Source organism: Aulonocara sp. 'chitande type north' Nkhata Bay, linkage group LG10 (genome assembly GCF_057382095.1).
Source record: "Aulonocara sp. 'chitande type north' Nkhata Bay isolate Kocher_YH1m ecotype deep benthic linkage group LG10, A_spYH_male_GT1.1, whole genome shotgun sequence".
Lineage (NCBI taxonomy): Eukaryota > Metazoa > Chordata > Actinopteri > Cichliformes > Cichlidae > Aulonocara > Aulonocara sp. 'chitande type north' Nkhata Bay.
This window is the reverse complement of record NC_141353.1, coordinates 993,214-1,115,109: the sequence shown is the minus strand read 5'-3', so window position 1 is coordinate 1,115,109 and position 121,896 is coordinate 993,214. Positions and strand designations below refer to the sequence as shown.

Sequence of the window (121,896 nt, the reverse complement as noted above, 5' to 3'; positions counted from 1 at the left end):
CTCTCTGGCTTTCAGTACAATGAAACTACACCTGTCAGGAACGCGCCCTCTTCTCACTGCATCACTGAGCTCTGTCCTCGTGTTAAATCAACAAACGTCTTCTTGCCCTGCGTCACAACTTTCTGCTAAAATTCCACATGTAGTCGATCATGGTGGGGACACGCTGGGATTCCTGCCTGGAAAAAGTCAGACTGATGCTGTGTACACAGTAGGATGGTGAGAAAGGCGGCACAGAAACACTATTCAGGATCATGCTGCAGGACTGGACCCCTCCCAATCATTTAGACGCAGGTACTTTTCCTTTTTAGGCAACAACTCCTCATGACCTCCTGAAGGAAGACTCATAAAGGTGTGAGCCCAGTTTTTTAGGGCACCAGCATCTTCTTCAGTGTGTCTGAAGCTGTCGTTGGAGTAACGAGCCGTCTCTATGTCTTTTGACGCCTGTGTACAGTTCCTGCTCTCACTTTAGCTTTTCTTTTCTTTGCCATTGTCTGTCGTGACGTCGGGGCACAGACGGGTACAGAAACTGCTGAAACTGACAGAACGGAGCCAGCTGCAATCTGTTCATCCTCCTTTAGGCAGACCAGATGTATGACTTCCATCGCTTTATTCTGTAACCACTTGGGATACCACACACAAACAGATCCAATGTTAATATTCATCCAGCTTCCTTCTCCATCACCCGTCCTGTTCTGAGAAGCTATTTGGGAGCAAAGAAGAGGGTTCACAAATAAACAAGACTTGTAAACAACCAGCTTGAAAGCATCATTAACTGGCTCTCACTCATAAGTATATTTCCTAATTTCTTGATGAGATGAAATGATGCAAACCTCAGAACAATCTGACTGACTGGTGTTAAATCGCTGAACTAACACCCAGTTTTACGTTGTCACTCCATTTTATGGGATTACAGATTACAGAGCCGTCATTAGCACCACGCTCCAGGTTCCTCTACTTTATCTTCCACCCACACTGCTAATACAGCCATGCTATGATTGGTGACTCGCCTGGTGCCTGAAGGCAGGGATGCAAAGTAGACAAAGCACTTAACTACTATATACAGTGAATATATATGTGCACAGGTGAGTGTGGCTTATCATCTAAAGTGCTTTCAGCAGTCAGACTAGGAAGATACCATATAAATGCCAGCGAAGAAATAAATTGCTGTTGTGGATTTCTTCATTGCAGATATGATAATCATTTATTTTCAGTGTCATCCAGGATCTGTCGAAACTTCTTGGTTTATCTTTTAAGCAAACATCTCCCAAATGTGTGCACGGCATTAAATTAATTAAAGTTAGGACGATAAGCAGCTCAGACTCAGACGGGCATGCCGGCAAATCGCTCAAAGGATATTTTAAAGATATTTTCCCTTATGTGTTATTCCTTCATTTTCAAGCTAAAAACACAGTTCTAGTCTAAGATTTGACCAAACGAGCCGGATAAGGCTCGATGACGTGCAGTGTCATGTAAAAAAGGTCAAAGACTTCCCTGAAACTCTCATTTCTCCATCCTGCCTGCCTCAGCAATGAAACTCCACCTGCACTAACCACTGATAGAAAAGGGAGAACAGTCTAATGTGTGTACAACACGGACACACGGGGGTTTCCTTCTGTGATGCTGGATTCTATCTGCTGCCTGAAGTCGGGGTTTGTGGTGGGGGAAGCCCTGTAACCAGTTACCACTGAGTCTGGTGACCACTTTAAATAGAACACATGTGTCTGGACACTTGATAATTTAATTCACAGAAAATGTAATCATAACACTCACACAGTGCTCACTGTAGATTTCTGCAAAGAGAACAGATATACACAACATAGTTATAATAAAGATATGAATGATACATGAAATAATAGCTGCCTAATTCATAATCAGCATTGAAAAGCTTGGAAATGAAGTAAAAGCAGCAGTGCTTAATCATAATAGTGCATAATCTTAATCATTATCAGTCTGATCTCAAGCACAACCGCGGAATGCATTTCCTCTTTCCTTCCAGTAAGCATGCAGCTTTCCATATCTGTGGCTGTTATGTACATGAACATATCTCAAATACCTGGCAGCTAATGGCGATCGGAACTAAGTCGATCTTTTTTTGACACGTTAGAAACAAATACAAGCAAGAAACACAAAAACAAACCTGGAATATCAGTATGCGCATTTATTTTAGGACCATTGAATGCACATATAGCACACCGGGGCGGTTATGTAGAGCCCGAAATATATCTGTGCAACATTCTTCGCTGACCTACTTTTATTAGCAATAACTATTCAGTAATAATAACTGACACATTTAAATAGAAACCTGGTTTTGCTCTCTCATCCATGCGGTGAAATAAAGACATAAATAAAGACATAAAATCCTTCCCAGCTTCTCTTAGAAATAACAGAGTGTCAGGTGCGGCTCCATCGCTCGCTGCAGGTTTTCTGGGAGGTGGGGGGGCGGAGCGTAACGAGGAGATCTCCCTCCTCTTTAAAAAAATAAAAAGTGAGGCGCGCACAGGCTGTCCGTTCGCACTGGCAGAGAAATTATGATTCCGAGAAGAGCTGCTCCTGCGCTTCAGCAATTAAGACAACACTTCCACTGCGACTGATTCCACCAGAAATCTCCGAGCCTCGCTGAGTGCGGTCCCCGTCAACTATCTCCTACTCCGTAGCCTCCCTCGCTCTCTCCTGCCTTCTTCTTCTGCGCTGGATCTTTCGTGCCAGAAAATGTGCGTGGAGAGCGATGGATGCGAGATTGAAGGCTGCAGCAGCTCGGATGAGGTGCGCACGCTGTCGGGCAGCATGAGTCCCGGACTGAAATCCAACCCGGACCTTCACCCCTGCAGACCGGGGCAGAAATTCCGCGCCGCGCTGCTGAAATGCCGCTCACCGGCCGCCGCCGCCGGGATCCTCAGTTTTGGGAACGTCCTCAATTACATGGATAGATACACCGTAGCCGGTAAGACAGCTGCCTACTCTGTTTCGTTGAAATCACAGCATGTTTTTATCATTTATCTGACAGAAAGTAGAGCGCCGGTCTGTATTTCTCTGAAGTGATTGTGCGCTAATTGTCCGTGGGCTGCTCCACTCTCGCGGAGCGACCAGCCTTACCTTAGCGGAGACGGGCGGAACAATGGGCATGCCCGAGCGCAGTGGGCTATCTGTTAAGACCACAGTGCTGTGTTTCATTGCTATAGATTGGTCCCTGCCAGCGGTGATTAAATCAAACACGCCTTCTCTGTCATTCAACAAAGACTTGACCTAAACGGCTTTTCTCCCTCCTCGCGGTCTCTAGATTATTGAGGATCGATCAATTAAGGCGATCGGCTTTCCGTCCACGGGCCGAGCCCGCCCCAACAGGCTTACGCACCGAGCGCGACGTCGCTGATGTGTCAGAGCCATTTAACAGTGCCTGGGAGACAAGCAGGGAAGAGAGTGAGTGTGTGTCACTGCGAAGCATCGCTGGTTCTTGGAGAGATTTAGTCCAGCAGCTAATAGCCCGGGTCCAGCTCGAGGTGTGAGGCCGTGATGAGGCCATGTGCTGCTAATCCTGTTAGTCTGCGTGTCCGCAGCTCCTCACTGCTCTGAGCGGAGATCCAGAGCGCGTTTCATTAAAACGCAGCGCAGATGGAAATTAAGGCCGTAGTGATGTGAAACTGATAAGGAGCTTGATAAACTGTTTGGCATATTAGACGTTAAAACAAAACGAGATATTTTAACTATGTTTTGTTAAAGCTTCTAAATAAAAGAAGTAATGATTCTGTATTTACTTTAAAGCTCGGTTTGAGTGTTACATCAGACCAGGTCAACATTTCTCCTCATGCCTGCTTTATCATCATAAAGCTGAATCTTTATAGCGTGCTGCTCGCTCAGGTGGCGGCACTGAATGGGTTAAATATAATGCTGCAGCACGAGAATAGAGGGAAGTGTGCTGAATGGGAGAGAAGGCTCTTCTGTGCGTAGAAGGCTTTTCCTGGTTAAAGGGCAGCTTTCTATTGCTGCTGACTACTTGATATGGTCACACTTTAACCGTCCACCTGAAAATATTTGGGACACTTAACTTTTTTTTAACCCTATCATATCTAAAGCAGCTGGCAGCCCCTGGCACAGAGAAGGAGGGGCCAATTCAAACAGGACAGTGTGTATTCAGTCATCATCCCCAAGGCTTTAGGGCCAGTCTGTCAACTGTAGAGCCGCAGAGCCTTGGGCGCCTGGCCGATCATCAAGACAGGATGGTTTTAGCCGCACAGCCTACAGCCACACCAAGAATGTATTGATGCACAGTGGCATATCTAATCTTAGCATCTTGGAGCACAAGCCAGTAAGAGCACAAAGAGCTCAAGAAGCCACATCCTCATCCCCTGTCATGGGTGACTCAGCACCCCCCTCTTACAAGATGAACCTCCTTATGTTTTGTTCAGAGGAAACCTTTTAATAAGGAGCTCCGGAGCGGTCCTATCTGTCTCTGTCATTTCCATCATGATCCCATGTCGGATATTGACAGTTTTCACATGCAGAGTCGGGGAAGAAAATCCTCTGCAAAGCCGAGGATCTCAGAGCGCTTGCTGTGCAAGTGGAGGAGTGAGTGGAGAGGGATGAGGAGAAAGTGGTAATAGGGAGGAAAGGGAATGATAGTGCTAGGGAGGGGTGGTGGATGCAGCATCTTTGGCTAACTCATGCTGGAGAGAGGCTGTGTTTAGAGCATGTGGGGGGGGGTGGGGGGGGTGGGGGGGTCCTTTCCCATCGTTTGCCACCTGAATGCTGCCGGACAGTTTTGCATTATGCGTGGGCAACATGTGAGTCAGACCCTCACACAGAATAAGGACCATGTGGCCCGACTGATACAGCATCAGCTAATCTGCCATTTTGCTCCTCTGTCTCTCTGCTGGAGTGTGAGCGATGCTGCAGTAGCAAAAGGAGGTGGAAGCAGCGCATCTGTTGGCAGCACAGCACATGGGGGGGGATTACATAGAGCTCTGTGATGTATCTAATAATTATCACTGGAGATGCCTGTTATTGGTAACGTTTATTCGATTTTATCTTACTAAAATAAAGTGTCAGCTCCGCGAGCAAGTCCTTCTTTCTCATCATCCATCGGCTTCTTCTCCCTCCCTCTGTCTGCTTCTCTCCTGCTTCTTTTCCTCTTTCAAATCCCTTCAGTAGCAGGTACCCAAAGCTCATCCCAGCTCCCAGATCTTAGTGTCAATTAAGCAAGCACGAGTGCACTCTCACAGAGGAGCACACACACACACACACACACACACACACACACACACACTGAATGAGAGCAGAGAGTTGTAGAGGGAGGGGCTGCTCGCTGCAGAAGCAGCGGCGTGCAGGCAGCACTGAGCCAGAGCGATGCCGTCCCCCCGACCATCATCAAAAGGTCTTTGTACCAACACTGCTGTAGCGTGCGTTTGTGTGGATCACTAAAGCATTGTCACAGACACACAGGGTGACCGTTCGAGACACCGGGCGCTATTCTGATGTGCAACAATGATGGGAAAATTGCAGGCGGCACAGCAGCAGTGTCAGAGACGCTTTCTGTTAATCACTCGTGTACGAGATCGAACCACACACACACATAAACTCTGGGTTTGACTTATCCAAGATGATTGTAAGAACCACAGACGCAGAGAGACGTCAGCGTGTCTGTTCTTTTACACGAGGTTCTGGGTTTGATAGATTTAGTGCCAATATGTTTTACACAACACTTGAATGTTTAATGCCACCGCTTTGTGAGGAGGAACAGCTTGAGAACAAAGCAATTATATGAGACTCGAGCTGCTGCGCGTCGAAAGATCTCAGTGTGGGGCTGGAGTAACTGGAGAAGTGTCATACTGTCTGACTTAAATGACAGATTTCTGTGCTGCGACTGATTTTACACTAAATGTTCTGTAATGTGAGCAACCTATCCATGAACCCTTCAGCTTTTCCATCCTTTTAAGTGCTCTTGAAATGCTTTTTCAGCATTTTCAGCGTTGTAATGTGGTGCGTTTGGCTAAGGATCATCAAAGCGCTGCTTTCTCCAATTTCCACATTTCTGTATTGTGGAATAGGCAAACGTACAGAGATCTGGTTTTTGTCAGACACACTTACGGGCCAAGATCCAAGTGCAAACAGACCCCGAGGAGAGCACGATTAAGTTTCAGTGGGTGCTGAACAGAAGAAGGGTGTGAATGACAGCCTCAGGCTCTGTGCAGCGAGTCGGGCTTTCAGGCCGATGGTTCAGACCCGACCCGATGCGCTTCCTCACAAGCCTGCTGTTGTTTCCACGACTGGCTGTGATGCAGACCGGGAAGAAACTGGGAGTGACTGGGACATTCAGTGGTGTCCTGAGGAGGCCGATCCCTCACTTCTCACAGCATCTCAGAATACCACTGTGGAGGAAAACGAGTCCCGACGATACAAGATTGGAGTGGAGGCCGGTGCAGCTGGATGAGTTACGAGGCTCTGGCTGGGTCACTGGTAGTCTGGCCTTTGGAGGCAGTCATATAACCCCCAGCCACTTATATTCCATTTGCTTTTTAGAGCACATAAGAGCTTTGAGATTTACACAGCTACTCTATTTAATTGAATTTAATTTGAGGTGGCTTTGAAACCTTAAATCCTGGTGTTGGTCCCTGTGTAGTCCCTCAGCAGACAGTCCGAGCTCCTCGACAGCTTATCATAAAGACGGGATTAGGAGTTTTTTTTTTACTAAGAATATGAGGATATGTGAGGCAGACATGCAGCACTTTAAGTTATTTGCTTGCTAATTATTTAAGCTCTGATTTGTGTTATCTGTAGCAAGCCCCCCGTGTGCACGCAAAGGCACAGTTTGCACAGTAAAGACCACAACTTAATCTGTGCAGGACAGAAGTGTCGCAGAGCCACAGATTAAGATTCAAGTCAAGCTGTCATTTCAAGACTTCAAATCAGGGTTGCATCCCATTGGACAAGTGCGAGATCTGAGCCCGGAAACCTTTGGCATTTTGCATTTAGACACAGATGACCCTTTGGTAATAATCCTCTTAAGGCCGTCTCTTTGTTAGACAGTAAAAAAGACGGAGCGATCTATCCAGTCTGACTGGCCAGGCAGATTAATTCCTGTTAGCTTTGTCCAGCCCTCCTTATTAACACCGTCCACACGGGCCCGAGGCAGCACTCTGCATTCACCACTTCACTTTAAGCAGCGACAGGAAGAATGTTTCTATTTTCAACGACCTAAACTGCTCTTTCTGCTGAAAATGCAAGAAAGAGCTCCACTTCCAGTTTTACAGAGTCTGGAAAAGAAGGGAAGTGAACACAGTGTAGGTGTCTGTGTGCGTTAGAGAGATGTGAGAAGAAATTAATATTGCTTAATATCAAAGTAGATAATGATGCAACCGTGCGCATTGTCGCTGTGACGTCTTTTTAAGCCTGTAGTAGAAACATGACACAGCAGATGTTCTCAGCAGCATGAAGCGCTGCAGCAGAAAATGTCAGGATAAGGAAGCATCGCCTCACTGTGCAGTTTGTGAGCCGCGTCTCAGTTTAGCTGTCGGTTGTCTCGCCCTGCACCCTGCACTCATCTCCCTATTTTCACCCTCTGTTGTTTTATAGCATCGCATTAAAGGTCGCCCAACAATAGCAGAAGCATTAAAGAGATGGAACGGCCTCTAGTAATTTACTTTATAGGGTTGCCGCATCTTTCTCGCCACGCTTTTTCCATCTGATCTTGAGCTGTTTCGAATTAGACAGAGCTGCACTGTAACAATTCGAATCTCTTTGAAACGAGGCTTCGTCATTTCTGCACATTTTTGACTGTAAGTCAAACTCCACCACAAAACCTGGACATAGTTTATTTCACTGTTGACAGCAAAATATTGATACTGTTCTACAGATGTTCAAGTAGGCGTCTTTAACAGCTACATGACTTCCTATACCGAGTGGACTTTTCCAGACTGGTTTCCCACAGATATCCCACTAATCTTTTTTTTTGCGTCTATATCCTAGCGTGCCATTCCCTGTGCTGTGAGAAAACAGTCTGTGTGTTCTTTAGGCTCCGATTTAGCCGACGTCTGTAATAGTAACCGATGGAATTAGACAGAACTTCCTCCTCGGCCTGTGGAGGCCCTTTCATGTGGCTATTCCAGATTTTACCATCAAGTAGACAAACTTCCACCCCGTGACCCCCTGAACCCACTATTTCATGGTCTCTTTTGGGTAACTCTTTCACATCACACCTCCTCTCCATAAAGCTGTTATTTTGGCATTAGCCCGACTCGACACCCTGCATCTGTCATCACAGCTATGAGGTCATTATGGATGTTGCATTCTGGAGAGGATATTTTTATGCAGTGTTGCCTATGTAGCAGAACCAGGGTTTAGAAATTGTGAGGGAGGTGGCATGAGGAAACGATACTGCATATGGTGAAAGGGACGGTGAATGTTGGCGCTCTAGAAACAACTGGAGGTTTTTTTCCTCCATGCTAGAGCACTAACAGGACGGCTGTATAGACAAATAAAAGTAGTAAATTAAGCAAAAACTAAATTAACCAGTTTTCAGTTTATTAACAGGTTACTTGCTACCTGAATGTTATAGCTCTTACCAGCCTAGCATGCTAGAGAGCATTAATAGCTTCATATAGCTAATTAGCGGTAGCAATGTGTGCAGAGGGCTAATTAGCATATCCTTACACATTTTGCTAACAGGATTTCTAAACTGATATTTTTTTAACCTGTATTTGCACCAATGCTTTTTACAGCAGCACAGAAGGTGCACCTAATTAAAAAATATAATATACACTAAGTTAATGATGTATTTCAACACAAAGCTTGGCTAACAAACTAGTAGCTTCATCACCATAGATAAGCCGCAGCTAGCTAGCTTCAATATTGCATTGTGCCTCTTTTTGTAATGTAATGTAAAGCACATGTAGCTGCTGTGGTGTCACCCATTTGTTTGTAAAGTTACATTTCGAAGCCTTGAGAGTTTTCACCATCAATGGACAGGAAAATATCCAAGTGAGAGCCAGTGAATATATCCTGAATAATTCTCTTTTATGAAATTTAGAATCAGCAAAATTTACAGAAATGGTCTGAATGTTTATTCAGTCTGACCTAAAATGACTGTGAACCATAAACTCATCAGCAAAGTGTTTACTCTGGTTAAGTCCCAGGGTCCTTTTCCCATACGTTTATATCACTGGAAATGTTTTTGCAACCACATTTATCGTGCACGATGGCTGTGAAAATGAATGCAGTTTTATTCCACTTTCACATTTTGTCTGCAATAACTATAGTGGTTGTAGCATGTTGAATTTTTGTTTTTCTGCCTTTTGGCCTTTATTATACAGTGAAAAGCAGAAAGAACAGAGCAAAGTGGGAAGAAGGTGGGGAGAACAGGGTGCAGGAAATGGTGTGGGGTCAAGCTGTCGCAGCTCTTATAACGGGCTTAGTTTAGTTGGTACGACTGCAGACCAACGTAATCACTGACCGGAGGAACCCTTGTGTCCGATTGACTGCGAGTGTCACAAAGACGGAAACTGACCAATCTTTAACTTCGGCGTGACTTAGACTTGCTGAGATTGTAATTTTTCTAATAAAGGTGCCGCTTAACGTCACAACTGGAAAACAATTGCTGATCGCTAATTTGAGAAACGTTTATTAATGACGGTCTGGACTAACTCTGCTGCCACGAGTTCAACGCGTACAATGTTTTTAATAGGATCAACAATCTGGGGGACGATTTTACATACAGTTCATTTTTATCTCGACTTATCTTCAAACTTACAGTAGTTTGATGAGTCCACTGGTGAAAGCCAACAGTGCTTGCTGAAGTCTTCATGTAACCTCTGACATGTGAATCCAAGCTGTAGCCTGATGATTGCTGACCTCCCCTTTGTGTTTGTGGACACAGGGACCAAGAGGAGGTGGTTTCTTTGGTGTAAAGGGTTTGCTTTACGATTACAGCCCTGAGATAAACACATCATCTGCTACGTTCAGGGTTTTTTAGGAGGGAAAGAAAAAAATAAGACACCATGAGCAGAAATGTGAGTTTTCTCCCAGTTTGTGTTGCACTGTTTCCCAGCACTGAACCTCAGAGTTTAGATTGTGCCCCTCCTTTCCTGTGTCATTATCTGAGGAGATAGGAGTGTTTACCTGATGAAATGCTGAAATTTGTCTTCGTGCGCAGATGGACGGATTACAGGAAGGAGGGAGGAAAGATATGAGATGGGTTGCGTACTTATTTGAGATGCTGTCAGAAAACAGTTCGTCCCTGTATGAATTGCTTTCCTCACTCCCGTGCATTCCCCGTCTCGGGAATAGCAGGCTTACGGTCGAGCTGCTGAAATTCAAATGTTTAATACATAAAAATACAAAAAAACACACAGAACCAATGTTTTTTTTGAAAGTTCGTCAGATGACCGACCTTTTCACCGCTAGCTTCACGTTTCCCTTTCCTTCAGAAATAACAGCACGAAGGGAGAGAAACACAGCAGCACAAACCAAGCAAAGTGTTTGTGTTGTGAAGGTCATATTCAACCGTTCCCCTGGGATCGGTGCTTTGGCTGAGGCCGGCGAAACATGCAGTGAAGGAATGGAAATAGAAGTCATCGCAGTCCGTTTGGTGTCACTGGAAAATGACGCTCACAGATGATGGGCATTGATCAACAGAACAAAAGGAATCTGTTAGAAGTGATGAAACTGCGCCGTGACACGCCGACATTGGACTTTCTCTCACACATTAACATGTTGCTGTTCAGACGACTGGAGTCTAATATTGACCTGCTCGCTGTGAAAGCAGACCTACAGTAATATTAGCTCGTAGCTCCTGGAAGCTCCCACAGCTGCTACGACTTTGACTGTTTATTTAGCAGCACATTTAAAAAAGGCTTCTTTCATGAACATGAGACTAAATGGTAAAAGCATTATGCAGTTTTTAGCACGTCGTGTGTGTGTGTGTGTTGCCTCACATGTTTTTTGTTTTGTGGATGTGTGTCATGTGTCAGGCCTGGATGAGATTGCAGCAGATTTTTCATTACTGCGTTTATGGGGGGAACTGTTCTGGAATAAGGGTGCTCACCTCTGTCAAAGTTTGAGATGTTTCCGTTGATTCCCGGGGTCAGAGGTGGGCTCGCTAACAGCGCCGAGTGTTTCTTTTCTACATTAGGATCAAGTTCCTTTGAGTTTTGAGCTCCAAGACAACAAAACATACGCGCACATGCAGATATTAACGTGAACATCAGGCCATCGTCACGTTGTTTCCTATTCGGCTCTGAAAGCTTCTGAGGACACTGGGTGACGAGACAATGACAGGTTTAGATGTTTGACTCTGGAGTGGTTGGTTACAGCTCGCTGGCCTGGTTGGAGTACGACAGCATCCTTTTGTTCTCTGGGTAAATGTTTAGCGGTCCACTTATAAATACATCACACCTCTTAAAAATGTTGAATTCGTGTATTTCTGTCTCGCTAAGAGCAGGTCGTTGTGACATAAATGCAGTGGAGCTTTCTTTTAAACAAGAAGGTTTAGTTTTGAAAAGGCTGTTCCAGGAGCTTGTTAATGAAAGTAGCTGCACTGCAAAGCTTTACGTGCATATTTCTTAGTATAGTTTATTGACAGGTAACTGTGCATGGCCCGAGGCTGCTGTGCGGTAGGTATGTGGGCTGTTCTTTAACGAAACAGGCCTGGTATGTGGATGTAGTTTGAAAGGAACGGGTTCCTTGAGGTGTTTTCCCACGCCGAGAAGAATTCAGACTCACCTTGTGTTTGACAAATTAGGCAGAAAGTTCAGCTTTGTCATATTCTTAATTTACTGACATGAATATTGTCAAAATACAGTCCACTGGAAACCAGCAAGCAAGATTCAAAGACATGTTTGGGTTTCTGTCAGGGTGTGAAACAGCAGAGGACATAATGAAAGATGGATGCCACGTTCTCAGCTAAACTGGGACGAGTTGATGAGTTGCTGTGTGACACTGGTAGGATTGGTTTGGAGTGGTGGGTGCAGAGAGGTCGCCTCGACCGAGTCGCAGTAAAAAGGCTGTTGTGTGTCTGATTGGTTTTCCCTCTGGGAGTTAATGAGATGTTGGGAATTCAGCCGGAGGCGCTGTAGCATCACTGAGAGTGCAGCACGTTACCGTAAAGCACATTCTCATTGAAGTGGGCGAGAGTGGCACACCTGTTAGCTTTAGCCCAAATGGAGCAGTTATCTGACTGATGTTGGGCAGAAACTCCAAAGCTTCCTGTTTCATCAGTCATACTGAACCTCAGCTGAGCGGCCATGAAACTAAACTGCATGTCGTAGATATGATGCATCTGAGCGAGAAACCTGAGATCCATTTAGTCGTCATTACTGCTGATGAGAGGTTTCTACTGAAATAAGAGTCTGTACTTTGGATTTATTCCTCTCACTTTCAGGGCAGCATACTCATTTTCAACACAAATGTGATCTTTTGTTAAATCACCGCTCACTTTAAATTGATTGATTTATTACAGATTTTTACCAGCCTGCTAAAAAATCATGACAGCCTTTTTGTTTCTGAATTAAATCCCAAATGGTGCTTTGAGTGTCACACATATGGGATCAGCTGTGCCGGGCTGGCCCTTAATTCTCCATTTTGTGAAGCTGAGCGCTGTGATCACTGAGAGAAGATAGCCACGCTGCGCTGATCTGATGCTAAATGGAGCTGAAAATACAAAATTTAGCCAGTTTTCTTCTCTTCTAGCTGTAGGTCACTTTGGAGTGGACCCACTGCTTAAGAAATAAAAGCAGCCAGCCCACAGTCATCTGATTGTTATGCGCCAGCGCTCACTCTGGGGTTAAACAAAGGGAGAGTCAGAATAAGCAGATGACTCAAATGACTCTCTTCTTCTGTTCTTTAAGTATTGATATCAGGATCATTTTAGAGGTTGTGTTTCACGTTCCAGTAATTAAAAACGCTTTGTGTAAAAGGACGTCATGAAGTAAGCCTCTGCAACAAAGACAGACAGAGACCAGAAGAGTAAAAATGAAATCTCATTAAAAACACTGCACAACGATTTTAATCCAAACTCCTCACTGTTATGTAAAGCAGTGGGGTTACTGACAGGACACATGTGCTTATGCACACGCTGAGGCTCACAGATGTGCAGGCTAATGCTAAAAGAACAATGCACCTTTGGGTGTTTTGCTACTGTTTCATAAAGTGCATTCACATAACCACACATTTGCATAACAGAGTAAACCCAGCAGGTAAAAGGGGCGTGTGCTGTTTGGGATTCACTTCTTTAGTTGTTGAAGGAATGGCAAAGCTTTGTCGATATGATGTCAGCAGCCTGACATGCGGTATGTAGCGCTGCTTGGTGAATATTAGCTTTTCCTGCTTCTAAACCTGCTGGCATTATTGTATAAATTCTTGTAAAGGGGATTTGCTTGTTCCACTTCTGTGTGTGAATATTGAAGACAGCTTCCGATTTTGCTGTGTAGACACATGGAAAGTTGGAGGCAAGGACATCAGACCCAAACATGAACTCAGGACCATGATTAAGGGAAGATGGAGGGTTGCAAAGCTGCTTGCAGACCCACATCTTGCTTGAAGTACTGGTATACTCAGGACCTTCGTGGGGTTCTCTATAAATTCAGCCTCCAGATGTTTCCTGTGCATCTCACTGCTTTTGCTGTCAAATCCAACACAGTCTGGGCTCTATTAATGATCTCAGGCCAGCGTTGCTCCTCAAATATCCACATAGATCCCTGTTCAAGGCTCAGTTTCTGCCCAGTATTCCTGAGAGAGCGCTGGTGCAGCTCATGGAGGTCCCCCGGCAGTCTTACAGTCTCATTTAATCTCAAATACCTCTGCTTCGCTTCACTGCATTTCTTCCCAATACAACAAATGCATCATCTCATACAAACAAGTGGTCTGGCCTCTGGATGTATTATTGATGAGCTATATGTTTATCCTGCTTCCCTGATGCTTCGCTGTGCGTCCTCTCCACTGCCATCAAATATTTAGCACGTACCGGCTGGGACTAATGCACCGCAACCCTTCAGCTGAATTCAAGCTTTTGATTAGTGACGGAAAATTCGGAGGAAAAAAATCTTTATTAATCAAAGTGGTAAAGCTGGCGAGCCTGCAGGAGTTTAATTTGATTTCCCCCAGTTTGGCCCCAGTTTGGCTGGCACAGAGTGAAAGCTGTCTCGGATGTGACAGTGGAAGGAGGTCTGTTCATCTTTGTGCAAACATTCATCATTAAAAAATTATATGTTTGATTTTCGTCATGCGTGTATGACAAGGATTCAGAGGTTATCGTGCTGTGAGGGGAAAATGATGTGAATTATGGCAGCTCTTACAGTGTACAATGGTAGCATCAGCTGCGTTATCTCCTTCACTTATGAAAAGATAAAGTGTAGAATCATTTCATGACGATCAGCTGCTAGCGTGGCAGGAAACGTCGACACTCCTTGACGTTTCCTTCTTTGTCTCAGTGAACGATTAGGCTGCGTACGCTGTCTTTGTGAACACACTGCATCCACAGAGCCATTTCATTATGCACAGTGTGCATTAATTGCATTTAGTGTACATGTAGCTGTGTTCTGTATTGGACTTTTGCTGGTGCACTGCCACAACCAGTAATCAGTGGAATAGAAATGAGCAGCAGGATGTAAATTTCACTGCCATCATCACATTGGTGGTGTAAACACTGCTCCATACAGACACTGCTCATCAAAATCCGACTTTCTCGCACAGCGTGCAGCACATGTGACTTTGGTTTACATTTCGTGCTCGACTTGCTGCCGCGGGAAGCACGAGTGTGTAGCGTGCACTCGCACACTCTCTGTCGATTTTATTGGGGAATCCTCTGAAGCTTCCCGTGCAGCTCTATAGACGGTTTCCCAGACATCTGCATCACGTTTCCTCTCTGTGTGGCAGGCAAAGGAAGTGGAATGGAAAAACTGCTCCCCCGCCCAGTGCGGCCACATGGCGAGGGAGGAGAGCAGTCGGTCAGGAGCCCGCCGGCCACAGTCGGGCATATTTGTGGTCAGCTTTCTCCTCTGCAGCAGTCTGAGCCGCTCTGCATCTTGGCCTACCTCTGCGCTCTGCTGCTGTCTCCCAGGCTGTTTCTTCTGAGTCTCTCTGTCTCACACGCTCAAATCCAACATTTGGTTACAAGAGGAGCCAGAAAACAGACATTTTGTCCTCACTCGTCGCTGTTCTCCTTCCCAGACTATTTATACTGATGGGGGGGGGTGACACATGAAAAGGAATCACCCTCTTTGCAGGAACGCAGTAGAAGGATGGGCCACATCAGCAGAGCGGTTCACACGCCGGCCACAGTCAACGACTTCCATCCACTGGCTCCTTCTCACTCAGGCTTACTCACAGTGAAACCAGGGGAAAGGGGAACACACACATTTATAATAAACAAAGGAAACATATGCTTTACCAACCAACCCAGTCCTGACTGATCTGATGTAGCCGCCATCTTTCTCTGCTCCTTATAACTCTGAGTTTCCCTCTCTGCTGTTAAATTGGACTCTCGGCCTAGTTTCTCTGACCATAAATAGAAGCAGGAGGGCTGCAGGTCTACAACTCTCTGTAGGGTATGAAGTAAATTTGTGTATGGCTGTGCTGGGTGTGGTGTGTGTCGGTGTGGGTGTGTGCTTCACTTAAGGTGTATTTGTGAGTGTGTGGTGGTCCCAGCGGAGAGGTGCTGGCAGTCTGCGTCACTGCACAAGAGCTGGCTGGCTTTGCAAAAACAACATGCCGTATACTCATTTAAACACTCGTTATTGGCGCTGCGGGCTCGCCTCCGCTTTAAAAAACAAACTGATGCATTATCAATATGTTCTCTTGGATTCGTGATGATTTGTGATGCTTATTTTCCTCGACGTAGAAATTCTGGTCCTTCCTGTACGCTAACGATCTTCTGGTGTCCTTAAAAAGACTGGAAGAAAACTTCTTTTCACATCGGAGCGATCATTCACCATTCATGGCTTTGAATGCCCCATTTGTGGAACGTTAACGTTCTACCAATTTGAGTCATTTCTTCTCGAGCTGAAAAAAGTGTCCATAAAGGCAGACTTTATGAGTGTCAGCCGCACACTGTAGCCGACTCTGTGTCAGCTTTAACTGCGCCGTGCAGCCAAATACAGTTCAGCATCAAAAACAGACTCATAAATGTGGTTCTGGATTATCATGAAACAGGTCAGACTTTCTGCTTTCTGTTTGATACACTTTCTGTTTTCGTTTAAAGCTGAACAAAGCACACTTAAAGGAGTGTGCAGTATAGAAGGAAGGGAGTGTCTTGCCTGGTAGCCGTGAATGTGCATTGCTGCGTAAGTGCTGTTACCTTAAATGATGGACGCCTGGAATGCCCACATTCCTCGGATGTTTCTCCTTCAGTCTTCAGACGCCGATCAGCGCCTCTGTAGGGGTTCATCTGCAAGACACTGGCAACGGCAGCAGCGATGTCATAAGAAATACGTCGTTACATAAGGATGAAGATGCAACGAGGATCAGTTTTGCAAGAAAAAGAAAAAGTAGGTTGGACACTGGAAGCCAAGTTCCTTTGAGGTATCTTGACCTTTATCTCGTTGAGCCGCCGTACAGCATTGCCATGGCAACTAAACTGGGTGCTGCCAGCTCGGGCGAGGGTTGTAATTCCTCAGCATCAGCCCCATCCCCGAGTGCCTCGGTGTTTTAGTCTGCACAAGCAGAGCTCGCACAGCAAAGACTCACGGTTGAGTAAGAAATACTAAGACCGATAAAGATGAAATGTTTCGGGAGTGCAGAAAAGGACAGAGTTTGATTGGCTCCGTGGAAGAGAGGAGATACCCGCTGCACAAACACAGCTTAGCAGCTCATTACACAGCTCATTACACAGCTCATTGCACTTGCATCTCACACTCTTGCTTTAATCTGACTTCCACCTTGTATCTGAATGCAGGATGCTGAGTGTATCAAATGAACTTCTCAGGCTTTTCATACGTTTTGAATGCGGAGCTCGACTTTATGACACATTCTCAGCTCTGTTAATCTGAAATAGCTTTTAGCTAACTCTACCTTCATTAATTGTGTGGCAATTGTGTGGTAAGTGTAGACGGGTGTGGCTCTGACTATCGCAGTCTCTGTCCAGGAGGGACGCTCCACCATCTGCTGTAGGAATCCCCCTCCCAGCAGGCTTTGTGTATATGTGTGAGTGTGTGTGTGTGTGTGTGTGCACATCTTTGGGGCTAATTACAGTGCAGCTGCAGTTGTACAGTACACTGTTGAACAATCTTGTCGCTGTTTGACAGGCTTGGCAGGAGGCAGATTTGACCCATCTGCTGAGGGCATGTAAGACTTTTATTTTAGTTTGAATTTGGGGAATAATGAGAATTTGTCTCAACTGTTGGTTTCACTGAAACCAGGTGATAAGCAGCATATCAGCAGCTTGAAGTCAGGTGATTATGAAAGAGAAAGAATTTAAAAAGCTGTGTGTGTGTGTGTGTGTGTGTGTGTGTGTGTGTGTGTGTCTGTGTGTGTGTGAGTGTGCTAACAGGAATGCTTCCTGCAGTGTGAGAGTGCACGCAGGTGGTTTGACTCAGCTGAGAGGAATCTGATGTTTGCTTGCAGTCACGGTCCACCTGCACCTGCCCCTGCGTCGCACCACCTTTGCAACCTGCGCTCTTTCTTTGTTGACAAACAGAGTCAGTGGCGGCGCAGAGGATAGCCACAGAATCAGCTACGTCCATGTGCTGTTTTTGCCTGCTTGGCTCGATCGTACTCATTATCCTCCAGAGTGAAGCGAGAGGCGGCTGGATATTATAAAGCGGCCGTTTCTGAGCGTTACAAAAGCCCGTACAGAGGTCAGGCTCTGCTAGGTGATACTGGGCTCACACGCGGGCAGCACACAGATCAGAGGGAGCCAGCTTCTTAAAATGTGAGTCATGCTGCTGTTGCATTTTCATGAGCCGTGTTGCAATCCCCTGGACCGGCCCGCCAGCCTCACAGAGTCAGCCAGCACCACCAAGCACATCACGTTTCGTCTGGACTGCAGAGATGTTCTTTTATTCTCGGTTAGAAATGACGACTTTAAAGCTGTTGTTCTCAGGACGGGCAGAATCATTTGTGCTTTCTTGTTTACCAGTGCTTAAAATTACACAGTAGACATAAAGGCATTTCTTTTAATCTAATTTATCACCATCTGACCTTCTTCATCTTGATCCTTTGATGTTTACGATGTGTTTAAAACTTTATGGGATTTCTTCTATGTCGGGCACAGAGCACCAACAAGTCAGACAACTGTGATGAGCAGGTATTCAGCTGTGCGCGTGCATTCCTTGTCCCGTGATTGGCCAAAAAGCAGATGCCTTTCACCTTATTAAGGCATCGGTGCGACGTACAGTATGCTGATGACTCTTGGGTTACAGTAATGGGATTGAAAGAACTTCAGAGAACTTGTGGTTTCTCACAGTGGAATCATGTTATTGCCGTACGCACAGCGACTCACGTTTGCATCGTGTGGCAAAACCAGAATCAGCTGCAGTCATTGTGTCGGAGCTGTGCGCTGTACGAGCCAGTGACAAGTTAACACTGGAGAGTGTGTTTGTGTGTTTGCAAGCGATTGTGTTATTTAACACCAGATATTGCTCATATATAGCACCCTGTGGGACAGTGTTTGAGCCGAAGGTTAGCACTGTGTGGCAGCCAAACGAGCGTTATCAGTCTCATTCTGTTGCTCTTCGAGGAAGCGAGGTGAATGACGACCTCTAACTACGATCTAAGCATCGTGTCCAAGCCACAAAAGGCTTTTGTAAATCCAGAATGGACTTGTCTGTGAGTCGGAGCTCAGCGTTTCAGGACCTGTGATTAGGGCTCTTATTGTACCTCCAAACCACATTCATGTTTTTCTTTTGCAGGTGTTGTGCTCGACATTCAGCGGAATTACGACGTGTCAGACAGCAGAATCGGCTTGCTGCAAACAGGTAAGCATCCTTTAATCTCATAATTACACGCGTGAAAAGAGTTCTCTCTCTCTGCGGCGACTGTGATTACTGTGTAACTCTGATCTTATTTAAAACAAATGGTCCAACCAAAGGCAGAGGCTCTTACTCCAATCTGTCACTCGAGCTCAGCCTCTGACAGCGGCAGTGTCAGCCTCCCTTTTCTCTTCTCACACATGAGCAGCAAACCGGATTATTGACAGCACATTTACAGCAGTAAAGCTGCGTATTATGGAGGTAATTTACATAATCAACCCACTAATGGTTTTGTTCCTCTGCGTCTCTGTGCATCATCTGTGTGGGCAAGACAATCCAAGGAAATAGAATATCAGAAGGGCACACCTCCTGGAGTTTGTGATGGTTCAAAGTTACTGAAGCTGTTTACATTTTTCCACAGCAACACTGTATGACAAGCTGTGGCAGCAGCAAAGCAGCAGGCCAATAAAAAAGGGAATACAGCCAGGAGCCAGGCAGGCTTCTCCCCTGAGAGCACCCACAGAGTGTGACTCCTGCTCAGGGCAGGGCTTCCTGCTCCACACAGAGACTCACTGAATTCACCTTTTACAGAGAGATACTTTGCAAAGCCCTCTTATTGGAGGACAGGACCCCGTCTTGTCTCTGTGTGCTCTCAGACCCATTCAGACACCAACAGACTAACAAAGTGCCTTTGAGCTCAAGCAGACAGGACTGAGTGTGAGGGGCGGTAGAAAACAGCCCAGTGTTTTTAGGGTCGCGGTACGTGAAGGACAAAAATATCTCGAAGGAAAAAGAAATCTGTGTGACTCTTTTAGAGCTTTTTTAAGCTCAGCACATCACTTTACGATCTCATTTCAACCCAAACTGAGCCTCGTTTTTATTTTCTGTCAGCAAGTTTCTCCACATTATGTATTTGATCGTTTGTGTCTCGATGCTTGTTCTTTGGGTATTTTTCTCTACATATTTATTACTGTCAGAATCAAGAAGCCTTAGAAACATACGAGGGGAAGAACCGGACATTTTTTCGATCAGCAGGATTTCGTCCCATTTGAAAAACTGCATGTTTGTATGAACGCTTAACAAGAAACAGGAAACTGTGAAGGGCTTTGACTCTTAACTCTGCTTGTATTGGCTCACTGTGTGGATTATGCACACAGCCACACTGGCACAAACTCACACACACTTAAATAAACAGAGTATGCAAGTCTTCTAGTTGCATGCACAACTGATTTGCCCGCTGCACCGTCTTCAGTCTTTGAGAGGAACCCAGTCGGGCGCATGGCGAGGCTTCTGCGTGTTTGCTTTGTACGGTCATGGTTCTGACTCCGCTCGGCCCTTGATCCCCAAGGAACCTGTTTCTGACACGGACCTGGGGAATGGCGGGTGTCTGCGTGCAGACAAGGAGCCTAGGTGTGAAGAAGAGGCTTGGAGGATACGACATAATCGGGATGCTAGAAGGGAGGATCTTTACCTCAGCAGATACACATCACTAGCTCCATCCGTCTGCAGTGGGGTTGCATTTTGACATCACAGGTTCATGACATCCATCTTCCACACAACCTCATGGAGTCAGTGGTTTAAGGTCCCCGGTTACTTTTCAGACATGAAGGTGACTTTACTATACAAATAAAGTTATTCTGATTATCGTGTTCATGGAAAGGAGAGCACGTCTGAAAGGAGTGTCAGTGTGTCTGTGTGTGTTTTATGGTTTGTCCCTTCCAGCGTCCCCCACCACCAGCCTCCTTCTCCGAGGGAACAGTTCCCACCTCTGTGAGCACCTGCAGGCCTGCTCTGTCCGCTCTCCTTCCTGCAGGCTTCGGTGCACCTGGGAATGCAAACTGCCAGTGTAGGTGTTTTATAGGAAGTGGGTGTATGCTCAGGCTTTCTCTCGCTCTGTGCTGCCAGGTCACCCTCAAACATTACAAAACATAACAGCGACCACACACTGCAGGGTCCAAGGCACACAATAGCACTGAGTCAGAATCACTTTTTGAATTTGAGAAACGACTCTTTGTTTTGGCTCTTAATAAGAACTACTGGAAGGGAAAATTCCCCATATCCAGACGGTCTTTTGGCTTTAGGAAACACTAGGCTGAGCACTAGAGGAGGCTTTTAAACCTGCTGCTGTGTTTCATGGTGTTACAACAACTTAACTCTTACCCCGCCCTACCCTCTACTACACGGGTGTCCAACTGCAGGCCTCGAGGGCCGGTGTCCTGCAGGTTTTAGACGTGTCCTTGATCCAACACAGCTGATTTAAATGGCTAAACGACCTCCTCAACGTGTCTTGAAGTTCTCCAGAGGCCTGGTAATGAACCAATCATTTGATTCAGGTGTGCTGACCCAGGGTGAGATCTAAAACCTGCAGGACACCGGCCCTCGAGGCCTGCAGTTGGACACCCCTGCTCTACTAGGACTAACCCACGAAGCCCTTTTGTGAACCGAGTGCTTTCGGTCCAGTTATTTTGTTCTGCTTATAGAACAAAATAACTGGTTGTGGATCAGAGGTTAAATGAGGAGGGTCTCCACTGGAAGAGCCTGGAAGCCATTGTAACGGTCGTCTACCTGCATCTTTATTGACATGTGCTGAGCTGTCAAAGCTCACGATGAAGCCTGCAGGGGAGGTCGTCTGTATCCTTTGGCAACATTAGTGCTTTCAAAATAACATAAGGTGACACGAGGTATGTGCTCATTTCTGTCATGCACGTGAGTGTGCACGCAAGCCTGAGGAGCTGAGGTCTCGGCTCTCGTCGTAACAGGATGAAGTGTCTGTCATGCTAGCGTAAAGGCGTGCCATTTGAGCCTGAAGCTCCTCCCCCGTCCATCAGCGTGATGAGATGTCTCCTGAACACAGCGGGCCTGTCAGGGCGCAGGGACGTGGATGTGACAGGCCCTCGAGCAGCGAGTGACCCTCACACACATCTGTGAACAGGACCCTTCCCAAGGGTGTGGAGGGACGGGAGGTTAATGGAAGAGTGTAAGGGGAGCGGGGGTTCACCTGGATGGAATTACCTTTGGTGACGGGGAGTTTCAAACGCTTTTGTTAACTGCAGTGAGAAAGAAGAGCGCTCTTCCCTCTCGCTAACATGCCGTGCTTATTGTGTTCAGTGCTTTGAGGCCATTCAGAAAAAACAGACTTAATGGGTTGAATTTTGTCTCATAATGGATCCTGGCATCATAATCATCTTTAGCAGAACCAGAGATATTGGGGTCAGTCAGGCTGTGTGCACGCTGGGGGCGGCGGCTTAATAAGGAGCCGGCACTCAAAACAGCTCACAGACGGTCTGTGGCCTGTGTGTGGCTGCCCACCGCATCTGAAACACAACACCAGCACACACACACACACACACACACACACACACACACACACACACACACACACACACACAGTCCTGCAGTCTTTACATGGTGTCAGCCTGCCTGCAGAGAGTTGTTAGGAATGAGGCCACAGGTGCTGTGTGGGACTAATGGCCTGAGCTCCTCTATCACACATCACGACACACAATTATACAAAGAAAAGTTTAATCACATCAATAGTAACCGCTATGCTGAAACAGCGACACAGTTTTTGTGTTTATACGCTGCTGTCTCCAATCCTTGGTTGGACCTGAGCTGCGGTCGAGTGTGTAAGTTGATTGCCAATGTCAATCAGAAATGTGTGAGCGCAGAGTTCCCTTCATGCGCTGGAAAGCGGAGCTGTCACTGCTTGATCAGCTGTTTCGGGCAGTGTCAGCTGCTTCTATTTTGTCTTTTGCCCTCGTTGGTATCCCCTGGTACCTCCTCTCTCACTCTCAGCACTTTGACAGCTGTTGTTGTCTTGTTGTTGGTCCCACTGGCACCTTATAGGAGTTAGGAGACATAAAGGGAAGGAGGGAGTAGAGAGAGCCGCTCTCCTCCCTTTAAGTAGCACAGTTTCATCTTCTCCACTATTGATTCCCAAAGCCAATAACGGCACTGCATTGGTGCTCAGCAGCCCTCTGCTGCTATGATGAGAATAGAACTACGACCTGATGATGTATGCGTGTGTGTGCGTGTGTGCGTGTGTGTGTATGCATGTGTGTGCGTGTGTGTGTGTGTGTGTGCGTGTGTGTGTATGCATGTGTGTGCGTGCGTGTGCGTGTGTGTGTCTTCATCTCGGGCTGTTTTTATAGGCCATGTCTCAGAGGAGGGCAGCTGCTGGGTGATGATTGGCACCCTGTTCCCGATCTCCTTCCCTTACACTTCCTGTCTTCCTGTGGCTGAACCAATAGCGCTGCTGAGTGACTGCAAATCCAATCAGGATTTCAGGGGGTCTAAACAGCCTCTTTTCATGTAAATGTCTAATGGCCCCTTTGTGTCAAGCACGGCTCACGCTGCGCCCTCAGAGAGAGCGTGGTGAGAAAGCTGCACGCACCTTTTTAAAAGAATAATCCGAGGACTGATTGGGCCTTTATGGCAACGAGATTCCGGCTGATATCCTTTCTTTCCTGCTTCTCTGAAAATGAAGACAAGATTGCTGCACCTTCACATCCAAGCAACATAAACAGATCAATTAAGACACACATGCACACTCCCCACACCGCAGCCTCTGAAGGTCAGAGCTGGGGCTGCTGCATGCTCCTTTCATCTGCTTTCATTTATTTAATGCAGACTAGAGCTGCCACGATTAGTCGACTAGTCACGATTACGTCGACTATCAAAATCGTCGACGACTGATTTAATAGTCGACGCGTCGTTTGAAGCTTTGTAAGAACACAAAAGACGCAGGAATAAGTAGCAGGATTTAAGAGTGTAATAACGGACTGAAACAGAAGATGGCAGCACTGCATGTACAAGGATGCCAGCTGCCGTTAAACCCCGAAGAAGAAGCAGCTGTGTCCCAGAATTCATAGCGCGGCCCAGCGCAGTTTCCAACAATGGCGGCAGCTAGTTAGTTTTACTATTACTCTTGTTATTCTTTATGGGTCACAAAATAAACATTTAACATATTTTCAGGCGAGAATGTAGCTGTGTAAACCTCAAATATCTGCTCAGTTTATCAGGACACCGCATATTTTCAAAAGCGCTCCGACGTTTTCGGAGATGTCTGTTACCCACTAGCTCGATAGCGAGCCGGGGGCTAGGCTAACTAGAGCCGTGAGAACACCGGACTCCCAGCAAATTGTTTTCAAACCCACCGCCGTCTTTCGCTACTCAGGTTAAACATGATATATAAGTCACTTAGAGAACTTAAAAATGTTATTGTTTGGCTTTTTTTTTTTTTTTTTTTAGTATTTTATTTGTTCCTGAGTAAATCAGTTTGGCTGAGATTAAAGTTATAGTTTTTACACAGCTGAATAAACGTCAAGCAGACAGCTGATTATCAGACGTGTGAGATGCTCCAGAATTTACTCCGGTGTCCTGTTATATTTTAGATAGCAAGGAGTTTATTAAACTTCACCGAAACAATCTGCAAATTTCATTAAAATTTAATAAACTATCATCTTGTCTTTATTTTTAGTTAGCACAGACCTTAAACACTTAAAGCTGTAAGCTAATGATAGTTATATAAGAGCAGATGCTGCTGGTGCAATAAGCTGTAGTTTTATGTCCAATGGATGATGATCTGATTAGTCGACTAATCGCAAAAATAATCGGTGACTAGTCGACTATCAAAATAATCGTTTGTGGCAGCCCTAATGCAGACTATGTGTAATTTATTATATTTGATATTCCATTAATCCCAAACCAACAGCGACGTGCTTGAAACAAACGTAAACACTTGTCATTAAATTAGCTGCTCTCACAGTTGCTGCAGGAAAGACAAACTGCAGCATTGAGCTGCTGGATGTCAGCTCGGTGCCAACAGCTTGTTTCCCTTAATGCTGCAGCCTGGGCACAAGTCTGCAGCATCACAGCAAGCACATCTGGATACTTTTTTTCTATCCTAAAAAATTTCAAGAAGCACCTTCCTGTATTCTCACCATATGTGTTTGCTTCTGATATACGCAGTAATGTGTAAAAGATGATGTTCCACTGCACTCGGGCCAGCCAGCCGGGCCGGTATTTGTAGCTGTGTGATTCTTACCAGCTGCAGCTCGCACACTGAGCAGGTAGAAGAAAGACTTGATGCAGCAGCAGTGAAAACCTACCAGCCCTTAGCTGCAGTTAAAAGACTGAAAGAGTTTTTGGTTGGTGTTACAGCACAGCTGCACTTGATGGCAGCTTCTGTGGGTAGAGTATGAGCTGCTCAGATTGACAGGAACATTTCCCAGGCTTCATGTGGTATTTATCAGAGAGCTCTGGTAATCTGAGCCGAGGGATTTCTTGGAGAATTAGTGGTGATCAGAAATGTAAGGCATGCAGAAATGTTGGGGCTGCACATGAAGGAGGATCCAGCAGGCAGCAAAATGATGTTTGCGAGTGTCTGAGTTTCAGTCACACACGTTGGTGTCCTACTAAGTGATGTGTCACACCCTCCACAGGCAGGTCCATTAATCATTAGGGGAAGAACAACAAAGCTGCCACTCCTGCACACCTGATAGAAACACAGCACTGTGACGCCACAGTGTAATAAACACCAACGTGACTGAAGCTTAGTTTACACCACATTCCTCTCCGTTCAATAAATACATGCTCATAAGTTTTGGTCAGCATGATTCACCAGCAAAGCTATGATGTCATTTTAATCTCAGTGTTACTGTAATTGTTACATTTTTACTATTTTCCAGATGTAACAACACTGAAAGTCTTTCTTCCTGGACACGATGAATGTTCTTTCCTCAGAAATGCCCGTCACACATAACTGACCTTCAGCTACGTGTCTGTACGTCACTGTGTGATTGTACAAAACCTTTCTAAGCACAGTTTGAAATCAGGTGCTTTTATTGTGAAAGATTGACGGTGTTAAGAACAAGTTAAAGCAGAATGTGGTTTCGCTGCAGATGTAGTTGGTCGTGTTGTCAGATATTCAGTCGCCTCAAGGTGCTTTATACTGTAAGGTAGACCCAACAATAACACATACAGACAAAAACCCAACAATCATACGAGCTCCTGTGAGCAGAGGAAAAACTCCTTTTAACAGGAAGAAACCTCCGGCTCATCCAGGCTCATCTTGGGGTGAAAGCTGTGCGTCCGACTGCATCTGGTGCCAGTTACAGAGCAGTGGGCGTCCAGTATTGTGGACAGACCCGTTTATTTAGCCTCTGTCTGTGGCGTGTCTGTGAATGTGTCAGTGATTGTAGAGGAAAACCTCGACAGGAACTAGATTCCCATTTATGAGAAAGGTTAGATGTGTTTGGAGTGCCTGACATTTTCTGTGTGTGATGACATCTGTGGTATGCAGGGTTGGGTTACCTGTTTCCACATCAATACCAGTGCCTTCAACACAGTGTTTGAACTGGTAGGTCTCAGGGTAAGGATCATCGTGGCGTTATTTAAATCATTTTTTTGTCATCAGTGAGGTGAGTCATGGCGTGGTGATGCACAGTGAGGGCATCCTGTAAGTATTAATAGAAGGACTGTTGTCCTGTATTAGCTCCAGGGTGACATTTCTGACATTCCTCAGGATTAAAAGAAATGATGATTTAATCCAACGTGATAATAGAGATAGTGTGGTCTCATGCAAGAGCGAGAAGCTATTTTTAACAGCAGACGTTACTCGTGCATCGTTTGCTCTTCATACAAATACCTCCGGTTGCAGCAAGTGTTGTAATAATGAAAAGGGCAGCGGCACAAAGGTGGAGGAGAGTCAACAGAAACTGAAGAGGGGAGATGTATTTATGGAAGCTGCACTGAGCGCTGACACCTACACACACACCTCTCCACAGTGAACAGGTCACAGTGACACATGGCAGTTTTAAATGTGGCTGAATGACAACACCTAGCCTGAAGACATGTACAGACCTGCAGGTGTGCTTCTCCGGTTCCTCTAATTCCGTCTCTGGCAGCTGACAGACATTCAGATTCCTGAAACTGGTGTGCCTCAATTAGTTAGAGCGTCCTTACTGTCAGCTTCCACGGCTGCAGGGCTGACGCCTGGGAAACAGCTCATAAGCCCTAAAAGAGGAGATAAGTTTTAGAGTTATTGATCTGGGACTCTCCTCAGCTCTTTCTGGGACAGTGGCGCGGCTGCCCCTCTGTTGGTCTTCCTTGGTCTCTTGTGTTCTGGGGGCCTCTGGATGTCTGGAGTTTTGATCTCCTCCATACCTGCTTCATGCCCTGGAGGACGGGGCTGTGGCCCCCCCACACCCTCTAGCAGATTATTACATGAAGGAACCTTTTAAAAAAACAAGCGCGTCCATGCTCACAGGTGTACACACGGGTGATCACACCCACAAACTACACCCTTTTTGGCTCCTACCTCAAAGCACACTGTGTTCTGTTGATCTTATGTGCTGCACAATAATGTTTAACATTTAGTATTTACTGTCATATTCCCATATATCATTGTGATGTTGTTTATTCTATTACTCTTGTTCTCTTCTGCTTGCTTTCTTTTTTCTTTCTCAGCAGGTGATCCAGGTGATTGATATATGCATTTTTTTTCTCTGCCCGTTCTATTGGTTTTTGGTTTTTGCCCTTCTCCCCCGTCCCTCTTCTCAGCTGTTTCTCTTTCTCCCCTTCTTTCCCCCAGTCAAGTCTGTCCCGTATTCATTAAGTGAAAATAAAATAAACAATAAAAGGTGAATCAAATGGACCATTACGGCAAGGCTGGGATGGTCAGTTTGGTAAAGTAAATCCGTTGGGCATCTTTCTTTGCCTTTAGACAACAATTCTGATGCAAAAGAGCCAAACGGGACAGGCAAAAAAAAAAAAAAAAAAAAAAAAAAAGAGTTATTGATCTGATAGCGCGGTGGTTAGCACTGTCGCCTCGCAGCAAGACGGTAAATGGCCTGTATTTGTATAGCGCTTTTCTAGTCCCTAAGGACCCCAAAGCGCTTCACACAACCAGTCATCCACACATTCACACACAGGTGATGGCAGCTACATTGTAGTCACAGCCACCCTGGGGCGCACTGACAGAGGCGAGGCTGCCAGACACTGGCGCCACCGGGCCCTCTGACCACCACCAGTAGGCAAACACGGGGTTAGTATCTGGCATGCAGCCAGGAGGCAGCCTGGGATCGAACCACCGACCTTCTGATTAGTGGCTGACCTGCTCTGCCACCTGAGCTACAGCCACCCCAAGACGGGTTCAATCCCACCATCAGGCCGGGTCTTTCTGTGTGGCGTGTTCTCCCCGTGTTTGTGTGGGTTCTCTCCGGGCACTCCGGCTTCCTCCCACAGTCATGACATGACTGTGGGAGGAAGCCGGAGTTAGTGGGGATAGGTTAAGTGGAAATTGCCCGTGAGTGTGAATCTATGTGTTAGTCCTGCGACAGGCTGGCGACCTGTTCGGGGTGTACGCCGCCTCTCGCCCTAAGACAGCTGGGATAGGCTCCAGCGCGCCGCGACCCTGAAAAGGATACGTGGACGAGGCTGGAGGATACGATCTGGACTTTAGAGAGTTGCCAACAAAACAATGTAACAACTTTTAGTAATGTGACGTCTTATTGGTTTCTTTTTGTTCGGGTAAAGAGCCCAAATGTGACACCTTTCCCTGTGAAGCTTCTACTTGAGGTGCATTTTTAAAGAGTTTCACATTGAGGCACAGCAGAACAAAGAAACTCTGGGCCCTTTGATATCTGTATTTAAAAAAAGATTTTTATTTCCAAGCAAGAGCCATTCAATCCATGACAAATCCCATTTACTTGAAAAGTCAAATCTCGGTGCTAAAGGCTTACAGGGCGAGCTTGAAACGAGGAACGCTGTCTGCGTACATCTGCGTTAAACCCCCCAGTTTTTATCTTTTTGTCCCCTTCAGCTCCTTTAACGCCACTTTTTCCAGTGAAAGCTGCTGTCAATCACCCTCAGAATTAAAAAAAGCTAATCATCTCTTTGCAGTGGGAGACGCACCTTCAGTGGGTTTTTGTGGAAAAGGATCAAACAGGCTGCTGAGCACTTTGTGTCCCGCGGCCGGATTCAGGGGAATCTAGTGTGTCACAGGGCAGCGTTTCAGCTCAGTGAATATCAATCACAGACACACACTCCACATATGTGTGTCTGCATCGCCGCGATGCAGTATTCACAGTGGCATTGAATCGTAGGGAGTGAGTCATCCCTGGAGGTATTGTTCTGTTGGCCAATCAAAGCGATGGATGGATGTCCGGTGTTTAGAGTCTCCCTCTGTGCGGCATGCGAAGCAGGAAAATGTGTGTTGCAGGAGGTCGTGGTGCAGCTTGCTCAATTGTTTTCAGTTTCTGTTACTCTCAGCTTGACAGTAAATTTCCATTCCTGTCCTCTGAAACCCAGAAAACTCAAGACGGCTTCACACGAGTACGTTTCTACAAAGACTGGCTCCCAATCACCAGGAAACCTACTCTATAATATCCTGATGATGATGTAAGCAGAGCTTTTCCAGTTTACAGTGAAACAGTTTTAAATATGATGACATGAATGAGTCTTTGTGACGATGTTAGACTGAAACGCAGACTCGAGTGTGGCTGCTATTGTGTCTACTTTTAGACTTCTCACTCAGCCATTGTCTTCTCAAAGTGAAAGACGATGGTAACTTCCTCGCTTGAGAGACTGTGAGAAATACGCACGGCGTGTTATTTGAAGAACATCAGAGGAGGATTGGCACTCCTGCGTGATGCACGGGGCAAACTGAAGTCAGGGCTCGGTTTGCTTGGTTTGTGTTATTTTGTTGCTTGTCTGCAGAAACGTTCCTCTCATTAGAGAAAACGTATCCGGTTACATCTTTTGTTTTTTATATAAAAAGTGAATGATAATGGAAAATAATAATTAATATATGGACTTCAGAGAGGTTTTAAACAGTTCTCAGCACGGTCCCTGCAGACCAGGCCGCACTGCTTCACACTGCTCACCATCACACACATTTATTCACAGCCCTCGCTGTTAATTCACTGTGTTGTAGTTTTCTAAACTCAGGTCGCCAGCCTGGCGTTTACAATGACTCGCAGCCAAAGAAGAAATAAAGTGTTTATTAGGATAATAGTGGGGAAATGTCCCGTAAGCCTAATGACAGAGGCACAGCTGATCCTATAGGACTCGTTTACGTTGTTTTGCAGTGTTCGGTTCACAGATAGATGTAATGTCTTCACTGTCAATGATCACAATTACGCCCCAGCAGTCATCACTGTAATTATCACCATCAATATGTCCAACAAATGCAGTAAACAGTGCTGCGAGTGCTGCCGGGTTGTACTGCTTATACGCGACATGTCTCTGTAGTCAGAGCTGCCCTGTGAGCGCGGTCCGCTGCGGTGGAAGCATCTATGGTGTGTCGGAGTCTTAGGCTTTCCTGCTGTGAGTTTGTCTTGTGTTTGGAGGTGGTTATGGAGATCGCACAAACATGTGGAGCTGCGATGTTACACTACTTTAAATCAAAGCGCGTTCGGCTCAGGAATGCTGGGCTTCTCAGGAGTGGGCAGCGAGGTTTATATGCTTCATATTCAAGAGTTTACTTTACGTCAATCAGGCTTTTCCTGTTATCATGCCCGACGGGGCCATTTAAGGTGCTTGACCACAAAATGAGATATAAGATATGAATAATTGCATTTTTCCTATTAAGGTTACATCTCTGCGTGTTTGCCTGAAGAGCTGCAGAGTTCTGGGAGGGACGTTGTTGTCTGTGGAGACTTATTGTTAGTGTTGGTTTGTCCGTCCTACAAGCTCTTGAAATAGACTGAAAGCATTTGTTTTCTTGTCACTTCTTACTAATCACACCAAACACATCTGAGATTTAGTGCTTCAAACACGTACAGATAACAATAATGTCATTGTGATACCACAGTAAATGTCTGAGCATTTAACCGCGCTCTGTGCGACGTGTCATATTTAGGCCTGTTTGGGAGCGCCTGTAGCACGACTGTCGTACTCTTTTATACACAATCTTTGTAGTGATAAGGAATTTCCTGCAGCACCAAAGGTTGCACATGATATCAGTGTGAACCTGGTCTTCGGGGTCAGCATGTGTTCTTATGCCAGCCTGTAACTAATGTGTAACACTGACAAGAAAAGACTGTCGTGATCCTTATCAGGAGACATCTGTCATTGTAAACAAAGCTACATTATTAATATGTGAGTCTCTTTGAAGATCTGATGGATAAATAAGGTCAAAGAGAACAAGAACAAGATCTCCAGATCTGAATCTTCAGCAGGGTTATCAGTGCTGACTCTGACTTCACTGAATTTAATAAGAGAACATGCAGAAAGCGTCTGAGTGTACCTTTGTTTTTCTTACAATAAACAACCTGACAACATCCCCTACGCCTCGTGTCAAGAAACAAAGTAATCCATTTGTAGCTGAAGTGTAACTGTTATTTATCATCTTATTATTTTCTTTCAGAGTTCAAACGGGTTCAGGAGAAAACGCGTTCCTGGCAGGCGCGGCGTTCTCGCTCGGTTGGGCGCAGCCCTTCACGTCTCAAAACTAAAAACAGTATTTCACATATTTGTTCTGTTTTTGCCAAGTTTGGCACCGAGGCTGTTTTTTCTCCACAGCATCTTCTTCATTTTTACACCAAAGCTGACGTTACATCAAAGACTTTTGCACAAAGGATTTATGTGTCTCACTCTAAAAGCAAAAAGGCTGCGAGCAAACTGTTATTACCCGACTTAACTCACGTGTGCTGGTACTGCTAAAAGGTGAAAATGAGCCGAGGAAAATAGCACAACTTATCAGCAAATTACATAAAATAAGATCTGAGCCTGTGCGGTCCGGTTGATGACCTGAACTAAGTCAGCTGAAGATGTGAGGATGTGTTTGTAACAGCAAGAGTAATGATCTCTGTCCCCACGAGGAGCAGCTGCTGCTGGTTGATTATGGACCTGTCCCAACTTATCTCCAGTATGCACAGCAGAACCAGTGTGTGTGTGTGTGTGTGTGTGTGTGTGTGTGTGTGTGTGTGTGTGTGTGTGTGTGTGTGTGTGTGTGTGTGTGTGTGTCTGCGTGCGTGCTGTGGCTGCAGGGTGAGCTGGCAGAGCTCTTTTAGAGACCTGGACCTGCAGGGAGGAGTCATCAGAGTCATGACACAACAGGCCTGTGGTCGGTGATGGAGGCGACAGAGAGGGAAAGAAACCCGGGCGAGAAGAGGGAGAGTAGCGACGCTGAGAGGTGGAGATGTGAGGCACTCGTTAGGAACTCGCCCAGCTCCAGTAAAAACGTCATTAATATTAGTGAAATTAAATTAGAATTAGACTTTAGATCATTTCCCTGTCTCAGGTTAGATTGTTCTTCCCCAAAAATAACAGCAGAGTCGCACCGGACGAATGTTCACATGTAGATTTTCTATAAAGTGATGACGCACTTTTCATTTACATAACACGCGTGTTAAACTGTAACACCAATAACACGGCTCTTACTTTTAATCCCAAAAATTCATATTTCACATATGAACTTCATATATTCATATATGTTTTCAGTCAGATGTGGTGAACCTATCAGGATGCAGCTTCGCTACCTGCCCAGTTGTTGCATGTACATACCTGCAGCATCATTATGTAAAACCACAGCTTTTGCCTCAAAATAGGGTTTTTATCCTTTTGCTTTTTTTCTCCCGTTTATCAGACTACGATATCACATGTCCAAAACTACAGTTATGCTTTAATCTGATTACTGCCCCTCATCCCGCTGGCTGGCCTCAGCAGCTGTGGGACAGCGATGCCTGTATCTTATATAACACCCCCCTCCTCGCTTTCCTCTCTCAGCTCCTCTGAACGTTTATGCTGATGATGTGTCAAAACACTCCCGCCTGCCTCCCCATCTCCTCCCGCTGCTGTCAAGAGTAACATCGCTGCCCTTTCTCCTTCGCAAAGACACCAAACTCAGTTTGAAAGCTTTAAAAATTCTGCTGTGTTTGGGTTCGCCCGCCTCATAAATACTGACGAAGAGCCTGCAAGGGCTGAGCGGTCGTGCAGTCAGCAGTGGGGCAATTAGGGAAGCACATTTTGGAGCACAAAGTTTCCTTGTAAGAAATTAAGATGGAGGAATTATTTATGGCTGCACAGCCACCGAGCTTCTCAAGGGTCAGATATTGCTGTGAATTGTCCTACATCTGGTTAGTTCCCACTGTCATTCTTTCTTTTCTGAGCTCGTAACATTTGCCACATGTCATCCTGATTTTCTCTCCTTCAGGGCTACGTTATTTGACTACATCACAAACTGCGCTTCTCTGACCTGCTACGTTAGCTTAATGCAAGTTATCTCTGACATCTACCCACGTGTTATCGTATCTATGTGATATTCTCGTGAGGTGACGTGTAACAGGGGCGTGTCTCTGGCTGACTTCTATCAGACACTTGATCTGGACGGGTCTCGACTTAATCAGAGCTGAAGCAGTGTGACATAAAGCAGCAGTCCGCTCATGCAGTAAATGAGTATCGAAGTCAGTGACCGTCATTTTCTGTTTCTCTTCTCTTTCCGCAGTTTTCATCTGTAGCTTCATGGTGGCAGCTCCCATCTTTGGTTACCTGGGCGACCGCTTCAACAGAAAGGTCATCCTGAGCTGTGGCATTCTCTTCTGGTCCATTGTTACCCTGTTGAGCTCCTTCATCAGTAAAGAGGTACGGCTCTGAGAAACCACACAGCGCTCGCAGCACTGCAGCTCCACTGTCAGTGTGTTGGTTCCCCTCATAGACAAGGTTATTATTCTGTAATGATCTGGATACGCTCGAAGTTAAGGCAAGCAAAATGTAATGACATGCTTATTAAGTCAGATACCCGCTCTGCCTTTGTAGACATGCTCTGCCTGCGCCCTCTCTCTGGCTAGCAGCCAGCTAATGAAGGCCTCGCGCTTGTCTCGGTTACAATGGTTTGGAAGATAAAACTCATTTCGCTGATCTTTTACAAGCAGATTTAGACTGTGTGTCTCTAAGAACCTCTGTGTGCGAGGAGATGCCGGGTGCTTTAAACGGCCACATCATTCATTCGTGGAGGCCATAAAATGGGGGAAGGGGCGTCCCGCTGAGAGTCGACATCATATTAGAGTAAAAGGCTCGGCTCACGGACGTCTGCGTGGGGGCGTCGACGGGCTCGTGGTGCCTTCTTGACACGACGGTTGTAATGAAAATCTGACAAAGTGACTGAAATATGTGCCTTCAAAGCTGTGTTAGTCAAATTTATGGAGCATGCAGAGCATCGTCACGCTGCAGTGTCTCCAGCAAGTAAACCGCGAGCGGAGCGACAGCTCGGCTCAGGTCTCAGGAGCCTGTCCTCTGTCCTCTGTCCTCTGTCCTCGACTCGACTGCTGCGCCTAAGCAGCAAATACATCGAGGCCACTTATAGATAAGTTGAAGTTAAGGAGCTCTGACGAATCCCACAAAGGCCGCTGATGGCTCACGTCCTTTGTCTCCAACTGTGACTCCACCCTTAAGACATGTTCCTGAGCGTGCCGATCAAACGAGACATGATGGCTGTTATATAATAGCTGTGGCACTGTCACCAGGAGAGATGAAAGACACGACACGCAATGAAATGCTAACGAGTGCTTACAACAGACTCCTGTCGTGATGCATTTGAGGCGCTCTGGGGCGTTTGGAAGGACTCGCAGGAGATGCAGGATGCAGATCTTACATAAGAGAAATTCACCACAAAGTGAAACTTCATACTTTTTCCTCATGACCACAAGATTATGTCATAAAGTGATCACTTGTGCTTCTTTATTTTAACATGTTGAAGCATATTACTCGCTGCTCCTTACTATACGCCAGAAAGACAGCACATTGTGCTGCAGCTTGTCTGCCTCTGGTAGGCTTTATATGTTATATTTCCAGGACTGTCCCTGTTTATACCTTAGTTTAGTAGAAAGCATCGCTCAGCTCACTCAGCGTCACCTCGTTTGTGTCGAGGGTGTGAGACGAGGACATCGAGATCTTTTGTTGGACCAACTCCACAGGTTGATGATCCTTTTTTTGTTTATAGTTTTATGAGGGTATCATCTTTATAATGGTGTTGTTGCGTGACTGCTCTTCAGTGAATAGCCAGTCTGCATGACTCAGACACAAGCAGGTAAAAGTCCACTTGGAGTTTACTCCAAACAGGAAAACTTTCAAATCAAGCAGAAAGAGAAAAGAAAGGTGGCGGCAAGTTCCAGGTTAGCAGGGGTTAAAAAACAAGAACATCTATGAACTAGAAAGTGCATTTTCTGAAGAAACTGCAGTGTGAATGCTTGAATCTGAATGTATGCACTGAAATGAATTAATTGCTGAATTTTGAGTTAAAAATATTGAATGAGATTAAAAAAAAACAAAAAAAACCCCGAATTTAACCTGAAAACAAAGGTGCTGAACTGCTAAAAGCTGAAGGTTACACAGAAGAAGGAGTTGGAAAAAAACTGAAAATGTTTTAATTGTAAATTAGAAAAACCTAAGAAATGAGAAAAGAACATTTAGAGTCAGAAAACATCTGAAAGAATATTAAAAGGTCATATTCTTTGAATCACTGAATGACTCAAATGTGATCCCTCCACTTTGATCCACACAGTTTAAAAAGTTTACATCTCTGAGCTTTGAAAGACAAGATGTTGGAAAAAGAACAACGATGGCGACGTTTTGAGGGTAAAATGATGGCTGTGACACTGTGGACACAGCAGCAGTTGAAAGAGAAGTGTTTAAGATGAATCTTGGCACAGTGGCAGGCAGAGCTCGTTAAGCAGGCAGGTGTGAGCCTGGTTGCTATAGTGACTGCACCCAATGGCTCCATACACACGACACAGACATGCGCCTCACTTTTGCTGCTTAAAATGAACAGAAAAGTCAGGCTGAAACAAATCGTTCCCAAATTAAAAGTACAAGTCGTATTGACAAAATTCTTTCACCGTGAGCGACAGCAGCTTCTAGTCTACCGAATTCTCAGTTTTCATGCCTGTGGAGTTTATTATATGGACGTGGTGACAGTGGAAAGACACCATGCTCTTCTGATTTTCAAACGAACCTTCTGAGCCATTTTAACATTAGAGTCTATGGAAGAGTTGGAGGGAGGAGGCTGTGCATTGGTGACATTTATGAAAGAACCATAACACCTAGTACAATAGTAAACACATTGGATGAAAGAGGACCGCCATGGCTACGTTTTGAGGGTAAAATCATACCTGTAGAGCAAACGCTGTGGACACAGCAGCAGTTTTAAAAAAGATTTTAAGATTAATTTTTTTGCTCCTCTCACTCTAGCAGTTGAGCTCTCTCACTCTAGCCCCAACATTCCGTCCCATACACACCCATTATAAACTCTGAAACGGGTGAAAAAACATCATGAAACTTAAACTGGAACTGAAGAAAAAGTATAATAGATATTGAAAAGATAAATGCAAGTTGAATAGTTGAATGTCTTGTCTTCGTTTTAAAGTTTGAATGGTGGCTCTATGTCAATGTATGTGGAAGTAGTAAGAGTTTAAAAATGAGTAAGTTGAATGAGGATTTGAAGGGTCTCCCCATTGAAATACATTATAAATTTTTGTTGAATAAAGTTGAATAAAATTAAAAATATAAATGTTAAAAATATGAAAAATGGAAGCAGTGTTGTCCAAAAGAATAGGAATCTAACGGTGTTGGAATGGTTTTTCTAAGTTGAACGGTTTTGAAGGAGTAGGATTACAAAAAACGTACGGAATACAGAATAAAATATAATAATAATAATAATAACTAGAAAGTGCATTTTCTGAAGAAACTGCAGTGTGAATGCTTGAATCTGAATGTATGCACTGAAATGAATTAATTGCTGAATTTTGAGTTAAAAATATTGAATGAGATTAAAAAAAAAACAAAAAAAAAAAACGAATTTAACCTGAAAACAAAGGTGCTGAACTGCTAAAAGCTGAAGGTTACACAGAAGAAGGAGTTGGAAAAAAACTGAAAATGTTTTAAATGTAAATTAGAAAACCCTAAGAAATGAGAAAAGAACATTTAGAGTCAGAAAACATCTGAATGAATATTAAAAGGTCATATTCTTTGAATCACTGAATGACTCAAATGTGATCCCTCCACTTTGATCCACACAGTTTAAAAAGTTTAAATGCCTGAGCTTTGAAAGATACAGTGTTGGAAAGAGAACAATAATGGCGACAATTTGAGGGTAAAATGATGGCTGTAACACTGTGGACACAGCAGCAGTTGAAAGAGAAGTGCTTAAGATGAATCTTGGTACAGTGGCAGGCAGAGCTCGTTAAGCAGGCAGGTGTGAGCCTGGTTGCTATAGTGACCGCACCCAATGGCTCCATACACACGTACACAGACATGCGCCTCACTTTTGCTGCTTAAAATGAACAGAAAAGTCAGGCCGAAACAAATCGTTCCCAAATGAAAAGTAAAAGTCGTATTGACAAAATTCTTTCACCGTGAGCGACAGCAGCTTCTAGTCTACTGAATTCTCAGTTTTCATGCCTGTGGAGTTTATTATATGGACGTGGTGACAGTGGAAAGACACCATGCTCTTCTGATTTTCAAACGAACCTTCTGAGCCATTTTAACATTAGAGTCTATGGAAGAGTTGGAGGGAGGAGGCTGTGCATTGGTGACATTTACGAAAGAACCATAACACCTAGGACAATAGTAAACACATTGGATGAAAGAGGACAGCGATGGCTACGTTTTGAGGGTAAAATCATACCTGTAGAGCAAACGCTGCGGACACAGCAGCAGTTTTAAAAAAGATTTTAAGATTAATTTTTTTGCTCCTCTCACTCTAGCAGTTGAGCTGCCTCACTCTAGCCCCAACATTCCGTCCCATACACACCCATTATAAACTCTGAAACGGGTGAAAAAACATCATGAAACTTAAACTGGAACTGAAGAAAAAGTATAATAGATATTGAAAAGATAAATGCAAGTTGAATAGTTGAATGTCTTGTCTTCGTTTTAAAGTTTGAATGGTGGCTCTATGTCAATGTATGTGGAAGTAGTAAGAGTTTAAAAATGAGTAAGTTGAATGAGGATTTGAAGGGTCTCCCCATTGAAATACATTATAAATTTTTGTTGAATAAAGTTGAATAAAATTAAAAATATAAATGTTAAAAATATGAAAAATGGAAGCAGTGTTGTCCAAAAGAATAGGAATCTAACGGTGTTTGAATGGTTTTTCTAAGTTGAACGGTTTTGAAGTTATAGGATTACAAAAAACGTACGGAATACAGAATAAAATATAATAATAATAATAATAATAATAATAATAAAGATTAGAATAACAATACTGTGAATGCTTTTCAAGCATTCACACTAATAATAAAGATTACAACAACAATACTGTGAATGCTTTTCAAGCATTCACACTAATAACTGGAAAGCTCTGGCAACAGCACAAAGACAATCAGGCAAGGAACGGTCTTTGTTCCCACAGTACATGTCATGAGGGCACTCACAAAGGGAGTGAAGTGCAGATGAGCAGAGGGAAAAATCATGTGATGCGACTGGTGGGAAAGCAGGAAAGGTGGGAGTGGCTTAGTTAGAAATGACAGAAGAGTTAGAAGCAAGGACGCACACAGAATACAGCACTAATGAATAAAATTCAATTCAATTTTATTTATATAGCGCCAAATCACAACATAAGTCGCCTCAAGGCGCTTCATAGGTACAGAGAAAAACCCAACAATCATATGACCCCCTGTGAGCAAGCACTTTGGCAACAGTGGGAAGGAAAAACTCCCTTTTAACAGGAAGAAACCTCAGACAGAACCAGGCTCAGGGAGGGGCGGGGCCATCTGCTGCGATTGGTTGGGGTGAGCGAAGGAAGACAGGATAAAGACATGCTGTGGAAGAGAGACAGAGGTTAATAACAGATATGATTCAGTGCAGAGAGGTCTGTTAACACATAAAACACACGTACACCGTCTGTCAGCAGGCACGGCACCGTTAATGATAACTAATGACTAAATGCACCTGTAGGCCACCTGATCCAGCTCCAACTATAAGCTTTACCAAAAAGGAAAGTTTTTAATCTTAAAAGCAGAGCAGGTGTCTGTCTCCCAGTCCAAACTGGTAGTCCTGGTTCCACAGACCTCCCATTCTACCTTTAATATAACCAAAGAAGCGAGTAGACGTGGACGTAAATGATCAAAGTTTCCTTCAAAGTACCTCTTTGGACTTGCTAAAGTGTCAGGACCAGTGACAAGTGCCTGAACTGGTGTCCTGTAGATAAATATCAGACTGTGCTTTAATAAAGTAACAACACACAGTTTCTCAAACGTACTAGTTGAAAACAGCTGATTGTGAGCTCATCGTATGTCAGTGAACATGGGAAACTAACCCCGCCATGTCAGCATGCTGATATTTGTCTTTAACTCATTCAAAAGTCGGGGAAAGGTTTCGATCATCTCAAACTTCTCTTTCGTGTCTTTGTAGTCTTCAGACGTTTTCCAAACCACATTTTTGTGGTGCTTCTTTGGCAGCGTTGCTTCTTTGTAGAGTTTCTGTTCCAGTGACCACAAACACAGGAAGAGTGCCTGTCATCATCCCACCAAACGGCCATTAAAGGAAAAAAATAGTCTGTCTGTAAATCATTTCAAACAATGTGACAAACATAACTATATACACAGCAGTAAACACTTGCATGGGCTCATAGTCTCAAGCAATATAATAATGCAAAACTATGTGCTGAAAAAACAGTAAACACATCTTTGGCGTCTTCACTGGTATAAACAGCTCCTAATTACGTCTTTATGAAGGACACTGCTTATCGGGCTGTAACAGCCCAGAGCCGCGTTACGAGTGGAAATAAAAAGATCTTAAAAAGGCTTTGCATATAAGAGCAGCTGACTGGATTGGAAGTCTTTACTGTAAATGTCTCGTTGTGGCCAGATCACAGGTCAGATTACTGACCCGTGTTTGTCATTTGTCTCCTGTGTGGGGATCCCGATTTCTTTGCAGCTTTACAAGCAAGCCGGTCGTCCAGATGTAGTGAGTAGTGGTTGCCGTGGAAACAGTTAGCGATCAGCTGCCTGCACAGGTGCCTCAATGAGAAAGATGCTCCTATTAAGGCCTTTTAAGTTTGTCTCTTCATCCCTTCATACCGCGCAGATTAAACACATAAAATCTTACTGCTGTTATATTTCCATTAACTGATAATATAATACATAACATTCAAAGTCAATAACTAATCTGTGCTCAGCACCAGTACAGCAGCATGATGGGCATAGATGCAGACTATGCTAACATATGCAGAAAGAAGAATTATAAAAGACTTTTATTCTGAAAATCCATGTTTTTTGGTGCTCATACAAGAGCTCATGAAGCCACTGAATATTTTGCGACAATGATAATATACTTAACTGGTGGACTACACCTATAAAGACCGACTACATGGTGTTTCATTGTATTTTATATTTACCTGGTGTAAAGTAGGAACTCAATAATGGTTAAACAGAATTACCATGTTTGATGCTCTGATGTCTCGGAGGATGACCCACTGATCCTCCACTGTATGTTCACAAGCTCAGCGATGCTGAATCAGCACGGATGTAAATACTAAGTGATTAAATGTTGTGATTGTAACACAAGGATACGCAGATTAGCTTCTTCCTCCTCTCCACAGTACTTCTGGCTGTTTGTGCTCTCCAGAGGACTCGTGGGCATCGGAGAATCCAGCTACTCCTCCATCTCTCCCACCATCATAGGAGACCTCTTTACTAGTAACACCCGCACCATGATGCTCTCTGTCTTCTACCTGGCCATCCCCCTGGGAAGGTAAGATGCAGACAGGGCCTGGGTTGTTGAAGCTGATGAGCTATTTTGGGAGCTGAATGTTCATGAAACGACACCTCAGTGATGACCATGAACGTTTTCATCCTTTCATCTCTCCTAGCCCGTCCTTCAGATGTTAAATCCAAAGGAACTACAGAGCTGTCATATAGATAATTGAACTTTTCCTCACATTGGGAAGGTCACGCTTATGTTTGTTTTTTTTAAATTGAACCTTTGCAGAAAAATACTTTCAGTTGGCTCTGTGAAGCTTAAAGCAGGGTTGGAGCTGTGACATGGAGATTTGTGAGTAGGAGGTATTATTAAGCTCGAGTCTCTAGGCTCTGCAATTCATTTAAGCAGATAAAGAAGCTCAGGGAGAAAACAAACAGAGCCAAGAAATAAAAGACCAATGTACCTGCGATGCTCACTTTAGAGACGTCCCATTCGCCCGAGCTGTCGCAGGCTGTGCTGTTCTCCATCGTTTGCATGCTGGAAGCGCTGCGTAGTCTGCAACGCTCTGAACATGAGCGTTATTTGACATTTCTGTCATTATATCCAGGCTGGAGACAGACGAGCAAAGGGAAGCCTAATCTGCCCTTTGAGTGCTTGTGTTATGACTCGCCAGAGTTGTTTGGGTCACGGTAAACTGCCCAGCAACAATGACAATGGGAGGTGAAAGAGGGAGCCTCGGCGTGGCGCGTCAAACATCCTATCCACTCTCCCGCTTGTTTGTCTTTACTGACGCTGCGGTGACCATTTTCAGGAAATGACCCAGGAATTAGACTGGATTCATAGGAAACGGCTTCCCCTGCCCTTCATCCTTTGTTTGTTTGTTTTTTCAAACCTTTTTGAAACCGGCCCCACAGATATGTTTCTGGGTCTCGCTGCCGTTTGAGTCGGTCTGTTTTTCATGCTCAGGTTTTATTGTTGTGTCGAACTTTCCAAACGCTCTCTGATAAGATTAGCTGTTAGTCACTCGCTGGAAATATCATATGCTGTCTGAGCACGTTTATGCTGCTCTGTTATTTTTGGAAGACTAGCCGACGACGGCAGACTGTTTCCACCTTCACTGTGCGTGTGTATAAAACCAGCTAAACATGTTTTGTCTCTTTTAGCAGCAAGTGCTGATAACAAAGTTGTTGCGCTCAATTGATCCTCTCGCTAGTGTTGCAATTTATTATTCTGATGGGAAACAGCATGTGGGGAGAGACTCTGCACATGCAGATAACTCAGAAATCACAAAGGCTGACTGGCTTTCTTCACTTTTCCAGTCAAGAGTTTAAACAAACTGTGAGTAGAAGCCGCGCAAAGTGTTGGACGCCAGGCTCGGGGCCAATGTGTCACTGCTATCTGGGGCAGAGTGTCTGTCCGTGGAAGCCATGAGCTCCGTCAAGCTGTGATCGTGTTTAGTGTCAGGCAAGACTTAAAGGCCTTAACGCACCAGACGCGTTTATATTGTGTGTTAACATGTTTTCAGATTTAACGCCGTCATTTTTCAGATTGTTTCGATTCGGAGGATTTTTTGCATGATCTGACCAATCAGACCGCTGCATTTGGAAACAAGTGCGATCATAGCGTTTGAATATGCAGCGATATGAAAGTGTAAAGGTAATCAGATTCCTCTGCGCCCTCACACGTGACTCCATCTCTGCCAGTAACAGCTCAAACTGCCCCGCTGACGTCGGTACCAAAGTGATGGTGGATCAAGGAGAACCTCTTCTTTACAAACATCACTATCACTTGATGTCGAGTCCACTTTTGTTGTGTCTATAGGTTAAATGACAAATTTGCATCTGAGAGATTCAGAATGTTGTGTACAAAGTTTACAGTTAGCCACCGTTTAGTTAGTTCGCCCATTTTAACTCCATTTTTCCAGGTAACGTTCCCATAATGCAGCGTCATAAACGTGTGACAAACAAAGAAAACTTAATTTAGAGACGTGTCTCAGTGATGATCGTCAGCGACGTTTTCCATCCAAGCCACTTTACAGTCTTCAGTTTTAGTGGCAGAGATCAGTGTAGGTCAAAAGTGCTCAAAGCCTCTGAAAGTTAACGATTCATGTTATTGTCACACTCGTCGGGTTTTCTGTTGACATTTGATGAGTATGGTCATGCTGGATAAACTGGCATCAGGGGTGTAAAGCAGCGTCTTTTCTGACAGTTTCATCATTACTGGCAGTTACGTCATCGCCTACAAGCTCAGCAGCTTTGTATTTACTAATCCCCAGGTGCCCAGTTATCAATCTGAATCCTTTTTGTCCTTGAAACGCTGATGCCACGCCGATCTCACCCGATCTGATCCAGCGACAGTTCCCTCAAACGTTTCACTGCAGCGTTCATTCGTTAAGCACAAAACACCATTTTTTTAGCAAAAGCAGTGAAATTACTGTGAGAGTAAAGCCCGCGGCCAGAAGACAACACTGGCTCTGTGTCCTCACATTAGTTACTTTACACCTGCGTTTAGTGGCTGCTCGCACAAATCACCCACGCAGAGACCAAACAGTGCTTTGATCAGTAACACGTCATTAGTTCCCAAACACTCAGCAGCTATAATCAGACTACAAACAGGATGTGTAGTAGTGTGGGCTTCAGCTTCAGTGATGGAAATGACAGACTCAGCTGACGCATGTCACTGAGTCACAACTGACTGACCACTTCACTAATTACACATAATTGCAGTGATTGTTTGTCGAAGCGGCCACTGATCAGGGGAAGAAGAGCGATCCGAACAGGTACCATGGGCGGGGCATTTGAGCATTTCAGCAACTGCTTTTATATATTTTATATATATATATATATATATATATATATATATATATATATATATATATATATATATATATATATATATATATATATATATATATATATATATATATATATGCACGGTATGTACCACCGGCAGATAGAGGAGGTGGCTGATATCCAGAAATCCTACCAGTGGCTGGACAAAGCTGGACTGAAAGACAGCACAGAGGCACTAATCATGGCAGCACAAGAACAAGCTCTGAGCACAAGATCCATAGAGGCTGGGGTCTATCACACCAGGCAAGACCCCAGGTGCAGGCTGTGTAAAGATGCCCCAGAGACAATCCAGCACATAACAGCAGGGTGCAAGATGCTAGCAGGCAAGGCATACATGGAACGCCATAACCAAGTGGCCGGCATAGTGTACAGGAACATCTGTGCCGAGTATAACCTGGAAGTCCCGAGGTCAAAATGGGAGATGCCCCCAAGGGTGGTGGAGAATGACCGAGCTAAGATCCTGTGGGACTTCCAGATACAGACGGACAAAATGGTGGTGGCTAACCAACCGGACATAGTGGTGGTAGACAAACAGAAGAAGACGGCCGTAGTGATCGATGTAGCGGTTCCCAATGACAGCAATATCAGGAAGAAGGAACACGAGAAGCTGGAGAAATACCAAGGGCTCAGAGAAGAGCTCGAGAGGATGTGGAGGGTGAAGGTAACGGTGGTCCCCGTGGTAATCGGAGCACTAGGTGCGGTGACTCCCAAGCTAGGCGAGTGGCTCCAGCAGATCCCGGGAACAACATCGGAGATCTCTGTCCAGAAGAGCGCAGTCCTGGGAACAGCTAAGATACTGCAGGACCCTCAAGCTCCCAGGCCTCTGGTAGAGGACCCGAGCTTGAAGGATAAACCGCCCGCAGGGGCGTGCTGGGTGTTTTTTATATATCTTTCACACAAAGTCTGAAAGAGGAACAACAACAACAGGTCTGTGGGCACAAATGCACTGATGAGGGCAGAGACCGCGGCAGAATGGCCACAAGCTGAGAGAAGAGCAACATTACCTCAGATGAATGAAGCAGCTCAGGACCTGTTCTGTTTAGTAACACAGCAATAGGCTCGATTTACTCAGAAACACTAGAAAAACCCGGCCTGTGTATTGAAGTGTTGCAGATTCAGTGTCTCACCTACACACTGCAGGATCATTTTAAGAACGATTGCTCGATGAGATCGTTGTACCCAAACAACCTTTGCAGACGTGCACATCACATCATGAGTGTGCTGCAGGGAGAATGACGCCATTATGCTGTTATGTGAAGATGGACCCAAATGTTTCTGTGATTCGGTAAACTTGAGCAGAGCAGGCTGACAGTAAAATGCTGTATATGTTGTGTTTTGATGCATAACCTGTTTGTCCCTCTGCAGCGGGCTGGGCTACATCCTGGGCTCCAGCGCCAAGGAGGCTGCAGGAGACTGGCACTGGGCACTGAGGGTAAGAGCGTCAGCATCATGTGGGGTGGTGGGAGGGGGCACTGGCTCAGACGTTTGGGGAACAGAGGCTCAAATCCTCCTTAGCTCAGCCTTCAGCTTCCTGCAGAAGCCTTTCTAAAACCATCTTCTTCCATTACGCGTTCACACCAAAAAAACATTTGCTGCATAGGTTCTGATCGGCTTCAGCAGCAGGAACGTGGATTTCTAATAAACACGCTGCAGTCGCTGTAAACATTTAAGTAACATTTTGCTCATGAAGGCCATTTCTGCTGAACGAGGATAAATGGCAGCTCTGGGAGGTCTTTGTCACTACAGGAGATTAAGGAAATACAACATTTGGTTTGGCCATTGTGTCACTGTTGCACGTCTCGGGTGCATCCGCAGGTACGAGCTGTGTTGTGTCAAACAAATGTCTCCTGACGTCACACCGTAAAGCAAAGCGACAGAGATGATGTCAGAGCCCGATTCAGCAGCTGATGCAAAGATGCTGTTTATAGAGAGCAAGAATCACCCGCAGGAAATGAGCTGCAACAGGCGCCGCAGGCATTAAACGTCTTTGTAGGGCAGCGATGGAGCAATGAGCCGGGCATGGCGCTACAGCTGTGACTAAGTACTGTTGGGCAAATACCCTAAAGGTGCTCTGACGAATTAACCTGGATCTCGTTTGATAAAAGGCTCATTTCTGCTCCCGAGAGAAATTTATCTGCAGAAACCTGCTGATGGGATATTGAAAAAACTCATTAATAGACTGTTTTGTGCTGCAGCAGGAGAAAGGTGCTCTATTAGGAGCATAAATCACTGTTGCCAAAGCTGAGACCAAATGTTTGGAGGTGAACCTCAATGAAGCCGCCCGGCCTCAAAGGAGGGGACCAGCGAGAACCCCAGCAGGGCTCCTCGCGAACCGCTAACTTCAGGCCCATCTTTGGAACGAAGTATGACCTCACCCTTCTTATGAAGTGACTGGAACACATGAAACTTTCTCGCCATGGAAGAGATTCCTGGACGCGGACAGCTCGCTTGGCAGGAAGTTCATTTCTTCCTCGCCGTGGCGGAGCTTTAAAATAAAAACAAAGAGCAGGCTGGCTTGTTCCAAAGCAGCCACAATGACATTCCAATAAAACAATCTCAAAGCCAATTAATCACCGGTGTGGCATGCAGGGAAAACAAATAACAAGACATAAAACGGGTTCTTTGCAGCGGCATCCTGCTTGAAGGGAAAAACACTGCAGCGCTTCCGTTTGTTTTTGCCCAGCGTGTTCCAGCTAGCTTCCTGAAAATATGGATGGGATGAAGCAACAAAGGAGGTCCAGCAGGAGAGGGCAGTAGCTCATTTATTTGATAGCCCACCACCCATACAGGAAGCGTCTAATGGGCCCTGTGGGAGTCGAGGTTAAAGGTCACAGCCCCTTTGAGTTTTAGAATAATTCTGAAGGAACATAAGTGCCAAAAAACCTGATATTTGTTTCCCCTTCAGTGAGACCAGCTCCAGCTTCCATTAGGCCGCCTCGCTCTGAGACACGTTATAAGATTTCGATGTAGACGGCGGCGCACGGCGGCGTAATCCTCACACTTCTGAGAGCGCAGCCACATTATTAACTGCATTATGAGCCACGGCAGACACAGAATTATTCCCCCAGTGAAAAACTCCAAAGGACAAACACAGACGCACACATCCTCACACAGACACACACAGACACACACAGACACACGTTTCACAGCAGCGCAGTACTTATGCATATAAATGGGCTTTTATGAGCATCAAAATATAACGGGATGAATTTCCCCTGACATACGAAATTGGTTTTGCTTTTGTGAGCAATTTCTATCACTCAAACGAACCCCCTCGAACGCAGCCCATCCTGCCTTTTGTCTTCGTCTCCGCCATAAAGTCGCACGCAGGTACAAACACGCTGCCACGCAGCCCATGAAAGATGATGGTGACTATAGCAGCAGATGGGCACTTTATGAGGTTTTCACCTCGGTGAAACTTCACAAAGCAAAAACAAAAAAAGCTTTTTTAGGCTCTTTTGTGCTTGTACCCACAGCCAGGCCCACACCCACACATGCACACACATGCACATGCACACATGCATGCACATGCACACATGCACACACATGCACACACACACATGCACACCCACACATGCACACACACACACACAGTGAGTGTCAGGCGTAACGCAGACGCCGTCCATTCAGACTGGAAACAGCGTTCTTTGTCTCCTGTTTTAACGCTTCTATTGCTGTATGTTAGCATGATGTGTCTGAACTCTGATGCTGATTGATTCTCGTCCCTTTAGGTTTCCCCAGTTTTAGGCATCACTGCAAGCGTTCTCATCCTGCTCCTTGTCCCTGACCCAAAGAGAGGGAGCGCCGATCAGCTGGGAGGTCGCATCAGGAGCCGCACCTCCTGGTTGTGTGACATGAAAGCGCTCGCCAAGAAGTAAGGCTCACTTTCAGACAGCACATTTTGGGAAATCGTTTATGAGTTCAGTGTTCAGGGGGATTTATGGATAGATTTAGAGTTTTGGATATAAGTCGAGCTGCAAGGTCCCAACAGTCCTAAATGATCTCATCCTAGATCATCTGCCCCTCCGATCATCCTCCGTCTAAAGCTGTCGTCTCAGTTTCCCTACATGTCCACCCTGTCTTTGCTTCCCTCTGGTTTGCTCACAGCTGATATTAAATAAGGAAAATAGCAGAATTGTCTGTTTTTAGCTTTCTAAGTGTGAGAACATGCTTCTTTACATTCAACTACATCCTTCATCAGTACGTTTAAATTGTTGGATGGACAAACAAAAGCATTACACACGTCTTCATTATGTAACCATGGCTGAAATGGAAATGCCAACAGGAGCATTCACTGTCCTCCTGCCCTTCTGCTGAACAGCACATGGAGATATCATCTGAATTTCAGGAGCAGACCACCTCCGGCCTCAGGCTGTAGAAGCCCCCCCTTCACCAATACCTGCTGTTCTCATTTTCATGCCCCCTCGTTTTCTCTCGCTCCTCTCCTCTCCTCTCCTCTCCTCTCGTCCTTTCCTTCATTCACTCCTCGTTAGTACATAGGATCTGTCCGGCCCGGGAGGCGTCACCAGTCCCCTTTGAGGCCTTCCCCAAACCGCAGCACCAGTTCGTACTCCCTCATCACCCATCGTTACAAAGGATGTGGTCCCAGCCGGTGAAACACTGTAGCTTTGTTGTGTTGGACCCGTGGGCTGGGTTTCTTTATAGAGATGTTGGACATTTTTAGCCGTTTGGATTTATTCTTCACTTCGGTGGCTTTGAGCTGCAGCACCTGCTGTTTCAGCTGCTTTAACTCTGTGCAACCATCAGCTTGCAGTTCTGGTCAGATAAGAAAGAGTCAGCGAGATGTTTGACACGATGTGATTATCCTCACGATCTTTCTGTGTCTTTGTTGCCAGTCGGAGCTACGTGTTCTCCTCCTTGGCTTCGGCAGCGGTCTCCTTTGCCACGGGTGCGTTTGGTATATGGATTCCTGGCTACCTGTTTAGAGCCCGGGTGGTGCAGAAGACGGCAGAGGCTTGCACAAAAGAGATTTGCAGTAGCACGGACAGGTGAGAGGCTCATGACTCGACGGAGGGGGTGGATTTCTGTTTCCTTGTAAAGGGCAGGACTCCAGCACCGTTTAAGGATCAGAGATAGAAAGTAAAACTATTTGAGTTTCCTCCAAAGGATGCATGAGGAGGAGCGTGTGACACACCCCACTGTGAGCAGCTGATTGTAGCTTTTTTTACAGTGCGCCATTCTTCTGCGACCTTGATCGCAGTGTTTCACGCTGTAAAACCTGCTCGTCTAAATCTGCGTTATTTCCCACAGCATGGTGTTCGGGGCCATCACATGTGTGACGGGGCTGTTAGGCGTGGTCATCGGGGCTCTCACCACACGCCTGTGTCGCCAGAAGACAGAACGAGCCGACCCTCTGGTGTGCGCCGTCAGCATGCTGGGCTCGGCCATCTTCATCTGCCTCATCTTCGTGGTGGCCAAGAAGAGCATCATTGGAGCTTACGTAAGGCTCGTTCCCTGGAGCTGTCGCACAGACGGCGTTGTGCCTGCAGTGGATCAAGTTTAAGTAAAGAGCTGTGCCAGGTTTGGGGATGTTGGAAAAGCATTCTTCATTTTCAAGGATGAGGCGATATTAGCGTGTCAGCTATGATTCGTTCTAGAAGCTGACAGTCAAATGAGACGGAGAAGCTGTCGGGTGGGAGCAGAGCAGTGAATGGGTGTAGCTGATCATACTGATCGTAATAACAGGTGAGCCTGATCGGGCCTCCACACTCACTAATCGTAGGCAAACAGCATGGAGCCAGTGGACCTAATTACCTCGTGCAGCAGGAAAGGCTGTTTTTGAAACAATGTCGGACTTATCAAGCACAGATTTCTCGCTCTTATCAGTGACAAAGGAATAGGAAGGGACTCTCAACAAGTTGGCCTGCAGTGGCAGAAACGTGGCAGTCCCATGCGTGTAAGGAAACTTAACAAACAGGCTTCCATATCCTAAAAAATGTGACCTCGGCTTTCCCTGGAAAGTCCGGCTTCGTATTGGATTTTACAACTGTGAGCATTTTTTTAAACCGAGTGACGATTCGAGTGACACGTTTGATCCTGGTATGAGGAACAAATCCCTCTGAGCTGCTGTCAGGAAGAAGAAATCAAACGTGCAGAGCTCCCACTGTCCACGAGCAAACAACCAAAAGCTGATTTATTTAAGCAGCAATATGTTAAGTTAAGTGTCATTTATATGAATTAAGTGAGTAGCCCACAGGTAGCACGCCAAACAAAGTAGGTCCCAGGTGACAGATGATTACTGCTGCGAATAATGATTTCGATGTAATGAAGTAAGATTTGTTTGAACTTCTTCCAGGTCAAAGGCGCACATTTATCAGGTGTCAGGCAGCAGCATGACTCAGCCGATTAGAGCCGAGGAGCAGAAGTTTCCATATTAATTACACCATTACAGATCTGTCCAACTCAATTTTATACAGTTGCTCTATTACAGAAACCGGCTTTAGCTTTGCTAATGACTGAAGTGACGCCTGGTATCGCTCCGAGTGTCAGATGGTAACAGTGCAGGTTGAACGCTGTCTCGGGTCCAACGACAGAGGTTTGGGTTTTTACCAGGCAGCAACAGTAGCAGTCCTCACTACGAGGTCATAATTTCAAACACATGATGTCACTGCTTTTAGCCAGCTTCAGTCTACTGTACAGTATTAAATCATCTTACAGTACAGCAGCGCGTGTAAGTGATCGGCTCAAGTTTCATGGCAAAGCGCTGACAGATGTGTCACATTATAAGGCGTGACACGGCGGGCGGCGCTGCTCTGTCGAGGCCGTCTGACCTCTCGCAGCTGTTGTCTCGTCAGCGCACGGCCGTGCGTCTCTCTTCTAAGAGGCGACGTGTTGGCAGCTTTCAGAGCGGACCTGTCTGCTGTGACCTCTCTGTACTGTAGGTCTGAAACAGCAGCACAAGTTTTATTCCCCGGCAGGAAACACATCAGCCGGCTGTGAGGAGCCGTGTTGGACCCTCGGTGCTGTTCACCAGCAGCCCGAGTGTTCCTGTCTTACTTCAAGTTTTCTCCTCCACCTGTATAGTTGTGGTTTTCCACACTGAGCTTCAACAACAATCCTTATCATCCGGTGCTGCTCTTCAGCTCGTGGGCTACACGCTCGGCGTTTTTAAACCACCGCAGCAAAGCATTTCTCTGAGTGTTCCCACACGGAGTTAACGATCTCTTTCTTTCTTTAGGTTTGTATCTTTATTGGAGAGACGCTGCTTTTCCTCAACTGGGCCATAACAGCAGACATCTTAATGGTAAGTATTGAGAAACCAGTACTTCTCTGGGTCACTGGAAGTTCCAGCGACAAACTTTACCAATGGGGTCGTCAGATTAGATGCAGGTTTGGAAATGTGCGAGCGGCCGACAGTTCGGGCGGGGCTGATAATTGCTGCCTCGACTGAGGCGGAGTCATTCCCGCTGGTGAAAACAAACACAGGGGAGGTTTTTCTCTGATGTGTGTTTTAGTGTCTAAAAGTTCAAACCAGCCAAATGAAATTGGGTTTCCGCTGAGCTGGGTGAACGAAGCAGCGCCTGGGTTTGTGTTGGTGGTGACTGTGTGGAGACGCACCACTGTGGACAACCCAGGTGTGCCTGGGCTGGGTTTTCCAGTTACTTTGTGCAATCTGCTGCATTTTTCAGCCTTTGTTTCTTTATGTGTTTTTGCAGTTTGTTGTTATACCCACGCGGAGAGCAACAGCTGTCGCGTTCCAGAGCTTCACCTCTCATCTCCTGGGCGATGCAGGAAGTCCGTACCTGATAGGCCTGGTAAGACTCTCCCAACACAACACTGTGTGATGATCCGGGTGTGAAGAGGGAATGTGTTTACGGTTTAACCAGTGTTGTGAGTCTAGACAGTACTGCTGCAACACAAACGATGTTCAGCTCTCGCTTTAAGTAGGACGGTGCAAAGTGGAGCTTTTAGCTCACGTCTCAGGAGAGCTGTGAACAGAGCTGTGATTTCACCGCTGCTCTGGCTTTCTCTAGTAAACCTCGTGGCTCCCAGAAGGGGCCTCTGTTACTGTATTCAACTGGTCAGGAGACGAAAATGGCTCTTACCGCCACGCTGGGCCCCTCGAGGTCACAAGCAGCCCCCTGCCCCACATCCCACCCTTCAAACTGCAAGTATACAACCAAAGAACAGCATTTAGGGGCCCGAGTGGAAGTGCTGCTTGCTATTCAGTCAAGTGTGAAACAGGATTCACTTCAGACTGTCGAGTGAAATTCTTCACGTTTCAGCCTGAGATTAAACGATGTTAAATAGTAACTCACAGAGGCACACGGTGTGCGCTCGTGTTCAGCGTACACGGAGCGTGAACAACAGTGATGGCCGTAGAGCGTGTCACAATCTATGCACACACTTGACTTTATCATAACCGCCTTTGTGTTGTATTGTTGTGCCCTGGCTCACAGCCTGGCTTAGCTACATTAACCAAAGCAGTGGAAGTGTTTGATTAGTGAATCAAACTGGCCCGACAGGCTCACGCAGACGCAGGTGTCTGCAGAGCTGCAGACCGCAGTGCTTTCTTCCCTAAATGAAAATGTTGAAATAGTGTCTAAGCCCGTGTAACAAAAGAAGCAGAAGATGATTTACAACGACTGATCAAAGCCAGCCTTTAAAAAAATACACATTCTGTGGTGATGCAGGTTCAGGGGCTGGCACTGTATTGTGCCTGCACATTCAATAGATCAATTATATTGTACAGATTTGCCACAGAGAGATTTTGCTTTGATAACCGTATGACTCATTCTCAGTCACCTTGATTCTACTCATTTGAAGGCTCCATCGGTGCTCCAATAGTCTAACCACAGAAACAGTTCAGATCAGTCGCAACAGGAAAAATGCAACGTGTTGCCGACAGGGAGGATTTGTCTCTGCTTGAAATCATTGTGCTTTATGTTGGATAAATAAAACAGGTGGAGTCTCACTGATATAATAAAACGTTTTTTTCCTGAATTTTACCAAGTAAAACAGAAAATTAACCAGCAGATTAAATATTAATTGAAATAACAGATTATTTAGACAGGACCATAGCAGCGCGGCTTTGTTGTCTACTTAAACATGCGGACATGAAACTGAGTAGGTGAGAAACAGCATGAGAAGAGGAGCTGGGGTGGAGGCGGGTTGCAAAGCTGCTTGCAGCCGCACAGAAGGTGAGGTTAAAACAGCAGGAAGGAATTTCTGTTTATGAGCAGACAACTGGATATCTGACAGAATATCAGCTGAGCTGTCATATGATGTGTGCTGGCATTGAGGTCATCAACCTTATGCCTTTTATATAGTCCGATATAAGATTATTACTTAGCGGTCGTTGCCCATGCCCCAAATGTCGGTAAACACACACAGCTCAGTATTGAAGGCACTAAAGCCTACATCCAGGCTTCAGGGGTCACAGTTCACCTCTGGGTGACACAGCCAACCGCCGGCGGTTACTCAGACCTCCACAAACCCGGGACCGCAGCATAGACTGCTCCGAGTGCGTCAGCGCTGTTGTTGTGCAGTGGTTAGACACACGAGTGCCATGGCCCTGTCGCAGCACAGGCTGAGTGCAGGCAGATACGCAGTCGCCCGTGCACTGTCACAAATACTGTGAATGAGCAAAGTGGAGAGTCACAAGAAAAACAGACCAGTGGTTATTGCTTAGCAACCACAGGAGAAAGTGAGCAAGTGAGTCGTCTCGGTTCACAATTAGGTTTTGACGTGTGACGCGGAGATCATGCACAACAAACCACTGCGGCATTTCCAGTACGCCTGCTGCACATGGCAGCGCCCGCAGATATCGGTGCCCGCATGCCGCACAGATACCACTTCCTGTCGTGTAAAAAAACAAAGATTCCTCTCTATCAGCGCGTACACCAAAACGAATCCCCCGAGAAGGACATGATGGACTCCACCTATACTGTAAAGTAGGACACAGCCAGAGGCAGAGTGGGTGGCAGCGGGATGCCGGTGACAATCTCTCAGCAATCTTCCAAGAAATGCTTCCTGGTAATTAGACATGCGGCTGTTCTCCACGTATTTTTAGTCAAGCTGCACTCTGCAAGTTGCAGACAATTGACTGTACCTGACGAAATGGCCTCTGCACCAGCCTCACACACACACGCACACACACGCACACACACGCGCACACACACTTGGTCATTTTCTGTAATGGCTCCTTATTAAGCATGCACGTGGCTGCACATAGGAGCACATACTGCACGCGTGCAGTCCTCCTGTCAGCATTTCTCAAGCTCTCCCTGCAGAAGACCTGGCTTTTGCTGACATAACAAGAAATGCCTGTGCTTTAGTGACCTATTGTTGCCCACGGATTCGACAGCCCACAGTCTGCTGAAAGCTAGCAGCACCAGCCTCCTCTCCGTCACGACTGTCAGAGCAGCGATCTCTGGGAGGCAGAGATGGTCACTTCACTCCCACCGCTCTCCAGCTGTTGTTTTTCTCGACACTGCGCACGACAGACTGAATGCTGGTGTTGCTGAAGATGAAGATGAGCTATCAGCTGTGAAATCCTGCCTATTTTAGGACAAAAACAAGGCGTCTTACATCATGTGTCGGTTTTGCAGTGATGAAATGTGCAGAACTCACGCTGAGCAGTGAGCAGCTTGTAGTGTGTCAGAGCATTAGGAGATATATAAAGATAAGGTTTTGAATGAGTACAATCTTTCCTTTTGTTGTGTTTGTGGTCATGTGTCATTGTGTATGTGCGTCTGGCCTGATTGCAGATCTCGGACGCCCTTCAGCAGAAGTACACTACATCAGCACTGTGGCGGTTCCTGAGTTTGGGCTATGCCCTCATGCTTTGTCCCTTCATCATCGTCCTGGGGGGCATGTTTTTCCTGGCCACCGCGCTCTATTTCCTGGATGACAAAGATAAAGCCGAGGCCCAGTAAGTGACTCGGACTGTTTTTGAATAACTCATCATTATTTCATGTATTATTGAGTCATTCATTCTTCATGTAAGACCTCCACAAGTTCAAAACAAATCATCTTAGTTGCGAGAGGTTGAGGAGGTGTCAGCAATCCTTGTATTATTTATTGTCAGCAGAGTGCAGAAACATTGGGTTGAGATTTTTTATTTACGCTTGAGTTTGAGGCAAGCCAGGCACACGGCGCCTGAGCGATGCCAAGAGTGGTGCCAACCCGGAGGACCCAGAAAGGCCCCGAGCCAGCAGAAAGTCCCAGTCAGCTGAAAATGCTCCAGAGCTGTTGTAGCCATCAATTTGTTCTCACTAAGACTTTTACCAGCCTATCCTGCTCATACGTTCATATTTTCCCTCCTTCAAACCCGAGCAGGTCATAGCCTTAAAAGGCAAAAACACACTCGTCCTTCTTCGGTCTTCTTATTTCCTCCTGACTACTTTTTTCCTGTTTTTTTTATCACGTCGGCTTACTCCCCTGGTGCCAGCGTTCTAAGAAATGACTTCCTTCCTGCTGAAGATGACGGGTGTTTTTAGACAGGATGGCAGTCTGAAGTCTGAAGTCTGTCTTCGCCCGATCGACTTAGTCACGCGTTGTTTCCCAGTGTTTTCCAAACCCCGTTCGAGCTTTTTTTGTCCAGCTTGGTCAAAATAATCACCAGAGGAGCGTTTTAGTGTCGTTGCCATATTTGTAATCCAAGCTGCCGTTCACGCTGTCGATGTTTCCTCTGTGAAATGTTAATATACGGTTTTAAAGAGCTCTTTTTAAAGACATACATCACTGCTGTGGCTACGAAGCCACGCTGCGCTTCTGGTGGGTTTACTCGAAGAAGAAAAAGAGTCACACTCTTGCCATTGTGCCAGTAATAGATACGAGGCTGTGGCCAAACATGCAACCACATTATTGCAGATTGCAAATGTTCACTCAAACTATGTCCAACCACAAGCCCTTAACTTTCACGTGACACTGTTTAGGTCTAATGCTGCAGCATGTGCAGAGCTACACACTACACAGACTGGAGGCGTGTCCTCATACAAATACTTCACATGGTGTATGGAAGTTAGCATTAAGGTCACTTGGACTCAACGCCAGTACAGCTTTAAGTCTCCCTGCATAAAAGACTAAAAGAAAAAATGTTTAATCAGTATGTAATAAATCCTTATGCTGCAGTAATACGTGTGAGTATACAGACGTTACACAGACACTGTGGTAGGAAGAACACCATCCACACCCACAGCGTGCTCCTGTGGAAAGCTGAAGCATAAATAAATGACTGTGAAACGCAGCGTTCATACCTGCGCGCTACACAGCAGATTTGTGCGAAATATCCCATCAGACTGAAACAGCAGCTCTTATGTAACAAACAGCAAACGGCACCTTGGGGACCGAGAAAGCTCACAACACGCACAACTTTGTCGAACGAGGGTTGTTCCACGACTCGGCTATTTATAGATCCCATTCACACTATAAAGCCCCAATTTATACACAGCGCTCTGCACCCCCGTCCTCCTCCTCTGAGTGTGTCCTCAGACACTCTGAGCTATTTATAAAAAGCTGAACAAGTAACTCGGGAGAGTGCGGCTGTCTAATTTCTGCCTTAAACATTGCTTCATTATTTCTAGGTTGGTAGCTTTTGGCTGCAGGGTTGCCATTAATAGCTCCAGTTCATTGCACACACACACCCTTCTCGCACACATTTATCCAGTCCACATCTACACTCGCTGATGTGTGACAGCAGATCTGTCTCAGCCGCCATGACTGTGAGCTTTGATCGAGCGTGGGTTCAAGCAGGCAGGCGGTACGCTGCAGCTCGGTGAGAACAGGATGTGGACATGATGGAAGTTAGGATGAAAACGTGAAGAAAAACTGAGGATTCATAAACATACAGTGAATTGTGTGTGTTTTTAGCGAGATGCTAAAATGATTCTTCTTTCTTCAGGTGTAACCAGGCAACACAGCCCCCGTCTTCAGTCAAGGTATGACCAGGTAAATTGCCTTTTATCCTAAAGACACTTTCAGCAGTAGTAGTAGTGACAGTCTCAGCTCACTGACGTTTACAGAGCTCCCGTCTCAGTACCTGGCAGCGCTTTTCATTGGGAGACACCTAAAAACAAGGATGAATGACACGTTAACCTGAGGCCACGCAGAGCTTTACAGCAGTGCAGGTGATAAACACGAATCCATTCGGCGTCTACTCGGGCGTTCAGGCGTTCTTTGAATTGTGATTATTTGACCAACTACTTGGCATCTTATCAGGACCTGAGGTGCCTTTCCTATTTCCTGCCTTTATCACTCGCTCACACATGGTGCAAACCTCCCTAATTATTAACTCAGCAGAAAAGCACACAATAACTGGCAGCAAACCAGCAGACTCTGCACAATGGGGGGGGGGGGGGGGGCACAAGAATAAACTTTGACTCCCTGATTAGGAAGACAAGAAAATCTGCCGCGACTTATTTGTAAAGGTTATCATGTACAGCTGAAAGGCCGGGCTTTTACTCTGTTCTTTGGAGCCCTGGCTGGGTTTAATTGACCTCTAAATATTTATCAAACTGGTTTATGTACACGAAACGGAAAAAACTGCCAATTGATGCTTGTAATTTTGGCTTTTTTTCACTACCCGCCATTAATAATCTGTCTGTGTGAGCCAAGGTTCCGTCTGCTGGTGTAACCAGGATAGACAAACGAGAAAACAAAGGGGCGTTGGAGTTTTGACCGGATGGACAGAGTTCAGGTCAGGAAACAGTGTGATCATGGGCCAAAGTTGCAGCTGGCTGTAGTATTTGAGAGCAACGGTCGATTAGATGGAAAATTTGTCTGAGAGTGCGACTTCACACAGACGGTAGAAAGAATGATCTACCTGAGAAAACCTGATTATCTGTATGTAGGAAAAGTTGTCCTCTGCTCATCCTGCACATTTTCCGAAATAAACATAGAAATTAAAATTCAAAGATTACAACCGACGAGACGCTACGCTGGTGGCACCGCTCAGTTCAGGTTTGCTCGTATAACACCAAGTCAGAAAAGTGTAAAAGCCTCCTTTGACGACAACAGAAACTGTGCAAACAACAGTGTAAATATTCGCCTTGAGAATAAGAATGTTTTCAACAGTTAACACTGAAAGCTGCACCACCGTACGGCATAGCATCACTCACAGCAACCAAATGTTTACTGTGATGGATTACCTATTACAGGTGAGAGCTTGGGAAGCAGATTTGCATGGAGCACTGATGGATGGGAGCCTTGAAGGCAGAAAATCAATCTCAAAATTTTCAGAATGCTTCAGAATATATTCTGCAGAAACATAGGGGCATACAATTTGTATTTAATGGGCTGCAAAATATCGAAACACCAGTGCTGTCCTGTAGGTCCTGCAGCGCCATTCCCATTGGCAGGGTGAGATTAGCGTGCATAGCTAATGACAGGTGACATGAAAGGCTCCGCCGCCGTGCATATTGTGTTTCGGTGCTCTCGGCCTGAGGGCCTCATCACTTCTCTGTCACACGCAGCAACCAAAGCATTTCGTTCCTGCTGTCAAACGGTGCTAATTATAGAGAACAGTGATTACAGCTGCATGAGGTCAGAGTTGAGTCTGCCTGTGACATTTCTGCAGTACAACCACATCGTTCCAGGTAATTGATTCTCAACAGATTTGATGTGCAGGGTAATCCAGTCAATGGCAGGTAGCATTTCCTCCCTTGGGTCTGATTCAAGATCAATACAGAAAACAGATTACCTGCTCAGCGATGACACGTGTTCACGCTCACTTTGACCGCTGTGTACAGCCGTCAAATAGAAACAGGGCAACAAATAGAAACAGGGCAACAAATAGAAACAGGGCAACAAATAGAAACAGGGCAACAAATAGAAACAGGCCGACAAATAGAAACAGGGCAACAAATAGAAACAGGGCAACAAATAGAAACAGGGCGACAAATAGAAACAGGCCGACAAATAGAAACAGGCCGACAAATAGAAACAGGCCGACAAATAGAAACAGGCCGACAAATAGAAACAGGGCGACAAATAGAAACAGGCCGACAAATAGAAACAGGCCGACAAATAGAAACAGGGCAACAAACAGAAACAGGGCGACAAATAGAAACAGGCCGTCAAATAGAAACAGGGCAACAAACAGAAATACGGCAACAAACAGAAACAGGGCAACAAATAGAAACAGGCCGTCAAATAGAAACAGGCCAACAAATAGAAACAGGCCGACAAATAGAAACAGGCCGACAAATAGAAACAGGCCGACAAATAGGAACAGGCCGTCAAATAGGAACAGGCCGACAAATAGAAACAGGCGTTCAAATAGAAACAGGGCGACAAATAGAAACAGGGCAACAAATAGAAACAGGCCGACAAACAGAAACAGGCCGACAAACAGAAACAGGCCGACAAATAGAAACAGGCCGTTAAATAGAAACAGGCCGTCAAATAGAAACAGGCCGACAAATAGAAACAGGGCGACAAACAGAAACAGGCCGACAAATAGAAACAGGTCGACAAATAGAAACAGGGCGACAAATAGAAACAGGGCGACAAATAGAAACAGGGCGACAAATAGAAACAGGGCGACAAACAGAAACAGGGCGACAAACAGAAACAGGGCGACAAACAGACACAGGGCGACAAACAGAAACAGGCCGACAAACAGAAACAGGCCGACAAATAGAAACAGGCCAACAAATAGAAACAGGCCGTCAAATAGAAACAGGCCGACAAATAGAAACAGGCCGACAAACAGAAACAGGCCGACAAATAGAAACAGGGCGACAAATAGAAACAGGGCAACAAATAGAAACAGGGCAACAAATAGAAACAGAGCAACAAACAGAAACAGGCCGACAAACAGAAACAGGCCGACAAACAGAAACAGGCCGACAAACAGAAACAGGCCGACAAATAGAAACAGAGCAACAAACAGAAACAGGCCGACAAACAGAAACAGGCCGACAAATAGAAACAGGGCGACAAACAGAAACAGGGCGACAAACAGACACAGGGCGACAAACAGAAACAGGCCGACAAATAGAAACAGGCCGACAAATAGAAACAGGCCGTCAAATAGAAACAGGGCGACAAATAGAAACAGGGCGACAAATAGAAACAGGGCGACAAACAGAAACAGGGCGACAAACAGAAACAGGGCGACAAACAGACACAGGGCGACAAACAGAAACAGGCCGACAAATAGAAACAGGCCGACAAATAGAAACAGGCCAACAAATAGAAACAGGCCGTCAAATAGAAACAGGCCGACAAATAGAAACAGGGCGACAAATAGAAACAGGCCGACAAATAGAAACAGGCCAACAAATAGAAACAGGGCGACAAATAGAAACAGGCCGTCAAATAGGAACAGGCCGTCAAATAGAAACAGGGCGACAAATAGAAACAGGCCGACAAATAGAAACAGGCCGACAAATAGAAACAGGCCGACAAATAGAAACAGGGCGACAAATAGAAACAGGCCGACAAATAGAAACAGGCCGACAAATAGAAACAGGCCAACAAATAGAAACAGGCCGACAAATAGAAACAGGCCGACAAATAGAAACAGGGAGACAAATAGGAAATTATAAAGCGCTGGAAAAGTTTAGGGAGAATATTTTAATTTGAAAAGTGTCTGAATCCATCAAGAAGTGGAAGCTGGTGTGAGGAGAGAAAAGACACTTCTGCTGAATAAATGAGGATGAAGGGAGGCAGTAATCGCTTAAGCTGTTATACATCGCGAGCTATTAATCTCCGGCGAAGCAATCCCAGACGGAGATGAGATACACCAAGATCCAATTAACTTCATGTGCAAGAGGAACTGGCCTCTGCTGACCAGGTTTCCTCCACCCCGCCGCACAATACCTCGAGGACGTCCCCGAGCCGGGGGCCGTCAAAAGATCGCCGTGTGATCTGACAGCGGACCTTCACGCTCATTTATTCAGTAACTGCAACTCTCCTGAAATTTAAATCATGAGGCAAAACTCTGACTTAATCACTGCTGTCCAAACTTTAACTGTTACAACTGTTTATACAGCTGCAGGCACAAACTTTCCTTCTTCCTCCTCTTATCATTCAACAAAGGCTCAGAGTCCTCAGTCAGCAGAGCTCGCTGGGGTCACCGTGCCGCAACCGCAGACCGCACACACACATGCATATACACACACACACACACATGCATATGAACACACACACATGCATATGCACACACGGGAAGTATAGAGGCAGGCTGTGGTGGGACTCGTATAGCTTTTATTGCATTGCTCCTGTTTCATGACATTGTGAATGCCGTGTCTTCTTTATTGTCTTTGGCCTTCAGTCTGGTTTCGTCGCTCCTCCATCACATCTGCAGCCGTGTCAGCCGACATGTTTTTGCTTCCAAAAACTGCTGCATGTTGGTTTGATTAGTCTTTGTTTGCTTGCCAAATCACTCAGTCCTCCACTTTGCTGCAGAAGCCAGCACAGTAATTGTTTAGCTGCGAGGAGGCAGGCCAGTCCCACAATATCAAAGCATTCACAACTCTAATTATCTCTCCATCACACTAGCGTTTGGGTATTTTAATTTCAAGTCTGTCTCATAAACAATTCAGAGTTTACAGCAACAACTGGAACTAACAGTTGAAAAATGCTTCATCCCAGAGAGGACTGGATCTGCATATGCAAAACAAAAATCCCTTAATCCTCTTGTTTATGCTAATTACCCCGGCTGCTCTCAGTGTGTGTGTCTACATGTGCACTATATACACCTGTGTGTGTTTCACTGAGAGACGCTCAGAAACTCACTCTGCTGAGCTCTCTCACAATAATCCCATTGTAGCAGCAGCATTAGCACGTGCACTGGAGCGACCAGGGCAACGTAAATGACCACAACAAGCAGCGGGACACTCTGCCATCCCTCACTCATCCAATCTGAAGGGATCACAAGTGTGGCACCGTGAAAGCTTAAAGGTCTAATCTCCAGCTGGTGTGAAGTCCCCCCTCTGGTGCCACGCCTTCTCCATTCGCTTTGTTTGTGTTTGTATCAGCAGCTAGAAGTTAGATTGGCTTGTCACACCGGCCTCTTCGTTCAATCACTTCCTCATTTAATCGCCTCGTGTTATGACCGTGTTTTACCCTCAACAAACCCCTCCCTCATTAGTCTTTGCGTATGCCGATGGCATGTTTGCCATAGAAACCGAGGCACCATCAACATCGAATATACGGCTGCATCTGGAGAAGCAGCGGCCGCGTGTTGCTGTGGCTTATAGCTTGCAGACTGGGGAGGATCTGCGTTAGACAAAGCGTAAAGCGCTGGCATATTTAGGTCATAGGCTGGTCCTGGTGTGAAGGGTCGCACCAGATGGCCCGGGAGCTTTCGACCTCAGCGTTAATTACAGGAGAATTCCCCGTGGTGCGGCCAGGCTCTAACTGCAGCTTTTTCTCTCTTCCTCTCAGGTGACGAGCAAATGAGGAGCTACCTGAATGCACAACCAAACCTGACAAAGGATGACTAGACGGCGATAAAAGAAAGGCTTCTTTATGCTCCCAGTCATCCTCCCCAAGATCATCATCATCCTCCTCCTCTTGGCTCCTGCTGCTCTCTGTTTTTTTACAGCCTCGCTGAGGTGACTGGAAAGAGGGAGCGTCTTGCCCCTCCTTCTAAACCACAGCCCGGTGAGAAGGTGCTCAACCCACCCTCCACTTGGATCGTGTCCTCCTCGCCTCTGTGAGGATCCTCTGAACTTTTGCAGGCCAAGACCGCCATAAGCCCTCCTGATGCTAAACTACTGAATGCTGACCACGAACCTGCCCTGTCTGTCTGCCTGTCTGTCTCTTATCGGCTGTCGATCTGCAACAAGTGCCATCGCATCATTACATTCCTTCGGATTTGCACTGACCGCCAACAGCCCTCATCACTAGCTATGTTTACATGCATTCGACTAAGCCACGCATGCTCTGCTGAAGCTAAAGCAGCTGCAGGAAAACGCAGCAGCGGTGCAGGCGTTGTTTATCTCTTTAAACAAGTGACTGATGTCGCATTACTCATCACAGTCTCGCCGCAGTAACAGCAGAAACAGCAAATTCAGTGTTTACACCATAAATCCAGTATTTTCACAGTGAAAGTTTTGCCGTGCATGTAAACAAGCTAGAGCCAAAAATGTGTTGCTTTGGGAAAGGTCAGTGAACGAGCCTTAAAGTCGGAGCTTTCACGCCTGCAGATGTTTCTTTGAGCCCCGCGTGCGTTTCCACTTGGATGAGAACTCGTTATGTTCGGATTGTTTGTGTCGTTTTCTGTTTATGTCGGATTTGAAGCTGGAGGTTACTGCCTATGATTGTTTCCTAACCGTGATGATGCAGTCTGGGCAATTTAAAGTGGACACTGGATATGTATAGTTTATATAATTTATATTTATAATTTATTCTATTCATGCTTTTTCCAAAAGTCAATGTCATGCTAGTCTTTTGACTGTTTATGTACACGAGAAGCAATACTAAGAACATTTAGAAGAAACCAACCTTTTTGTTCCACACTGCCTTATCAGTGAGCTCGGCTTCCCTTTAAAGAGGTCGCTCTCTGATGGTTGGTTTTGAATTTCTGGACACACCACCCACCCACACAGGGACCGAGTCGCTCTTAATGGTGGATCGCAGTCCAATCATCAGCGGTTACAATAGCAGGCATTGTGAAAAGAGGCCCTTCCTCTCCAACTGCAGATATCCCATTGCATCAGTTTATTAGCAAGGGGAATCAAAATCCCAGACAGGAACAGGAAACGCGAGCTCGTATCGTTGCAAACTGATGAATGAGGACTCCCCCTAAAGAGCTGAAAGAGCTTCATTTCTGCCTGCCGTTTCCATGGGTACACATCTCTCGCGAAGAAAACAAAACAACAATTGTCAGTGAGGGAAGCTATAGCATGTAGCTTGCACATAACACAAGCGATGGTGAAGGGTGAAAGTGATTATTGTGAAACCTCAGAGCCACTAATGGGATCCCAGGTTTTAAGGGGGAAAGATGCACTTTGCAGACCTGGAAGGAACCACAGAAGGCAGAGGATGCACTGACCGTAGCTGAGGAACAAAAGGAGACTCCGAGGTTGTTCTTGTAGCATTGATGTGTGAGCATGACTCACTGGCTGTGTGGGGGTGCTGTGTGGGCTGTGTCCTTGCTGCCAGATCATTAGCTTTAGCTTCTTCCTCCAACTGCGTGGAGCTCTCTGAATGTGATTCTGTCCCACCCGATGTGTTTACACCACCTCCATCTTCTTAACGAACTAAGCTTCTTACCTTCCATTTATTGATCTTCTTTTCCTTTGTAATGTTATCAGAGGACTTTTTGAATACCTACAGTAGAGATATATATATATAAAGCTATACCATGCAGCGATTTTAATATATTGTAAATGATGGCTTGGATGCAATGTATTTATTTGTTTGTTACATATTGAAGAATATTCTATAAAGGGAAATTTAAGGCTGCAGTATAATAGACTGAGCCATGTGTCACTGGGTTGGAAACCTTTTCCTGTCATACTGAAACAACACACGCCCCTTTTGCATTAGCTGGATTACGATTGGACGTGTCCCACGTGTAGACACAGAAATAAATGCAACGGGTTGTTTTTAAGACACATTAGTCTCATTGTAAGGATGCAATTTATATTAAGCTCATTTATGTGTTTTTATTTGTAGATTCAAAACCATTTTTGCACATTTAATGATCAGGGATTTCTTTGAGCCACCGCCTCGCACCATCGACGGCCCGGCCTCTCGGCGCTGGCGTGTCGTCGTCTGTCATCCGTAGGAACTTCCGCTCTGATCAGACGAGCCATGGATCGAGTTTCACGTTGCCAAAATTCAGTTGATTTAGCACCAGTCCGTCCTTTTATCTGTCGTAAATGTATGTTAACAATCACTGAAGTGATGTCTCGAGGAAATGCTTCTTGTCATACAAGAGTCTGTACAAATAAACTCACGTTGAGCAGAAGAGAAAAAAACAAAAAACAGAAGTTATTTTTATTTTTAGAGGACGTCAGTACACGTGTCCGAGAAGTCAAAGGGTATTCTTTTAGAGCTGGAATGTGATGCTCCCGTGGGTGGATGATGGAAAAATGTACAGGTCTGTAAATCAAATAAACCTATTCACACACACGTCTGTGCGTCTCTGTGTGTCTGTAACGCCACGGCCATGTGTGTTCACGGCGTTTGCTTCGTCTCGCTGTGTGAATCTGAGGACAGCTCGCACTGCGGCAGCGCCTCGACTGATATTTAGAGGCTGCGCGTAAACTAGAGCAAGAATCTGTGTGTGTTTAAATAGTGCTTTAATGTTCGGTGCAAGGATCGGTTCTGGCTGGAGTTGCAGATATTAATCTGTAACGTAGTTTGTTTGTAACTTTAATACAAGGATTCAAATATTTTAGGAGGAAAAATCTTTATTAAAAAGACAAGTGAGTGTTTAGTTATTAAGGCTTCAGTTTTGTGCTGCTTGGCAAAATGTTAATAGTGTTGGTGTCACAGAAATGGAGGAAACCCTGTGAGACTCGCTGTCAATCTGTTTAACCTGCAGAACGCGCGCCGACGTGTCTGTTTGCTCATCACTTGCTCATTTCCATGTGTGTCGTATTTGTGGGGAGAGGCTGCTGGAGCGCAGACACCAGACTTTAACTGCATTCTGCTGCAACAAATCAACCTGACAGACGGACCCGGGGCTTACAGTAGTACACAAACTCAATGCCAAAGAAATTGTGAGGAATGTAAATTTAAAGAAAAGTGTGGATTGATTTGAAAATCTCTCAAACCCGGATTTTATCCCCAGTAGATCCCACAAACCACGTCAAAGGTTTGAATGGAGAAAATCAACATTTTAAGAAAGAAGATCATTTTGAATTTGAAAGTTGGTCCGGGGAGATGTTTACTGCTGCGTAGCGTCCCCTCTTCTTTTAACCACAGCCTGCAAACATCTGGGAGCTGAGGAGACCAGCTGCTGGGCTTCAAGGACAGTAATGCTGATTCCTCCACGGTGATGTGGGATTAAAGCTGCTCAACCAGGTCTCCTCTCTGGGTTAGCAGGCAGGTCAGCACCACGCTGTTGTGTAGATGGGAGCACATGTTGCTCTAAAACCTGCCTGTACCTTTGAACTGTGTTTGCAGACTTCCAGAAGTGCTTCTGAGCCCATGCAGCGATTTGCAGGACCGAATCATGACTGTTTTACAGAATCATGCAGTTCAGCCAGTATTGACTTTCAGCCTTGTCCCTCACACACCGATATTTCTCCAGGTGTGCTGAATCATCGTGCACTGTAGATGATGAGATAGTTACAGGATTCATAATTGTTCCAGAAACAGAAAACAGTTTGTACAGACTGATGAACCTCTGCCCATCGTCACGTCTGAGAAACTCCTTTCAGTTTCCTGCTTTTGTTCCTCCTTCCCACGTTGCTAACATCAAAATCAGCTGTTACTTTACAGAAAAGGGTTCATTCTCTCAGATCAGACGTTTGACACGTTTGTTATTCTCATTAAAGTCTGAAAGTCATCACATTCTGTTTTTATTCACATTTCGCTTCTGCAATCGAAACTATTGTATGAGCATAGTCCTTTGATTCTTGTTGCTGCTTTCTGTGAACCATCTCTGCTTGTAAATGAATCCACTTACTGTGCTATAGACCCATCATTAGCCCGCCTGCTACATCATTCAGCAGCAGCGTATTTTGTAAACCTTATAATAAAATGTCACCTGGCTTTGTTCACCAAAGGATGAGTCAGATCGAAGGCATTTAAACGATTTTATTTTGAAATAAACCTACATCCTATCTAGTTCCACACGCCTCATCTTTGCTTACAAAGACTTGATTTTCATCACAGCGAGAGAAGGCAGGAGCTGATCTGTGAATGAACCACTGTATTGTTCAGGTGCAGTGATGCAGGGCCCTGTAAGACTGTTCCCAAAGTAATTTTGCAGCCCCGAGATTGGTTTACAGACACGCTGACACATCACAGGTCTCCATCCGTGCTGTGCATTCTGTAGAAAAGATATATATATATATATATTTAACTTCCCGGGAAGTGAGGACACCTTCACCAAAAGGTCATCTCTGCACAGATGCTTATTAGAAAGGGCAGCTCCCTCACATGACTGCTAATGGCGCCAGTGGACGGGTGTATGACAAGGCTGTACAAGCACAAGGAGTAAGTACACGCTGCTTTTGTGACAAAAGAAGACTTGAGACGTTGTCTGGGAGGCCTTTAATTAGGCTAAACCACAGTTAGACCTCACTATCTGATTCGACGTCAGGAGTCCGAGCGAGCTCCAAGTGGAGATTTAGTGTTTAGTTGGCGAACGACCCAAAGAAACCAACACCCTTTCCCACAGTCAGACAAATATGTACCCCAAAGTCTGATGTTCTGGTCTCAAAGTCAACACACCTAGTCATGTACAGCAGGCAGGAAACACAGGGGCGTAGACAGGAAAAGGGAACCATTCTAGCAGCGCTGGAATTTCCATCTGCACTTTGCCCACTTACACTCACAGAGGACGACACACGGGGCAAGTTCAGGTTCACAGCCTCCAAACTGTCGGCACATCCATTTCATACAAATACAGAAAGATCATCAGAATAAGTTCACTGCTGTAGAAATACATAAAAATCCTGTTTGTCATTCTGTTTGTTTCTTTGCTGGTTTTCTGTGAACCTCACAGAGCTTTGATCTCCAAACTTTAAATTAGTCTTTGCAGTCGAACGCTGTAAGAAGCATCATATTCTTTTAGAGCATTGATGAATGCCAACAAGTTGAAAACACAAAGAGCTTTCAATAAAGACCTGAAATAGTTTCTGTGAATGAAATCTAAGACACGGCAGCACGGCGGCGTGGGTTCTCCCCGGGTCCTCCGCCTTCCTCCCACAAAGACACCAGTTAGTGGCTTTAGGTTCATTGGAAACTCTAAATTGCCCACAGGTTTGAATGTGAGCGTGAATGGTTGTCTGTGTGACACCCCTGTGACAGACTGGCGCCCTGTCCAGGCTGGACCCCGCCTCTCGCCCTCAGACAGCTGCGATAGGCTCCGGCCCCCGCGACCCTGACCAGGATAAGCGGAAGAGAACGGATGGATGGAAAAAGTGGAATCTTGGCAGTCACTCGAATCAGGACACGACAGGTTTGCTGTGGGGACGATCACTATCATATTTGATTCCTCTTAGACTCTGTTGAATATGACGACTCGTTCTGCAAGACACGTGGCCTTTCTGACATCGGATGCCACAAATGTCCCTGCTTAACTGGAATAAGGAACAGCCGACAAAAATAACAGATGTTACTATATGTGAAGCAAAGTGTGTGTTTTCCACAAAACGGTCGACTGCATAGAGCAGTCAGGTCTGATGATTAAGACTAAAATAAAGCTTAGAATAAAAAAAGGAAAGAAAGCAGATCTTTCATCTCAAATGGAGCCGAGAGTTTTTATCAGAATACGTAAACCACAGCTGTTTACAGTCTGTCGCCTCTGTGAGTCTCTCACTTCCCTCTGCCGACCACCCGCCGTCCTGACCCGGCTCACGCTGCCGAGGCACGGTCACCTTCATCCAAACACGATGACATCGTCATTTTTAAGGTCATCCTGGATGTATCTGCGAGGCTGTCAAAGACAATATGTTTGCTTTTGAGCACTGAATTCGACTCTGCTCATCAGTTCACATGTTACATGTTCCTCACTTTACCATTTCTGTGTGTCGCAGATGCTTCTTCTAACATTACAGGACAGGAGGAGCTGCGAGTACAAAAGGATTAAAAACTACAAATAACTCTGTGATGTTTGAGCAACTGAGGCAAAAACAGCTGACTGCTCCATCACAAGTTCACTTAAGGCAGAGAGCTGTTCAGTTTTCATCCGCTGTCATTGTAAAGGCTCCGTGACTAACAGAAGAAGAAGTAAATGCAGTGTATTTATATGACAGTCATATCCAACATCATCATGCTTTTCTTCTGCTATGACACAGGAAACAGAGATGGAGGGTTTTAAACTCTTTGTGCCAGAAATACACCGACTGCTCTGTAAGTGACACGTCAGTGTTGTCATTTTGAAACCCTAAACTTTATTTGTTTTAGTTTCTGACACTTTGATCCAGTTTGCTGAACAAAGGCAGTGATGAGCCTAATATTCCCTCCACAACTTTAAAAGGAGTAAATGAGCGTTTTACAGCAGCATAGTCACAGCCCTGTTTAAATGAGATAACACACAACCAGGTTTGTTCATCTATTAACAAATATGTGTTTGGTTAATAATCATGTGAGGATTTCCATCCTGCACTGTGCTTGCAGTGGGAAGCTGTTACTGTGCGGTGTGATGAATGATTCGTCTGGTGTTTGGTGGACTTTGTTTCCTTTCAGACTGAGAACATTTCTGATCACGTTAAAGGAGCAGATAAGTCTTCCTATGCTTTCAGATTATGACTCTCAGATACTGTTTATCTGCAGAAGACGAGCCCTCCATTTCTTCTGTGTCCTCTCTGTAGTTTCCTACATTTTTATGAATACACTGCACACGATGTTGAAATGCCCGACTCTCAGCTTGCACCAACAAGAATCACATCGTTGGTGCAAAAACACTGTTGTCATTCCACAGAAAGAAACAGGAGCAAATGATGTGTTTGTGCAACAGGCTGCCCAAAGCCCCATTTTTAAATCGGCTAAAATAAGCTGTATGAACATGTTATTAGTTCAATTCAATTTTATTTATATAGACAAAAGTCGCAATAAGACGCTTTATTATTAGAATTCATCCCGTCTCCAACAAATCCCATAAAAGTCCAACCAACAGCCTGGAGTTCATCCTGGCTCTGTGTCTGAGGTTGTGTTCAAGGATGTTTTGACCTGACCTGCAGAACTATCACCTACTGGCTGACGTGTAGCTGCTTCCTACAGACCCACACAGTCACATTTTATAAGATATTTTTGAACAGATGTGCAAGAATCGATCTTTGAGGTACAGCATACAGCAAAATTAAATGATCGAAGTTAAACATGGAAGTGTGGTTTATTGTTTAACACGCAACACGTGTGAAATGATTATTTGCTAACTTTTAAGACCTGCACTTTGGTTGGCTGGCTTGAGCGATGCTCTTCCTCTCCTCTACTTTGGACTTCATGGATGTTTTTAGCCCTGTGGAGCCGGCTGACCTTCAGCTGTCAGAGTCTGCATTAATGCATATCTCTGCATGTGTTATTATGCGATTAAAGAAGCTGACACATGTTCGAGGGAAAACACGAGGTGCCCTCCTGCCCTCATGGAATGAATAAGAGATGTCGGTGGGCTCAGCAACGTCAGTGAAGGAGTAAATGATTCAGGAACACGTGTCAAGAACATGGCAGGAAGTGGCCATGCTTGCTGTCTTTGGAGCAGACGTCATTACCCCACAGCCAGCTATGATGATCACTCCTCGCTTCCCACCGGGCCTTGAGACTGTAACTTCATCTCAAACTGTGTCAGTGACGTCCCCGCTGGGATGAGGGATTAATTTGATTTGCATGCTTACTAACAAGGATGAAATGCAAATTGACAATGAAACAGTGTTACTGCAGTGTGCTTGTTAAGCACCACAGTGGGTTCAGTGTCACGGGTGAAGCAAGTGTGAGTTATGAATACCAGAGTTTTCTGAATTAAACATGAGCTTATGCTTGGCCTGCAAAGACTGGATGATGGTGCTATTTTTAATCCCACGATTCCATATTTAGAGCTGATGTTTCCACTGCAGCGTGAACTGAGGCTATTTATGCACACGCCCATGTGTGTGGGTAGCATCTGCATTCATCGCTCCCACACAAGAAGCAGAGGTGTGGAAGCAGCTTTGTGAATGATTTGTGTGTGGAGAAGTGAGAAAGTGCCGACCACAGTGTGGAGGAAGGCAAATTACACGGAGTAGCTACACACACACAAACAGGTGCATGCAAACGAGATGACAGAGTAAATCGCTCACACCTGCAGTACCACACCTCTTCTACTTTAAACGGGGTCAGACACCAAATGAGAGGATATCTGCTGCTTTGTGTAGTCAAATGAAACATGTTTGATGTAAGGAACATATTACACACATAGCTGATGTGCACATCCCTGGGTGCTCCAACTGGGCTGGATCAGCCATGCTGCAGTATACCTACAATACCCACAGTCCCATTTGTCAAGCTGGTCGACCCTTTAGGAACAGCAGCCGCTGGTCTGGCTCTTGACTGAATGGCTGCTCTGAATGTTTGTACAGATATCAGATGAAAATAAACGAATCCTGATGACGACCTTCTGACTTTCCCTTTAACCCTCTCAGGCTCAAATTAGACTTTTTGTTGCTAATGCACAACCAAGTCCTGCAGTGGTACTTCTGAGTAAACAAAACTCATAAAATATGTATGTGGGGTAATCAGGTTGTTCGTTATAAACTGTTGTAAATCTGCAACGCCTGCCTGGAGAGGGTTAACACTGACAGTGGCACTAAATCACTAAACCACTGGAAAATATAGAAATTCAGTTTTCCTAACGTTTTCTCTATGATCACATTTCTGCAAAGCAAATGATTTCCATCAGACTCAGTGTTCCCAGATGCTAACAGCTAATCCATATATGTCAGAATACAAACAGGTTACACTTTTCCAGTTGTTTCAGCACGATGTCATTACAGTTACAGTGGCTTTTGTAGTGTTACCAATGGCTGAATTTCCACCCATCAGGTTGGTTTTTCATATTTTGCATGAAATTTGTGAATGTCTAAAAATCAAAGTCCATATTTGAATAAAAAATAATCCTTCATTTTTACCTGTATGCTACCAAACTGACATAAGTCATTCTTATAGCCCAACATTAGTCCTGCCCAGCGTTTAGCTGCATTATAGATGCACAGCTGAGCCCAGCTTCCTGTCTTTGCTGTGGGCTCACACTTTCCTCGGCTCTTACTCAGCCAGAGAATAAAGAGCTGAGACATGTTAACCACAAAGAAACGGATGTCACTGAGCAAAGACTCAAATGGAGCCAGTACATAATTCAGAGTGGTTAGTGACCGACCAGGCGTTGCACGCAGGCCGACAGCGATGGGAAGCTGACTGCACATCGCCACACAAGCTCTGTGGATTTGAAACTGCTTTATGACGTGAATTCAGAAGTTAATGTGGATGTACAAATGTGGTGCCCACTGTTCAGCAGCTGTTTCAGTGGGACAGTTGTTTAGAAGATAATTATTCACATGAAATAATCCCTTGGTTGACTTGGACACAAATTTGAGGAGCATCAGTTGCTTCACTTAACCCTGTTTTTATGGCATCACCACATCCAGCGTGCTGCACGTCCACTGACCTCCCTCTTTGATTTTACCGCAGGAACAGCTTCTCTGCCTGTTCACATATGGCGCTAAGAGATTTCGTTTTTTCTCGGAGACTTCAGGAAATAGACGTGAATGCTATGCCTACACAGACGCCACATTCCAAATTCCTCAAATGCTATTCAAAGGACATGAATGACATCACACGAGGAAATGTGGCAGGACAGAAAAATAAGGAGGACAGGAAATATTGCTTCGTGCTAAACTTGCTGAACTTTACCTCAGTGAGATCTCGCTGCTTATGTCGACATAAACACGCGTCTGAGAGGTGCTTAATTAAGTGAAGCATGTTAGATAGCAGTAAGTGCAACTGATAAAGAAAAGGGGACATGACGAGTGTGACGTACTGATAAGAAGAGGACGCCATCACCCATGCTGTCAGTCAGTGTTGCAGTAAAACACCTGAGTGAGCCTCATTTGTAGCTGTAAGCAGTCAGAGCAAACCACACAGTCCAAAAGCACAAAATCCTCCATTTCTTTGTTGTGTTGTTGCCTCTACAATTTGTCACCATGAACTGGTGACAAAAATCATTCACTACTTTAGAGCAAAACCCTTTCCTGACAATATCACTGATCAATACGTCCGTTCTGGTTTTGATATGGATACATTCACCTAATGAGATTCATGTGGAGAGGCTTGTTAGGCTATGAGAATGGCAAATGACCTTTGACACAGTCAATAGTGTAGGAGAGTGCTTGCCTGGCTGTCACTTTGACCCAGCTCGTTGAAGCACTTTGGCCGTGTTTTCAAAGCGCTTCAATGATTACAGAACAGCACTGAGTGCTGATTACAAATAAAGAGGAGATAAAGTCAGTGGATCTGTGGAGAGGACATTTGCAGAATACTAGGAGGGGAAAAAGGGCATCTAAATCTGTGAAACAGGCAAAATGCCACATGTTAGCATGCTGTGCAGCCTCGTAGCCTGTGGACAGCGGTGTGGAGACAAAGAGTGGGAGCCAAAACCTGCTCCCACCCAGAGGGGCCGAGCCGAGTGCGATCTGTAAACAGTGATCTGCATTCGCACTGACGCTGAAGACAAATGTCCTGAGGTCAAGTGTATTCAAATCCATATTAAATGAGACGGTTCTTAATTCTGCTGAGGAAGAGGATTCAGTTTACGTGGCTCCTGATAACGACGGACACGATAAAGGCGTCACCAGATCGCTTCTGTAAATGCTAACAGTGAGGCTGGCTCCTTGGGAAGTTTGTCTCGGCCCAAATCCAGTGGGAGAATCATCGGATGTGGTGGTAGGCGGCAGCACAACAGAAGCCTCGTGGGACTGAGGGATTTATGGGATGTAGGCAGCAGGGTAAGAACTCTCTGCCAGACACCAACTAAACATTAAATATGCATGAGAGCAGACAGCCTGCACTGCTCTCTGACCATATGTAGGTAAAATTGATTAACATGCTCTGATTGGTTTGAAACAGTCAGGTGATATTCCCATTTCAGCTGAAGGTTGCTGGTGATGCTATTGGTAGATACTGGCCTATCGCAGACATTTGAATGTGGCTGTCCAACATATGTTAACACTGAATGTAGAAGATTCACTGGTTTCAATGAATCCATGTAGAAATGGAGTGATTCGATTCACTGTCATTTATACAGCGCCAAGTCACAACAGTCGCCTCAAGGTGCTGTGTATTGTGCAGTAGATCCTACAATTATACATACAGAGAAAACCCAACAATCACATGACCCCCTATGAGCAGCACTTTGGCGACAGTGGGAAGGAAAAACTCCCTTTTAACAGGAAGAAACCTGTTAAAAAATACATATTAAATGTGACATTTTTGACTATGGGACCAAAAATCCAGTGTGATCTATTCAATGTAACAGTTTTTAATAATACGTTTGATATGCCCACATACTAAACAGCACTTTAACTACTTATTTATTGTCACATTGTCAACAATTTATGACTTAGATAAAATACACTCACTTTGAAAACATGATTTGATTGAACCCTGTGTCAGATTTCTGGTTAAATACTCAGGCTAAACCCAAACATGACATGACAAGGATGACGAGACTCGCAGGGTCTAAACATTTGAATACAGGAAAATCTAGAGTGAGTGTCAAAGCCTGCTATACACCTACAGACTCAAGCAGGACATTTACAGGACGACACGCATCAAACATGCTGAAGTGATTCAACAGGAAGATATTTTTAGGCTGTATGCAGTGCTGTTCAATTTGCTCATTAAAATGCACACTAAGGGCTCGCAGGCATCCCAGCGGTTTGCACAGTGCATGGTTTCTCAGGACCAGGCTTACAGTAAAGATCTTTGAGCTCCCCCTTGTGGTAGCAACTGTAACTATTTTATTAGTGATAAACGTTATGAGTGATTTTGTTTTAAATTTTACATCCAAACGTTTTTTTCTTCAGCCGGGGTAATAAACTGATCACTGATCAATCCTGAGCAGACTCTGCACCACCGCCTGGTCAGGCAGACACATCATTCTCATGTTTATGTGAGCCTGCACCTCCAAAAGCTAACTTTAAACGTGAAAAACAGTTTCGTAGCTTTCAAGTTTAAAGGACAAGAAAGAAAGAATCTCAATATGCTTAGAAAAGCTTGTTTACTTATTTTCATAAAATTAAACCATGTAAAAGGTCAACAACATAAAACAAACACTTAAGGAATGGGTATTCATGCCACAAGGCCTCAGAGATGAAGGACTGGGGTCATTTCAAAATGTGATTGAATTTCAGTCCAAAAGATTTGAATTTAAACAGTGTGGAGATCAAGGACAATTCTGTGTCCACCTCCAGTCTAATTCAGTTAATTCAAGAGGCTAAACTCAAATTTGGGAAGAAGTCCGGTTGTGAATCGACACCAACACTAGATGACGGCGAACAGCATAAAAAAACTTCACAGAGGAGGAAGAGAAAGCATCGTCTTCATTACGAGGTGTCCATAGCAGCTGTTTCTGAAACATAAGAACATCTGTTCATCATGTCATGTCAAACCTGCATATTTACACAGAAAGAAAACCGAGCGCCTTCTTTTCCAGCACGACTGCAGCACTGAGTTGGGAAAAACGCCGTTTCACAGCGTTTTTCTCCTCAGATCACTTTTAGTATTCTAAACCTAAAATCTACACTAGTTACTCCCACGAGGGGTGAAAACCAGCGTTTAACTTGTGTGAACGCACGAGCTGCTGATACAGAGAACGAACAGCAAACTCACGTGTTTCATTAAAGAGGAAGGAATCCTGATACTCCTTCATGTACTGAGAGGATCTGGCCTCATCCAGGAACAGAGAGTAAACTCTTTTAATGTCTTCTACCTGAACCTCTGTGCCCTGCAAAAAACAAACGGCACCAACAGAGTCAACGTGACAAAACTAAAGCAGCAATGGATGTGATACACGTGCAGCTGCTGAAGTCGTTCACATCGAGCTTACCTTGCGTTTACGACACACCAGCCCTGCGGTGCTGATCAGCTGGATCGCGTAGCGCAGTGACGTTTCCATGCCGATACGAGTGAGGACCGTGTGAGCCTCCTCGCTCAGCTCCACATCCTCCTCCTCACACCTGAAACGGAAACCTCAGCTTTACATTTCATCTGCGGCAGAAGATGGAAGCGTCTGCTGATTATGAACACGCGTTTTTACCGGATCTTCAGGATCTGCTTCGTCTCTTTTTCGGTGTAAGGGGAGGTGGCGATGATGAGCAGCCGATCGAGGAGATCGATGGGGATGCCGTGAGGGCTCTGATAGTTTGTTCCACGGATTCTGCAGGGAGACGAGTGAGTAGCACGTTACTAATGAAACACCCAAATTATTCAGTATTACCTTTACTGAAGCGGAAGGCTGACTGAAAGCAGTACGGTTTGGGAAAACAGTACCGAGTGATGCCTCTGTTGGTGGCCATAATGAGAACTGGGGAGAGGTCACTCTCCAGGGCACGGTTCAAGAAGGAAAAGCACTCCATGTCCAGCATATGCACCTCATCAATAAATAACACCTACAACAAGAGAGAAACGTTTAACAGAAACTCATGAAAAGCAAATAGAAGCATATAAAAACACTCACCCCTGGAATGATCTCGGCCTTTCCTTCTTCCCTCCACTCACACACTTTGGCATTAATCTGCTCGCGGACTTCAGACTTGATCTCTCCGGTGTCTCCAGAGAAAAGAGCCAGGAAGCCTTGTGTGCGACTGTTAATGACATCGATCTCGTGGAGCGACACTGTGTGGACCACCTCTTTTCTCTTCTGCAGCTCTCCCTCAGGACACTGTACAAACTGTGTCTAAAAAGATGGTAAAGAAATTGATTTTAAAATACTGCATCATCCAACAGCACGATCTGAGCGCTGTGACAACAGACCTGAGCTCCCATGGCATCGTAGTCTCTGGCTCTGGTGAAAGAGCGCCCCAACTTGGTGATCTTTCCAGTGGCTTTATCGATGGTGATAACATCTCTGAGAGAAAAGCAACAGAAACGCTCAGAAGACACGAGTCCTGTGCAAGTCTGAGTGATGCTGTAAAACTTCATATAACATTCATATCACATAACAGGTCCTGTAACAAGATCACCTACTGAACTTACCCCGCTTGCACCTTCTCTTTACTCAAACTGTCAATCATCTTGTTGCCCAAGTCGTAGATCGTCTCCATCTCCGTAGTCTTTAGCGTCAACTTGCCCACCTTTGCACCCTGATCCAAGGCACAAACTTCTCAGTAAGTTATATGAAGTATCATAATAATAATAATAATAATAATAATAATAATGGATTGCATTTATATAGCGCTTTTCAAGACCCTCAAAGCACTGTACACTTCCACTATTCATTCACTCTCACATTCACACACTGGTGGAGGCAGCTGCAGTTGTAGCCACAGCTGCCCTGGGGCAGACTGACAGAAGCGATTACCACTGGTGTGACCTGGGGTTGTGCGATTGGACGAACATGTCGACGACAGGCTCAGCCCATCAGCGATCGTTTTCACAAGGACGATTTATTTATTTGCCCATGAGTAAATTTGCTAATAATGATGTAGCTGCAGAAGTTGGTGATAGCCTAGCATACTCAGCTGCATGGTGGACACGTACGTGCTCATGCAAGTTAGCCGTGTTTGAGTGCTTTGCTCGCACTATACGTCTGCACAAGCCGCACACCGCTTTGGTTACATCCTCAGGTTTACCTCTTTCACGTGGTTTAAAAATCCCAAATTGGCGACTTCATATTTTTTCAGTGCTGTCAGCGTTAACGTGCCGTCATCACGACTAACGCGATTAACAAGTAACCCATCGGGAGCGCAGACTGAGTCGAAATCCCTAAAATGTCTCTGTCAACGCATTGTCGTGTCGTGATGATTGACACGTTAACGCCACAGCCCTAATTTTGGGGGGAAATTAGTTCATCCCTGTTTGGACTTCCTCTGTGTTGTAAACGTGCAAATCAGTCTGTGCATGACTACATTGCTCCGCCCATCAAAAAGTCTGCGCAGGTGCAAATATATCGCCCATTGTCGATTACTGGACGGACGACTGTAGGCTGGAAAATGTTTACATATCACCCAACCCTGGTGTGACCAATAAAATACTTCCCAAAGAACCACATAAAAAGACTGGGTTCACTATATTACGAGTGGAAGCTGCTTACCGTTCCTGTGGCTGGTCTGTCAATCTGGATCTCGACCACCTCTCCTTCAATGATCTCCGTCTCCTCTCTGTTAAAAAACAAAAACAGTTAATAGCAGTTCTTTTCGTATAAGAAGATTTACCAAACTCTATTACAGCATTTGCTCACTCACTTGATCCTTACTCCGATGGCTTTTCTAAAAGCTTGGCTAAGTGCCTCAGTCTTGCTCATCTCCAGGGAGAAGATCTCACTACCAGCCAGTGCTGTAAAGGGTGTATCAGGGCCAAGAGACTGGGCGATGCCTGCATTGGAAAACCCCCCAAAATCAAAAACAAAGTCTCAGCTGAACCCACACTCTGCCAATCAAGCTGGGAGCAACAAAAATGTACCCTAAGCCAATCCCGTCAATCCAAGAAACCAATATCTCTTCTAGCTGGGGCTAATATTATGTTCTGGAGGCTTCCAGTGGAGATCTTACCCATAGCAATTGCAGTTTTTCCTGTGCCAGGCTGGCCAGCAATCAGTATTGCCCTGCCAGCAATGTGGCCATCTTTGATCATCTCCAAGATGACTCCTGCGGCTCGACGGGAGGCCAGCTGGCCAACCATCCCCTGAGACACCTGGAATTGAACATAGACATGTAAAAGGCACATCTCCTCGACACAGACACAGAATATTTAAGTCACAAATCCATTACATGCCCCTTAAGAAAGAGAGAAAAAAGGCATTTAAAGACTTAACGCTACCTGTCTTGGTTCTAAAGCATCATCCAAACCAAGGCCACGAATGTGAGAATGTGCACCTAAACAACAAGGTGAAAACAGATAAAATAATGTGAGTCACAGGAAGTAAAAAAACTCAAAAATCAGGTACCATGTGCACCTATCACACAGTAACCAATCATCATGTGTTTCCGGGTCTCAGTCATACCAATTCTCTCGATTCGTGTGATGTCACGAACCTCTGGAACCTTTGTAGTTGCCATCTGTATTAAAAGCAGAAAGATCATTCATTAATCACTATAGAGTGATCCTGCCCGGTTTCCTACCACTACTTTTACATTTAAAAACAGGCATTTCGCAGTATTAGACCTTCAGACTATCCCACTCCATGTCAGAATGTCAAACAACAGATAAAAAAAAAAAATTAGCTCCAGCAAGAGATTCAAATATTTCTACTGACGTTTTAACGACATACAACCCAGTCACTATTAAATAAATGTTAAAAACCAAAACACTTTGGTGATAAGACTACCACAACATTAAGTAGTTAGATTGTCAAACAATTAACACTTTAAAGAGCCCGTCCTGGTCAGTTGGTTGTCATAGTGACAGAGTTAAGCGCATGCCACAACAGAGTAAGAACAGTGTTAGCGTTACGTTAGCCTGGTTTCTAAGGCTTTTTATTCTTCATATTTTTACTTTTTCATATAAGCAACGGGAAGCTCGGGTATCGCCATAACACAGATTTAATAATGTGGTACACGAAATCCACAAATCTCGTTTGGCGCCAAGTAAACAGAGCAAGGATAGTGCCAAGTAATGCTAACGCCAGCTAATGTTATGTTAGCAAATTAGCTAGCTCCATTCAAAGCTTTCTTCTTTGAGTAACTCCTGCTTAGCAAGACGAAGACGTGATGTTCGACAGAACATGGAAGGATGATCCTACAGGACACATCGTGTAACACCACGGTGCGAAAGCCTGGAGTTAACACTGTTTATATTGATCGCATGAACACTCACCTGTGCAGCCACACTTGCGAAAATGTGAGAATGCGGCGCTTCTTTCTAATGGTGCGCAGATTAAAAGCGTCCGTACAGAAACAGCTTCTTTTCTTTTTTTTCCCCCCTGCTAGGGGATGTTTGGGTTGACTGCCCTCTATGGACTCGATGGTAAAAGGACAGCACGAGCTTGTGATTTACAGGGAGTGGCAGGAAACCTTACCGGTGTCCTGGATTATATTATGGACATTTGAATCCGTGTAGCCGTTTCAGTCCAGAGTGGTTAAACTGTGTGCTAGGCTCCCTTTAACTCCCTTTTCCACGGACGGGCTATTTTGTTGCAAGAAGAAAACGTAAAACCTTTAATATTTACTGGTGTAATGTGCTGGGTTACGGAACTGAGATGTTGTAGAGATGTCAATGTCATACTGTACGTAAGCTGGACCAGCCAAGGAAGCACTTTGCTCTGTTTTAGTTACTGTTTGTACACGCTAACAGCGGAAGCTTTCACTTCAGCCACGATAAAAAACCTGCTCAAACTTAGTACTGCAGACGTTTGTCCACCAGAGGCTGCAAGAGCCCCGAGTTATATTAAAGGTTGAAGAATTTCGAAGTTGAAGCCAAAGTTTTTGCAGAGTGGTGTTGATGATGCAGTAGGCCGGATAAACAGGCTCCGCTTCATTCATCTTAGTGTAAAAGCCTCTTTCATTTTTTAAACTGAGAAATATTATAATCCAAACTATGGAGATGAGTTTGAGATTTTTATTGTCGTCTTTGTCTCAAGCTCAGCTTCATATTTGCAAAAAGTAATTTTAAAAGCTTACAAATCAAGACTGCAGTATTATTGAACAATGGGAAAGCCTGCCTGCTGATTATAATCTCAAGGTTTCTGGAGGGGTTTTCATATCCTCTCCACTAGACCTTTCAAGCTCCACCTCAAGGCCCAGGCCACAAACTGAAGTCGCTTTATTTAAACATCACAGCAGAGCGACTGCTGCACGGTGAAAGGTAAATTTCGGTGCTCCTGAGTTGCTACACTAACTCAGAACAATTTTTATTTCATTTTAAACTTCGATAACAAAACCAAAATAAATAAATAAAAGAATAAATAAATAAATGAATAATAAATGTAAAAAAACTAAACTAACTCAGAACTTTTTACTGAAGAACTTGACGATACATTAGGACTCAGTCATACTTCCACTCAGCTGAACGAGTCTTAAGCGTCACAGAAACCTCTCAGGTACACCTCGCCTGTTCCTGTAGAGTTCCTTAACGACCTCTCAGCTGCTTTTCAAAACACTGTGCTTTAAGCACACACAAACACACCATCTCCTCCCAGTCCACACTCAAAGCTGGGTCTATTTTACATTTGCTTATTAAATAATTGCACTGTGAGTGACGTTGCTAATGGCAGGAAATGTCTGCCTTTTAAAGATCTTACAGATCTGGCTCAGAGCTGATTAGCTTGAAGAGTGAGTTAGGAAGCTCGTCATCGTAGAAGAAATGAGAGGAAAAAATCCGCATCACAGCTCATGCTTGTTACCAAAAGTTTATTTGATAAAAAAAGCAAAATATCACAAATGGTCATCACATTGTACAAGGTTCATTATTTTGAATTATAGTGTAAATATGCATATACTATATTATTTCTGAATTAGTAAATGCTCATTGACTTTCTGCAACTGATTTTACACTGAACACATGTTGATTTGCTGAATATTTGCTCTTCGAGCATCGTTTCCCCCATCAGCACATATCGGATACCAAACAAAACAACGATCTAATATCAGAAAAAAAGGGGGAAACAAAAGCATATTTTCTCACAACAGCAGTACTTTGCATCATTCCACACCCACTGATCTTTGGATGTGTTACTTAATCACAGCTGGATAATGGTAATGGCTGACTCATACCAAACCCAGAAGCCTGGATAGACAGGTTCACTAAAGGAGGCATTAAAGCGGTGGATTAGAGACATGGTTTCCCCAACAGCGTAGAATGAGAGAGTACCCCCGGCGTGATCCAGGAAAACGCCGATGCGGGAGGAGTAGGGCGCGCTGACCTCTTGCTGGTCCTTGTTGTGGCGGGCTGAGTAACTGGAATCAGAGCAGAAAAGGCTCCATGACTTGCGGTTGTAGCCGATGCGGCAGCTGTCACTGTAGCCCGATCTCTTGATGCCTTTGTAGGCGATGCCGATGGAAGCCCCCTCCCCACTCCAGTCTACCTCCCAGTAGTAGGTGCCTCCAGAGAGGGGCTCCTTACACAAGACCTGTGGCAGGGAGTCGAACCTGGCAGGGCTGTCAGGGTAGGACTGGGGGTCTCTCTTGAGGGCAGCTTTTCTGTTCCCTCGTGACAAGTAAAGCTGTCTGTAGGCTGTGTTTTGGTCCAGAGTGAGCTGGCAAGCATCTAAAGATGGGTGGAAGACAAGTTCATTGTTTAGTCGACAATGCTTAACTTAAATCAGTCTGGGATAAACGTAAATGAGGAAAGCAAATAGCCAAAGCATCTGTCCTACAGCAGCTGAAGCACCCCACTCCAAAGCAGCAGCAGAACGTCATCGACATCTCAGTTAAACTTCTACTCACTGCGGTAGAAGTTTAAATGACTTCTGCAAAACACACTTTGAAGGAAAAGCAAAAGACCCTCTGGCTGGACACGGAAATCAGAATAGTCACCTGACTGCTGTGTACCTCCACCTCTGCAGGTCACAGCTGGTGGGACACCCGACGCCCTCGGCTAGATCTGCCCGGCCTATGATCTGGAACGCCAAAGGTATCAAACACTGTTTGTGAGTTTGACCACAAACAGAATTCCAGCAAAGACCTTTTTCAGCTGTGACGTGAGTCAATGACTATGCAGTTTCTCCCAGCGCTAAAGTTGAGAGGCCCCAAAGATTTCTGTTGAAAGCTGGATTAACCTCCTGAGACCGTGTCCTCATATGGGAACATTACATTTAGACTTACACTCCATCTTACAAAATCAATATTTTACACTCTGTTAATAATGACCATAAAACTATATTGTGTTATGCTGCCAAACAAACCCACTGTCTCTATATCGAGGACATACTTTTTAATATATTTATGTATTTAAAAACCTTTCTGTTCAAAGGCGATGCTTCTTTTTTTACTTATTGGCTTCGAGAAAATTTGGAGAAATGAAAAATGCATCCCAAACAAGAGCTCGTGTTGCAGGAGGTTAAAATGCAGCTTAAGTAAAGATGACATAGCTGTGCAATATTTGCAGTGAATCAGTCCCAACCTCTGTCAACACTGTAGGACTAACAGTAGCTTCTAAGAGCAGATTTTGTGGTCAGCCACAGGGTCTGACAGAGAACCTCGTCAGCATCTAATATGCGTCATGCAGTGAACTGAGCAGAGAGAACGGTGAACAGTGTGGGTCAGAGCAGAGACTCACATCTCAGGAAGTCCTCCCTGTACTGAGGCTCCTTGACTGGCACAGACTTGTACACGGGAGCTTCGTCACCTGTGAGAGGAAACACAGAAAATGAGACAGAGTTGTGTGTCAGCAGTTTTTAATGTGCTGCACCTGAACAGCTAATACGTGTGCAGGAGGTCACGTTCTCGTCACACTATCAGTGATCAGGCAAACACCCCGTAAAGCAATCTAACAGGAGAATGGAAAGAACTGAGGAAACAGGGCCAGATGATGAAACACCTGAGCGTTATGACTCAACACCACATCTCCTGGCTTTAGCCTGACTCTGTGCTAAAGTTGTTCCGCCCTCATTCATTGTTGTGTGTATGAGCAAGTTGTGAAATGATGCTCTTGAAAGACTGACTCACTTTTTATTGATTGATATTGTTTCTTCTTGGAATCCTCCAGCTCACAGAAGGTCATTTTGTTAACTGCAAATACAGAAAAACCGCTCAGTCATCGTGCTTTCTTCATATGTTTGAAATAACACAGTGAGATTACAGCAACATCACACTGCAGTAGTCAGATTCCCTGCTGCATCTGTTCTGTGAACATCGAGACGTCAGTCTTCACGCTCACCTGTCTTGGCTACCTTAACCAGTTCGTCATTGCTGGATTCATTCAGTTGCTGTTTCAGCTCAGAGACGGCTTTGGTCACCGGGCCGAAGGAGAAGTATGGGTTGACGCTCACCGACGGCAGCTCCTCGGCCTCTGTTTGTGCTATCAGCATGTGGTAACTCTAACAACAATATAAAAGTAAGATAACACTGATTCTGTCAGATTATATTTTTATCTTTATGAACATGCCTTCCTGAGCCGCTGGCGGCTGCCAGTTACCTGGATGAAGTGGATGTGGTCCTCGGTGCGAGACAGCTGGGTGATCTCGTTGTCTCTCGCCTTCAGGTCAGCGATCTCATGACTCAGACGCTCCAGATGGCTCTCTGCGTTGTTGAGTGCCGCCCGCTTGTTGGAGGATATCAGCTTTGCCATCTCTTGCTGCATCCTCTCAATGGAGCGCATCATGTCGCCAAACATCTTCTCACATTCCTGAAGCGCCCTCTGGGCTGAGTTCTGCACAGGAGACATTGGAGTGTGTCGTAAGGTGAACTGGTGTCGCACTGGTTTTTACGATGACACACTTAGAAGAAGGAATGCTGTCAGTGCTGTTAGCTTCCGCTCAGCCTGTAGCGGTCAGAGTGCTCGTATCTGTCTGATGGATGATAATGACGGTGATTGCGGCACAAACCTTGAGAGAGTCCACCGCGTGTTTTAGTTCCTCCATCTGTTTCAGGCGATCGTGAATCCTCTCCTGGATCTCAGCCTGGGTGGCACCCAGCCGTTGCTATAAGACAGTTGAAACATTGATGATTATTATGACAAGAGCTTTACGCAGAAGTAACTCAAATATATGAAATCGTCTAAAAAAATTAGCTTAAATGTTTGGCTTTTAAGTTCAGGAGTCCAGGTTCACTGGACGCCAACACCTTTATCTTTGTTTGCATGAATGGGCGTCTATTGTTGCTGCTCTTTCATGCTTTGCTCCCCACCCTTTAACTGCTGTAGTGCACCGTGTTACAGCTTTAATACGGAATATTTGACCCTTATTTCTCACACGTTTTAGCGTTATTGTTGAACCAAAGGAGGACCGGTACGAGGGTGTTGCCTACCTGTTCCTCAGATCTCTCCTGCTCAGCTGACACCATGTCGTGGCCCTTGTGTTCTTTCACTGTGCACAGCACGCAGATACACATCTGGTCGGTGCGACAGAACAGCTCCAGACCCTTCTGATGCTGCGGGCAGATCTGCCTGTCCAGGTGGCCGATTTCATCCACCAGCTTGTGCCTCTTAAAGGTGGCCGACTCGTAGTGGGGCTTCAGGTGCTTCTCGCAGTAGTGCGCCAGACACATCAGGCAGGACTTGATGGCTTTGTGCTTCTTCCCAACGCAGATGTCACAACCTACATCCTGGGGTCCAGCGACGTTGTAGTCGGGGGACGGAGGTGGAGGCGGAAAGGACTCCGAGTTGCGTTGGAGCGTGGAGTTCCTTGAGCCTCCGACGCGCCTCGGAGTTGGCCTCTTGCTGTAGGAAACCCTGCACTCCGGGCAGTTGAACGAGCCGGTGTGTTCAGCATGATCCCAGTATGTCTTCAGGCAGATGGAGCAGAATACGTGGCCACATGGGATGGACACAGGGTCCCTGAGATATTCCTTACAAAGGTAGCAGGTGTCTTGGTCAAAAGACATGGAGGCAGTTTGCTTCTTTTCCCTCTAACGCCGAGAAGATGATGTGAAGTCAGAGCCTCACTTGTGTCAGCACTGTGGCAAAGTGACTGCACAGGTAGTGCGGGTGCAACTTATATAGAGTAAACAGAGAGGGAGGATAAACAGGTTAAGCCGAAACCAGTAAAACAAGGGCGGAGAAAGAAAAGGACACAATGAGTAGATCCACGTGTTACAGAATGCTGAGAAAATGAATGATATGTGCGATCTGAAAATATTTGATCCAAAGAGTTGTAGTTTCCATTTATTACATTTTGACACTGTAAAAAAACAAAAGGTCCAAACTAAGATAGGAAATTTTGAGCAGCAACGATGTGTAATCAAAGGATACCACGTAATATTCACAGGAACTGAAGCATTATTTGTTTTTTAACAGAAGTGAAAGAAAAGCCATAAAACAGGTGTTACACATTTCAGGGAATAAGATGTGTAATAATAAAATAAATAAAATGGCATCAAATGTAAACGAGTAAAACCTTCTGCGAGCTCCGGTCAGATTCAGTCTGTTGGATTTGCTAAAGTTGACTTCACCTGTGACCAGTTAATTATTAACCGCGTTTACTTTGCTTTGCCACTGATTTCCTCTGACAGGATGCCACAGTTCTCATATACACGAACTCAACTGTAACGTTTCCACCAGTAAGAAGCTAAAGTATTTAATAATGTATCATCTTCTGCACACACACAAAATCCTTCCCTCTGTATATTTTACTTTACGGCGAACACGCCTCCCGGCCGGAGTTTCAGTGTCGGATAGGAATGCAACTACACTTGATAGCCGAGATAACAGAAGGGCCAAGAAAGCCTGCTTAAAAGATTCCTTTGTGTGAGAGCCAGCAGGGTCTAAACAGCATTACAGGGTCGGCTGTGAACAACAGTAACTGCAGCTGACATGTATGACCACACGTAGCATTTAACCAAAGCTGCTCTGGCTGTGGTTACGCTCCTCACTGGAGGTGATTCAAAACTTTGTGAACTGATATTGGAAAAAGCATCACAAATATCTTTATGTAATCTCTGGTTTGTAAAAGTTACTTATTTTATTTCAAGTTCATTGGCATTCAAAGGATTTCCATCACTCTTCTCTGCAGTTAACTTATTTAAAGTCAGTGTTAGTTTAGGGTAAAGTTACATAGATACTTTTCACAGGATTTCTTTAATTTCATTTCTTATTTTATGCTGAATCATTTTAGGACAGTCTGTAACTTGTGCTCTGTAACACTGCTCATCCGTTTGTAATCTGATTACATGCCAGTGACATGCAACACACCCTTTTAAACTGACGACAGAACTGCTAGTGATGCAATAGAAAGCATGTCTGTCCTGATGGCAGATTTTCTGTTTTCTGATTTCGTTTCCATAAAACAAAAAAATTTCTTTGTTTGATTCTTTGGAGGAGAAAAACTGTCTGGAGCTACGAGACGATATTTCACTTTGTCATCTGTGCATAGTTTTGTTTTTTCATGCGCCCGTTATCCAGTTCCAGCAAACACAGTGATCGGAGCAAAAAGGTCAAATAAGCATCTGTCAGAGTTTATTCCTTCCATGTGACTCGACCTCTCCCTACAGGGGTGTAGAAACAGAGAGCGCTGAGATCTTAGCTTCTTTTAAAGTTCTCTGACTTTGTGATTCAGTTTTTTCCGCGTTGCTCAAAAAGAGGGCCCTCGAGCATCATGACACAAAGTTCAGCTGTGAGGATGTCAGCATGGGAGCATAAACCATTGTGAATCTTTGGCAGGTTCACTGAAGAGGCGACAACAAGACACCACCGAGGCTTTGCTGCTGGCCACAGACCGTCGCTCTCTCCTTATCCCCCGACTCCAGCCTTACGTTCTGCTGATGTTCTTGTCGTGGCTCGCTGCTGGCTGCAGGTTTCCTTATAAGCAGTTCAGCTGCATCACGACCTAAAATAGCCCCTAACAATGATCGTGTAAGGATTTGATACCGTTCCCTTCTTTTTTTCAGGACTCACTTTCGAGCAAACCAAAACTTTATATCATAACAATAACAAAGGATGTGCACATCTTTACATCCTTATCATTACCACAACAAATGAAAAAACACGGGAATGCAGTTCTGAGCCGCAGAACGAGCTGTTAGACACTTTGAACGCTGTTCTACGTTTTGGATCATCCCTATCTGAGTTATGCATCCTGTCAAGCAACATTTCTTCTGAATCTTGCAACAGTCTTTTTCACTGAAATCTTGTGTATGCACTGATGACCGATGCCTGCATTTTCACTTTTTAAGCTCTCATTTCACTCGTTTCCTTTGATCAAACAGCGAGCGCTCTCCTGCGCTCACCTTGAAGAAACCATGCTCGCTGCACTTTTATAAAGGGTGACCTTTCCCCTTGAACTTGGACTATATATGACTGTGGATGACTGCGGAGTTTCGGTCTGCTTTGTTGGAGAAAACAGCCTGATAACAAGCCTGCCACTCTTTAAAGTGGGCGTCTGCTCAAACCTTAATAAAACTGACTGTAAACACTGTTATGCTTCAGATTGGCTTCCTCGGAGCACGGGATACATTTGACCAAACTTGTGCTGTTAAGCTTTCACTCTTCTAGCAAGCACGCTCATTTAAAACTTTGATTCAAAGATTTTTCCCCTTTGGCAGTCGTGCTGTCCAAAAACAGGTGGTTAATCTGTAAGCACAATGCTCCCTTTACTCTGGAGGAAGGAAGGAAAACTGGCTTATCAGAAACCTGACCAAATACGGAGAGGTGAAACTACCTCGTGTATGAAGTAATGCAAGCTATGAATTGAAGGTGGAGCAAATGTAGCTTTTAGAAGCTTAAGATTACTTTGCCATGTGATTGCAGATCAGGCAAACATACATTGCACAATTTTATTTGAAGCTAATTTCAAACAGTGTTCAAAGAGTGTTTGTATTTCTTTTTTTAACAATGTGTACTTTCAAGGTAATTTCAAGCAGGAAACATGCCTGTGAGTTGGACACTGGTGTAAGTAGGAGCAGATTGGGCCTAATTGAAATGCTAATGAGAGGCCGGTGATGTCAGCAGACACTTCACGCTGTGGAGAGAGTCGGGTCACCTCAGGAGTTCTTCCCCTGCTTTGTTCTAACCAGTAATATGTGCAGGAATTATGAGGGGGACATTTTGCATTGCCACGTAACTCGAGTGAAATATGTACACAACTATGCGAGACATCTACCGCAACAACACCTGGACGCGACAGGAATGCGTCTGTTTGAGTATTTGCACCCATGCGTTTATGTTTGACACGTGAATGTTTTCTTACCACTGAAAACAGAAACCAGCCGCATATCTGCAGATACAAACGGCCACGTACGAGTGAACGGACGAGTCGGGCCAGTTACAGAACAAATATTACAACTTTTAAATGAGTGTTTCTCTGACGACAGATGTGAGCAGAGACGTTTGAGGTCACTCTCAAACCGTGTGCGTGTTTGTTTACTGGGTGGTCCCTGAAATTCCTTCAGTACCTTAGGCTGCATGTATGTTTGTCGGACTATAACCGGTTTAAGACAATGGCGATTCTGTGGGACAACAATAGGTGGAAATGCAGCTGCCAAGAAGTGTGTGCGCAGCTCACCCGCAGATGAGCCACATGAGAAATGCGAGTGAAAGAAGAGGAAGCTGCAGGGAAATGGAAACATTTTCTTGCACATTTATTGTCACGACTTTGGTGTTTTACTTTTCATTCATTCTCTCTTTATTTCTGCTCTCTCTCTGCTCTCCTGTCTGCTCTCTGCTTTGCTCTTTTTTCCTCTCCCTCCTTGTTCAACCTGCTTATCTGAACTGGGCAGGGCCCGATGTACTCACAGGACGGGGGAGGGGCCTTGCCTGCTTTCAATCAATAACCTTTTGGAATTTAGAAATACAAGTAGGTCCTGTCTCTGGCAGGCTGTACCACACTCTCGAGGGCGGGCTTTCAGGCACACTCGACGAAATCCCTATCTCCTCCTGGCATTCTCCCTGACTGTTTCTCCAGGGCTGACTGTTTGGAGTCCACCACAATGGCTGATCACACCTCTCCAGACTACTTCAGCTGCTCTCTGTGTCAGAACCTACTGAGGGACCCTGTGGCTATCCCCTGCGGCCACAGCTTCTGTATGGACTGCATCAGCGGCTACTGGAATGAAGCCGACTACACAGGGATTTACATTTGTCCCCAGTGTAAGATCACATTCACCCAGAGGCCTGTACTGAGGCCCAACGCCACTCTGAGCATGGTGGCAGAGAAGATCAAGAAGAGCGGTCTGAACCTCAACCTCAGCACGTCCCAGGGGAGCGTCTTTGCCGGATCAAACGACGTGCCCTGTGACTTCTGCATCGGGAAGAAATTAAAGGCTGTCAAGTCCTGCCTCAACTGCCTGGCATCCTACTGCGAAAAGCACTTGAAGCCACACTATGAATCAACCACGTTCAAGAGGCACAAGCTTGTGGACGAGTTAGGGAACTTGGACAGGAAGATCTGCCCACAGCACCAGAAGTCCCTGGAGCTCTTCTGTCGCACAGATCAAATGTGTATCTGTGCCATCTGCACAGTCAGCGAGCACAGGGGCCATGACATCGTGTCTGCTGAGGCAGAGAGGGGCGAGAAGCAGGTAAGAATAACTCTCAGTGTCTGTTGATGCCTCCTTTTAACAGACAGAGACCAAGTGAGAGAGAGACTGCAAGCTGAATGTTTTCTTTGATAGGTTAGGAGCACATCCTCTCTGGAATAACTTGAGCTAAAGCAAACAGGCTGTTTTTCTCAATTCCTTCCCCTGAACTGCGACTGGTGATTGTACTTTGACCCATTTCACCAAGGCTATCAGCAACCCTGGCGAGCGTTCACAGCCGCCAAAACAAATCCAGCCCTGTGATTAGCTGGACACTGGCCGGAGGCGTGTCTTACAGGCGCCGTGAAAGCGGCTTTCCAGAAAATGCGGTGATCCAGCTGTGGGATAAACACACAGAAAGTGCAGCCTTCTTTCTGCTGCGCTGGTTCCCACCTGTGGGAGTGAGTGTGCAGCGGTGCAGGAATGTCAGGGAGTGCAGGCACTCTACACCTACATTCAATCTCTGTGAGCAATGTGCATTCAAATGACTCACTTTGCCTGTAACACACTGTGGGATAGACATGAATGTCAATAGATACTGTAATGTAGCAGCTGTGTGAGTAATCAGGGAGTGTTTTTACAGCTAATGCAGGCTAAAGGAGTCCTGTGCCGCCATGAACGCATATTTTATCCCACTGTTGGCTTTACATGGCGGGGAGTCTGGTTTCTCTCATCTAAAGATTTACAACCTGAGTCCAACACATCTCACTCCATCTCCCGCTCCGTCTCCCCTCCCCCTCTCCTGTTGATTCCCCCTCCCTGGATTCCCCACATTCCTCAAGCTTATCTTGAAGAATGGGTTGGTGGGCTCGAGTAAAAGCTGAATTAGAAGCCTTCTATTCTGCATGTCAGCGCTGCGTGCACCTTGAAACGTCTCTTTAAAAGTCAGACGCTGGTAGATTCACATTCCTGACATGGCCAGAATTCCTCCAAAGATTTTTCCCCTCTCCCTCTGAGATAAAAGCGGGATGTATTAAGAAGATCTTTGAGAGGGGCTTATTAAGGACGCCACAGGGCCACACCGATACTCCGTGATGAGAAAGAATGTTTGCAGGCTTTACATTTGGCATAACCTTTTTAAAAACAACATTCAGCTGCATTTTACGTGATAGTAATCTTAAAGCCAGTTTGGCTCCCAGCATGAGCACAAATGGTTGGGAAATTATTAAAACGCATATCTCTGTAATACTCCTTAATTCTGCAGAAACTTTTGGGAGTCTCCCAAGCTGAGATTAAACAAAAATGCCAGGAGAGGGTGAAGGAGCTGGAGGAGCTCAAGACTGCGGTGGATTCCCTCAAGGTAAGGCCTGAACAACCGGATCAGTTTCTACACAAAGCAAGATCAGTCTCCCAAGATTGTTTAGATCAGGCTGATGAAGATCAGGCTGTAGAGCGATGACATCCTGCTTGCTTTGCCCAGAACTCCGCCCACAGAGCCATGGTGGAGAGCCAGAAGATGTTTGAGGATATGATACGCTCCATTGAGAGGATGAGGTCAGAGGTGAGCAAGCTGATTGGAATCAATGAGAAGGCTGCTTTCAGCCAATCCGAGGCTTTGATCGAGCGTCTGGAACAAGAGATTGATGAGCTGAAGAAAAAAGAGTCTGGCCTCAAGCAGCTGTACAGCACTGAGGACCACATCCACTTCCTGCAGGTACCACGCAGCCTTAAAGAAACTGTGTCGACAGCTGTCATATCAGGCTAACAGGATACTTATTAATAAGTGATTAACGATGACACTGTGATGAAATATTGAGCCCTTTTTAAAAAATTGGGCAGATCAATACATTTCCATAATATAACACTCACAGTACTGAGAACCCAGGCACCCACGTGTCACCGTCCACGTGACACTACCTCAAATTTCTCATTGGCTCTCATGTTTGCACCAGAACTTCAACTACCTCTGCACCCCCACTGATGACGGCTTCATACCCAGAGTGACCGTGAACCCCGACTTCTCCTTCGCGGCTGTCAGGAAAGCTGTGGCTGAGATTAAGGAGCGCCTCGAGGAGTTTGGCAGAGAGGAGCTGCTCAGGATTTCCAAGTCAGGTGTGAGCAGCACAAACGTAATGTTGAACACAAAGAGTAAAACTTCCAGGTTTCTAATCATGTATATCTTCTACTTTACAGTGAATGAGGTCCCGGTTTACACTACAGAGAGTCGAACGTTGGACAGAAGGAGCAGAGGTGAGGCTCCTATAGCAGTTTATAACCGCAAGAGGTTAATTATTATCCAAAACCACACCAGCCAAAGAATTACAGGCATTTGTGTGGGCGCATGGAGTTCACCTTGACCTAACAAAGAGATATTTCACGTGCAGGCAAAGAAATGACAGTGGACAACACTCCCCCAGAGCCAAAGACCAGAGCTGATTTTCTGAAATGTGAGTTGTTCTGGAACATAACTTGTACTCAAGTATTCATTTTTTTTACTTTTGTCAGTTTGACAGTTTGTATTTTACTGCAGCGTGCTGCTTTACTTGTGCTCATGACATCTCAGGAAAATGCGTTTCACTCATTGACTTTTTTATGGCACAGAAGTCTCTTGCTGGAGGTTAATATCCTCAATCATTTCTCTCGTATCAGTTATGGTATAAGGCAGCACTTCAAAGCAACAAAGAACATTTGACTTCTATGAAAAGGTCAAATGCAGCAGTGCAGCGCTGTGTATCAGCGTGCAGGTTATGAAACAATAAATCTGTAACTGACAAACACTTTGTAAAAACGGCATTTTTACTGGATTTAAGTCTGTTTCAGGAACTCTATGACTGGTATTTTTTAAATTCATGTACAGCATAGATATTTCAGAGGTGCACCTCACATCCATTTGAGGATCACTGCTCTGTTCTGCAGTAAAACAGCTACATTAGGCTCAACTTTTAAAAACTCGACATTGTTCACACGGTTTTGAATTGGATTCAATGTCGTCTTTCCTTCTTCAGACTTCTGCCAACTGAAATTAGATCATAACACGGCCTACAAGGAGCTTTGCATCTCTGAGAACAGCAGGAAAGTTATCCGCACCAGGGAGCCGCAGTCCTACGGAGACAACTCAGAGAGGTTTGATAGCTTTGCCCAGGTGCTGTGCCGAGAAGCTCTATCTGGAGGCCGCTACTACTGGGAGATCGAGTGGAGCGGGGAGTTCTCCATCGGAGTGGCTTATAAGAGCATCAGTCGAAAGGGCAAAGGTTCGCTCTGTCTGCTGGGCTATAACGACAAATCCTGGAGTCTGCTTTGTTCTGACTCCGGTTACTCAGCGTGGCACAACCGCGTGGACAAGCCTGCCAATGGTCCTCACTCCCCGCGGATAGGCGTGTACCTGGATCACACTGCAGGGGTGTTGGCATTTTACAGCATAGGCAACACCATGACCCGCCTGCACAGGTTTGAGACTAAATTTGTCGAGCCCCTCTATCCGGGCTTTGGAGTCGGAACGTCAGTCAGGATCTGCAACGTCAAGTGAACGCTGGCATTTGAGCTGTTTTAAAAAGATTTCTGCGAATATACACCAGTGCTTTTGGAATATCTATTTTTGCACCCATTATAAAATGTCTCAGCTTATTTTTAAGGTTTATGATGCTTCTTCCAAATGTCTATACACTTTTTTTGAACACCACATGTATTAAGCTTTGAATGTAGCTGTCAAATCATATTCTCATGGCAGTTTAACAAATATATATGTATTATTGAAATACACAATTCCTGCATAGTCACACAAGAAAAGTGTTATCCTGTTTGGCGTCTGATGATATCTGCTGGATAATATGATAACATACTTTTAAACATTTTAGCTGATAATTTGCATCTATAGATTTACACAAAGTTAACAATGTCAGTTTTGTGATGTCATTAGGTTGTTCACTATTGTTATTGAATAATTCTTTTAAAATTGCACTCCTACGACAGGTATGAGTACTATGAAGGTGCATTGTTATAATTTCACTACTGTTCCAAGAATGCTGTCATTTCATTTGGTCGTGTTGTGATATTATCTAAAGGTCGTCACATGAGTTTTTCCACTTGAACTAACCCTTATTTAATTTTGTGTATGTTTACTTACATAATGGACAGCAGAGTATAATTGCTATCAAAGAGAATTGTTTTGTAACAACATTGATGCATTTAAATAAAGAACTCAAATGAACAGAGCTTTGTCTTGTGAGCCGTGTGCAGAACTGGGCCAAAGAAGACAGGATCACCAAATGTAAACACATTACTGGATTAGAAATGGTGTGTGTGTCTCATGTTGAATACTAGCAGTGTGTTCCACATCATCCTTTGAAATCTCAAACTACACAGAGGGAGCAGTGCAGTATTGACACGCAGCTCCCCCTGCTGGTTGAATGTAAGAACTAAACCGTAAGCCTATCAGTGACACTATTCTGCTCAGAGTTGATGTTAAAAATCCACCATATCATCAGAAAATACAATAAAGCCCAGTTTAAACGCAGTCCTTTAAAGTGCAGCAGCACAGCTCGTCTCCCATTTGGAACATGATCCAGTCCACTTGGATACTGAACCGTGAGCTGCCCCTGATGCATCCATCAGAGCGAGTGTCTGCATCAATGTTTGGCAGTGGAAAGCTCATCTACTGTTCACATTTAGCAGATAAGTGCTGCAAAATTAAAGTACTTAACTACAGCAGGATAGTTATAGTACAACACATGATTTCATGTTGGTAGTTTTTGCACAATCCTGACAGCAACAGTAACGATGATTACACACGTTCAACTCAGCTTTGAGCAGAGGAATAACATTTTGTAGTAAACCTGCAGATTAATTCAATAATAAGGTTAAATTAATGAGTCAAAAACAGATTTTTTAACACAACAGCTTTACTGGTTCCCATATTTCATGGAGTAGGTTGAGCACACAATGCTCAAAAGAAAAAAAATGCTTTAAAGTCCAAAATTTAGACATTGTAGCCCACGATGCCTCCTTTGCCAATGCACTCTCCAATGTAGAACCACATCAGCACCTCGGTGGCCACCAGCCCGTTCCTTAAAGCATCCTGCGAGGAAGCAAGGACACAGGTTTGATTTGCATTAGAAGTAACATCAAAAGTACAGGATTAGGATTCACACACACAACCTGAAATTCAAAAACATTTTATTTGCTGCTCTGGATAATTACAGGTTTAAGATGTACTTCACAGATTAATTCATCATTTGATCCATTTCTGTCAGTAATTACTAATATGATGAAGGACCTCACTAATGAAATACTGAATTAACATTTCCTGTACGACACACAGTGATCAATAATACAGCATCACATCCCAGGTGCTTTTTCTTATCATTTTAAATACAGATGAAGGCGTTTCTAATCACACCGCTTCTCTATAGAAAACATTAATTATTACTATTTGCACACAATAGCAGACTTATTACCATCCTCCTCCTGAAAAAGGGAACTTTTCATTTAGCCATAGCACAAACTACTGCTGTGCAATGAATGAACTCTGTAACGCTCAGCTTTAAAATCAACACATGCCAAGTTCTCACAGCATTACAGAGCAACTGAGAAGTATTATCAACAAGTTCAAAAGCCTGTCACAGGTAGGAAGCAAAAGATTTCCAGGACTCTGAAAGGAAAATTAGTAAGAAGAGTCTCAAGACCACAGAACGACTGCCAGGACATACAGTGGGGCAAAAAAGTATTTAGTCAGCCACCGATTGTGCAAGTTCCCCACCTAAAATGATGACAGAGGTCAGTAATTTGCACCAGAGGTACACTTCAACTGTGAGAGACAGAATGTGAAAAAAAAATCCATGAATCCACATGGTAGGATTTGTAAAGAATTTATTGGTAAATCAGGGTGGAAAATAAGTATTTGGTCAATAACAAAAATACAACTCAATACTTTGTAACATAACCTTTGTTGGCAATAACAGAGGTCAAACGTTTACTATAGGTCTTTACCAGGTTTGCACACACAGTAGCTGGTATTTTGGCCCATTCCTCCATGCAGATCTTCTCGAGAGCAGTGATGTTTTGGGGCTGTCGCCGAGCAACACGGACTTTCAACTCCCGCCACAGATTTTCTATGGGGTTGAGGTCTGGAGACTGGCTAGGCCACTCCAGGACTTTCAAATGCTTCTTACGGAGCCACTCCTTTGTTGCCCGGGCGGTGTGTTTTGGATCATTGTCATGTTGGAAGACCCAGCGTCGTTTCATCTTCAAAGTTCTCACTGATGGAAGGTGGTTTTGGCTCAAAATCTCACGATACATGGCCCCATTCATTCTGTCCTTAACACGGATCAGTCGTCCTGTCCCCTTGGCAGAAAAACAGCCCCATAGCATGATGTTTCCACCCCCATGCTTCACAGTAGGTATGGTGTTCTTGGGATGCAACTCAGTATTCTTCTTCCTCCAAACACGACGAGTTGAGTTTATACCAAAAAGTTCTACTTTGGTTTCATCTGACCACATGACATTCTCCCAATCCTCTGCTGTATCATCCATGTGCTCTCTGGCAAACTTCAGACGGGCCTGGACATGCACTGGCTTCAGCAGCGGAACACGTCTGGCACTGCGGGATTTGATTCCCTGCCGTTGTAGTGTGTTACTGATGGTGACCTTTGTTACTTTGGTCCCAGCTCTCTGCAGGTCATTCACCAGGTCCCCCCGTGTGGTTCTGGGATCTTTGCTCACCGTTCTCATGATCATTTTGACCCCACGGGATGAGATCTTGCGTGGAGCCCCAGATCGAGGGAGATCATCAGTGGTCTTGTATGTCTTCCATTTGCTGATGATTGCTCCCACAGTTGATTTTTTCACACCAAGCTGCTTGCCTATTGTAGATTCACTCTTCCCAGTCTGGTGCAGGTCTACAATACTTTTCCTGGTGTCCTTCGAAAGCTCTTTGGTCTTGGCCATGGCGGAGTTTGGAGTCTGACTGTTTGAGGCTGTGGACAGGTGTCTTTGATACAGATGATGAGTTCAAACAGGTGCCATTCATACAGGTAACGAGTGGGGGACAGAAAAGCTTCTTACAGAAGACGTTACAGGTCTGTGAGAGCCAGAGATTTTCCATGTTTGAGGTGACCAAATACTTATTTTCCACCCTGATTTACCAATAAATTCTTTACAAATCCTACCATGTGGATCCATGGATTTTTTTTTTCACATTCTGTCTCTCACAGTTGAAGTGTACCTCTGGTGCAAATTACTGACCTCTGTCATCATTTTAAGTGGGGGAACTTGCACAATCGGTGGCTGACTAAATACTTTTTTGCCCCACTGTAAGTTAATGATGTAGCCAAGTCTGGAATTGTAGTGCAATCACTTAAAGCCTGCACGGGAGCGCACTTTGAGGCTGCACACCAAAACGCCACTTCTGCAGAAGAGACACTTCAAGCCAGACTGAAGAATACTAAAGACAACCTGGAGAAGATGATGCATACTGTACCATGTCTTTTGGTCAGATGAGACGATACTATGGTTACTGACAAGCTGCTGATGTTTGGGGAAAGACAGCAGAGGTGTACAACCTAAGAACACCGTCCCCACAGTGAAGCATGTTGGTGGGAGTATTATGCTGTGGGGATGGAAATCTTATCATTGTGGAGGGAATCATGAAGAAAGACGGATATGTTAAGATTTTGAAAGAAAAGTAGTCAGCAGCAAAACTTTACGTCTCTGCTGCTGCTTCCAACAGGACTACGACCCAAAACACACGTTGCTCCTGGTGAAGGATTTTCCCCTGAAGACCAAAGTGAACATTACGGACTGGCCTAACGTGAATGCTACTGAAAATCTGGGGGCTGAACTGAAATCCATTACATCTGGAGAAGCTTGAGAGATTTGCCAAAGAAGAATTGGCTGGATTTGCTCAGGAGACGTGTGAGAGATAAAACACAACAACAAACCACTAAAGGCTGTGTTAAAAACTTTCAAGTTTGTCCTCATCCATGTACACACGCACACTAAATTCAGTGCATTACTGTGTGTACAACCACAGCTTTTATAATAATCCTGAATATTTTCTTAAGACAACAACAATTTGCCCACAGTCTGAAAGAGGTTTTCTTTACTATCAGAAGCTAGAAATGTGTCCTTATTTCATGATGTCCTACAGCTACTGCTTTGTTAATGAATCCAGGAGATGACAGACGATGTAAAGTCAGCACAAGAGGCTTTGGTTGGAATTAATAATGTGACATCTGCTGTGGTTAAGATGCACGACCACGGCCGCAGGTTTAATTTAAAAAAGACGTGGACGTGTTTTTTGTTGTTGTTTTTACATAAACAACAATGACCTGTGTCTTAGATTAATACGAGTACCTTCACTGTGGTTTGACCGAGACGTCCCGTCTGGAACCCCTTGATGATGTTTGTGGCCCCCTCGATGGCTTTAGGGATTTCAGCGGGGGCAGGTGGGACAAGCTCAACACGCGCATAGTACCAAAAGTTTGCCAGGCGAGGTTTGGAGTAGGTGACAGCGGCTGAAAGAGAGAGAGAGAGAACATTAAATGCTGCTATCGATTCGCCATCCTAGCTGCAGAGCTTCTGAGATGTTAGCAGGTAGCGTTAGCCATCAGCTACGCGGATTGTGTTTGCTGAGAGCAAACCAAATAAACCGATGTACCTGCTTATCCACAACACATGTCAAAACAACAAAAACACAGCATATCAACGTCAAAGGCCTTCTACGTCTGAAAGCGTCAATTAACGTTACACCTGCTTCATTCAACTGACGCCCGGGTCACAGTGCCGCTGACAGCGTCGGCCTACTGAAGTCTTCTCACCGAGGAGAAAACTGCCTACCCCAGCCTCCACTAATGGACCCGTCCAAATAACAGACTAGCTTACCGTTAACCAGGGTGGGTACTTTAGCAACCAACTTCTGCACTGCCTGTGCCATTTTGAGGCGTTTGTGATGTTAACTATTCCCCGTCTCTGCTAAATGTCACCTCCAATAGAAGGACCCTCGACTGCAGTTGACCACACAACTGCCTGAAGAGAAACCGCAGGAGTCTTCTTCTTTATATTGTTTATTGGCGGTTGGCAAACAGCAAAATGGTGCATTACCGCCACCAACTGGTGAGGAGTGTGGACTGAAATAAATAAAAAAATCAAATCCTCCCGAACAAATGAGTCTGACTTAAAAACCAAAATATCACCTTATAACTTTCACTACTCGAATTCTTACGAAATAAATCAACCAGTTTGACTTTCAAGCTTTTTGATCAGCTGTCTTCTTTCAGCATCATATTTCTGACAATGCATTAAAACATGTTCTATTGTTTCCTGTTCTCTACTGCAGTCACACTCCCTGTACGGAATTTCTCTATTAAAAGCAACGTGTTATTCAAACCAATGTGTCCAAATCTAAGTTGAGATATAACCTTCGCCTCTCTCCTGTTCCTTCCTGTGCTTCTCATTTCTCCTGTTTTCCTTTGGATTTTGTAAAACCTTCGCCAGTATACACTGATAAACCAGTGTATACTGGTTTATCAGTGTATACTGATAAACCATCACTGGTCCTTTTCCTTACTTTGATATTAAATTCAGGAACAGTAAATGCTATCCCGCTTTGGTTGGCTGTATTCTTTGATGCATCTGTGTAGATTTTGACATAACTGTAATACTGATTAATATATGTCTGGCTACGGGCTTCCTTCTTCTTGCCAGCTTTTATTCGCGGTTGGCAAATAATGAAATGTTGCATTACCTCCACCAGCTGGCATGGAGTGTTGCATGCCCCGGTCCAGGTCTGCCAGGAGATCCTCCAGGACATCCAACCATCGTCTTTTTAGGAGCCCTGGCACTGTCAGCCATGCATACAAACAGGTGGGGCCATATAAAGTACTGAGTAGGCCTACTGCTGACAATGTACATCTCACAACCATGAACTGCTGCAGCACTGCAGGAGAGGCAGACAGCAGACAGACAGAGAATGCATTAACCCACCTAGTAACACACACACATGCAATGAAAGCAGCTAACACTCATAAACATGGCCATACCGCTCATCACTGTTAAAAATGAAACAAAAACTTTACAAAAACACTTGCTACCAAATGCTGAGTTCATCCACTGCTGACATAGACCTGCCACATTAGGACAACAGGTTGACTTTTTAGTAGAGTCTGTGTAGACTGTGTTAAACCCACAGCAGCAGATGGTTAACCACATGATTTTATAGCAGCCTGTTCACCCAGACCTGACCTACAGGACGCACCGCTCGCCAACTCTAACCTGAAGGTCTTTGTGGACAATTCGACATCACGCAACCTGGACACCAGTTAAAATGAAGTAGGCCATGTAGCGATCACAGAACACAGGCAAACACATGGGGTGATACATGATTTTAGACACATTATGGAAACAACAGTTTAGGATGTTTTCTACAGAATATCTTTTAATTTTTCTTTTGGGAATAAACTAAAACCCAACACCACCTTGGTCACACACTGGCTGAGTTGCAGTGCATGACCAGGAGTTGCCAGGCTGTTGTGGCTGTGTATGGTCCTTCCACGTGTTACTGAGGCCCCTATTTGTTAAAAGAATAAACCGTTTAATTGCATATAATCTTCAGAATTCAGTAAATGACACCCAACAAGTGTCAGTAGCAGAATAAGCTGTCCGGCATTGGCAGAGAACATTCGACGAGTTTTTCATGGCCACAGCCCACATACTCAACTCTGCTGCTCAACCCACATTTTCCTTACAAACGTGACACCATTGAAGGGGAAATAAACGGGCTTTCCAGCAGTAAGACCTTTATAGCCAAGAAGCATAGTTACAACAAAGAAAAGACTGAACAAACACAAATTGCCTCAATTTTTGTTCTCACTGGGACCAGTGAAACATTCATTTTTGTCTGAAGCAGACGTGGACAAGTTTCCCCTCAGGGAAACTACGACTCCAGCAGCACAACACCAGGTCACACTAAATGCAAATAAGAAAAAATACCAAGCAGGTAAAATAGTTCAGATCCAAATATCAGCAGCTCACCAGCTTAATCTGTCAGGCTGCACCGTGTGTTTATGGCTGTGGTGACAGAGGTATTTTTAACCTTATGTTGAGGCCACGGCTCCGATTCTCATGATGAGCGACGGTGTCCCTGTGTTGGTGATGTTCCTGCATCAGCATAATAGTAAGAATAATAATAATAATGATGATAGCAGGGCAATTACTTTTGTCCCCACAGGTAAGTTTGGATAGGTTCTTTCCATTCTCACAGATACTTTCACAGCACTGCAGCTGGAGTGAAATTGGAGTCAGTAACGGGAAATTCCTCAAAAAATATTATTTATATTTAATTATTTTTATTCTTTTATTTGCTAACTCTACTGCTGTTAACGCACATTTATTACCATTTCCGATTTTAGGGATGCTTAGCTGCCTGAATCTCAACCTTATCCTTCCATCCTCTATCCGAACGATCCTGAGGAAGTATAGCTGTAAAAAAGAAAAACCCCAAAACAAACTTGATAGATCCTGAGGAAGTCAGTATTGCAAAAGGTGGAAAACGGTCCGTGTCTGGACTCTGCTGATTTTACAAACTGCAACAATGGTTTTGTGTTCTCAGATGCATGTCTCCTGTTTTGTAGACGTTCTGTGATTGCATGATGGGCACAGACGTCAGCATCAGATAAATTATTGGGAAGCAGCGGTCATGTGCTCCTTATTCTGTTTGTTTCCCGGCAACATGAAACCGATGAGCTGAAAACCTGTTATATCACCTGCAGCTTCTCTTACAAAATGTAACTGGACTGCCAGTGCTGCGAACATGTCAGCGGCCAGGGCAGAGAGCCATGCCCACTCCCTTGTCCGGTGCATTCTGGGAGTTGTAGTCATACTCACCTAGCCAAAACCCCAACAATGCTAAGAAGCTTTTATGTGGTTGAATTTGTCCATTTCATAAGTCTGGTGGTGCAAACACACAAAACCAATTCTTTTTTTTCTTTTTTTTTTTTTTAAACAGACCCTAATCAACAGCTTTTCAATGGACACAGTTGTACAGATTTCTTAGCTTAAGCCTTAAACCCTACAGCAAGCTATCGATATTAGGTACTTATACTTAACACAGAAAAAAGTCTGTTTTAACCAACGTGTGCGGACCAAGATTGGTCCACGTTATGCTCAACGTGTGTGTTGCCTTCTGACAAGCTCTGGGGGACAGATACATAATATCGGATCAGCCCATCTCTAGCACAGTTTGAAAAAATGCAAATAAAGTTGAAATATTTACAACGATTTTTATTTACAGAACTTTAACAAAAAAAATTAGGCAAGTTTTTCAAGTAAACCAAACAGCCTTCTCTGCTCTTTCCTCCATTTCCCTTCACATTCTCATATCCAATCTTTCTTTTCTTTCTTGGTTGCAGCTGGTCCTCATCCTCCTGGACGAGTGGTAGAAGACCTCCGTCCTAACACCTCATCCATGAGGGAAACCAGGGCCATGTAGCAGCAGTGGGCTTCCCACTCACTCCCACGCCTGACGCTGGATACTAGCAATCGTAAAGGCAGAGGAAAGGTGGCAGCTGACAAACGCAGCAACAGTGCAGGTTTATATGAATACGTTCAATAACGTCTGGTTAAAAATTCAGATTTGAATACTGCTGTACATACTTTGTTTTTCTTTCTTTTTTTGACACTTTTTATTTGTTTAGGAACATTTTTATGCAACAAGATAAAATAAAAAAATAAAAAACAAACAGAATGAGGTCATGGGACACAACAGGCAGCTTAGAATACAGTTGAATAAACATTAAAAACAACAGATGATGAAATCATTTCTGATAGTATGATGTCATATTTTGACCAACACAGTGCATCTGTTTACATTTCAAAACCCATCATTCTAAATATTTTGTTAATGTGACATTGCTGTTACATGTTGGTACGAACATATGGCTTCTTCATACCGCAGTCTTCGTGAATGATGCGGTGTGCAGCGGTGTGCAGCTGTGGGCCATAAGCACACTGGTTCAGCTTCACATGGGAGACCTTTATGTGGTCACAAAGTGGTGAATGGCTGCCTCCCTCCACAGGGAGACTGTCATGGTTCAACCATCCTGGAATCACAAACATGACAGAATGAAAGATTTATTCATTAACTAACACACAAAGCCCACAGGCGCACACAAAGCCCACAGGCGCACACAAAGCCCACAGGCGCACACAAAGCCCACAGGCGCACACAAAGCCCACAGGCGCACACAAAGCCCACAGGCGCACACAAAGCCCACAGGCTGATACAATCTGCTCACCTACCGCCAAATGTACCAGATGACTTCCAGCTGTCAGTATCACACTTCAGGTGCAGCATTACCTGCTTCAGCTGGAGAGTTTTTATAGGAACGTGTTGTTTCCCTGACAACCTTCCTCACTGCCAAACACAGAAAAGTCCATTAAAATTAATGTCAGTTATAGTGAGTGTATAGATCCGTGACAGGCGTTTGTTTCTTGACGAGTCTACAAACACCTTGGACACACAACACGTTTGAGTATTTTCCTTTAAACCCATGCTTCAGCGACAGCTTTCACTACATTATATGTCGACTACTTCCATTGTTCCTCCTTTTGTTTTCATTGTATACATCACACTCACTAAAGCAGTTTGTCTGTGCATTTAAAACGATATAATCTAATCCTTCCATCATTGTTAGCGAGCACATAAAGACTGTTGAGTGTAATCTAGCCCATACAATACAAATGTATGTAGGCATGATGGAAATGGACTGTATGAATACCAGAAACACAAATGATAAAATAATAGTGGTTGTTCATGTTCCCACAATTTAGTGTTTGACTGACAACAATTTTGACTGGTAAATGCATAAAAACAATAACGGTTTCTTTGAAAAGCTAAATATCAGTTCTGATGGGACCACAGATACTGACCTCCACGACCCCCTCTTGGTTGAGCTCATCTTTGGCGTCGTTACAGGCCAGGAGGACGCAGAAGATCCTCCGCTTTCGCAGTAAGACCTTCTGCCAGTGGAAGGGCAGGTGCCCTGAAAAACTGAGTCCATGCAGTGATGTTTATGACCTAAGGGGGAGCTGTGCCTCTCAGTTCATGCCCCCTTATTATATATGAGGCCCCCCCTCGTGGACTTTGGAGAACTCCTCAAACACGCTTCACTACAATCTCCCCATCGGTGATGGCTGCCACCTTATTACACTTTGTAATGTGTGGTTTAGCCACTCCCTCTTTCAAGTCCCAGGTGATCACCCCGACCTGGTCGCATCGTTTTAAAACCCGGATATGCAACGGTGGTGGAAATAAGGCATCTCTTCATCAAACACATTAACAGGTTAATACATTTCTGCTGGATCCAGTTCTGATATAATACAGTAACACCTGCTGCTGTCATGGAGTCTCTTTGCATTTTGAGATGGCACAAACATCGTTAACCTCTTAAACACCAAGTGTGTTTCTGAGGTTCCTGCTTGAAATTTACACGCCCGAAATCATTACAATATTTCTCTGAAAGTACAAACTCTGTCTACAAAATTAACTTGACACTTATGAGCCTTCATCAAATACATACAAATATTACAGCTCATGCACGTCTGTCCAACTCACTCTGATAGAACCCAGTCACTGTTTTTGTAGCAAATAATCCCTTTTGAAAATAAGTTACAGTACACAATACACTAGAAAACAGGGAAGATGTTCATAGGAAGATTATGTGAGACACGATTCATGCGGCTGAAGTGAAACAGCAACGTTACAGATATTTTCCTGAGGAGCAGCCGAGGATTGTGCAGCCTGTGAGTCCTTATTTGTGAACAGCAGAAATAGAAGAAGAAGAAATGAAGTTATTCAGAAAATGGTTTCTATCAGTTTTTGGCAGATCTTGTTTATGGCCCTATATTGTCCATAACATTAACAAAGAGCAGTAAGAACTCAAAGTTCAATACTTACTGTAGTTGTGTCGTGAGGTGGCATGAGTCGATGACAACTCCGGATATTATTCCGGGATCACCAGGACATATGGTACGACTCTTCCTTGACGGCATTGAGAGAGAGAAAAGGGATCAGGCTTTTCCAAACCATCCCACCCCAGCCGAACCACCGGAGCGGTGCATCCAGACCGAGGTTGGTCCCAATGGTGTCCTTCGCTCGTGCTTCCCCACGGCAGATGTAGCCGTCCCCAGTGATGTAGATCTTGGGTCCTGTTGATTATGAAATTTAGTATAAAATGGGGTGATGATTTTTTGAAATGTGTTTTTGGTAATGTAATATTCACTATTTTTGTAATGAACAAAGATGGAGTGTCACTTTATTATAGATTAAGTTTTAAGGTAAACATTTAAACACACTCAGGTCTCTAAGAAGTTGAAATAAGTTTCCACATCACTTCCTCCTTGCTGTCATTTTGCTCACCCACTGCTGTGCTTGACCCTGGAGTGTCCTCAGGGAGAGAGGACACTAGGACAGGAGGCCTAATGGAAGGCATCTGTCCTCTCACCTCATCCGTGAGGGCAAACCAGGGCCAAGCACAGCAGTGGGCTTCCCACTGACCCCCTCTCCTGAGCCTGGATACTTCCTAAAGGCAGAGGAAATCAAAAATGACAGTAGACAAATAAAAACACCACAACAGCTCTTAGTATTTGTACATTTCTTAACTTGTGTTCTTAATAATTATCTTCTTGATAACACACATACGTACTTTGTATTTTTTTTTTTTTTAAGTTGTCCCATTTCTTTCTGGCCTGCGAGGTGGGTGACTTTCCCCCGCAGGCCCAACTTCCCCAGAATTGTCCTGATCACACACAACACATAAGAGAAGAGAGGAAACCATGGCAACTATATTAATCTCTAAATCCAAAAGTTTTCACAGGAGAACATCAGAGGAACATCAGAGGTTCTGTACAGCATGAGGGTTAATAAAACCGGCCTCGTGTGATGTGTAAACTGATTTATTCCTGCACCCCAGTGAAGAGGGGATCGTTTTCTCCTCTTATTTTTATCAATTCAGCCGTTTGATCTTTGGTCCCTAAAACATATCACAAAAATCGAAATTAGCCGTATGTAAAAACCGCGGGACCCACCGTACAAGCTAGTTTACGATTATTTTAATTTAAAAAACAAAAACATGTCTATGCAGATGCCAAAGTCTAACAACACAACCGCTATAAAAATGTAACTTTTGTACCAGCAGATTTTCATACACTTACATTTGAAAGCGTTTCCTCTCCCGCATTAACTCCCGTTCTGACCGCCATCGTTATCAGAAAAACTCCTGTATGGCCCGCAATGAATCCTGGGATATGGTAGGACCCGAAGGATACCCGAGCCATCCTTCGAATTCAAGGAAAACAAGAAGGCATTTGTCGCCACATTTGGAGGACTCTTTGAATTTGCACAGCCTTCGTCAGTGTGCCTAGTTTGGCTTCCCCTGCTCTTGTTGTGTTTGATTACTCCCAGCTGTGCTCTCCTCCTGTGTGTCCCATTCCCTCGTTATCCCTCCGCGTATTTTATAGTGATGGGTCGTTCGCGAACGAAATGGCTCTTAGAGCCGGCTCTTTGACGTGAACGACGCGAGCCGGCTCCTTATCGCGAGCCGTCACGTGGGTTTTTTTTTCTTTCTCTCAGCCTCTCTCTCGCACTTTTTTTCCGTTTCACTCTGCACGCGAGCCTTGTGCTTTACGCTGGGCAGAGGGGGGAGGGGCGGTAGTTACACTCAGTAGCACAGGAACAGAGCCAGAGAGAGAGAAAGAGAGGCAGGGACAACAACATTAGAAAGGTATAGTAATCATCCACAACTATTTTCGGTTGCAGATGATAAAGGATTGAGAAAGTTTATTCATGCAGGTCCATATGACAGAGAATATGCATGTTCTTTTAGTTTTCATATTATAATTTATATTTAATTGTGTTGTGGTTTGCAGTGTTTTGTGTTCTTTTCACTTTAAATTTGTGAAAGGAAAAAGCTGAAAATTTAAATAGTTAAAAGTTGAAATGTGAATAGTTGATTTTTGTATTATATGATTTATTTATTACATTTTATGTGGAGTGAATAAATAAAAGTATATTTACGGTGGCCCCTAGAGACAAAGCACATACAAACTTCAAATCACGTACGAACTCTGAAGCATGTACAAACTCCAAAACACGTAAAAACACGTACAAACTCCAAAACACGTAAAAACTCCAAAACACGTAAAAACACGTACAAACTCCGAAGCACGTAAAAACTCAGAAGCACATAAAAACTCAAAACACGTACAAAAGACAACAGAAGTGCTCCAGGATGCTGGGCGCAGTGTTGAGCCTTTGTTATCTTGTGGCTACACAAGCCAGCAAGTACCAACGACCGGATTTGGTGTGTGGTAATAACAGGTAAATGAACTTTTTTAAAAATTATTTGAATATATATATATATGAGTGCCTGTGTATAAATACACAAACAATACACACATGCTTTCAATTGTGTAATTTAAGTGATCTAGTAGCTCTGCTTTGGAAGTTCAGTTAATGCTAGAAATGTGTTTTGGAGTTTGTACGTGTTTTGTCTCTAGGGGCCACCGCATATATTTATATATAAACATATATAAATAAAACCACTTGTTTTTACGTTAGTAATTCCTTTTGTGCATAATTTTATATTATTGTTAATAATAAATTAATTAAAGCAACAAAACAACCTGAAGAGCCCGTTGGGAGCCGAAAGAGCCGGCTCTTTTTAGTGAGCCGAGCCGGCTCTTTTTAGTGAGCCGAACCGAAAGAGCCGGAAATCCCATCACTAGTATTTTAGCCCCGTGTTTCTCTCAGTCATGCTGTGTGGTAGTGATGGGAATTCCGGGTCTTTTTTAGAGAACCGGCTCTTTCGGCTCGACTCACTAAAAAGAGTCGGCTCTTTCGGCTCCCAATCGACTCTTCAGGTTGTTTTGTTGCTTTAATTAATTTATTATTAACAACAATATAAAATTATGCACAAAAGGAATTACTAATGTAAAAAAAACGTGGTTTTATTTATTATATATATTAGGGGTGCAACGATACACAAAATCCACGGTTCGGTTCGATACTTTGGTGTCACGGTTCGATATTTTTTTCGATACAAAAAAAAATGTTCATGCCTTTTTAATTTGTCATTTATTAAATTTTCACGGCACATTCCGCACCACATCTCTGTGCATTCATCATTTGTTTGAAGCCAGCTCACCTCCTGCAACTACTTTTCCGAGAATACATGCTTCTTTTGTGGTTCGGACTCCTTCTGACATTTGTTTGGAGGTGGAGGAACACCAAAGTAATTGCTTAAAGGAGCTTCTTCGACATCTTTAAGAGTTCTAAACAAATGTCTGTCCTCCTCCTGAAAATCTTATGTACGCAAACACGCGTTGCAACTTCTTATCTTGTGTGCGTTTTTTATTTTGACAGTGAATGCGCACCTGCGGACCACTTATGTGCAGCCCTGGTTATTTAGCTCGTCATATCGCAGCCACAGAAATTCTTTTGTCCATGAAACCATAAAGCTGCACTTTCTTTTTGCCTTATAGTCTGATTTGTCATAACTTCTCCGTTTTGTGGTGAGCTTTTCTTTGGCTGTCACTTCTTCACCCTGACCTGTCTTATTTGGCTCAGCAGAACTAAAATATATATCCTGCTGCTTTTACACACTCACTCACATAAGCTCAGCGATTCTCTGCGCGATCAACCTCTCACATGTTTAAGCTGCCGGAGATTTCACTTGTCATGTTTGCATAGTAAGCTAACGATTAATAAGACGATGTCAGAGGAATTGGTGCACAAATTATCATCACTCACAGATCAGTGCTGTCGCTCTCTATACACAGTTCACGCGATTGCAAAGTGAAAGCAAAAAACAAGCGCAAATTCAAACGCGATTTCAATATGTCACATATTGACAGTGGCTCACCGATGCCAATGACATAATTACCCAGCTACATTTCTGAAAGAATGCAAAAGCATTGACATATATTTTTCCTTCCTACAATAGCCCGACGGGCAGGGCAGAGATAGATTTTGGTAGCCCGACTGGAAAAATCGCTAGCCCCAGGACGTCGGGCTAGCGATATTGCAAGCCCTGTATCTGATTGAGGAATCACTCATCTTTGGAAAAGAGAGTTTATTACAGAGAAATGGCTCTTTCCAAAATAAAAGCTATACTATACGCTTCTTCTGGGCTATATTCTCAGCAGCATATTAAACATATCAGGTCCCCATAAGGAGAATCCTGTGCTAACGGCTGTCTAAATGACTCGGGTAAAGTTTGTAGCATGGTGCTGGTTGTTTTTGTCTGCTTCCACTTGTCTTTGCACTACGATGATGTCGGAGTAAATGTGCAGTCATATTCATTTTGTTCCCACTAGTGCTGTCAGCGTAAATCTCCTTGAAATGACGTTAACGCCACAACACGGCAAATCTCCGTTAACGAGCTACCGCGGATCGCCCCGTGCGTGGGGCTGGACGACCAACACGTTAACGAGCTAACTGCACTAACACACTAGCTCCCACCAATGTAATTGAGCATTGCGTGGCACATCCAACATACTGTTTTACTTTAGTCCATGACTCGCTTACCTTCAGGGTCATACGTCACATGAAAACCAAAATAGTTCCAAAGGCCAGATCTGAATGAGGGTGGGGGAGGTTCAGTTTGCCATGTTGCAACGAGCTTAGCTTCTGTCTCGCTAGCTTGCGCTGCACTCAGTGGATCTAGGCTGCACTGTCGAGCGCAGATCCACTGAGCTCTCAACACAGACAGCATCGTCAGAAGGAAAGTTGATAAAATAAATTAATTTTTGTATTGTTCATACATATGCGTACCGAACCGAAAGCACTGTATCGAACGGTTCAATATCGATACGAGTATCGTTGCACCCCTAATAAATATATGTTTATATATAAATATATGCGGTGGCCCCTAGAGACAAAGCACTTACAAACTCCAAAACCCATGTCTAGCGTTAACTGAACTTCCAAAACAGTGCTACCTAGATCACTTAAATTACACAATTGAAAGCATATGTGTATTGTTTGTGTATTTATACACAAGCACTCATATAGGGCTGTGCGATATGACCAAAATCTCATATCCCGATCTATCGTTCCGATAACGATATAAATCACAAAAATTTAACATTTTCTGAAAATTCTATGAATCTGGTGCAGCTCGACTTGCGTGAAGTGTTTCCAGCTGAGCGTCGTGTACTGGGAGTTGAATGTTTTAACCGATGCATGAAACTATACATTTTTAGACATGAGTTGTAACGGCCGCCATTTTCTTTGTATTTATTATACAGCGTGCTGTTCTAACGTTTGAGTCTAAGGTTTATTTTTTAGCACCTGACGGCTCTTTTTTACTTCTCATCCGCAAGCACTCTGCATACTCTTTCACATGATTCAGTTTATTTTGAACAGGATCTTGAGCTTTATTGTGAAAGGTCTATGTGGAAAATAAACAAGCAAACAGGTGACGGTGTTACCGTCGTCGTTGCTAACGACAACACATAAAAACAGGCGCTTGTCTGTCTGTAGTGTGGTTATATTAAATATAAGACAAAGAGAGAACTTTAAGAATTTAGAAAAAGCCACTACAGTGACCATCAAAACCATGAAAAAATATTGCCATAAACAGTTTATTTTGTGACACCACGAAACAAACGACAGACATTTTTATATTGTCATCTGATATATATCGTTATATCGAACAGCCCTATATATATATGTCAATATAAATAATTTAAAAAAATGTTCATTTACCTGTTACTACCACAAACCAAATCTGGTCGTTGGTACTTCCTGGATTGTGTAGCCACTAGGTAACAAAAGCTCAACACTGCCCCCTAGCATCCTGGAGCACTTCCATTGTGTTTTGTACGTGCTTTGTCTGTAGGGGCCACTGTAAATATACTTTTATTTATTCACTCCACATAAAATGTAATAAATAAATTATATAATACAAAAACCAACTATTTACATTTCAACTTTTAACTATTTAAATTTTCAGCTTTTTCCTTTTAAACAAATTCAAAGTGAAACAACACAAAACGGCAGAAAGAAAAAGGAAAATAGTGAAGTATTTAAAAAAAGAAGGGCAAAAATGGATTTGTGTGTAACTTTTGAGGACTCACGAGCTTCAATCCACACACAAATACGAAGCACAAGTATTTTACAAATGTAAATGATCTGATTCTTATATAGCGCTTTTCTGCTCTCCCGGAGTACTCAAAGCACTGTATACAACATGCCTCATTCACCCACATACAAGCACTTCTAAACACAAGTGTAAACGAATCTACATTCATACTCATGGGGTTAATATCTTGCCCAAGGACATTTGGCATGCAGACTGGGGAAGCCAAGGATCGAACCACCAACCAGCAGCTGACCTGCTCTACCACCTGAGCTACAGCCACCCCGAAAGTGTACAAGCCTGAATAAATGCTGATAATTTATGCACGATTTATAAGTTCAGCTTCACGAGTCTGTTCATTTTCTCTTTCAAAAAACTTCCTGTGCACACAAATACCTGAAACTACACGTAACATCTCTCACTTGCTCACAAAACCTTAAATGCATGTGCACCTGATACGTACCAATCACATCCCATGCCCACCTGGGGTTTTAAGGCTTTAATGCTGCCCGCTTCACACAGATCACAAATATAAGCTATGTTCAAGTCCCCGTGTAAAAGTGGGACATCTGGCCGTCCACTGTATACCGGCATCTAAAAAAAGTCGTTTGTTTATTTCAAATAAAATGGATCCGTATATGCACAGAAATGTTTTTTTTTTTTAAAGAAAATGATTCATGAAGCTGAACTTTATAAATGTAGTATTTATTCATTTTACAAATAATGTGCTCAATGCTTCTTATTCATGTGTGGATTGAAGAAAGCACCTGTGAGTCTAAAGTTACACAATGATTGTGCACTTTTGTAAATCTTAGTTCACGCCTGTCAAACATATCATAAATATGCATTTGCAACACTTTTGCTGCAAATTTCACTCCATAATTAAAGAGGGGAAGAAAGGGAGCCTCTGAAACTGTTCACAGCTATGAAGCCGTGTAGAGATTTAGTATCTGTAAAATTGACTGGGACTGTCCAGTGAGGATGTGAAACAGAAAAGAGGAAATGCAGGATTTTCTTTATTTCATTTTTCTGAAGTCAAGTGTGTGTGTCTATTTATATCATAGATAAATAACACTAAATAATTAGATATTATGATCATCCGGACCTTTGCTTCAATAATTGTTTTCTGACTCACCACTTTAAATTTGAGTTGATTTGCCCTGTTGTAGGCCTGTTGGAGAAGAGCAGAGCAGGCCACTGGTTTATTTTAGTAGTGTGTGACTACTACTACTGAGATATCCTGATGCTTTCTCCTCAAAAAAGGTTAAGGCCCATTCTCCATTCCAGGTTTTTTTTTTTGACACAATTGGCCGGAAGAGTTTGACATGTTCACGGGGCTTCAGAAACAGCTTGGTTCGTCTGAACAGAGTCACGTGATCAGTGACGTACTGTTCTCTCTATGTGTTGAACTCCCTGAGTGCGAACATAGATAAACAGCCAAATTTGGCCCGCAGACTAATTACATTTGGCCCGCGAAGCCATACAAAATTAACAATAGAGCTGGCCTGCCAGTATTATACAGTGCATGTACTGCCAATACTACAATTCCCAGAATGCTCTGTTGGTGTTTTGGCACGTCAGTCATGACAGGACTTATTAGCACCCTCTCCTCTGTTGACCATAGTCATAGCAACCATGCAAATACTGCCATGCCACCGATCCCAAAATGTCAAAAAGAAAGGCAGAAAACAGGAGCTTTCTGGACAGGTGGGAGAATATGATGAAAATCTGATAAATGATAAAATGATCAAATTTAACTCAGAAGGCTGCAAATACAATTTTTATTTAAGAAATGAATTCCACTGATGTGTTATTTAATTGGAAGTTTGATTTTGCATGTGTGCAATATTAAGTTATATATACGTTTATATAAGTTATATATATTGTTTAGTATTAAGCTTTGATTGTTCCATACTTAGTTTTTCAGCAAAACTTGTTTGAGTCCATAAGAAAAGATTCCTTATTATATTTGGAGGAAGATTTTTTTTCAATAAATATTAATGTTAGCCCGCCACTTTGATCCAGTTTTGAATTTTGGCCCACTGTGTATTTGAGTTTGACACCCCTGCTTTAAAGGATAAATTGATCCAGTTTAAAGTTGTAGACTCCAAAGTGCAGCAGTCACTTTAGAAATAAACACAGAAAGCGCACTCAGTGATAAAAGAGATCACTGGAATTAAAGTGTTTACCACTCACTAAGTTAACAGGTTAACAGATTTCTGCAGCAATTCAGTTCAGTTCAGTTCAGTTCAGTTTTATTTATACAGCGCCAAATCACAACAGCAGTCACCTCAAGGAGCTTTATATTGTACAGTAGATCGTACAATAATGCAGCATTCACATCGTGTCCTTTTTATAACAGTGCTGCATTTGCTTGTACATTTTTTGTTCTTTAAAGATTTTTAATCACCAATTAAACATTTCTGGAAGGGTTGGTGCTGGTAGGGATCATTTCCTGTGGAAGAAAAGTCATATGACCAGTGAAATGTTCTTTGTAGGTTAGTTTGATGGTACTAACCCCACCCCTTTCATGTGAACATGAAAGGGGTGGGGTTAACATATTAACTAACACAGTGAGTTAATAACCACTTTAATTGCCAGTGTTGTGTAAGTGTATCCAGGTCATGGAAAGATACGTGTGCTCCACTCACACCGTGTATAGCAGAGGTGCGGTGCTGCTGACTTCAGTTGAGGATATAATCAGGCACTGACTGACACGCCTTCTATAGATGAAATAGAATCTAGGGATGAAGGGGACGGCTTGCCCGTCACTGGGGGCGAGGTCACTGAGGTAGTTAAACAATTCTTTGGTGGCCGACCCCGGTACTGACGAGGTTCGCCCTCAGTTCCTAAAAACTCTGGATATTGAAGGACTGTCTTGTTTGACATGCCTCTGCAACATTGCATGGAGATCTGGGACGGTGGCTCTGGACTGGCAGACTGGGGTGGTGGTTCCTGTTTTTAAGAAGGGGGACCGGAGGGTGTGCTCCAACTACAGGGGAAATCACACTCCTCTGCCTCCCTGGAAAAAGGGAACACGGAAAGGAGCATTCGCATAGTAGTCCAACCACGGATACAGGAGAAACAATGTGATCAAGTGTATATATTTGTTTGGTTATTTCCTATTTTCATTCATTATTGACACATTTAATAAATTATTTAAAATTATTTATGACATATGACGTATTTAGTTGATTAATTTTGGCACAGTTGGCACTCCACATTTTTACGCTAAAATAAAAGTTTGAACTGAATCTTTATTTATGGTTTAAAAGGGCACTGTGTATCAATGTAGAAAAAAATATCCTATAGTTTGATATTTAGTGGTATTGCTCATTGTTGAGTATATTGTTCTGTTTGTTTTCTTGTTATGTGCAAACTATTGTCAGAGTGTAATTTTGGTTGCCTACTTGTCTTATCACAGATAGGGGGCAGGTGTCAATAAGAATTTATTCTTCTGGCTCCTTTTCATGCATGGAACCAGTGCTACTTTAATTGAAAGGAAGGTTGTGAATAGGAAATGAATTACTAGTGTACCATGTGTGAAACTAAATAAATAAATAAATAAATAAATGATGCACATTTTATTTCAATGGCAACTGAAGTGTTGGATTTCATATAATAGCTTCACTTGAATGGAAAAATTACTGGAGACCGAATCTGTGAAAGCCCGATGGTGGCGGTCCATTTGCACTACTTTATTTCTTTTAGAGCTGTTCTGTTGATCGCTTTGTAAAGACTAAATTCAAAAAACACTGAACACATAAAATGTTAGTGGTATTTCATCGTTGTGCTTTTATTTTTTCCCCCTGAAAATTAGGCTACACTTATTGTGGAAAATGTAACCGGAAGTAACTTCTACTTTCATTTAGTCCATCTGGCGACGACATGTGAGTTGACTTGAACAGGAAGAGGAAAAAACGGCTACAGACCTACCGCATCGAGTAAAAGGCAGGGTGCGTATCACACCGTTAGTAAGTGCCAGGCTTTTATTTGTCGCTGCACATTCAGTTCGTGTTTTTAAGCTGTGTGAATAATTTATCTGTAGTCGGTTGGATAGCTAGCTAGCTTATGAGATCAATTTAACGGCTGCCGTCTTCTCATCACTTCTTCTCTGTCTGGTTGTTTCCTGTGTTGTCAGGTGGAACAGAACCTTTGAAGAATCTAAGCCAGTCTGCTGAGACGTTTTTAACAGCAAGAAGAGTTTGTTGGAGCCGATACAGAATGTCCGGACAGAGCATTACTGACAGGATCACGGCCGCTCAGCACAGCGTCACCGGCTCGGCGATTTCGAAAACTGTCTGCAAGGCAACCACTCATGAAATAATGGGGCCAAAGAAGAAGCACTTGAACTGTAAGTTTCGTTTCCCTGTTTAGAAAAGTTGCACATTTCCTTCCCATTTTTTCGGTTAATACTGGATTTGAGCGCTGTGTCTGTGGGGCCTGCACATACTGTAACGCTATAATCACAGGGCCAGACGGTGCTTTTACGAGTTTCAGGAAACTTTCGAGAAAAGTAAACCCACCGTGTTTGATGTAAGCAGGGATCTGTACTGTACGCTTCATACAACTGTATTTACCAGCAGGATGTTATTGCCCACACTTTAACTCCACCTGCAAAGAACTCGCCGAGTAGCTTTAGAAAGTTTAACCCGCCTGTTCCACGTGAGGCTAAAAGGCTCAAATCTGTGTTATTCTTTTGAAATACATGATGGGACTTTGGGTCAACAACCAACATCCAGAAAGGCTCTAAAGTCACAGAGCTCGTTCTGTTATACAGAACACACACAGGCTGGACTTTGATAACCACAGTCATAATCATTTACAGCTCTGTACAACATGCTGTGTAGCTGACTCTGCTCTTATTCCTGGAAGCAGCTTCGTAGTTACCGACTTTACAGCTTTACCAAGAGTTGGTAAATGCAGATTACTTTCAGCACAGCTTACCTTGTGCATTGTGGAGGAATACTTGCTGTATTCCTCCACAATAAGCCTACTGAAAGCTGCTTTCTGGGTTCTGTTGGTGGTGTTTGATGTTTTAAGTTACTGAAAGGAACTTTTTTATTTTTTAAACAATTATCTTTACTATATATCATGGCAGAATGATCTGCATCAAAAAGTACATTTTAAACTAGGGCTGCCACAAACGATTATTTTGATAGTCAACTAGTCACCGATGATTTTTGCGATTAGTCTGCAAGGCTACATGTATGTTTCCCGTCCAATGGACCATGCATCCATTGGATGGGAAACGTACAGCTTCTTGCACCAGCATGTGTCTGCTCTCATATAACTATCATTAGCTTACAGCTTGAAGTGTTTAAGGTATGTGCTAACTAAAATTAAGACAAGATGATTGTTTATTACACTTAATAAAATTTGCAGATTGTCTCGGTGGAGTTTAATAAACTCAGCCGGCTGCTCCTTGCTGTCTAAAATATAACAGGACCAATGTTCCCTCTAAGCTGCGCACTGCTGGCTTGGTCTCTGCGCACAGGAAATCTGCGTTGCGCACAAAAAAAAAAAATCTAACCTGAATTGAAATGAAAACAAAAACTTTAACAATTCTGTTCTGCATGTTAGTCAGTGACTGGCTGCTCCCGTATGGGATCAGAACGATGCCACCTTATCCCACAGTCCAGCCAATCACGCGATTCACATTCGTATATACGCAGCTAATCAACGTGGCTGACAGGCTATGACAGCGTCCTTATGTGCGACACCGGTGTTTTAGCAAAGCGGCTGATGTGGAGTGAAGCCACGTTAATGACAACGTGTACAACCATTGGAGATGTGAGCAGGACAGACGGAACAACTGACGGACAAAGTGTGGACTTTATACCAGTTTTTAAATCGTGTTGATCGGCCACGTAAAACCAGAGTTATGATAAAATATCTGCAATGTTTGTTTTTCTTCCTGAATACTGTCGTTGTTTCTGTTTACTGCAGGAAGAAACGGTGAAAACAGCGTTTTATAAGGAAAACGCTGGAAAGCCTGTGAGCAAAACAGCCCCCCTCCCCCAGCCTTTCCTATTGGTGGAAAAATGACATGGCAACATGGCATTTAGTTGTTTAGGGAGGGGGAAGTTTTAGGAGTGACGGCGTGTTTTGAGAGATTTGAGACGTTTAGCACAAATCTTGTGTAGTTAGTGTGTAGTTAGTGTGTAGTTAGTGTGTAGTTAGTGTGTAGTTAGTGTGTAGTGTAGTCAATAGTTGTGTTGTGTGTGTCAGAACAATGGTTTACAGGTGTTACAGCAGTGACACATCTGCTGCTGTCAGGCCTGCAGGTATCAGGCTGTTGTTCTCCTTCATCTCAGTGGACAGAAATTATTTTTTGGAGCGGCACAAATAATTTGTGTGGCATCAGATTTGATGCAGAACAGCTGATTGTTCTGTAAATAGTTTGAAATGTTTGTTTAAAAAACGCCTTGGCTGCATTTTTAGGTACCGTATTTCCCGGACTACAAAGCGCACCTGAATATTAGCCGCACAAGCTAAAATCAGGGGAAAATCCTGTTTTGTACATACATTAGCCGCACCTGACTAAAAGCCGCAGGGTTCAAAGCTCGTGCAAAAAGTAGCGGCTTATAGCCCGACAATTACGGTAAACAGCTGCAAAAAACTTTGTTTGCAAAACTCAGTTACTTTTTTGAAGAAGTAACTATATAATTAATTGCCCAACATTGGTCATTATTTACTGTATTTTGCAGACAGAGTTACAGACTCTCTCCCACAGACTCATAATACAGTCAGAGCTTTATAAATATATAAAAAAGAAGAAGTTTTTTTTTCAAAATTGGAGTTCAGGTTATTTTTCCTTCCAATAGTGTTAACATGCTGCACAGGTCATGAACAAGATTTATTTAAATTTTCATTGTAAGTGGACTAAAGCAGTCAATTAAAAGTAGTCTAACATAAATGCTGTAATTTGATTACTTTAATAAACATGTAACTTGCATGGATTGGATGCTGGCGTGACCACAGTGCACACGTCTGTTGTTGCTCACAGTGGTCCAGGGACGCTCAGGGAGTTTGTGTGTTCGCTCAGACACGTGAAACATTAGAGGGGACGTTGAACTGGACACTGGAGTAAACTCTCGACCGTCTCACACTTCTGTTTAATCAGTTTTCTGTTTGACGTTTATTCAGCTGTGTGAAAACCAAGGAGGAACCCACCCGATGGATTAATAGTTTTATTTTATCTAATCTAATAATTTTAATCTCAGCCAAACTGATTCACTCAGGCACAAATAAAACACTGAAAAAGACAAACAATAACATTTTTAAGTTATCTAAGTGACTTATATATCATGTTTAGCCCGAGTAGCCAAAGATCGCGGGGGTTTAAAACGATGTGCCGAGAGTTTGCTGTTCTCACCCTTGAACCCCCGGCTAGCTGTCGAGCAGCACTTTTGCAAATATGTGGTGTCTTGATAAACTGAGCAGATATTTGAAGTTTACACAGCCACATTCTCGCCTGAAAATATCTTAAAAGTTTATTTTGTGACTCAGAAAGATTAATAAGAGTAACATTAAAACTTAGTAGCGCCGCCATTGCTGGAAACTGGAATTTGCAGCGCCGCGCTATGAATTCTGGGATATGGTGGGCCACGAAGGACACACCCGACCCATCCTTCAAATCTGGGGAAATTAAGGATGCATTTGTCGGAGTCTTCGAATTTGGACAGGCTTCGTCGTGCCGCTGTGACGTAATCGGCCTACAAATGCGACCAAAAATATTTATCACGATATACATTTGAAAATTTGTGATAACGACATAACTGACGATATAATTGACACGAGACAAAATACTTTACAACTCCTCAACTTTATTAGTGCAAAAAAACCATCAATGTATTTCCACTTAAACAAGCAGCTGTTTTATCTGCATTAAAGTTATAGAAAAATGTAACAGTGCAAATGCAAACTCCTCCCTGACAGTTTAACCAAAAGGCATTTCCAGTGGAAACTGGCCGACATATCCTCAGCATAACCATGTATAATATCCACAACACTTAAAAAGAGGTTATACACACAATACGGAAACATTATGTTGAAGCACAGTGCGTATCACTCTGCGAGGCTCCGCCTACGATAGCCGTAATGCTCCCACAATCCATCAAGCGGTGCGGCTTCGTAGCTCAGCAAAGTCGTACTGAAACATGTGACAGATTTTCGAGCGCCGTGCACATAAAATCGTTTCGAGGTCAGTAAACACAACCAGAGTTCATACATAAGGCACACGGGATTATAAGGGGCTCTGTCGACTTTCAGAAAAATCAAAGGATTGATTTTAAGTGCGCCGTATTTTCCAAACAACACGGTAATAACGACGGCCCGCTAGCATGCGCTACCAAAAATAGTGCTTTGTTGTGTATCTGACGGACCAAAGCTAAACCAGTTCCACACCAGTGAAGCTGCAGCATTTTTACAAACCAGTTCAGGTTCATCTGTTTCATTCAACGATCCACTTTCGCCCTTCTCATTCTCCGTCACCGCCATGCTTTTTCCTTCCATGTGCGTATGAAAACAAAGGCACTGCGCATGTGCGTTTTACCCATATTCTATCACCATATTTCTTTTTCCTATCGTTGCCCAACGTTACACCGGTATTACCGTGGACGGTATGATATGGCCCAGCCCTAAGATGTGGTTTAATTTAGTTAAATCTGCAAGCGTAGGAGAGATCTCGTCTGATCTCGGAAGCTAAGCAGGTACTGATCAGAAGGTTGGTGGTTCGATTCCCCCAGTCTGCATGCCATATATCCTTGGGCAAGATACTAACCCCAAGTTGCTTTCCGATGCATCCATCGGAGAGAAACTCCATCCTCATCGGAGTATCAAAATGTCATAAAAAGTCATCTTTCAGAAAAACTACTGCAACTTCCATTTAAGAGTCAGTGTGTGTGAATGTTAGGTAGAAAGCACCAAGGAAAATGTGGTTGTGCGAATGGGAGTGAGTGGGTGAAAGCACAAGTTGTGTAAAGCGCTTTAAGTGCTCAAGATTGAGTAGAAAAGCGCTATAAGAACCAGTCCATCTACCATGTGCCATACCTAAATATTTAATATTTCCAGATTGCAGTGGGGCAGAAGAAGGGTTATGGAAGGAGCAGTTAATCAGAAGAACTGCAGATTTTAACCAGTTTATTGAATAATCTGAAACTCTTGCTAAAGAGTTTATTAGTGTGATTACCTCAGAGAGATTGGTTTGTGAGTGCTGGAGAAAAAGCAACACATCATCCGCATAAAGAGGGATGATCACTGCAGCCTGTCTAACTGCTGCTGCAGGTGGTTGGATAAAAACTGCAAACAGTGACGGGGAGAGTGGGCGTCCCTGTCTGCTGGGCGTCCCTGGCTGCTGGGCGTCCCTGGCTGCTGGGCGTCCCTGGCTGCTGGGCGTCCCTGCCTGCTGGGCGTCCCTGCCTGCTGGGCGTCCCTGCCTGCTGGGCGTCCCTGCCTGGTGCCCCTCAGGAGACAGAAGCTGGAGGATGTTTGGTCATTTGTTTTGACACAAGCTGTTGGGGAATTATATCATATTTTTAACCAGTTAATGAAAGAGGTTCGAAACCAAAGTTTCCAGTTAACTCTGTCAAACGCTTTTTCTGCATCTAGAAACAATACTGTGGTTTCAGTGTTTTTTCAGCAAGAACAGTCTATCAAATTAAGTCATCTACATGTATTTGTTGATGAGTGCTGCCTTTAGTGAAGCCAGTTTGGTCAGGATGAGTTATGAGGGGGGTTCTCTTCTCTGATCTCAGAGCTTTGCAGATTATTTTAAGGTCTACATTAATGAGGGATATTGGACGATAGCTGGTAGTAAACACAGGGTCTCTGCCTGGTTTTAGCAGGAGATTCATGTTTGGTGGACGTCTGTCATTTTCCTTGATTTCTGCAGCACTCTGTGGAATAATGGTGCCAGAATTGTCCAGAATTCTGCTGGAAAGCCGTCTGGACCTGGAGCCTTACTGTTGGGCAAACTTATCAGGGCTTCCTGCAGCTCACCTGCTGTCAGCAGTGAGTCCAGTGCCATTGCCTGACTGTCTGGTAGTTTTGGAAAAGTTATGTTGTCAAGAAACTGATCAACTTTATTTTTTGATGAAGTTATCTGTTGTGAATATAAAGTTTTGTAAAAGTCCCTGAAAGTGATGTTTCTTCTTTCAGGATCTTAGACAGTGTTGCCTGATAAATCTTTAATCGCATCACAGTTGTTTCTTTATTCTTAACTGGTTTGCTAGAATCCGGATTTATTACCATGTTGAACATTTTGAAAGTGAAGTCTTTGTACTAGAAATTGTTTTTTTTTCTTTTTTAAATATAAACTTTTCTTTTAATTCAAGTTTTGCATTACAAACTTTTTCAGTATTTAGCAACTGCATTTCGTTGCCTTGTACTTGTAACATGTGCAATGACAATAAAGTTGAATTGTGTTCAGTATTTCCTGTTCCTGGTGGGACATGTCGGCTTCTCTAAAGATTTGATGATTTCTTCTAATTCCTCAATATGTTTGTTTTCTTTTTAACGTGATGAGAATGAAATGATTTTAGCTCTCATCACAGCTGTCCTGCTTCCCAGAGAACAGACTGATGTTTCAGGCAGGTCATTATTGCCTCAGTATGACTTCAGCTCATCTTTTCCCACTTTGCATTTTTCACTCCTGCAGACTTGATTCAGTGCACCAACGAGATGAATGTGAACATCCCTCAGCTGGCTGATACCCTGTTTGAGCGGACTGCCAGCACCAGCTGGGTGGTTGTCTTCAAGTCTCTCACCACTACACACCATCTGATGGTCTATGGCAATGAGGTCAGCAAGCGAACATGAAACACTACAAAGGCTCATTTACACCACGGAGCCCTGAACCGCCATAGCTTCAACACCGTCTGTGAACACTGGTTTAAGAAATGGGTGTTTAAAGTATTTACGACATGTTTAGCGCCATCTTGTGCCAAAACAGAATATGAGGTCAACAGGTTGGTTAGTGGCAGCTAATAGGCTAACATTAGGTATGTTAAATAATTAGTAAGGTAACCAGTAACTAAGTGGAAAACAAGGCTCCTCGCTGCAACAATGAGCTTTATGTGAAGAAACTGAGAACGTACCGTCTGCTTCCACTGTCTTTAGCACTAACTGGTTCTGGTTGTTTGGCTAGCTGCACTGAAACAGGAAGTGTAATGTTTGTATTAATAAAGGAGGACCGCCAAGCTGCAGTGAGACACTCTGACCTTTCCTCTGAGTTGTGATGCACTGAGTGGCATAAACAGCTGATGTCCACAAGATGCGATCTATGCAATAAAAACGGGTTCCTACATGCGCATCACGCGCAAACATAAATATGTTTCTGGACGTTTCAGTGGGAGAAACGTTTCATCATCATCATCCAGGTGACTTCCTCAGTCTCAGCTGACTGCAGGTTTCAACCTTATAGCAGGACATTTGCACAATAACTGAAACCAGCACCAGTGCAGTCAGCTGAGACTGAAGAAGTCACCTGGATGATGATGAAACGTTTAAGTAAGTAAGTAAAATTTATTTATATAGCACATTTCACAGATAA

General features: G+C 44.2%; 6 protein-coding genes and 2 long non-coding RNA genes across 19 annotated transcripts in view; 3 read left to right on the top strand and 5 right to left on the bottom strand.

Moving 5' to 3' along the window:
- The first annotated feature begins 2,499 nt into the window (after positions 1–2,499).
- spns2 (SPNS lysolipid transporter 2, sphingosine-1-phosphate) lies at positions 2,500–64,438 on the top strand. 2 transcript variants are annotated; one of them, XM_086307708.1, is made up of 13 exons: positions 2,500–2,941; positions 18,831–18,896; positions 33,340–33,476; positions 40,432–40,583; positions 44,750–44,816; positions 47,116–47,258; positions 48,241–48,393; positions 48,656–48,845; positions 50,583–50,648; positions 51,061–51,159; positions 54,115–54,278; positions 56,250–56,286; positions 61,742–64,438. In XM_086307708.1, the coding sequence occupies exons 1-13, from the start codon at positions 2,710–2,712 to the stop codon at positions 61,754–61,756; spliced, it is 1,521 nt and encodes a 506-aa protein (XP_086163834.1). In that variant the 5' UTR covers positions 2,500–2,709; the 3' UTR covers positions 61,757–64,438. The 2 variants fall into 2 exon arrangements, with proteins under 2 accessions (XP_086163834.1, XP_086163835.1); XM_086307709.1 differs by having other exon boundaries at positions 56,250–56,296.
- A 9,773-nt stretch (positions 64,439–74,211) lies between these two features.
- Positions 74,212–79,127, bottom strand: ruvbl2 (RuvB-like AAA ATPase 2). 4 transcript variants are annotated; one of them, XM_086307706.1, is made up of 14 exons: positions 78,983–79,127; positions 78,171–78,225; positions 77,987–78,042; positions 77,719–77,860; positions 77,413–77,542; positions 77,262–77,328; positions 76,205–76,311; positions 75,983–76,076; positions 75,687–75,905; positions 75,500–75,618; positions 75,267–75,386; positions 75,057–75,186; positions 74,840–74,954; positions 74,212–74,579 (listed from the first exon to the last, which is right to left on the bottom strand). In XM_086307706.1, exons 2-14 carry the CDS (start codon positions 78,223–78,225, stop codon positions 74,554–74,556), a joined length of 1,380 nt encoding a protein of 459 aa, XP_086163832.1. In that variant the 5' UTR covers positions 78,983–79,127; the 3' UTR covers positions 74,212–74,553. The 4 variants fall into 4 exon arrangements, with proteins under 4 accessions (XP_086163832.1, XP_086163830.1, XP_086163829.1 ...); XM_086307704.1 differs by lacking the exon at positions 78,983–79,127 and adding an exon at positions 78,332–78,557 and having other exon boundaries at positions 74,212–74,573; XM_086307703.1 differs by lacking the exon at positions 78,983–79,127 and adding an exon at positions 78,332–78,555.
- A 1,367-nt stretch (positions 79,128–80,494) lies between these two features.
- ftr83 (finTRIM family, member 83) lies at positions 80,495–84,742 on the bottom strand. The gene is made up of 7 exons (XM_086307702.1): positions 84,070–84,742; positions 83,649–83,744; positions 83,240–83,473; positions 82,982–83,141; positions 82,771–82,833; positions 82,382–82,450; positions 80,495–81,370 (listed from the first exon to the last, which is right to left on the bottom strand). Exons 1-7 carry the CDS (start codon positions 84,643–84,645, stop codon positions 80,844–80,846), a joined length of 1,725 nt encoding a protein of 574 aa, XP_086163828.1. The 5' UTR covers positions 84,646–84,742; the 3' UTR covers positions 80,495–80,843.
- Positions 84,743–88,549: 3,807 nt separating this feature from the next.
- ftr82 (finTRIM family, member 82) lies at positions 88,550–93,417 on the top strand. Its single transcript, XM_086307685.1, has 7 exons — positions 88,550–89,274; positions 90,476–90,571; positions 90,692–90,925; positions 91,164–91,323; positions 91,405–91,461; positions 91,596–91,658; positions 92,217–93,417. Exons 1-7 carry the CDS (start codon positions 88,684–88,686, stop codon positions 92,735–92,737), a joined length of 1,722 nt encoding a protein of 573 aa, XP_086163811.1. The 5' UTR covers positions 88,550–88,683; the 3' UTR covers positions 92,738–93,417.
- Positions 93,418–94,073: 656 nt separating this feature from the next.
- atp5mg (ATP synthase membrane subunit g) lies at positions 94,074–98,248 on the bottom strand. Its single transcript, XM_086307701.1, has 3 exons — positions 98,089–98,248; positions 97,561–97,721; positions 94,074–94,285 (listed from the first exon to the last, which is right to left on the bottom strand). The coding sequence occupies exons 1-3, from the start codon at positions 98,138–98,140 to the stop codon at positions 94,187–94,189; spliced, it is 312 nt and encodes a 103-aa protein (XP_086163827.1). The 5' UTR covers positions 98,141–98,248; the 3' UTR covers positions 94,074–94,186.
- A 2,929-nt stretch (positions 98,249–101,177) lies between these two features.
- On the bottom strand, positions 101,178–103,324 carry LOC147319960 (uncharacterized). Its single transcript, XR_015131184.1, has 3 exons — positions 103,132–103,324; positions 102,502–102,616; positions 101,178–102,302 (listed from the first exon to the last, which is right to left on the bottom strand). It is a non-coding gene; the product is annotated as an uncharacterized LOC147319960 (long non-coding RNA).
- Positions 103,325–103,350: 26 nt separating this feature from the next.
- Positions 103,351–105,721, bottom strand: LOC147319959 (uncharacterized). The gene is made up of 4 exons (XR_015131185.1): positions 105,415–105,721; positions 104,907–104,999; positions 104,159–104,409; positions 103,351–104,011 (listed from the first exon to the last, which is right to left on the bottom strand). It is a non-coding gene; the product is annotated as an uncharacterized LOC147319959 (long non-coding RNA).
- A 112-nt stretch (positions 105,722–105,833) lies between these two features.
- Positions 105,834–121,896, top strand: part of LOC147319958 (phosphatidylinositol-binding clathrin assembly protein-like) — a 43,686-nt gene continuing 27,623 nt past the window's right edge. For 3 of the 8 annotated variants that reach the window (XM_086307680.1, XM_086307677.1, XM_086307672.1), the window contains exons 1-4: positions 105,835–105,983; positions 114,215–114,298; positions 114,484–114,696; positions 121,003–121,145. In XM_086307680.1, coding sequence (XP_086163806.1) covers positions 114,567–114,696; positions 121,003–121,145 — 273 coding nt within the window. In that variant the 5' untranslated portion in view covers positions 105,835–105,983; positions 114,215–114,298; positions 114,484–114,566. Of the gene's footprint in view, positions 105,984–112,031; positions 112,050–114,214; positions 114,317–114,483; positions 114,697–121,002; positions 121,146–121,896 lie in introns of those variants that run through there. The other 5 variants (XM_086307678.1, XM_086307675.1, XM_086307679.1 and 2 more) reach the window with 4 other exon arrangements.

What these genes read in the sequence shown, in the direction of transcription:
- spns2 (XM_086307708.1), top strand. Translation starts at nt 2,710, where the DNA reads ATGTGCGTGGAGAGCGATGGATGCGAGATTGAAGGCTGCAGCAGCTCG. An exon ending in AATCGGCTTGCTGCAAACAG is followed by an intron (nt 18,897 to 33,339) that starts GTAAGCATCCTT and finishes CTCTTTCCGCAG; the next exon opens with TTTTCATCTGTAGCTTCATG. An exon ending in ATTTGCAGTAGCACGGACAG is followed by an intron (nt 48,394 to 48,655) that starts GTGAGAGGCTCA and finishes TATTTCCCACAG; the next exon opens with CATGGTGTTCGGGGCCATCA.
- ruvbl2 (XM_086307703.1), bottom strand. Translation starts at nt 78,352, where the DNA reads ATGGAGTGGGATAGTCTGAAG. An exon ending in CACACGAATCGAGAGAATTG is followed by an intron (nt 78,043 to 78,170) that starts GTATGACTGAGA and finishes CTTGTTGTTTAG; the next exon opens with GTGCACATTCTCACATTCGT. An exon ending in CTTCCTCTTTAATGAAACAC is followed by an intron (nt 74,580 to 74,839) that starts GTGAGTTTGCTG and finishes CTTATGTTTCAG; the next exon opens with AAACAGCTGCTATGGACACC.
- ftr82 (XM_086307685.1), top strand. Translation starts at nt 88,684, where the DNA reads ATGGCTGATCACACCTCTCCAGACTACTTCAGCTGCTCTCTGTGTCAG. An exon ending in GCTCAGGATTTCCAAGTCAG is followed by an intron (nt 91,324 to 91,404) that starts GTGTGAGCAGCA and finishes TCTACTTTACAG; the next exon opens with TGAATGAGGTCCCGGTTTAC. An exon ending in GTTGGACAGAAGGAGCAGAG is followed by an intron (nt 91,462 to 91,595) that starts GTGAGGCTCCTA and finishes TTTCACGTGCAG; the next exon opens with GCAAAGAAATGACAGTGGAC.
- ftr83 (XM_086307702.1), bottom strand. Translation starts at nt 84,645, where the DNA reads ATGTCTTTTGACCAAGACACCTGCTACCTTTGTAAGGAATATCTCAGG. An exon ending in AGGAGAGATCTGAGGAACAG is followed by an intron (nt 83,745 to 84,069) that starts GTAGGCAACACC and finishes ACTGTCTTATAG; the next exon opens with CAACGGCTGGGTGCCACCCA. An exon ending in ACAATATCAATCAATAAAAA is followed by an intron (nt 82,451 to 82,770) that starts GTGAGTCAGTCT and finishes TTCCTCTCACAG; the next exon opens with GTGACGAAGCTCCCGTGTAC.
- atp5mg (XM_086307701.1), bottom strand. Translation starts at nt 98,140, where the DNA reads ATGGCACAGGCAGTGCAGAAGTTGGTTGCTAAAGTACCCACCCTGGTT. An exon ending in AGTACCCACCCTGGTTAACG is followed by an intron (nt 97,722 to 98,088) that starts GTAAGCTAGTCT and finishes TCTCTCTTTCAG; the next exon opens with CCGCTGTCACCTACTCCAAA. An exon ending in TCGGTCAAACCACAGTGAAG is followed by an intron (nt 94,286 to 97,560) that starts GTACTCGTATTA and finishes GCTTCCTCGCAG; the next exon opens with GATGCTTTAAGGAACGGGCT.